This window comes from Polyodon spathula, unplaced genomic scaffold (genome assembly GCF_017654505.1).
Source record: "Polyodon spathula isolate WHYD16114869_AA unplaced genomic scaffold, ASM1765450v1 scaffolds_731, whole genome shotgun sequence".
NCBI lineage: Eukaryota > Metazoa > Chordata > Actinopteri > Acipenseriformes > Polyodontidae > Polyodon > Polyodon spathula.
The window spans coordinates 81,238-220,712 of NW_024472220.1; the positions used below are offsets into that span (position 1 = coordinate 81,238).

At 44.3% G+C, this 139,475-nt stretch overlaps 11 protein-coding genes across 24 annotated transcripts in view; 8 read left to right on the forward strand and 3 right to left on the reverse strand.

Annotated features, from left to right (window-relative positions):
• Positions 1–3,151: 3,151 nt before the first annotated feature.
• trim37 (tripartite motif containing 37) lies at positions 3,152–25,344 on the forward strand. Of its 5 annotated transcripts, none has more exons than XM_041240929.1 (26): positions 3,152–3,455; positions 4,753–4,846; positions 5,740–5,841; positions 6,877–6,917; positions 8,651–8,767; positions 9,290–9,377; positions 9,862–9,984; positions 10,479–10,602; positions 11,069–11,136; positions 12,007–12,131; positions 13,986–14,036; positions 14,314–14,395; positions 14,723–14,799; positions 15,209–15,388; positions 15,645–15,759; positions 16,265–16,459; positions 16,886–17,022; positions 18,938–19,020; positions 19,113–19,304; positions 19,706–19,990; positions 20,158–20,328; positions 20,732–20,918; positions 21,181–21,290; positions 21,673–21,840; positions 21,963–22,017; positions 22,584–25,344. In XM_041240929.1, exons 2-26 carry the CDS (start codon positions 4,826–4,828, stop codon positions 22,585–22,587), a joined length of 2,901 nt encoding a protein of 966 aa, XP_041096863.1. In that variant the 5' UTR covers positions 3,152–3,455; positions 4,753–4,825; the 3' UTR covers positions 22,588–25,344. The 5 variants fall into 5 exon arrangements, with proteins under 5 accessions (XP_041096863.1, XP_041096867.1, XP_041096865.1 ...); XM_041240933.1 differs by having other exon boundaries at positions 21,697–21,840; XM_041240931.1 differs by having other exon boundaries at positions 20,164–20,328.
• A 2,175-nt stretch (positions 25,345–27,519) lies between these two features.
• ppm1e (protein phosphatase, Mg2+/Mn2+ dependent, 1E) lies at positions 27,520–64,162 on the reverse strand. The gene is made up of 7 exons (XM_041240934.1): positions 63,529–64,162; positions 35,874–35,992; positions 34,151–34,350; positions 33,502–33,690; positions 32,569–32,712; positions 31,788–31,881; positions 27,520–31,541 (listed from the first exon to the last, which is right to left on the reverse strand). Exons 1-7 carry the CDS (start codon positions 63,708–63,710, stop codon positions 30,625–30,627), a joined length of 1,845 nt encoding a protein of 614 aa, XP_041096868.1. The 5' UTR covers positions 63,711–64,162; the 3' UTR covers positions 27,520–30,624.
• Positions 64,163–66,322: 2,160 nt separating this feature from the next.
• rad51c (RAD51 paralog C) lies at positions 66,323–75,874 on the reverse strand. 2 transcript variants are annotated; one of them, XR_005948516.1, is made up of 10 exons: positions 75,458–75,874; positions 74,847–75,084; positions 74,306–74,463; positions 73,971–74,104; positions 73,150–73,281; positions 72,654–72,720; positions 72,192–72,252; positions 71,625–71,783; positions 69,988–70,048; positions 68,920–68,950 (listed from the first exon to the last, which is right to left on the reverse strand). XR_005948516.1 is itself a non-coding variant. In XM_041240928.1 (9 exons), the coding sequence occupies exons 1-9, from the start codon at positions 75,573–75,575 to the stop codon at positions 68,825–68,827; spliced, it is 1,095 nt and encodes a 364-aa protein (XP_041096862.1). In that variant the 5' UTR covers positions 75,576–75,874; the 3' UTR covers positions 66,323–68,824. The 2 variants fall into 2 exon arrangements, 1 of the variants encoding a protein (XP_041096862.1); XM_041240928.1 differs by lacking the exon at positions 71,625–71,783 and having other exon boundaries at positions 66,323–68,950.
• Positions 75,875–76,727: 853 nt separating this feature from the next.
• LOC121308508 (inactive serine/threonine-protein kinase TEX14-like) lies at positions 76,728–78,474 on the forward strand. The gene is made up of 4 exons (XM_041240943.1): positions 76,728–76,863; positions 77,328–77,442; positions 77,727–77,892; positions 78,176–78,474. Exons 1-4 carry the CDS (start codon positions 76,728–76,730, stop codon positions 78,317–78,319), a joined length of 561 nt encoding a protein of 186 aa, XP_041096877.1. The 3' UTR covers positions 78,320–78,474.
• Positions 78,475–78,638: 164 nt separating this feature from the next.
• On the forward strand, positions 78,639–85,127 carry LOC121308510 (inactive serine/threonine-protein kinase TEX14-like). The gene is made up of 10 exons (XM_041240944.1): positions 78,639–78,695; positions 79,069–79,199; positions 79,576–79,686; positions 79,863–79,986; positions 80,439–80,617; positions 80,929–81,080; positions 81,415–81,605; positions 82,427–82,532; positions 83,340–84,358; positions 85,005–85,127. The coding sequence occupies exons 1-10, from the start codon at positions 78,639–78,641 to the stop codon at positions 85,125–85,127; spliced, it is 2,193 nt and encodes a 730-aa protein (XP_041096878.1).
• LOC121308523 (inactive serine/threonine-protein kinase TEX14-like) lies at positions 84,019–93,592 on the forward strand. Of its 5 annotated transcripts, none has more exons than XM_041240970.1 (18): positions 84,019–84,358; positions 85,501–85,586; positions 86,012–86,218; positions 86,856–86,953; positions 87,543–87,674; positions 87,817–87,925; positions 88,293–88,371; positions 88,716–88,793; positions 88,994–89,121; positions 89,643–89,818; positions 90,213–90,441; positions 90,625–90,666; positions 90,877–91,005; positions 91,297–91,420; positions 91,548–91,652; positions 91,910–91,974; positions 92,347–92,407; positions 92,956–93,592. In XM_041240970.1, the coding sequence occupies exons 3-18, from the start codon at positions 86,038–86,040 to the stop codon at positions 93,005–93,007; spliced, it is 1,788 nt and encodes a 595-aa protein (XP_041096904.1). In that variant the 5' UTR covers positions 84,019–84,358; positions 85,501–85,586; positions 86,012–86,037; the 3' UTR covers positions 93,008–93,592. The 5 variants fall into 5 exon arrangements, with proteins under 5 accessions (XP_041096904.1, XP_041096903.1, XP_041096906.1 ...); XM_041240969.1 differs by having other exon boundaries at positions 91,910–91,970; positions 92,343–92,407; XM_041240972.1 differs by having other exon boundaries at positions 92,343–92,407; positions 92,956–93,040.
• Positions 93,593–95,246: 1,654 nt separating this feature from the next.
• On the reverse strand, positions 95,247–103,534 carry ska2 (spindle and kinetochore associated complex subunit 2). Its single transcript, XM_041240974.1, has 7 exons — positions 103,428–103,534; positions 99,408–99,497; positions 98,182–98,358; positions 97,651–97,728; positions 97,069–97,114; positions 96,506–96,647; positions 95,247–95,754 (listed from the first exon to the last, which is right to left on the reverse strand). Exons 1-7 carry the CDS (start codon positions 103,458–103,460, stop codon positions 95,622–95,624), a joined length of 699 nt encoding a protein of 232 aa, XP_041096908.1. The 5' UTR covers positions 103,461–103,534; the 3' UTR covers positions 95,247–95,621.
• A 421-nt stretch (positions 103,535–103,955) lies between these two features.
• prr11 (proline rich 11) lies at positions 103,956–109,650 on the forward strand. 4 transcript variants are annotated; one of them, XM_041240950.1, is made up of 10 exons: positions 103,956–104,086; positions 104,991–105,112; positions 105,563–105,704; positions 106,063–106,185; positions 106,542–106,709; positions 106,995–107,183; positions 107,530–107,648; positions 107,759–107,818; positions 107,947–108,043; positions 108,568–109,650. In XM_041240950.1, exons 1-10 carry the CDS (start codon positions 104,078–104,080, stop codon positions 108,637–108,639), a joined length of 1,101 nt encoding a protein of 366 aa, XP_041096884.1. In that variant the 5' UTR covers positions 103,956–104,077; the 3' UTR covers positions 108,640–109,650. The 4 variants fall into 4 exon arrangements, with proteins under 4 accessions (XP_041096884.1, XP_041096883.1, XP_041096880.1 ...); XM_041240949.1 differs by having other exon boundaries at positions 103,958–104,086; positions 106,503–106,709; XM_041240946.1 differs by having other exon boundaries at positions 103,959–104,086; positions 106,467–106,709.
• smg8 (SMG8 nonsense mediated mRNA decay factor) lies at positions 108,713–116,212 on the forward strand. The gene is made up of 5 exons (XM_041240945.1): positions 108,713–108,896; positions 108,940–112,795; positions 113,215–113,360; positions 113,793–114,671; positions 115,350–116,212. Exons 2-5 carry the CDS (start codon positions 111,247–111,249, stop codon positions 115,575–115,577), a joined length of 2,802 nt encoding a protein of 933 aa, XP_041096879.1. The 5' UTR covers positions 108,713–108,896; positions 108,940–111,246; the 3' UTR covers positions 115,578–116,212.
• A 1,743-nt stretch (positions 116,213–117,955) lies between these two features.
• Positions 117,956–130,822, forward strand: gdpd1 (glycerophosphodiester phosphodiesterase domain containing 1). The gene is made up of 10 exons (XM_041240938.1): positions 117,956–118,477; positions 120,537–120,579; positions 124,186–124,321; positions 124,671–124,716; positions 125,308–125,429; positions 125,608–125,697; positions 126,826–126,959; positions 127,286–127,345; positions 127,582–127,633; positions 128,135–130,822. The coding sequence occupies exons 1-10, from the start codon at positions 118,342–118,344 to the stop codon at positions 128,258–128,260; spliced, it is 945 nt and encodes a 314-aa protein (XP_041096872.1). The 5' UTR covers positions 117,956–118,341; the 3' UTR covers positions 128,261–130,822.
• Positions 130,823–133,658: 2,836 nt separating this feature from the next.
• Positions 133,659–139,475, forward strand: part of LOC121308522 (protein yippee-like 2) — a 12,054-nt gene continuing 6,237 nt past the window's right edge. The window contains exons 1-2 of one of the 2 annotated variants that reach the window (XM_041240968.1): positions 133,659–133,832; positions 137,288–137,520. In XM_041240968.1, coding sequence (XP_041096902.1) covers positions 137,413–137,520 — 108 coding nt within the window. In that variant the 5' untranslated portion in view covers positions 133,659–133,832; positions 137,288–137,412. Of the gene's footprint in view, positions 133,833–134,281; positions 134,405–137,287; positions 137,521–139,475 lie in introns of those variants that run through there. The other variant, XM_041240967.1, reaches the window with a different exon arrangement.

Here is a 139,475-nt window from a genome sequence, read left to right on the forward strand (position 1 = left end):
GCCCACCCCCTCCCAGACTCCCCCAGTATCTCTCCCCCCTCTCTCCCTGATACCTCTATTGACACTGCCCACCCCCTCCCAGACTCCCCCAGTATCTCTCCCCCCTCTCTCCCTGATACCTCTATCCACACTGCCCACCCCCTCCCAGACTCCCCCAGTATCTCTCCCCCCTCTCTCCCTGATACCTCTATTGACACTGCCCACCCCCTCCCAGACTCCCCCAGTCTCTCTCCCCCCTCTCTCCCTGATACCTCTATTGACACTGCCCACCCCCTCCCAGACTCCCCCAGTCTCTCTCCCCCCTCTCTCCCTGATACCTCTATCCACACTGCCCACTCTATCACAGTCACTGCAGACCCAATCACTTCTAATCACTCGCACCTTTCTCTCCTTCACGCTGTCAACCCCTCACACCAGCCCCTCTCAGACACTCCACACTAGACCGCTCCTTTTCAAACTGAACCGGACACAGACTGGAGTAGCCAGACGACCCTGGACTCCACTGCATAAACAGGCTTTACTAATGAGCAAGGAGAGGCTTGGGGCATCTTCATTATTTCTCATATATCTGTTTTTATACATTGGTATCATGACATCATTCTCTCAAGATATATTGGCATTTTTATGTATGCTTATTTTTATTGCAATTAAGGTATCCCAGGGTGGTCTCTCTGTAATGTTGCTTAAGTCTGAAAGAGTTCAAGCCTTGGGCCATTTAAACTTTTTTACAGTAAACTAAACAATGGCCATTGTTTTCTTTTTGAATGTCCTTGTTGTTATATTCTGTATCCAGCAGATGGCAGTCTAGTGTACTTAATTAAGAGAAGGAGCATGAATCCAGACATCTCGTTTTTTTTGTTTGTTTGTTTTTGTTCTTCAAAAATATATTGTAATCCTTGTATAATGTTTATTAATAAAGTTTTTAATTCTTTACCACCTGAACCAAGAATAAACTCATTTAGTGGATTTCAAGATTATTACATTTAGCAATGACCATTATATTGTAACCCTAAAATCCATTTTAATAAAGGCATGTATATGTAAAGGATTTCTCATGTGCAGTTTAAGGAAATCAACGTTTCAAAATAGCATCATGTTCTTCGATATCAGTGCTCTCTGGAAAATCAACTGCAGAAATGCCTCCTGTGGAGTTTAGTGGCCCCTGCTGGTCAGGCCTACCAAAGACGTGACTGGAGACAGTTGGCTTGGCAACAGGAACGCACGCTGATGTTCAATCCTTCTGAATGTGTCATTCAAATCAGGGAGAGAAATGGGTAAAACAGACACTCGAAATTTAAAAGAAAAGAAAATCAGTGATCATCTGTGTTACAATCAAGAAAATAAAAATAATACAAATGTAAACAACAGAAGAAGCTACCTGGATCATCCTTGTATAGCAGCAAGGCACATGTCTGAAGAACAGCATTGTGGGTGCAGTTTGTAGATTGACCTCACTCTGACCCCAGCCTCATTTCAGATTCAGCACTGCTGGTCTGATTAAACTAGCCTGCCCTATACTCTCTGGTTCATTGATTTCTGCATTTTTACCCGTCAGTTTGCCCTGGTGTTTTACCCTCTGCTATGTCCCAGTATGTATAGATACAGAACAGACAGGGATATGGACCAAGCATTAAAACAAACAGCCACACCAGTGCAGGGCCACCAGGGGGTGCTAGGTTCAATGTGATTGCACTGCAAGGCCTACTGTAAGGAAATTGAATTCTGTATGTGTTTCTGTGTGAAGCAGCACACACAACAAAGCATAATATAACAAGTTTCCTTAATTGATTCCAATAATTTAACCCTTCATTAGCCTTACACTACCAAGGCCTGCCAACTGTTGTCTGTTTCTCATAGTGATTGAAACTGACTTACAACAGGGAGATGCAACTTTTATAGATAGTCTTATAAGCCCTGTACTCTTTACAAAGGAATATATATATATATATATATATATATATATATATATATATATATATATATATATATATATAGTACACAATCCCCTGAAATGGGGACAGGATAGTCCTGAAAGACTTTCCTCTCAGTGGAATTGTCCTGTATAGAGATCTTCAATTATCTCACATTCATCAGAGGGTTTATTCACAGCTTCATTCATTAAGGGTTTCCAGATCTCATTAAAGCAATTCACTGTCTTCTCTCTTCAGTCTCTCTCTCCCAAGGTGTTCTGAATTTAGAATATGGGGCACTTTCCATGGAGGAGATTTCCACTTTTTCAGTTAGCTTGTTCAACAAGTGATAGAGATGGGAAGGTTTGGGCAGTCCCAGAATTGAGTTTTTTAAATTTGATATTCCAGTGTCCAGGCTAGAGGTCGTGGTTTTCAGTCCACCAGCACTCTCATACAGGCAATATACAATAAAACATGATTATCCAAACCTCAGAATGGATAATACCCCTGTTATCAGGAGTCTAGTGACCAGCCTCGCTGTGCAACTCTCCACTGCCACTGAGACAATGCGCTCAGCAGCTCTCTATCACTGACCAATACAGCACAGTACAGCACACTTCATAGCTTAATGTGTTACGGAGGTTAGATTTCCAGACTGGTGAGGTCATGCTAACAGTATTGCACTGCTAATGTGAATATCCTAACTGTGTTGTATTCTGAATACCCCAGATCCAATTACTTTAGGTGTATTACAGAATAAGATTTTACTGTATATTTTGCCTAGGACTATTCCATTGTAGAAAAAAGGGCGAGTGGGAAAAGTAAGTGTTGATATGGAGCCATGGTTTTAATAAGAGTGAATCATAACTAGTTCTTGTTCAACTCTCTGAGCATGTGGGACTCTGATACGTTTGGTTACACACTGCAATAAGAATGACATTGTAACAGTGATGGCATCTAATTCGTAAATATTTCCATGCCTACTTATAAAAGTTATGGTTTTCAAAGGAGAATAAGCACTGGTACAGCTCACAAGCAGCCTACTTAACAACATTACAGCGGTCAATGTGAAGCACTGCCATGCTGTGACGCGACTGCAAGCGCACAGCATGGAGACACTCGTCTCTCCTGGTAACGCAGAACTGGTAATCGGATTGGTCCATTTCGAAGTGATGTCCCGCCTCCGCCCAATTGCCTTTGTTCACCATTGGTTAATAATAAATAAGCGCCTTCTCGTAAACCTCGCGAGAGGCTTGCTTAGGGACGGTCTCCCTTGGTGACAAGCGGCTGAAACTTGTAGATTAATCAGAGAGAAGGGAGGTATGGAGGGGTTGATGAAGGCGTAAATACAGTAGACTTTTGTATCAAACTCCCTATTTATAAGCGCCTCTGTTTACGTGAGGGACGGGGCCTTACATCAGTCTGCGAGCGGCGGGTTGCTGTAGTCGCCTGCTCCGCCCTTACCTCTGCAGAACTACGTCTACCCACCCGGGTGCCTGCAGCAGACCTCCATAGACACACACTGAAGAGCCACTGCGATTTGACGTGAGTATGACTTCATTGATGTAGATGGTTTAGCTCGGCAGTTTCTTGCAGCAGCCGACGTGCCGTCAGCGTTTTAAGTAAAGTGCATTTACTGTGGTGTGTGTGTGTGTGTGTGTGTGTGTGTGTGTGTGTGTGTGTGTGTGTGTGTGTGTGTGTGTGTGTGTGTGTTTTTCGTATGACAAGTCCCGCGGTGCATCAGCGTTGTTTTATTATGGCAGCCTGTGTCTGTGTTAATCCTTCACTGATCGTACAGTAACACCGCCACCTGCTCCCGCATGATTAACATTTAAACAAACGACGGTAATACTGCATGTGCGACCCCAATATGAGAAGCCATGGGGATGCCACTGTGTTTAGAATAGAGACCAGTAAACTACTACTCCACAGCCTGGAATACAGAAATCCAGCGAAATGAGACGCGCTGCTGTGGCAGTGCACATGTGCTGTGCATGTAAACTGTGCTAGTCTGTCTTCTCAGCCCCTCTTCTCGTTTTATGTCAGTTTAATGCAGGTGCATTTCATTTTTTTTATAGGAAGAGTATTTTTCACCATGGCAGTTCTTTTCTATTCGTTTTTGAGTGGAATTAGTTTCCAGCAATTACTAAATTACATTCTTTTCCAAACGCTTTGATTTGGGGAAGGTGAGGCAGGCCAGTGTCCTGATGTGTTGAGTGGGACTTGGTACAGAGGTTCAGAGACACACTCTGTACACACCCAGATTATAATGCACTCCATAGCATGTGCAAAATGATGGCCTAATACATTCTATCAGATTTGAATTATAGATTCATGAAAGTCAGACAACAGTCTAGATTTACCCCCACACTCTGATAATCTTAATGCTCTGTGCTAAAGGATGCCCTTGGCAAGGTTCATCACATCTAGATGTAAAAATATTACAGCCTGCATATACCCAGAGACTATGATACACACAATAACCTGAATGTCCTTGGCACGTTTCATCACGGTAGGAGAAGCCGTTCTGAACTGTGTGACCTGCGTCCAGACATCTGGGCATAGGAGCATCCCCTCCACTGTGTCCCCTGGCTGGAGAATTATTACTAGCAGTTCTTATTAAAAGCACTCTGGGATGCCCCTTGCAATTATTTCTTTATAGTTGAATCTCATACAGTCAACCCAAAACACAACACTATCGCGAAGCAACACTTTTTTTGTATGGCGTTTTAGTTAGTTCTTTTTGTGTTGTCTTTGTGAACTTGAAGGTACCAGTTTCAGTGATTTCTTTTAGAAGCCCGTTCTTTAGAAGTGCATTGATGCTCTTTCTGTTTCCTTGCAGGACTGGCCCCACTGCTGGCCTGATCGCACTGTCTGGATTACAAGGGATTTCCCAGGATCTTTAACTGTCTGAAATGGATGAACAAAGCGTTGAGGTAGGGCAGACCCTGCACTTCTCTACCTTTTTTTTTTTTTTTCCCTACAGCTGCAGGTCTCTTTGCATCAGGTGTTTCATCTTCGTGGTTATGTCCAATTCTCTAGGGATGTTTCTCCCAGGACTCTTGACCACTGACTGCTATAAGCACGTGTGCATGCCTTCAGAGATTAGCAGATGAGATGTCTCCTCTTGTATCACAGCCCTGATGTTAATACAAAATTCTCTAGGGATGTTTCTCCCAGGACTCTTGACCACTGACTGCTATAAGCACGTGTGCATGCCTTCAGAGATTAGCAGATGAGATGTCTCCTCTTGTATCACAGCCCTGAGTGTTAATACAAAATAGAAGTGAAAAAGAGCAGAACGTTTATGCATTTTTGGTAAATTATATAAAATGCAATTCCCATTGAGTTATAGGGTTTTTCTAGACAGGTGGTACTCTACCATTTACAATTATTACACTTTTTTTCGAATATGTTTTTAAAAATATATAGCTTCACAATGTTGCATGCTTTTATTTAGCCAAGGCTTGCATCATTCTTGATCCACAGCAGCTTTCTTCTAAATAATTAGGGGATTACATTTTTTTCTCTTCTCTATTTTCTGCCCTGTTTGAAATTTGATTTTCTTGGGATTTGTATGTTCATTGTAAAGTTTCTTTTGTATAGATATCCTTTTTCATCATCATGGGAACAGAGTGAAAAGTATCTTGGCAGAATGTTTATAGCCGATGTTGGTGGATTTGTGCTGTCAAAAGATTTTAGGTTGACTTTTGATCAATGCACAATAGAAATGGTATTCAAGGATCAGTTCATGCTCTTCTAGTTATGTGCCCAAACTGTGATCTCCATTTCACCTCGGAGTGTGACAGCTCTATTTCTCCTGCTCCAGAGTATAGCGGAAGTCTTCCGGTGTTTCATCTGCATGGAAAAGCTGAGAGATGCACGGCTATGCCCTCACTGCTCCAAACTCTGCTGCTTTAGTTGCATTCGGGTAAGTACCAAGATTTGCAATGAATCCTGCACTCGTGCCTATGTGGAATGTGGCTGGAAAGCGAACCTATGCTTCGCTCCAGTTAGTGAGCACGCCTCAGAATACTGCCAGCAGCCGCCCCAGGTCTGAGGCTGTTGGAAAGCTGCAATCGGAGCAGTCTGCTCTCCTGTATTGAGTATAGGAATTGAGGCTGTCGCCTTGACTCGAAGGCAGCGGCTTTTTATTAAATAGCCTAGCTTTTGTTTTTTTTGTGTGGATTGGGTGTATTGCAATATTTGCATGACCTGCCTCCCTGCCAAGTGAATATTCCGAGACGTTCCTGTGGAGTGTAAATTGCTTTGCTGTATAGTGTCAGCATATAAGAAATAGGTAGGCTAAGTTTAATTAAGAGATGCTGTTTCAAGTGACGATATATAACCAACCTCTGATCACTAATAGCATTGCAATTTATTGTCAAAATAAGATTCTTTTTGTTTTTGGTGTGCTAAGTTAGTAGATTTGTGGAATGTTTGATAAAAGTGAAAGCGGCTGTCAGGGTGTGCTTAAGATCATGCTTTGTGTTAATGCTCTTCTTCAGTGTGTGCAAGTTAATTATGTATCTGATTTGTTTTCCTACAGTAAGAAGTGTCACGTACTGCTCAGTACTAAAGCAAATGTAGAATATTTAATGTCCAATATAAAGGTATTGATTTATATTAATAGTTTACAAAACCGATTGAAACATGGCAGCCTTAACAGGACAGTTGCTGACCTTCTGATTTTTCAAACACAATTTCAATAGTAGCAACTCAAAAATAATTATAAAGTAAATAAAATGGTTTTTATAGCAACTTAATGTAAACCTGGCTGTTTCTAAATATTACCCCTAAATATTAGTCTGTTTAGTTAGTCAATTAATGAGCATAGCTGAGAGGCCTCTGTTATACGAAAGTCATATGGGTTAGTCAAAAATGTGCTGTTCTTTCAGTGTGCATTCCATTTATCGCTCAGCTTTACTAATGATAACCATTGTGTTTTTTCCCCCCCACTCAACAGCGCTGGCTGACAGAGCAGAGAGCACAATGCCCACATTGTCGGTAAGAGGTTTGCAGTATGCAGTGAATTTTTACATTGCTGGCTTCTAACCGCGTATTAGAGCCTGGGGTTACGGGATAAGCTTCACTGTTGAAGGATACTGCAGGAGACAAGAGTCTTAAGGTCTTTTCACCCCAAGCACGTCGCGTCAAATCGTCAGCATCCGGCGAATTTTGACGCCATCAATTGTTTTCATACCAAAGATGTCGATCAATCTGAAACCCTGTCGCTAAACTCAACATTTTCCTTAAAGTATAGAATTATATTTGTGTCTTAGCACAAAGTATTGTAACATAAATAGTATCTCATGAAAACTACTTAATGAAGATCTGTGTCTTACAGAAAAATGAAAATAAAAACGTGAGTCTTTGCCGCACAAAGAATGTAGAGCAGTCCTTCTTTACTGTAGCTCTTCACTGTTGAAAGTGACGTGCCTCCCCATTTGACACAGACACACACGCACAACAATGACGACTGTCTTTTATAATGGATTATAAACCGGTTTGAGCACTTGCTTTCTACCTGCTAATCAGCTGTTGAAATTATAAACACAGATCGTATGTTACTGGAACTCCCGGTTGTGATCTTCATATACACACAGCGCTTGCTTATTTATTTTTTAAACAAAAAAGTGGGTTTGGATCTTCAAACAATATTAGTTAATACTTACATTTTATTTCTTGAAACCATCTTATCGCTTTCTCCAAAATTAAACAGTGCTAAACACAATGCTTCAGACTGCCGTTCAACATCTTATTTCCTGTAAACGAGAGGTTTATCTGTTTTCTAGCCTTTTTTTCTGATCTTTCTGATCCCTGTTTCTTGGACACTGTAGGGGTGCCTACCTGTGTGCTGTGACCTTTCAACTGTCTGCTTTTTATTTTTTTTAAAGGGGCAGTGCTAGGTTACTTAAACAACCATTCACAATTTAAACATCTCGTTGCTGTTATTATTGAAGAAAAAATATATACTGTTTCATTTTGAACACAGTAGTAAAAACAGTTTTGCCATGCTGGTGTTTTATATATTGTTATTGACATTTTATATATTCACGTGTGTGTAAAATATATATATATATATAATTGGGATATAGATAGGCTAATATATATTGGCTAAATAAATACATTTAGCAAGACGTGCACAAAGAAATAGGAACATTTCTGTTTCAGATGCCTTCTGTTTTATGCGACACACTTGGTGTGAAATGACCTTTTAGAATGGATATTTGGTTATTCCAGAATAAGTATAATTGATAATCAAATAGACCAGAGTTCAATACAGTTATAAAAGTGAAGCCAGTGAATTAAGAACTCCCTGTGCCTAGAGTCCAGCCAAACTGAAACCTAGTCTGAGAGTGAACCTACAGTAAGCTGCAATAGCAAAGATGTAGGTCACAGTTATCTACTTTTTACACAGTGCCCAAAGGCTAAACTAACCACATCTGGTTTGAATAAAACTTATTTGTCATACTTTTCTACATGCATGTAGGTCATCTGGTAGCCAAAATATATTTTTGTAATGTTTACTGTATTTTTTTCAAAATAAATTCAGTAAACTGTTTCGAATTTGGACTTTAGTCAAATATTTAAGAAAGACTGTAAATAAGTAAGAGTAAGTCTTAGAGACGTGTATAACTCTGATACTCGTAAGACACGGTATTGCATAGTGCTGCAGTTGTGGGGCTGGTCTGCTGATCCTGGGTGTGCAGAATTGACAATGTGACGCCTCTCTCTAGGGCACCCCTCCAGCTGCGGGAGCTGGTGAACTGCCGCTGGGCTGAGGAAGTGACCCAGCAACTTGACACGCTGCAGCTGTGCAACCTCTCCAAACACGAAGAGAACGACAAGGACAAGTAAGTGCACCTGCGCCTCTGTGCATCCTCCTCTCACTCACAGCTTCACTGATCAGGATCGCTTCATGATCGCACCCAGCCTTTCTCTTTTTTCCCCCTGCTAACCACTCTTAAACCTTGCATTCTCCCCCTGCTCTCCACTTCTCTCTCCACTCAGGGGCTTTTTTTTACCATCTTTAGGTTATCCCTGAACAGCATGGCAACCCCCTATGCGACGGTGGTGAAAGATATTGGAGTGTTGTGGCTTATTATTTTATATGTTTGACTTTAAACATGAATCTATAACCGAATGGCTATTTTCTTTGTCAGAAATGTAGTCAAGCTGATAAATGTGTCGTCTTCATTGTTTTAACCCAGATGAAGGCTTTTATTTGTTGATTTTTGTCTCTGATATAACAAACCATTTCATAGAAAATAAGCAACAAAGTGCCAAAGCAATAGAAGGGTTATCTCTGGATTGCTTCCTCCTTGCTGTAGATGGGCGGGCCCGAGTTCGGTTCTGATGGAATGTTTTTGCTGCAGGTGTGAGAATCATCATGAGAAGCTCAGTGTGTTCTGTTGGACCTGCAAGAAGTGTATCTGCCACCAGTGTGCTCTGTGGGGAGGGATGGTAAGTGTCCTGTGGGCTTCAGACACAGGAACTCTTTGAGCACCATTCCAGTTCCAGACTGTGCCCACACTGCGCAGAAGTAACGATTTCTAAATTGTGATTGGATGGACTAATCTGCTATGTGTTTTAAGGAACCAGTCGCCTGTATATCATATAAGTTATTCCTCATACTGTGAATGCAAGTCATATTATGCCCTTCCTCCTTGTGTTATTATTGCAGGCTATATCTTGGGGACTGCTTGTTGAATAATGATGTACTACTAACACAGTCTATATATATATATATATATATATATATATATATATATATATATATATATATATATATATATATATATATATATATATATATATATATATATATATATATATATATATATAGTTTACCAAATTCAGGAGGTTCTCGGCACTAGTTCGTAGAGACCTGCTGTTACTTTGTCACCCTGCTTTGCTCTCATTAATCCTCTAGACCTCTTTGTTTCAGCATGGCGGGCACACCTTCAAACCCCTTGCGGAGATCTATGAGCAGCACGTCACCAAGGTCAACGAGGAGGTGGCCAAGCTGCGGCGCCGGCTCATGGAGCTCATCAGCTTGGTGCAGGAAGTGGTGAGAACAGCACGTTATTTTAGTTGCATCTTCACGATTGTGGTTCACCTCCCCAGTTAATGGATTCAGAAAGACTTCTGAAGCGTTAATGTGTACAACAAAGAGAGCAGCAAGGTACCAAAACTACCAAGAAGCAGGGTAGAAGGATTTGAAGTGGGTTAAATGTTAAAACTGCTGCTGTTGGCCAGCAGAGGGCACTAATACCTTAAAATTTCAGTAAAGCAAGATGGTGGAAAATAGATTTAACACTTTCAGCTCAAAGTGCTATATCTTAACATCGCAAAAAAACATGTAGGGCAGCATTCATCTACTTTCGTCACTGCACTTTGTCCTGCACTTACGAAACGAACCAGATTAAGAGACTTCATAAACATAATTCCGTATATAATTAAAGGTTATGATAACTGGGGGCTTTTTTAAAGCAGCATTAGCTGGGGGTAACGTTAGCCCTGCTGTGCCCTCCCTTACACTCTGCTCTGCCTGTGTGTCTTCAGGAGCGCAACGTGGAGGCTGTGCGCGGGGCAAAGGATGAGCGCGTGAGGGAGATCCGGAATGCTGTGGAAATGATGATCGCTCGGCTCGACAACCAGCTGAAGAACAAGCTCATCACTCTCATGGGTATGTAGAGGCGGGGAGGGGGCACTTGTGTAGCAAGTCGTCCCCAAGCTGCATGCCTGCTGTTGCATTAAGTACTACATTAAACCTGTAAGTGGTGTTGATAATGGGCTGTGCACTGCTGGGCTCAGGAGGAAGCAGCAGATGCTGGATTACAGTGGCTCTAAGTTTGGGACGTTGTTGCTTTTTCGTTGTTAAGTCTATTGCAGGATTACAGGAGTTAGAAGGGGTTGTGTGGCTCTTTGCTGTCCACTCCAGGTATAATGTTTCCTCAAGGGATGATCTTTGAGACGTTTAAAGAACGTGCAGGAAATTGCAAGACACAAAATAAGATTATGGTTCGCAACTTAATTATTAGTAATGAGAAAGCTGGACTTGTTGTCCCAGATTTTTGTACCCACATGTTTGATCAGTTTTTCTGAAGAGCTCTGATTCTTTACTGTAACACTGTGTCTTTGTTCCAACACAGGGCAGAAGACATCCCTGACACAGGAAACTGAGCTGCTGGAGTCACTGCTACAGGAAGTGGAGCATCAGGTACTACTGGGGGTTGTCACAAAAGTCATTGCTGATCCTTCAAACCCTCCTTAGTAAAATGTGTGTCAAACAGTTGTGGCAATTTATCCAAAGCGCAACATGATGTGGAACTTTCTTTTAATTTGTTGCGTTTTGATGCATTACAGGTATAAACTCGTAGGACAGTTTGTCCTGGCGCAAATGGAGAATTAGACTATTGTGTCTTCTGAGAAATTAGGGCAACTGACTTGGGAAATCGTGGCGGAGCAGCAAATGAAATAGAAAGGGTATTAACGAAAGTAGAGGTTGCCAAAAATACTGAGTCCGGAATAATTCTTGGGCCAAAGCCCCAAGTGGCCTATTCATCACAAGTGAAATATTTTGGTATTCTGTTTCCATCCCACACACGCACACACAAGTTAATTTTTTTTTCAGGATTATCTGCTTTGTCCTTTTGGTTTGTGATGGGAACTGTTTAAAGAATTTATGTGGAAGTTTCAGTGTGAGTGACAAGTGACATTATAAAAGCAGATGAATATTCACTTCACTTGGAGTCTTGTGTGGAGTAATCTGATGTGTTATGGAGAGGCTGAGAATTTTCCATGGGGTATCCTCTGTGTTTCAGAAGAGTGCTGTAAAGTTTAGCTTTACAGTGTTCGGTGACTTCATTTGTGCAGTTTTAATTTCATCTTCATGGGCAAAAGGACGTGAGATTGTGTGCACTGGACACTCATTTACCCAAACCAATTAAATATTGCACTAAACTGGAAAAGGCAAAACCATGTGCTGTACGATCTTATATCCAAAGCACCAGATTTTGAGTACAAAGTGCGTGTAGCCTGAGTTCAGCAAAGAGTGACAGCGTTGTGTGTCCTTGCCTCTCCCCCACAGCTGCGGTCCTGCAGTAAGAGCGAGCTGATCTCCAAGAGTCCTGAGATCCTCCTGATGTTCCAGCAGGTGCACCGCAAGCCCATGGCCTCCTTCGTCACGACTCCTGTGCCCCCAGACTTCACCAGGTATGAAATCGCAAGCTTCGTCACGCGCTGAGTGTACAGCATCCTGCAGAAGTGGCATTGGAGTGGCGCAGCCCTCATTGAGAGGGTGCCCCAGAGAGCTTGCACTTTAACAAACCCTGTCCAGAATGACGGTCCTCTACCCTCTACTGAAAAGCACATGTATTGTCAAAGAGTAATTCTGCAATGAAACTACCTCAAAGTATTGTTGCATTGCATAGTTTAGGCATTGCTAGTCTCAAACCATTCTTGTAAAGATAACATTAACCAGAATGCAGTTTTTTGACAAACACTGAACGCTTTTGTCACCTGGCATTCTTTAACCTGGTCAGCAATGCTGCAGTGGGACATGTGTTTGTGCATCCATGTAGATGTAGTGCTGGCTAAAGGTAAGCAGGTTGAGGTGATTTTGTTGTGTGGGAAGCCAGACTGTAGATAGTATTATGGATATTGTATTTGTACTTGTGTTCGTAGTATGCTTGCATCCCACACAGTTATCCACCATGAAGGTTACTTGGATGTCCTTGTCAATCCACTGCTGCTGCTGTTTCAACTACTAATATGTCTTGCCGACTTCTCAGTTGCATTATACCCCCAGAGAAGCTTTGCTATTGTGCTCAAACATCCATTTCTAGCTGAATTTTTATTTTTTTGGTCTTTTTGAGAAATTTTAGCAATGTGTGTTTACAGCACTGGAGCTTCTTGTCCTGTTGAATTTGAGTCAAAAGCATGAAAGGGAGCACAGTGTTACACAAATGAATGTGTTATATGAAAGATATTCCTGTCCTTCTGCAGCCCGCAGCGGCTCACGACCATAGACCTTGTTGTGAATGAAAGCTCTGGGAATTCAGTATGAAAGCCCTGCCACACAGCTGTGTCTCGTGTCACGTAGATCTCCAGACACTGCCTAGAGCTCTGTGTGTTGCTGGACTATAAACCGCGCCTGTGCCACCAGGGCTATTCACTTTAACGCCAGTCTGCTACGGAAATCGAAAAAGAAGGTAATTACAGGCTTTCACGCAAAGGCATGCAGTCTTCTGTCATGTATTAAGTAGCAAATGATCCTCCATTTGAACAGATCAGCAGCCCGTATGGTGGTATGTCATCTTTTTGTCCTTTTTTTTTTCTGTTTTCTCTTTTAGTGGCTTATTCAGACAGCGCACTTCCACATATCTGACAAGTAGTTTTAGGTTTTGTATGAAGTGACAGATGTGCCACCCGGAACATTGTTTCTGTGAAAGCTGCACCCAGAGGTTTTGTTTGGGAAGTAAAGAAACACAACAAACACAGACAGAAGCACCGAGACAAGTCAGACATAATGAGCCAGACAGGGAATAATTACAGCAGTAAAAACCTGTAACTGTCTAGGCACAGTCAACAGGAGTAAGAGAGAGAAGACTTGAGATGCGGCTCGAAGCCAAGCAACGCGCCCAGCTGTACAAATTCCATCCCTACAGAGAGCGAGCTGAACAGTGCAATAGGATGTCTTCATTTTAATGAGCTTGACCTCCTGCTTTGGCTTCCAAGCCTAACATTTTAGGGTTATTTATTGCATAATTGCTGCGGTTTGTGTATGGCAGTGGTATGGAGAGTTAAAGGTAATATCTAAAGAAGGAATTGATTGATTTTAAAGAGCTTTTCTTTTTCCTGAAAATGTCAACCATAAAATGCTTCACAGTGCAGTCTGTTGCATTATTTGTGCTGGTGGTACAGTGTCTTTGATCAGGGTATGAATGCAGTTCTTTTCCTTGTCCTCTCAAAGCAGATCCGGATTAGTACTAATCTTGGACCGGCAAATCTGTGAATCCACGTTTTTAAAGACTGAGTTTATTTTTCATTTCTCCGCTTCCTTTTCAGTGAATTGGTTCCGGGCTATGACTCGAGCACTTTTGTTTTGGCAAATTTCAGGTGAGATTTGTATTCATTTATTTTATTTATTTGTCTTTCTTGTGGGAGACAAATAAAGAAACCAATTATGTATTGCATGTATTTCTGCACCCCTAGGGGGCGGGTTCTTAAGATCATCTACATGTTTTCTGTCATGGACATTTATTTCAACATATTTTTCCACATACAGTGAATTGAATTAAATGTAGCTGCTCCCTTATTAAAGTAACTGAATGTACAGAAAGGCTGCTAACCTTCAGATCTCTTGTAGTGATCTTGTTTTATCTTTCTGAGCTAGTACACTGAGGCAGAGGGCTGACCCAGTCTACAGCCCACCGCTGCAGATATCCGGGCTCTGCTGGAGACTAAAGGTTTATCCGGTAAGTTTTCAATCTCTAAATCTGACTTTGTTTAATGTTGGTACATTGATGCTTCCCTCTACTCCATGAAGTGAAGGTACCACTTAAATTGCACAGTCACACCACTAATCCTTGTTTGTGAAATGGTTGCTTGCTACTCTCCAAATTGCAGACTTTTTGAATGATTTCAGAACTTTCCTAAAAGATTCTTGCAAGGGTATGAAACTTAATAACCATATTACTGCATAATTGGTATAATAGGACTGTCCTTGCCAGAAACTCAACTGTATTCTTAAATGTCAAAGTGATCCTCTGTATGGCTGACCTTTTCATTTCCTCCTCTAATAGGACGGGAATGGAGTGGTGCGGGGGAACTACCTCTCTGTCTTCCTGGAACTGTCGGCTGGGCTTCCTGAGACTTCAAAGTATGCATGAGGGGTGTAGTGTGACTCCTGTCTGTGACTATGTAGGCTGTATTGAATCTGAAGTACTAAAGGCTGTATTATAAAATGACATTAAAGACTGCTAGTCAAATCTAGAAGTCAAAGGAGTTTCTTTTATTATTCCTGCGTATAGTACCACCGTTGAACAGTTAGGGATGAAATTGCAGTACACTTTGTCACAGAGGCTGTGTTTGTACTTTCTAGGGAGTGGAAGAAGAAAATGGCCTGCTTTGGCTACACAAGTTTCTCTGCCTTCACAAATAGCCATTTCTCACGTGAAGACTTGCATAGACAGAAACACACACGCTGTGGTCCGTGTACCTGTGGAATGGTGTTGTTTGTGTGGACCAGTGTCTGCTGTGAGTCGCAGCTTTCTGTTGTTCTTTTGAAGGTACGAGTATCGAGTGGAGATGGTGCACCAGGCCTCCAGCGACCCGACTAAAAACATCATCCGGGAGTTTGCCTCGGACTTTGAGGTGGGAGAGTGCTGGGGCTACAACCGCTTCTTCAGACTGGACCTGCTGGCCAGCGAAGGATACCTGAACATGCAGACGGACACCCTCGTCCTCAGGTAGGCAGCGAGAACTCTGCCTGGTTTCCATAGAAGCCGTATTAAAAGTCCCATTTGAATGGAATGTTTTGCACTGCGTTGGTTTGTGCTTGTGTATGGGATTCTGGTACCCAAGCTACAACCAGGGTCGTCTCCATCAACACTAAGTGTTCTCCCTGAACCCTTTAACCATGTACTGGAGCAAGTCCCAGGTCATTTCTCTGACCTTGGGTATCTGACTGTAACCCATGTAAATTGAACTGTGTGCCCCTGTCAGGTACCAGGTGCGGTCGCCCACCTTCTTCCAGAAATGCCGAGATCAGTACTGGTACATCAGCCAGCTGGAGGCAGCACAGACCAGCTACATCCAGCAGATCAACAACCTCAAGGAGGTGGGTACAGAGTGAGAAACTCCATTGCATTTGGAAGATGTTTACTACTAGTTTTATAGGTTGATGCTACATTGTATTGTTCGTTAGCTCTATAAGTAATCTACTGTACAACAAGTGGCCTCCCCTGTCTAATTGTTTCATTTGAAGCAGCCCAGGGTCACAAATAATTTGCCATTTATTCATAACTTGTCATTTTGCTTCAGTGGTCTCAGAAGTTCTGTTCTTGCCTCGTCCTCTTCCCTGACCATATAATTATCCCTTATTGTATTAGGTGGAATATCGCTGCCATTTACTTATACTGCGATGTCAAAAGCAGAAGTGGAACTTTCCTGTATCTGACACTTTTTTGATAAACAGAGCCTTCACGCAGGGAAAAACCAAAGCACTAGTTGGATGCAACCTATATCCTTGAAGATAAGGCTTCCTAACTAGTATAACAACTTCTCCTCACACACTCTAGGCACTAATGAATAGTAAGTTGCTAAGGTTGGTGGTTTTGTTGCAGAGGCTGGCGATCGAACTGTTTCGCAGACAAAAGTCCCGCAGCGCTTCACCGTCTAACCGCAGATCGGGCCACTCTGCCTCTGAGAGAGACCCCCAGCATTGGAAGGGAGGGGTGACTGAGGGGGCTGCCCAGGCTGGAGTGGGAGAAGGGAAGGAGGAAGAGGAAGAGGAGAAGACACGGCAAGATGACTCCAATGTGAGTAACTCTGATCGCTGTGACTGGGGAGATATACTGCAGATCCATATCCTGTTCTGTATTCTGGTACTGTTCTAAATCCTAACTGCAGGGCAGTGAGCTCAGGCAGTTCTTTAACCAGGATGTATTTTGGTATTGACAGGTTGGGGAGAAATAAGGATGTTAATATTAAATATCTAGTTAATGTGAAAGAAAACCTTTGACCAGAGTTTACAAACCTTACTACAGTACCAAATTGTGATAGATCCTGGATAAAGCTGTCTGCTGCACCACGTCTCCAGCATGAAGAATTGTCTGTTAATGTTAGGGTTCCTGTAGATGGATCTGTTCCAGGTTATACCAGACTGTGTGACCTACAGTCCTCCCTATGTGTGTGTCACAGCATTGCTGGCTGTTTAGACCTGTGTAACACTGTGTCCCCCACAGGAGCTGTCGGATGGGGACCTTGAGGTTGACTGTCTTACGGGGGATGAGGAGGTGAATCCTCTGGACGGGAGCAGCACTTCAGGGAGCTCCACTGCCACCAGTAACACTGAGGAGAACGACATTGACGAGGAGACCATGTGAGTCACACCCTCCTAATTAGAGCCTTGCTACTCGACAAGAAGTGTCGGGCTTGAGTCGGGTCAGGTGTAGTTTGTATATTATGGTTTGGGCTTGGCTGGGGTTAGTGTTATCAGTGAGTGGATTATGATGTTTTTAATTTTAAGTAAGTATAAGTACTTCTTAAAACTCCTTTCCTGCTTCATGATTTTTGAAAAACCACTCGCCATGCACCATAAGTTCTTTGAGAAATTACCTCTCTTAATTAATGTCATCCCACAAACCTTCTTATTCGTTTTGTGCAGCCTGTTAAGTGCTGCATCGCTGGGCTTTACGAAGTAACCACAGGATATAATTAATTTCCAGCGCAACTAACAACCAATAATCATCTTGGCCGAAAAACTGATGTTTTGTGCAGCCTGTCAACAAATGCTGCGGGGGCAGTCTTAACAGTATACAGTTCAGCTGCAAAGCACCAACGTCACCAAATTCTAATATAGTCAGTCTTGTACAAATGCACACAAACAACACCAAGTGCAACGCCTAATTGATGGCTCTCATCAGTCAACAATTCATGCCTTTTTTAGATAATGCCACAAACTGTTTTGTTCCAGTTAATGATACAAAACCTATTTGTCCTGTAGTAAACTATATGCATTTGTTTAAATGTAAAGAATGACTAAATATACAGTATTGAAACACTGCTCTTTAATTCACTGTTAGTTTTCTTTCTTTCTCGCACTGGTAATGTGCTGTCATAGGCAAACGTGAAACTCTGTTTATATCATGGAGCGCTCTGGTGTTGGAAAGGGTACGTCTGAATCCACTGTTTGGAAAAATGACGACATTGTTGTATTCGGCGATAATAAAAATCCATGTGGCTTTGTACAATGCAAATCCTGCAAAATATTACTGGAATATAACAGCAAAAAGACAGGAAATTCATCTCTGCAGTGGCACACTGAAAAGTGATGTACTGACCTGTAGCTGTTTTAGAAGCCATAGTTGTTGAATGGTAATTTAGCGGTTTGATGTGATATAGGCTTGTCCAAAACGAGTGTTCGAATTTGCAAGATCATCATCTATGTGGCTATTTATGGTAACAGAGTTTTGAAGAAGCCTGTTGGCTTATAGGAAAGGAAGTAAATGAGGTATGATTGAGAGTGGTTTTTGTTTCTTTATTTATTTAAGTTTTATCTGTAAACCAGGAATATACACTGAAGGTACTTGGTTGCAATAGCGTATGTTAGGAATATATTTGTGGAGATGGTCGGGTATGCAAATATTTCAAAGGTGTCTCGGGTTGGGTTCGGATTTTGTTTGGTCGGGTTCGGATTGGGATTTAAATTTAGGCCCATGCAGACATCTTCTATCACAGCACTGCCCTGCATCTTGCAGGATTGCAGGGTTTTTACAGACTCGTTGCTTTGTAGGGATGGCGTGTGTTTCGACTTCATAAACCTTTTATTTGTGTCACTGTTGTGTAACTATGGCTCATCCTGGAAGAGGTAGGAGGAGAGAGTTGTGTGACCTAAGATAGTTTGACCTTGAGGTCCCATTTAAAAGGTCCTTTTTAAACCATATAGGTTACGGTGCAAGAAAATATAAGATTTTTTAACTTGTAGATTGTGAAGCGAACTAATTATAAGCAATCCCGAAGTTAGTTTTTTGTAAGCTTTTATTCATCACTGGACTAGCAATGTAAGCACAGAGCCAGTCCCTGTGATCTCTGATCTCTTTCAGCTGTGAGTAAGATGTTTTGAGTCAATGTCATCATGCCTTGGAGTGTTCTGGAGGTTCATCCTTTCATTTTTTATTTTTTTTTTCTTGACCATTGGTATAGAAAAATTAAGATCAATCTCCCACTTTTCCATTAAGCAATTGGGGTGTGGTGTTACTTAGTAATGAAGTAATGTTTTTATTGGTGTGTTGCAGGTCTGGAGAGAATGATGTGGAGTACAGTGGTAACTTGGAACTGGAAGAGGGGGAATTGCTGGAAGATGTGGCCGGAGCAGCAGGTGAAGCATAGAAATGGGCTGGGCTGGCTGAGGGAGCAGTCTGTGCAGAGTGGGATGTGTTGGTGACGCTCCCTTCTCTGCTTTTCCCCCAGGTGGCTCCACGAACCCCAGTCTGCGCTCTCTGAGGCGAGGAGGGGCAGGCCTGGTCTCGGCCACCAGTAGCAGCCTGCTGGAGATCGACCCGGTCATCCTTATCCAACTGCTGGACCTCAAGGACCGGAGCAGCGTGGAGTCTCTGTGGGGCCTGCAGCCCAGGCCACCCTCCTCCCTGCTGCACACCACAGGTATCTCCCACACACCTCTGTCCCATTCTGACAAACAATACTCTCCCTTATGCACAGCCACACGCATTTGGTATTGCATTCTTTTTTTTTTTTTTTTTGAACCTGCCCATTTATAATAAATGTAGTCTTGTTTGTGTGTCAAAATGGGGACCCTTATGTTCACTAAACTTATTTGGGTTATGTTTTGGATTGTATGTGGCGAATATCTGATAAACAGTCTGTTTTTATACAAATATTTTTAGTCTTTCAAGTACTGTGTGCTAGTTCCATGATTGATTGACCCTCTGTGTGTCTGTGCAGGTTTTTAAAAAGCCCCAAGGTGCTTTACAAACTAGCCTTGCCATATCCCTACACAGTACTTCTGTTGTGTCCTCTCTGACTGCATCCCTGTCTCCCTGCAGCAGCAGCGCACTCTCGCAAAGAGCGTGAGCGGCGGCCTCAGGCAGTGCGGCGGTCAGCCCCAGACTCCGGGGTCCTGATCCGGTTGAAGGCCCAGATGGCGGAGGTTCGCAGTAAGATGTCGGATGTGAAGAGCCAGCTGGAGGCGCGAGGGGAGCCGAGAGCTGGGGCCTCCGGGAGTCTGGTAGAGCAAGGGCCTCCCACAGACACTGAAGCGCCCTGCAGGAAACTGAGCGACCTGGAGCTGCTGGGCAAGGGGGCTGCAGCCAACAGACATAGCAGGAGTGGTGAGCTCAGACTTGCTATTTAGGGAGAGATATCCTTTAATAGTTATTGAAAAACCCAATATTTCCTATAAAACCCCAGTGTTTCCCTTATGACGAGGATGGGCAAGCCCAGTGTCTGAGCGAGGAGTCCCTTTAAGAATACAGTTGTAACCCTGCTGTTTGTCCAGCTACAGGTAGGAAGGCAGCGTCCCCGAAGCTGGAGTGTGCTGGAGCGGCAGGCAGCCTGTTTCTGCGCAGGGCTGTGGACAGCGTGGACAAGGAGACCCGGGGGAAGGGGGACTGTGTCCCTGCCAATGAGGGAAGAGCCCGCCCAGGGGACTGCCTGGCTGTCTCCGAAGGCAAGTTACCCTCTCCTGTCTTCTGAGAAACAAACTGGCACTGCTGAAGATTAATCACCAACTCTTTATCTTTTATAATGTTGATGGGACATTGTCTGGGCTGTATTATTTTCACGCACATCGTGGTCTAAAAATAGATATTTCACAGTTAAACATATTTATTAAAGGAAACAATTTCGTCATCACATTCAAAATGGATCATTTTTCTCAACATTTATCATACAACAAACTCACAGAAATCAGTGGTAACTGAAAGAAATGCAGCCTTAGACATTGTTATTAGAAGGTAAAGAAAGGTGCAAGTTGAAGGAGGGCTGGAGGCTATGTTACAGTGTGGGCTCCTGATAGGAGAGCTGGGGACACTGTTTCTTGGAGACTGACCCTGTGTTCACTGCTCCTGTAGGTCCCTTGAAGCCCCGTAGCGCACACAGCTCCCCGCCGTCGCTTGGAAATGGGAGCTCTTCTGATCAACCCTGCTGCTCCAAACATGAGGACCAGGCCTACGCAGCCGCCAACACTGACCTGTTCAGGATCTCGAGCCTCAACGGGGTCGTCTCGCTGGACAAGAACCGCCGGGCCGCTACGACCGGGTAAGGAGAGGATCATAACAAGCTGTCTCATTCGCAAGCCTCTCTTGCCTTCATATCCCAGAGACCTGGGCTTAGTATTAGTTTGATCTCAACCCTCCCATTACAGGTCTCACAATTCAGCATATTTTAAAAGTTTCTGTTTGGGAGGGGGGAGTGCAAACAGCAATGCACACCCTAGAGTACTTGGGGTGATATAAATGCAGTCTGCGCCCCAGCTGTGATTTGAATTCGGGCATTGTTCATCTGCTTGTGTTCCCTCCAGGTCCGGGCTCCTGACAGATGGGACTCTGGACTGTGACGTCGAGGGAAGCAGTGAGATCCGGGAGTCGCTGCTAGCTCAGTCTGAAGGGACGTCATCAAGACAGGAGGAAGGTAAAGATTGACAGTTTCTCCTAGTTGCTTTATTTGCAAGGCTGTCTTGTAAATCCTGATTGCAGTTTGTCAACCTATGAACAAGTCTGCAAATGTTTTAATGAAAAATGTAATAACCATTGAGTGGGTTTTTTTGTTTTTGTTATGCTAATGTGATTGTATTAGCTAATTTTAGATAAAATGTGGGCTTATTCCAAAATACTTGAACATCCTGGGAAAGGTTGAAATAAGCTGAATTACGGGGGGACCCAAAGGGTAGGAAGAGCCTGGACTCCAGTTCATGCACAGTCTCCAGGAAGACTACCGCTAGGTTTTTCTCCTCCTCCTCCTCCGAGACTTCAGCAGCTGCAATAAGCGAATTCTTGTTGGTGGTGATTTACAGCACACTGCCATTGTGCTTGGACAGGGCTGCTGTGCCAGAAGCAAGTGATCCACCTCCTGCCGGGGATGAGCAGTGACAGTGAGATTGAGTGCGACAGTGAGAATGAGGAGGAGAGCTGCGACCTGGAGGCTGGGGAGTGCAGACATGACAATCGCTTGTCTGTCACAGGTGAGCAACACGCTGGTGTGTCCAGCTCTCCTGTTTGGTCAGTGACACCGCTACACACTGCACCTCACGAATGCTAGCTAGCTGGTAGTAATCTTCTCTTTCTGTTTCCTTGTTTTTCCAAGGGGACCAGTTGAGCTCTGAAGATCTGAGTTTTACTGCGGGGGACACGACAGAGAGGTGATTTTTTACTCATTTTAGTTTTCTTTCACTGAAACACTTTCAGAAAGGTTGTCACTTTGATAGGCTATATGTTTGCAGCTGAGCCCAATAGGTTGTTTTGTAAAGCGCAAATGGCTGATCCGCACCATAGACTTTATATGTGGGACGTGCACTATGGGAACTAAATGTAGCATACTTTATTTACTGGTCTCTTTCGACATTGCAGACCTGTATACAGGTCCAGGAAAGATGACTCCACTCAAAACACAAAACTGCTTGAGTGATGGAGGAAAGATAAATTCACTTTAAACTAAAATCTAGAAACTAATAACAAGGTCTGTGTCTAGAGCTGTGTCCGTGTTTAAGCATATCTCACTGAATTCAGTAGTTTTCTTAGGCTGGTCTTTCTCTAAAGTGCTGAAAGAGTTAGCATGAAAACAGGACAGTGCACTAGCATGAGGCTGTTTCTTTCCTCCAGTGTGCTATTGTAATTATCCACAGCTGCTCTGTCAACATCTTGTCTTCAGATTCAAAGCAATAGATGTGTGTCTTTAGCTAATCCTTGGGAGTCTTGCTGTTTACAGATAAGCGACCTTGAGAGAGCGGCCTAAGAGCTTGACCAGGAACGGGGGACAGGAGCTGCGTTAAGTAACCCCCCTCGCCCCTCCAAAATCGCTGACTCCCCCATCACAGCACTGACTGGCCAGCCTGGGATATGGTTCTTATTTTGTACTTTCATTCCCTAGACAATTTGAAGATATGTTTTCTTTTTCAAAGAACCTGGACTAATAGGAGTATGAGCTGCTGTCTGGTTTGTGTCGAGTATTCAGTCTAATTGGATGTTTTGAGCTCCGCTGACTGAAAAAGCTGCTCTTGTGTTTTACTTGGTTATTTTTTTATGTATGTAAGTCTGTCTCTCCTTTTGTATTTTTGTTTCGAATATAGAGATTTAATTTATTAATTTATTGAACAGCTGCTTACAACACTTAACTTTTTGAACCGCAAGAAGCTTTGTTTGCAGAAAGTAAGAAGTGGATATATCCAGGGACCTTTGGCTTCTTTTTATAGTTTTGTGTGCTTAACCCTCCTCCTGATTCCAACAGTCAGGCTCCAAATCCTCAAACTTGCAAATCAACCCACAATGACTTCCAATAGCTAGGCTGGCAATTCAGTAGACTGACTTTTTCCACTGGCCTACAGTATCTGTCTTAATCTCTACCAAACCATGATGAGTCAGGCCAGCTGGAGAGTTATGGAGTGACAGTTGTCACATCTGTTATGTGGGATGCAAAGCATTGTACAGGGTCACTCCAGGAGCTCCAGCAGAGAAGCGCGATGCCACTTCTGTGTTTTGAGGACTGCTTTGATCCACACAGGGTTTGCATCTATTACTTTGGGGCACCTGAGTTTTCAGGCTTGCCACTCTTACATCTTCTTTTGAGAGCAAGAACTCCTCCCCCATTCTCTGCACATCTAACATTGTGTACATGTGTGCATTCCTGTCAATGCGAGTTACAGCCCCCACTATCATATTGAGTTGTTACATCTTCACTGTTTTTCTTCAAGTGCCTGTTTTTGTGTAGTTCTGCCGGTGGATTGACATCACATAGGGGAGTGAGCAAGATATGTACTGGAATATTTGAACTGCATTTTAATTGTCTGAGAGGGGCTTTTAATTTTAGAGTATATAACAGAGAATTAACCACAAAAAAACACACATTCCAAATAATGAACAGACCAATCGCCTATACTGTAAACATACATTCATTCTGTTTTGTTCTTGCTGAAGAACAGTGAAGGAGTGGCAGTTTTGTACAGTGCTATTGTGTAAAATGAATGTTGTGTGTGTGTGTATAGTACTATGGTCCTATGAATCAGGGATGCACTTGGCCTCCACTTCTTGCTATTGGATGTTCAGCGAGGCCACGCTTCTCTTTTTTGCTGTTCTAGATTGTGCCTGAACTGAAGGTAAATGCATGGCTGCTTGTTCAACTCTAAAGCTGTGGGAGCTGCAATCTCTTGTGATGCTGAGCTGTACATGTGCCCTAAATATGTATTTGGACTCCTGTGCCCGGTCTGGTATTCCCATTCTGTACCTGTGTAATTGTATTGGACACGGTGAAGCAATTGTCAGTGTTTTAGATTTTGATTTAAATGTCCAGAAGGCTGTTAAAGCTGCACTTCTAGTAATAACTAACAGAGTAATAAATGAACAAAATAAATTAAAATGTTTATCTCACGATGGTCTTCTGCAAATGTATCTGTAATGTTGTACTTTCTGAAACCTTCCTTAATAGCTATAAATCTGTAGTGATTTATTCCTATCTTAGTTTTCGTTAGGGTGATTTTGATGTCCATCATTGCATCCTTTATCAACTGACCATGTCTTAATTATATTTTGCACTGTTTTTGTGATGGCATGGTAAGAAATGGCATGGAAAGGAGCGAGTTCTATGAACTGTCAGTTGTTGCTTTTAAAAGTTTGATCATTCCAGAGTGCTGGGGGGGGGGGTGCATTTTCTGAAAAAAACTTCTTGTCCAAGGGACAAAATGCTAGAGAAATCTACTTTCCCCCTCCCCGTCGCACAAAACACACACAAAAAAGAACAATAACTTGTAGGATTTTGGTTTTATTTAACAGAGAACACAATCAATCAATTGGTGATTAACAGGGTGGATCCAGCCTTGCAGCTTGACTGCTTCAGGAAATTCTTCAAGATACACAAAAGGTTCCCTCTCACCTCAACACATGTATAACATACTTTATGGAAATGTTCCAAACTGCACTGAAAAGGAACACATTTACTAACAAATTAAGTAACATACGAAGAGTACAACTATAATAAGCAATACTTGGAATTATTGAAATATCTTTTTCTATAAGCTGAATCCAGCTCCTGGTGTACAGGTGTTTTAGTTTGTTGCATCCTTGCCAGCTATTCCTGCTGCTTTGTGGAATTCGGATTTTTCTTGACGTTCTTTCAGTTTTTGTAACTGCTGAACCCCAGGTTTATAAAGGACTTGTGTAGAACCTGCCAAGTTTCTCTGCATTTTTTACTATTTTTTTCTTCCCAAATGCACGCGGTATTTACAGTAGGCTCCATCAAATTCTGCAAAGACAAAATATGTTTTTTTTTTTTTTTTCTGTTCTACACTTATTCTTTTTAAACGGTGTAGAACATTTCACAGCTCCTCTAACGTCTTGTCCCATAATGCTACCTGCTGGAACACTGCTGCACCAGGTGGTCCTGGTTTTGGGAGGGCAACGTTCTTTCACTGAAAAATAAATACATAATAATACATAACAAATACAAACAATCGCATCAAAGCATATCATTTATATTATTACAAACCCATTTGTCAATCTTCATGTTTTAATAGTTTCACAAATCGATGGATAGTTCATGCCCAATAAATAACTAATACTGCTTCTGTTTAAAGATTTTTTTTTTTTTTTTTTTTTTTAATATAGCGTTTAAATTTAAATTTGTTTCCCTTGACACATGATCTAATTACATAGGTGAAAGCTGGTAGGTCAGCACATTCCTATCAGAGCAAATGCTTGGAGCGCAATGTACATTTTCTTGGGAGAATTAATTAAGAGGTTTTGCTTTAAAATTCAAACTTGTAATGGCTGCCTCACCAGGGGTGTTTATGAAGATTAAGAAGCCTGTGGGAAACTCAAATTCCTTGCATGTTGTCTGCGGTTCAGCCCATTGGGGCTCATTACTTTGACAGCACTGCTTTCTCTGTTATTGCCCGTTCCTCATAATCTGTCTTTGTGTCTCTCTGTGCCATTGAAACCTGAATCACTGCTCGGTGAGTCATCTACAAGATGATAATATGCTTGTCTGCATTCCGATAGAAGTGCTTTGTTTTGGTGGATCAGTGACTCACATACTGTTTATAATTGCCAGCTGCAGTGTTATCTATTTGAGAGCTGATTTGAACACAGTGTGCCTTTAGTATGGAGAGTTAGGATTTATTATGAATGCATTTTGGAATTTTTTATTTTTTTTGTATTTTATTTTTAAGGAAGGAAATGTATTTTTTTAATAAATACAAATGTATCAAACAGAATGTTATCTGAACAGCCTGCTTGTAACCTGTCTATACTGTGTTCGAATGCCCTGTTTTAGAGAGAAGAAAGAAACCAGCTGTCACTGGTATGTGCATTTACAGGGGTAGCAGCAGGATTGTTCTGTAGGCTTCTTATTTGTGTGTATTAATTTAAGTCATTTTAGTATCAATTTTTTTTTTCTTCCCTACAAAAAAGCCCTGATCCAAATTAGTCTGATCAAAGTCAGAAGGCATAGCAGTATTTATTGTACCTATTCAGACTCCTATTAACAATCGCAAGCAACTTGCATTCCAATAACTGTGCCTCTGTGGGATCATGAGACCATACCTCCGTACAAAACAGTGGGTGTAGAAGGTGGAACTGAGTGATTTGCAATATTCTGGCATATTCAGAGAGCTTGCCATTAATTATCCTGCCTCTGAATTTTGCTGATGGTTTCAGTGTGGTTTTGCTGATCTGAGAGTTGCGGTCTTTAAGTGTGCTCCTGGGACCTCTTATGCTGTACAAGAAAATATCCACGTAATCCACATGAGCCCAGAGCCCAGGCATTCTTCAATGCCCATCATGCAGAGGAATTTCTCCAAGCAAGATGAATAAAGAGCGCCTTTGCTTTAACTCTATAGCGTAGGTGTGTTCAACAATACAGTACAAATAAGTGTTTTGGACTTAATTACACCCCCCCCCCTCCCTACATGGTGGAGTTGCTCAGTAAGAGCGCTCCTAATCCTAGCTCCAGGGAGCTCCAGGGTGTCCCCAAGCCATACCTTTCATTAAACAGGGGTGGGGTAGCCAACTTCTTGTCCATTCCATTGCACTGCTTGGGTGTAAATATTGAATCGGTTGCCAGTAAGATCAGCTATGTTATACAGGATCTTGTTTGAAAACCCTAAGCTGATGGGGTGACTCCTGTGTCTGCAGATCCCCTTGCTCTCCTTCCTGTCCAGCTGTCTGCTGCATGGGGGAGGGAGTCCTGCTACCTGGTGGAATTTAGACCTGTGTGTGTGTACCTTGACCAGTCATCCTAAGTGATCCAGAAAATGCTTTATAAAATTCTTTCAAATCCTAATATTGGGTTTCTGTAGTTAGTCTTCACATTTCTGTATTTACCATCAGTGACCATGCCATATAGTTATTAATTTTATACTAACAAATCCCTGTTTTTTAAGGCAATATGCTTTTTGGATGTTTTTTTTCTTTTCTGTAAATGCCAAGCAATGGTTCCTTTATACTTCACAACCTCACCTTACCAGAATGTTTCTTTGGCAAGATAGGGCTAGGATGACAGCAGTGCTGTTTGGTTGTTAGTCTGCTGAAGTTTAAAACCCTCAGCTCGTAGGCTTTGATCGCCAGACACTAAGAAGAAACAACAAATACACTGAAAGCACCCTGCCCAAAAGAGGGACTCAAAGAACAGAAGATCAAACCCAGACACTTAACAATGAAGAAATAACATCAGAGACTTTTAATCCATGTTTTTATACATGATAATAGTCACCAGATATATACCAGCAGAACACCGAAGATACACAACGTTTACTTGTAATCTAACCTGCAGGCAAAAGAGAATTCACTCAGTGGGTTTGATTTGAGAACAGCAGAGAAACAGGATGGACTGGGAGGCAGTGTAGGTCTTGTAGTTAGAGCTATAGGGTCTAGTGCTTTTAGCAGAGACAGGGAAGGTAGCTGTGACCTAGTGGTTACAGCAGAGACACTGGGGGGTAGAGTAGCTCAGTGGTTAGGATGACGAGAATGGGAAGGAGCATTGTGGTCTAGTGGTTAGAATCGCAGGACAGGTGGGATCTTGTATGAAATCCCATCTCAGTTACAGAGTCTCTGTTTAAGCTATAATGCAGTTATGGCAGCTCCTTCTAGAGCACAGTTAGTTCCCGCTTGTTGAATTTCCCCCTTGGATATTATTTATCATTGAGCCAGCTTTTATAGGACTGGAACCTAAAAGGGTTATTGTGTTATTTATTTTGTATTGATTAATGCTAAAGCTCCAGATAACACAGACTTGATAGGAGCTTTATATACTGTAGGCAGGATAACCAGAACTGAGAACAGTAATTAGAGGAAGAGCAGGCTTGAGCAATCACAGTGCTGCCTTGCTTGATTACCGAGCTGCAGGGACAAAGCTATCGTGGGTACCTCGCGAAAATTCAACCATGTAACACCTGAGCCATCCAAGAATGCTGTGGTGATTGGAAACCACAAGAGATGAGGAAAAAGCGCAGGATTTCACTCTAAATTAATCTCATTGCTGTTGTGTAAAGAAAATTTAATTTTGACCCTCATTTAAAACTAAAAAATCATGTCACTTTCCCTTATGGTATTTTGATTATGCCCACGCAAGGCGATGAGATTTCAGGACAGGGAACCCTTGAACAGGATGATAAGTTAAGAACATGTTTTTCAGCTCAAAAGAGCATTCCTATTAATTTTCTTACCATAAAAAGAAAGAAACCCACTGAGTAAGCGCTCCCAGCACGCGGCTCAAAGGTTATTTATTGCTTACAGGAGCAAGCAGCCGTATACATGGGCACATAGACTTGAAAATGAAAAAGGAACAGCATTAAAGATTAAACACTGTGCTTGACAAAGCACTGTTATGTTCTAGTGCATGGAACCAAGGGGTGGCAAGTGGACCATATGTACTAGAGGCTATGGAACTCGGGGACAGGGGTCAATCTGCCAGCAGGAGAAGAAGGGGAGGAGCACCAGAGGTGGTCCACACTTCAACAAGCTCCCATTGGAGCTCACTGTAGAATTACGAGGGAGGAGGCGGGGTCTACTGGTGCAGGCTTCTCTAGGATTGGGTAGGGTTTACCTAAACAGTGGCAGATCTAAGTATCACTGTTGTTGTTTGACTCTTTCTTGGGATTCCTTTTTTGATGGAAGTACACTTCTGTGCACGTGTATGTGTTTGATTTTCATGACCTTAAACACAGAGAGATCTTTTATTGATCCAAACGCTGGTGGGTGGTGGTCGAATGACGAAATCGACCAACTACTCTCGGGTGCCTGAGAACATCAGCTACTTGGAGGTAGTTTAGATTTTTTCAGTCAGTTGTAGCAAGTGTGGGGGAGGTCCAGGAGAGATAAGCTCTGATTGGCTAAACAATCTCAAGAGGGGGGTTGAGAAAATTCAGCGATCTGTGCTTCTCTTATCTGAGACCCCAATAATATGTACCCTGGTAGCTGTTTACCATACTGAAACATGTTTGTGTCATGTTTTACCACATGTACGTGCTACCTTACAATGCTTTACTACACTTAGCTTTTATAACGGCCACGGTTCATAAGCACAGGTTTTTATCATTTCAACTGCTAGCCTACAAAAAACTTACTCACACTACATAAATACATACAGATGAGTCTGATACAAAATGTTGGCCAACATTAAGAAAGATTGGGTGAAGGTTCCCTGCAGGCTATAACAAGCACTTAGTACTGACACCGGCCCTTATGCCTTGGGGCTCGGTTGCACCAGCTATCCATAAGTTCAACTTAGTTATAAGTCTTTATTCGCTTTGCTTTTACTTATCACTGTAGTAGAGGATTTACATTTTTACTTTTTGAAGCTGGAAATCTCCCCGTTCAGGACTCCTGCCTTGTAAATACAGCCCCATTCCAGGAGGCAGATCCCTCGTACACCCCCACATGGGGAACCTAATGCTACAGCTGCTAGAGATCTACTTGCGTGAACCCTATTCAAGAATGTTTCCGTGAGATCAATGTGCCGTTTTCTTGCTAATATACAGTATCGGTTTAAATATTAGATACATATACATATACACACACACCCACGCACACACACACACGCACACACATAGAAATATAGATTTATATACCAGTTATATAATGTCCTTTTGTAATGAGGCGGTGTGGGTCACTGCTCGCTTCAGGAGAGGATCAGAATGATTTGGGTTTGTAACTTCTTCTCTATAGCGGCAGAAGAAAGTCGCGTGACTGCAGTGAGTTCAGAAGTCCATAGGGGGCTGGGGGCGGGAGTAGAGGAGCTGGATCTGTTGTCCTTGATTGCATTGCTGCCACCAAACCCACCTTTGTGTGTGAGCTCAGATATTCAGTTCCAGTGATATCCTACAGTGAGGGAGGATGGGGGAGGGATTTATAACCCAGATGTCTAAAGCACAAACTCAAAATGAGAAACGCAGTTAGATTTGGGGAGCAAAAGGATGAAAACTTCAAATCAAGTTTTCAGCTAAGCCAAGTCTACTGCATGGCTTTTTTCAAAGAAGAAAAACAATAAAAATAAAGGTTTCACTGTATGATTTTTGAAAGAGAGAAACAAGGAATTGTTTTTACTGCCCCCTCCCCGCTTCCCTGCTCTCTCTCTTGATAGTCGTTGTGGGCAGCGGGGTTGGAGGGGGTGTGTCTGGCGGCAGCAGCAGCAGCAGCACAGTGGTTTATTTTCGGAGGTGTCGGAATTGGCCACAGCGTCCCCAGAGGGTCCCGCTGAGGGTGTAATGCATCGTTATGATAGCTGAGTGAAACACTACAGGACACAGCTCTCTCGCTGTCCTCTATATATTACAGCACCGGTGCGGGTCGAGGATGGCTATGCTAGGGCGTGTCGGACAGCTCCAGGGTTTGGGCCTGTGCCGGGGCGCTCTACGCCAGGGCAGGGAGGGGGACACCTCTTTCCCTCGGCGACTGCAGCGACGTAGACGCCCCTGGAAGAAAAGGGGCGGCTGAGTCATTGACCTCCTTTCCTGGGAAAGAAGGGTGGCAGTTTGGAACCAGTGTCCAGAGGGGGTGGGTCGCTGATTGGAGGAGGGCAGGAGGGGTTTGGAGGCCCACAGTGAATCCCGGAGTCCGTAGGCTGAGAGACCCTCTTCTCTCGGGGGGCGCCTGGCCGCGCCGGGTCCTGAGGCTGGCAGCAGGGCTGGGGCAGAGGGGGCGGATCTCGAGGGGTTCCCAGCTCCGGAGGCTGGGAGATGCAGCCGGTTCTTGTCCTGGATCAGGGCCAGCTCAGGGCCCAGGCCAAGGCTAGTTCTGTCAGTTAAGGAGTCCGTTCTGTCCTCATAACCCAGGTCGGCTGGGGCAGAGCACTGGTGCAGAGGCCAGGCTTTGCCCCCGCTTTCTGCCCCGTGGTTCTGACTGTCCTGCTCCCCCCCTCCCTCAAAAGAGTCCTTCCCCTGCGCTGGCTCCTCTTCCTCCCCGGGTAGGGGCGCGTCCGGGTCTCTCAGAAACACCACGATGACGCTGATGTTGTCGCTGGAGCCTGCGTCGCGCGCCGAGGCCACCAGCTTGTGAGCCACCATGCTGCTGTCACCGCTGTTCTCCAGCAGGTGGTCGGAGACGATGTGCATCGCCTCCTCGGGGCTCACTGTGTCGAAGAAGCCGTCGCACGCCAGAAGTAGGTAGTCCTCAGTGCCATCCAGCGGCAGAGATGTGCAGTCAGCGTCTCCAGAGATGTAGGGCTTGTGCACTGGGTCACCTGGAGCACAGAGAGAGACACGGAGAGACACTGTCACACAGAGCAGAGAGAGGCTGGGATTTCATTTCTATATAACATAATCATCATAAACTTTAAAGCAAAATATTCAGTAAAATGGCATCTCTTGTGTTAAAGTAACTTAACACAGACTTGTTAAATGTTTTTTTTTTAAATTCGATATTTGAGAAAAGGTCCTCCAAAAGATTTAAATCATCTGATAAAGTGTTATTTCAAATGTCATCTTACCAATCGCTCTGGATACAGACAAGCTTCCGTTAACCCTCCAGGCACCGAACCAGATCACACACCCTCCCAGCGCCTCGATCCGCTTCTTCTCATCCTAGAGGAGGGGCACAGCGTGGAGTAACCCTTGAGACCCATCTTAAAATCTTACACAGAGTGGGGTAACCCTTGAGACCCATCTTAACATCTTACACAGAGTGGGGTAACCCTTGAGACCCATCTTAACATCTTACACAGAGTGGGGTAACCCTTGAGACCCATCTTAACATCTTACACAGAGTGGAGTAACCCTTGAGACCCATCTTAACATCTTACACAGAGTGGAGTAACCCTTGAGACCCATCTTAACATCTTACACAGAGTGGAGTAACCCTTGAGACCCATCTTAACATCTTGCACAGAGTGGAGTAACCCTTGAGACCCATCTTAACATCTTACACAGAGTGGGGTAACCCTTGCAACCCATCTTAACTCATCTTCTGAGCAGAGCTGACCCTCTTTTTGATCACATATAAAAATTTTGTGTCTTGTTGAACTTAGTCATTGCTATCCATCTTTATTGTTGTAACATATAGTCCTATAAATTTACAAGCCAAGCAGACACTGGCACTGCCTTTGTCAGTGTAGATTTATAATTTTTACAGTATAGCTAAAACAAGCTTAGACAAACGAAAGGCTTATCTTTGTACAATTGCCTCATTTTATTATGCAGTGTATTGTGCAGTAGTATCTATCTGTGTGTAGTACTTTGTGTATCTGTGTGGGGGGGCAGGTCCGGGCTCACCTCTCTGTCTGGTTTGTGTGGCTTCATCAGCTCCACAACCTGTCCACGTTTCACCAGCATGACTTGGGAGTCCCCGAGCCAGGCCACATGCAGCATGTTCCCCCGCAGGAACGTCACCACCCCTGTCGTGCCACAGCGCAGGTTCTGAACAGTCAACACAGAGTCAATGAAAACATACAGAGAGTCAATACACAGCCCACTGCCAATCAACACAGAGTCAATCAATACATACAGAGAATCAATACACAGCCCACTGCCAATCAACACAGTCAATCAATACATACAGAGAATCAATACACAGCCCACTGCCAATCAACACAGAGTCAATCAATACATACAGAGAATCAATACACAGCCCACTGCCAATCAACACAGTCAATCAATACATACAGAGAATCAATACACAGCCCACTGCCAATCAACACAGAGTCAATCAATACATACAGAGAATCAATACACAGCCCAGCCCACTGCCAATCAACACAGCCCTGCCAATCAACACAGAGTCAATCAATACATACAGAGAATCAATACACAGCCCACTGCCAATCAACACAGAGTCAATCAATACATACAGATCAATACATACAGAGAGTCAATACACAGCCCACTGCCAATCAACACAGTCAATCAATACATACAGAGAATCAATACACAGCCCACTGCCAATCAACACAGTCAATCAATACATACAGAGAATCAATACACAGCCCACTGCCAATCAACACAGTCAATCAATACATACAGAGTCAAAAAATACCCCAAAACAGTCAAACCATCGAAGTGATCAGGTAAAGCTCAGAAGGCTAACTATGAGAACAATTAGTCGTTAACATGCACCATATGAGGCCCTGCACCTTTAGGAAATAAAAAAAGAGATCAATGAAAAGTGAGACATACAAGAGAGTGTGTGCAGGGGGAGGGCTGTCTCACCTCGCGGGCCGCTTTCTGGACGAACTTCTCATCGGTGAGCTTGAAGGCGCGGCACAGGGCCTCGGCGGGGTCCTGGTGGAACATCTCCTGCCGCACCAGGTTGATGTGGAGGTGGTTGGAGGCATAGATCGCGGCATCCACCCCTCCATGGCCATCAAACACTGCAAAGTACGCCTGCTCCTCCTGGTCCTGCCAGCAGGGAGAGACAACACAGCCTGCATTGACACGGCTCAAACGCACAGAGCATGTCACATTCAGAACCAGCAGGGACACAGGACAGCATCGCTGGAGGCGTGACCAAGGTGGAATGCTTCGTTTTGGCAATGCAGTATTTCTATAAATGATCAATAGTGACTGCAGAGTATATCTGAAGCATTTAACTGAGGTAAGTTAAGGAACTTGCACCCGATGGACAAATCACAAAACCAATTCAGCGCAGTTGGCAGACGGGTGTTCAGTTCAGGATCAGAGCCCAGAGGGGACGCTCTCATTATGCCTGACTGTAGCCAGTGTGACAGTCCCTACGATTACTGAGCAATAGCCTAGCAGCTAGAATGTGATCCTCTGGGTCCCGCCTGCACCCCAAGCTTGCAGTCATTTCCACAGTGAATGGCAGCGGGAGAGCTGCTCACCCAGCCCCAGCTTGTACCTGGAGGTTGAAGAGCGTGTTGAAGTCGGGGATGACGATATGCTTGTCCTCCATCTTCCTGCGCATGTTCTTGATGGCATGGATGGAGGTCTCGTAGTAGGGGAAGGGCCTCCTGCGCCGGGGGAAATCCTTCAGCCACATGCAGCAAGTCTCATACAGCTTGTTAAACACCAGCCGGGCAAGCTTCACTGAGTCCAGCTCTGTGCAGGGGGCAACACACAACACAGTGAGACCCTCAACACAGCGAGACCCTCAACACACAACACAGTGAGACCCTCAACACACAACACAGTGAGACCCTCAACACACAACACAGTGAGACCCTCAACACAGCGAGACCCTCAACACACAACACAGTGAGACCCTCAACACACAACACAGAGAGACCCTCAACACACAACACAGTGAGACCCTCAACACACAACACAGAGAGACCCTCAACACACAACACAGAGAGACCCTCAACACAGCGAGACCCTCAACACACAACACAGTGAGACCCTCAACACACAACACAGAGAGACCCTCAACACAGTGAGACCCTCAACACAATCAACAGAAACAATGTAATAATTTAATATCATTCAGCAATACAATTATTCCAACTGCCTTAACACTATACACTAAAGCCTGATCTCCAGTCAAAACAAATCATAGAAATAACCCTTGGTTTTTTTCAGTGGATTTTCCTTTGGTAAGCATGACAAAGATCATGTTGGTGGCAATATGGGAGAGATCACAATGTCACTGTGTGGGCTGTCCCTGCTCAGTGGATAAAGAGGTTGCACTGTTTGCTGTGTGGTTTCTCCATTGTTGCCAAGCCGGCACCTCCCAGAAGCATAAAGACACGTGCCACAATGAGCAGCATTGGCAGGGCTGCATGGGTGTCGCTGTCCATGGTGCTGAATCTCACACCCAGCACTGCCTCACTGGCAGAAAAGAGAAACTTCTGCTGGTGTGACATGAGGAGCACAGCTTGTGATGAGTCACCCCAGCACTTGAATCCATGCACACAAGTGAAGTAATTAAGGATGGGCTTGACACACCCCACTCTGACCAAATATATTACTAGTTTTACTTGACTTTGCTAGGCAACTCTTGTTGCTCTAGCTCACTATGTATAAGCTATTGGCAGGCTAACGTATGTGTTTTTATAACCCACAAGCTTATTTTCAGATGACCTATCCCCATTTCAGATGACCTATCCCCACAGGAGGCTTGGTGGTCCAGTAGTTAAAGAAAGAGGCTTGTTACCAGGAGGTTCCAGGTGCAATCCCAGCTACTGACTCACTGTTTGTGTCTTTGAGCAAGTCACTTAACCTCCTTGTGCTCTGTCCTTCAGATGAGACATAAAACCAAGGTCCTATTGTAAGTGACTGCAGTAGCAGCAGCTGTGATGCATAGTTCACACCCAAGTCTCTGTAAGTCTCGCTTGGAATAAAAGCATCTGCTAAATGAGTAAATAATAATAATAATTTCCCACTGGATGGGGAGCAGCTGACTTAAATGAAATTACCAAGAGCAGAGGGAACTCCCTCGCTCTCTCTCTGTCTCTTTCTGCCTACCAGATGTTTGTGATTGTGATGTTCTTTAAGTTTGTTATATATACCTGTTTAAATATATATGTTATTATTGGTTTCCATCTGGTGATACCCTAGCATGTAATTGCAATGTGTTTATTGATTTGCTCCTGTACTTGTTTGAGAGGGCGAGGCTGGCTTACGTGCAATGGCCTCGCTGCCGTCCGCTTGCTTGCTGGCATGCTGCACGGCCAGGTCATTCTGCAGGATTTCGTCCGCGGTCGCTCGTGCCAGGGCCGCCGCCAGGGAGAACGGGCAGTTACTGTGGACACAGAGAGAGAGGTTTATTACACAGCCCTGTGCTTCACATACACACAATTCTTTATTATTCTAAATACAGTGCAATCACTATTCCAGAATGATACTATACAAAGTCTTTACCTGTGTGTGTTCAAAACGTTAGCCTCTAGCATTGTGAATGATTCAGTCTTCTTGTCTGCACTGAAGAATAATGGAATTTTAAATCCCATTATTAATGTTTGATTTTGCTATGTACTGTGAAGGCAGTGATGTTTGAATTTATTTCACTTATTTAAAACTTTAGGAAACGATAGGTCGTTGAAAAACTTTGCAGTAATTGATTGTTTAAGTGGTGCATTCATTGGCTGCTGTGTTTTTTTTAAGAATGCTTGTTTATAGATTGTTCTGGCACATAGGTTTAGCGTTGGTCTCTGTCTAGCTAGTCACGGAGGTGCTGTATCCACAGCACAGAGAAAGTGGAGCAGTGCCTGGCAGGCGCACCAAGACTCTCTGCGCTTGCCGGTTTTGTGGAGCACAGCTCAAGTACATGCGCTGGAGAAGTAGAGCAGCCTAGTGCAAGGACAGCACAATGACAGCATGATCTAAATGCACCGCACAGCGCACTGCGAGCTGGGATCCTGCAAGAACAACATTACAAATGCCAGAAAACAGACAGACAGGCAAGCAGGGTAGGCGGGTGGGCAGACAGACAGACAGACAGACAGACAGACAGAAAGACACATGGTCAATGAAGATATGACACACATGGTCATACTCATTCCGTTTGCAGTGCCTGACTTAACCCTTTCCATGTATTAACCAGATATTTTAGAAACACAAGGTTACAATTATAAATCTTAAACTAAGGCTTGGATTCAGTATGAATTAAGTTGCCATGCCGTTGCCATAAACTTCAAGTACAGTAGACAATGTGCTGATGAAGGCGTCAGGAAAAATATTTGACTCATTGAGGAACATACATGTCCCCTAAAAAGTATAAAAAAAATCACAGTATAAATTTTGGTGCCATTAGTCAAGTCCAGCGCATGTAGAATATCTAAACTACCCATGCATATTTACATTCAGTATATTGTAGCTCCTTGTTACAAATGTCAATGCAAGTTTTGAGTGATAGATTATTATTTGTTTAGCCATTATTAGCCCATCAGTAGACAAAACACACGGGCAAGAATTATCCAGCAGTGTTCCTGAAGACTGTGCTAAAGACAATATCTGATTATCCTCTTGTGACATGCAGTTATACCAGCGCACTCTGACTGCACTTCCTGTTCTAAACAGAGCTGATTCGAATTCAATAGCTGCTGGTTTTGGAGCTGAGATGAATCATGGTTCATGTAATCCGAAGAAACAGTTCCTCCTTAGAAGTGTCGTTTGGAGTGGGTGTTTGTGACAAGGCAGTTATTCACGATACTTGAAGAGAGCCGGTAAACTAGTGCAACACTAAAATTAACCAGCCCAAAATGGATCACTCCCTAGTCATTATAACATGTTGTAATTTTACAGCCATTAATCATGTTAAACACAATTAACTGAAGGCTAAAAATAACTAAGAAACGTTTATGAAAAGTAGAATGCAGACGGTCGAAACATTTAATTTGTCTACTTGATCCTACAGTTTAATTACATCGATGGAGACCCTGGTTTTCTTCCCAATTTGGAATCGCCAACTGTGTTATTAATCCTGGTTCCCCTCTGCAACCCTCTCCAGCGACTTGGGGAACGGAGGCTGAAACACACGTCCTCCGAACCCTGTTCCTGCCAACTCATCACTTTTCACACTGCAGATCCACCAGACCTATCGTGCCAAAGGAAAACACAGATCTGAATGGCTCCACTGCAGACCCAAAGGCATCCAATCAGCTACAGGGGGCGCTGGTGCACGGTGGATTGCCCTTCCAACCTAAGCCCTCTCTACCTGGGTGGGCGCTCGGCCAATTGTGCACCACCCCCTAGGGTCACATGGCAATGACATAGCCTGGATTTGAACTTGTGATCTCCAGGCTATAGGACGCATCCTGCACTCCACGCAGAGCGCCTTTAATGGAGGCACTACTTGGGAGCTCCTGTGTTTGATTTTTTAATGTTCTATAATGATCTATATTTATGTAAATAGCATTAAATGTTTAATTAGGAAAGGTATGTTCTTTCAGGGTGTCCTTTGCATAACTTCAGTGGCTTGTTCTGTAATATCAGTAAAAAGATTTACCAGAAGTGTAAAGTGTACCTGAAACTACCTATATAAGCTGTATACAGCGAGGTGATGTCATGTAGATTACTTCAAGTCTTTTTAATATACTTTACCGTACTTCTCTAGGCTTTCCAATGCTTATTGCAGTTTACTATGCTATGGTAAACTTGCAAAAGGGATTTTTTCAATACAAACTGAAAGCCTGTGGCTCCAATACTGAATTTGAATTATTTTATTTAATTGATCAGAATGATCCTGGCATTATCTGTGCCTGTAGAATCCATTTTAAACTCCCGGAAGGGCCTCATCTATCCCCGGGCAAAGGTTGTGAGCTATTTAAACAGTTAAATGTACCTTCTACACCACCACCCCCAAAATAAGACCCTATGACTGGCTTCTGTTTTAATTGTAAAAGATGAAAAAACGATTGTATGTAAACTTAATTCCTTTGCATTACGTATTGATCTCCCTCAGCCTCGGTCTCTTTCACTCATCACGAGGGAGGCTTCTCATTGGCCGAGCCAGGGTTCTATTGAGCTCCAGGCTACTGAGGCTCTTGTGAGTAAATGAGAGAGAGAGAGAGAGAAAGAGAGAGAGAGTTCTATGAGTCACATTTCTATGAATGGAAATGCGTAGGTAGTCTGCAGACAGCATCAGCCATTTCTGTGTCAGCTGGGGATTTGAGAGGCTGTTATCGGCTCCCTCTGAGTCAGTTGTTTTGTGCCAGAAACAATTTCACAGCTCGGGACTGGCAGAGCTTTCCTGACAGCGATCAACAAGATCCCCCTCTCCCTTCATCAAACTGCATGGCTGCGCTAGCTTACCTTATCGATACCCTGCGTGTCAAACACTCAGTTCAGTGTATCTAGCTAACACACCTCTAATTACCATCTTCCCTTACATCTGCTTTGAACTGAAATAGTTTTTTTTATTTTTTAAACTCAATACAAAGCACCCACTCCTGCAGTGGTTACTTGCTGATCTGGTGCAGTCGCACATTCCACTGTTTTGACAAGGAAAAAGGAAAGTGACGGACCAGATTACTTCCAAGATGCCATGGTCTTAATATAAAATTGCAACCATGCCAGATCGGTTCCTATCCTCTAGCCCTGGGCTTCTTAAACTCGGTCCTGGGGACCCCCCTGTGTCTGCTGTGAAGTGATCTTCGGCTCAATTAGATCTTTCTACTTATTTTCAGCTCTAAATAGGTTTCAAGCTATAACATTTTATAAGTAACTTGAACTCTGTAACTGCTTAGGAGCTGAAAACAATTAAAAATGTCTAATTAAGGAAATTATCAGTTTAATTAAGGGTTAAGTAATTGAGAGCTCAGTTGGAATGAAAACCAGCAGCCACAGGGTTTGAGAAGCCCTGCTCTAGCCCCTACACACCTCAAAAAACCAAGAAATGAGAGGTAAGTTTCCATGACAGATATTACTGACTTAGATTCTGGTATAGTAAGCAAACGTGTTAAATGTGCAGGTGACACAAAAATATGAGGCGTGGCAAACACTGTTGCAGCAGCAAAGGTCATTCAAAATGATCTAGACAAGATTCAGAACCGGGCAGACACATGGCAAATGACATTTAATAGAGAAAAGTGTAAGGCACCGCACGCAGGCAATAAAAATGTGCATTATAAATATCATATGGAAGATACTGAAATTCAAGAAGGAATCTATGAAAACGACCTAGGAGTTTATGTTGACTCAGAAATGTCTTCATCTAGACAATGTGGGGAAGCTATAAAAAAAAAAAGGCCAACAAGATGCTCGGATATATTGTGAAAAGTTTTAAATCAAGGGAAGTAATGTTAAAACTGTACAATGCATTAGTAAGACCTCATCTTGAATATTGTGTTCAGTTCTGGTCACCTCGCTATAAAAACGATATTGCTGCTCTAGAAAGAGTGCAAAGAAGAGCGACCAGAATTATTCCCGGTTTAAAGGCATGTCATATGCAGACAGGCTAAAATAATTGAATCTATTCAGTCTTGAACAAAGAAGACTACGCGGCGATCTGATTCAAAATTCAAAAAGGTATTGACAATGTCGACCCAAGGGACTTTTTCGACTTGAAAAAATAAACAAGGTCACAAATGGAGATTAGACAAAGGGGCATTCAGAACAGAAAATAGGAGGCACTTTTTTACACACAGAATTGTGAGGGTCTGGAACCAACTCCCCAGTAATGTTGTTGAAGCCGACACCCTGGGATCCTTCAAGAAGCTGCTTGATGAGATTCTGGGATCAATAAGCTACTAACAACCAAACGAGCAATAAGGGCCTCTCGTTTGTAAACTTTCTTATGTTCTTATTACAGTAGAACAGTTGCTTTTTTAAACTGTTTGCCTCAATGAACACATTATATATATAAAAAAAAAAAAAAATTCTGAAAGGCTTTGTATAAATATTTCAAGTATTTAAATATTCCATTAAATGCCAGCAATGACTAACTCCACCATTTCATGACTTCTGTGTAGCACAGCAGAAAAACTCTGAGGAAAGACAGAGTTATAAATAGTAACAACGTCAGCACTCAGCACGTCAGAACTAGGAGTTATACCTCAGTGAAGACACTGCTGATAAGGGAGAACATGCTGCAGTGGGTGGCTCGGGGGTGCCGTTTAGTTTAGGAGTAACCCTGACATACCTGCCCCAAGCAGATGCTTCTATCTCTTATCATCTAACCCCCTGGAGGCACACGTGCAATGATCACTCAAAGGACTGTCTCTCGGTGGTCCTTATTTGACATGTGGACACTCAAGGCAGCCAGATCATCCGTCAGATATTACCAGACAGCTTCCTTGAGACCAGCAGTTTTATAAAAGGGGTTCTATATACAGTAGCGTCGACAACGTTAAACTATAACTCTTTTCAATACAACTTGCAAATAATTACTTATCAGAATGCATTGATAAGGGTGGCTTCATATGAATCCAACAGGAATAGTTATCATTGCATTGGCAGGATTGTTTTAAAAAGCATGCTGTTGGCATTATCTCTTGGGGTCGGACAGGGAAGGTTTTGTAAGGTGACGGTGGCACTGAACTGCAGGGACATGGTGCAGATTGACAGATCCTCTCAATAAAGCACTGCCTGAGAGCGCGTGTGTGCGTGTGAGTCACTGTATACTGGGGCACACACACAGTTTGAGTATTAAATACTGCATTCTTTTCTTATTTTCAAGTCCCATTCGTTTTCATTTGCAGCAGAGCGAATACAAAGTGGTTTGAACTGAAATTCTGTCAGCTACCCGACTCGCCAGGATTTTAAGTGACTTAGTGAGCTTCCAGTGCAAAGTAACATACACCCTGGTTTTCCTAAATGAAAAGAGTCAGTCTGAAAGATGAAGTGCTGGCCGTGGAGACCACTCTGTCCTCAAGACCCTTATAGATCTGTAATATAAAAACATCAAGGCTGAACCACGCTGTGTGGCTGCTTTGGATTTATGGTACCTGCACTCTCTATTAATCTAATACAGAAAAATAATAATCCCCGTGTTAGACACAGTGAAACAGTAACTTTGTTAACTGGGGTCGTTCCAGCAATAGCACATGTACAAGTGAACTGTGCACACAATATGCTGTCCATATAACCCACACACACATGATTACCGCCTGTTAATAACTTTATATAACTGTTTTTATTCATGTTGAGTCCATCCTTCCCTGCTGTGATTGTAACAGCTTTACACTGATACATTGTGAATACCTCAAAAGCCTTCAGGTCTGCGATGAGTTTGGTAACTCAAGCTGACATGAAGCACTGTCTAGCAGTGACGGCTTCAATAATGCTTTGCAATGGACCAGCTATATTCTAGCGCTGGTCAGTACCGCTCATACTGTGAGTAAGATGCTGCGCATTTTAAATTGCCCCCCGTGTAGAGAGAGGCATCCTCATTGGAAACCCTCTTATCTGGAGATTCCCGGTCATTTACAATCATCCACTTAGCCTGCCAGCTTTCCCCAGCCAAACCGGCTTCTCAGAGCTATCCTCACTTCCCCTCCGCACAGCCTAACCCAGCACAGTAATGGGGCTTGCTTTATCCGCCTCCCTGCATCTCGAGCAGCTAATATAGAAATAATGGAAAGCATCTTGGGTCCTGACATTTAAAGAGTATATTTAATTAGATTCTCCCTGTGGGAAGATCTGCATAAACTTTGAGAGAGGAAATCCAAATGTTTCCGTAGCTGGTGGTGGTCCATCTGAGTCCTTAAGCAGCAAACCTCAGGTAGGAGCGACAGGTGCAGCATTGTCAATGAGGGACTGGGGGCTGCAGCGCAGGGACCCAGGTGGAGAAAGCCTTGCACTTACTTAATGTTCGTGACCCTGGACCCCGCAGCAGCGTCATTCCAGCGGCTCTGATCACAGCGCAGCTCATTTGTAATTAGCTGTCACAGGACAGCCTTAATTACTATTCAGAGCAGAAGCTATTTTTATCATCTTGGGCCCCCTGAGACCACACTTTTTTTTTTTCCTTTTACATTTGCATTTTTATTTGAATGGATTACACTGTCTTGATAGACTGTATTTTGCCATTGCCCCTGCCTGTTTCACAGTCTTTTCCTTGGGATTAAGGCACAGCTTTTTTTTTTTAAAAGAAACCATCTATGACACTCAATCCTCAATTATATAGAAGTAAAGGAAAATGTAAATCTCTCAAGCTGATGAGGCTCTGAGACGGTACAGCATGGTAAATGCACACAGGGATGGCATGATCATCTGCAAAATTCAGCGTTAAAGATCTAACAGAAATCTAGCAACTTCTAGCACTGAGAATCTTGCCGGGTCCAGATCGTGCTGCTTTACATGCTCAGGCCAGGAAAGCCAACAATTCCATTTGCTAAACAAACGACTTATTAAAATGAGGTTTAAAACTGAACACAACGTCAGTGCTGGAAACTCAGCCCAGCACAAAGGTTCTTGGTCTTATATTCCAGGCTGCACAAGAGGGGAAAATGCTGTCGATTCACATAAATTGGTTACTATCAGATCTTACAGTTATCAAAGTCTTGCTGGTATCAAAGTTTGTGACCTTTAAACTCCTGTATAATCACAGAAAGCCATCACAATCAACCACATTATTATTTACAGTACACTGATAATTAATAATTAATATATTATAATATTAATATAAAAGCGTTCCTATATGGTGTATAGATAGCCATGCTGTATTCATGTTCAGGATGGTACATGTTATGCAGTTTATTTCGGTACTGATATTATGTATTCTACTTCCCCACTCTTCACTATGCTTGCCAAACCTTCACTGTAATTTGCTAGACTTTTTTCCTGTGCATTTAACACTTTATACCATGAAGCCATTGTAAAAGTGAATTACTTTCTTAAATAAATATTTCAGATATATAAAGGTGGAGGAGAGAAAGAGTGAGAGGCCAAGGGAGACAGAAAGAGAAAGAGTGAAAGTGAGAGGTAGAGAAAGAGAGATGGAGAAAGAGATTGCGAAAGAGGTGGAGAAAGAGAGGTGGAGAGAGATGGAGAAAGAGGTGGAGAAAGATGGAGAAAGAGATGGAGAAGGAGAGGTGGAGAAAGAGGTGGAGAAAGAGAGATGGAGAAAGAGTGAGAGATATATGGAGAGTGAGGTGGAGAAAGAGGTGGAGAGAGATGGAGAAAGAGGTGGAGAAAGAGAAAGGTGGAGGTAATGAATAAGTGAGCTGCAACCCAATATGCCGGCAGCGTGGTGTCAGACTAGTGATAAATTGCAATGATGTGACAAGGCATCTGTTCAGAGGAGTGACCTACTTGAGCCGCCAACAGTTATCTGTGACTTTGAGACTGCGCCAGCCGAAGGTGTCCTGTAAAGAGGTTTGCTATAATACAGGGTACAGTGCTGGAGCACTAACTGGAACACGGGCATCCTCAGTGCCAACACTGAATAATGCCACCTGCACCACAACTCAATCTCATCTCATTCAAATATGAAACGGTCTGCCTGCCACTGGTTTCGCTTGCAATCTGCAATCCAGTCTGTAACCCAATATAAAGCAAAGGTCCACATTAAACCATGATCACTTGCCCAGATGTGTTGATGTTTTGCAGGACACTTGGCACACCAATTCCTTATGCTGTGGAGGCAGATAATCGCTACCTGCAGGGCTGGTGCCTACTGAAGGCTATAGCTTAGGAGTGTTTATTTATGAGATGCTATTTCACGTCTTGCAAGCTCATGGTGACCTCATGATATTGAAATGTTTTTAATCTGTTCTTTATTTCCTTGGTGGGAGATTTGTGTGCTACTGTTAAATGAGTATGTAGGACACCATTTCATTTAGTTTTCTTGGAGTGGCCTTGTGCATCCGGTTTTTTGATAGAGCAGTAGGAGGCACTCCAAGGACATTGCCAAGGCAACCATGATGCTATGCTCTATTTGCATTTCATACCTCAGCAATACCCCCCCCCCCCCCCCCCCCAGCCTTCAAAATAACAACTTCTGCTCCTGCTGCGACTGGATATTCAAAAATTGATTCATTGTACATGTTTAGAAAAGGCAGCTACCTTCTAAGTCCAAGTTGAAATATAACCTCCATAGGACACTCTTGTAAAATGTTATCAGTATAAAAAACACTATTTGGGGAAAAAAGAACCTGACGTGATTCATATGCAAGTAGCAGCTGTTATGCGTTCCTGTTTGCATAACAGAGCACTGGGTCAGGCAGTTTTATGAGGACTTGTGTCCCTATTCCTAAAACTGCCTTTGGGGAATACAAACCAACTAACAGATCAACAAGTTCTGCTGTTTTTGTGAAAGTACAGTGCACAGAATGATCCTGGCATACTAATTCAGACTCCAAGGAATTATATTTGAGTGGAAATCTGATAAAGCAGCGAAGGACACTGCTGCGTTAAGGAGATAATGTTCAAATAGTTTTCTGCAGTTATTCTAGTTTTAGAATTGAAGAGTTTAATGCAAGCGGCAGGCAGTTCAATCTCCCCGCAGGCATGAACTGCAGCAGCAGAGAACGCTGCTTGAAGTTATTATTCATTTAAGAAAATGAAAAACAATTTAGAATTATGTAGTCTTTAAAATCGCGCTAAAGAAAACCAATAAAACTTGTTCTGTGTCTTTGTACAAGTGCCTCCTGTATCCCTGTGGGCGATAGTAAGGGCAGCAGTGTGTTTTGCCTGTCTGCTCTGTCTTCTGCTCGTTAGCGACATGGACATCAATTATAAGAGCTAAATCTCTGCAGAGAAAACGCTTTGAAGGAATGATATGGCTGCTGGTGTTTTACATCTGACTGGTTCTTTGGGCATTAATTGATTTTTAATAATTGTTGAAAAATATAGCGTTACACCTGCCCATGTGTTGCTACAACTGTTTAAATAACATACATGTACTTTTTCTTTTCATTGTTAATATCCTGACAGCTTTTTACACTTTACAATCTGTTTCAAATGACAAGTATGTTATTTAAACAGTTGTAGCGACACCTGGGGACGCGGAACGCTATATTTATCAGAACCCTGCTACTTACTCTTTGGTGCAGTCTAAAAATACAAAAAGCAAACTGTGAACACACGGATGTGGCTGCCATTACAATGTTAGGCTCAAAGAATGAAACCTCTCTCGAAATGAATGGGACCACAGGGTGTTCACAATCTGTATTTGTGCCACACCAGTAATTCAATTATTACTTTAAAAGTTATTAAGATGACATTACTACCCAGGGAACAATTACAGTACAACCCCTGAGCCTTATAAATACAGCAGGGTAACATGGGGGAAAACTCCCCCCTTAAGAGAAATTGTATTTTATGCACACACATGATGGAAATCTGAAATGGAAAAGTTGAAAGATAAAGTCCATAGATGAATGTACAAATGCCACATAAAAAAATCCAAGTAAACACATTAACTTTTTTGTAATTGAACAAAATAAGTTTGGTTACCAAGGGCGTCTTGCCCCGCCCTTGGTAGAAGATGCCCCTGGGGATGGGGCAAAATCCCCCCCCCCCCCCCCCCCCAAAAAAAAAAAAAACAATACACATCATTTAGAAAATAAGGTGAACTTTGTAAAAATGTCAAAGAACAATATACACAAAATAGAGAACTTTATTTAAACTACAAATGTTCTTAAAAACATTTTAAACAACTAGGAGCGTCTTCCCCAATATGGGGGGGTGGAGGGGGGGGCAGCTTGCCTCATAAATGCCGATCAAATGTTTGGGCCGACTAAAAACTCCCTGTTATCAACCTGTGCTTTAACTCCTGGATTTATACTCATAAGGCTTCACTATGGCCATAGCATTTCAGAATAAACCGAAACTATTCATGTACACCTACAGCCGAAAAGTTATATAAGCTTTCATATATTTGGAATGAAAGCTCAGTTTGGGATTCTTGCACGTTGGATTAACATTTGGTGCACTTTGAAACGATTCACGTCAGATTGATTTAGAATAAAAGTTGTGCTTCAGTTCGGGATTCTTGCTTTTTGCACTGCGTTTTAATTCTTTAACAAACAGGATAAAGCAAAGGCAGAACACTGCATACACGAGACGAACAGGTGCACACAATTCTACTTGTATTCACAATCTCATCTCATTCACTTACTCCCAACAGTGTATCGTTCATTTTGATCGTCCTTTCGCTATAACAAACCCCCAATATAACGAACAAAAAGCTTGGACCCCAACAGGTTTGTTATAGAGAGGGTGTGCTGTATATAACTTGAAACACCAGTGGTAGAGGTTGGTTATTATTGCAGAAATGCATTTCACACAACATGTGTTGCACAGATAATCAAGGTTTTATTACAGCGCCTCTGACACTGCCAAGGCAGGGATTTTGGGTTGGGGCGTGTCTTTATACCACCGCAGTGGCAGTGGTCGTATTCTGAGAAACGACTCAGTATATATATTTCGTTCATCCCTGGATTATAGAGATTATCTGGGCGAATTATCAGTGCACAGTACTTTCCCCAGCACTGTGACAGGGGGCCCCAGTCTTCAGTCTCTCGCTATTGCGGATGCTCCTGTGTGCTGCATTATTCTGTGTTTGGACTAGAAAGTCCACACATTACCTCCCTCTCTGCCAATCACGTCGCTTGATTCACAAACATTCTCGAAATCTTTTCTTGCCATAAACAGTTGTCTCGTGTGTGGAAAAGGGTTCAATGACTGTGGAATTCAGCAACATGCAATATCTCTTCCTTTTTCCACTTTTAAATACAGCATGCTCAAAGAGTGCCAATAGGGCTGCAGATTAACCTACTTTTGGGGAATATAAACAAACTGATCAGACAACAAGGCCTGTCATTTGTAGTAAAGTTTTAAAAAATGTTGAACAAGAGAAGAATGCGGTAAACACCCTGTTCACATCGTGCTATAGCCCTGAACAAGACTGTGGGACCCTGCAGCTTTAAATAATGGAGGTACATCCCTAAGGGATGTGCGCTGCTGCAGTACGGACTTGAGAGGGTTCTTTTACAAACAAGCGGTCAGTGTGCTGCTGCTGCTGCTGACAATACACCCGAGCATACATCCTATCAGAGCATCTCTCAGCTCTCACACACAAACCCGCGGTCAAGGAGGCAGCAGCAGCTCGGATTATTCAGCATTGCCATATGGCCCCAACACTCAGCTCTGAGTTCTCCGAGCCCAGAGGTTTAGGTGTCGGGGGGGGGGGTCAGATGGGGACCCTTCCTGCCCCCATTCGGCACTCTAGCAGGTTCAACCAATTCCAACCCAAATGTAAGTGCACCGCTCCCAAGATATAGCCTTCTGTATCCCAGCCAATCACATGCCATCACTCCTTCATAAGTAGGTCATCCTGACCTAGATGTAGACACTCTGAAGAACATGTACTAAACAGTGGCCACTTCAAATTACATCACTGCTGCAAGTTTGTTGAAGGTTCCTTTTTTTTTTTTTTTTTACCAAACGAGTTTTTCACGGTTTTATGCACACCATAGAGGTCTAACCTCCTGCACATTCACCCAGGCGTTTTCTAAGATATAGCCTTAATTAGCTCAACCAGTTATGTGTCATTTCCATCAACAAGTGCATCTGCAAAGTGCATCTACATACTATTCAAATTAATATAACCACCGCCTTTAATTATGACACTATAGAACTCTTTGGATCCAGGTGCTCTATACTACGTAATGCAACATGCTGTGTGTAGGAGCAGTAATAGCGTCAGGTTCAAAAACGTCTCTGCTGTATAAACTTGCACTGTTGGAAACTGCCTTGCTTATCTCACTCCAACTACTTGTGCAAATGCAGTGCTACAGATTCCTCATCATAGCCACTTATATGAACATCTGACACGGAATTGGAACCTGGGAGTTGCATTCAGCTGTCTGATTGGATGCTGAGTGTGTGCACATCCAATCACAACACTAGGAGCTTCCAGGTATCTTAGATTCAATCTGTGACACAACGTTCTTGTAGTGTGTCTTCAGAAGTGGACGCCACATGTGTCATCATGTCCTATTCCTCGGTTGGCCAGAATGTTATCAGAAGAGTCACTTCATGAAATTCGAAAAATTCAAATCAAGGTCATTGTTGGTTACAGCAGATATACGTCATGCGGTATTTCACATGCTATACTTGATGAGCTTTTACTGTACAGTACAGCTATGGCCAAAAGTTTTGCATCACCTAGAATGTTAGGACTGAGACATAATAATTAAAAAAAAAAAACTATGATCATAATTTAGATATTTTTTTTTAACCTAATGTAATCAAAGAAACTACAAAATGAGATCGCAATAGTCTACCGGAAGCCATAATAGTAGTAGAGTATTTCATGGAAGATTTTGAAATGTCACATTTTTCAATTTTTATGAGTTTGTAGTTTGGAAAACTCCAAAGCGGTGTGTAATTCAATATGTTATCGTATCATTATTCATCAGGTTTTCATTCAGCTTTATGAAGCAGAATGAGTTAACTCTATAAGGTGATGCAAAACTTTTGTTTTTTTCATAAAAGAGTTTGCTAAACTCTACGATTCTTAGAGGCTGACAAAAACCTGCTTCAGGCATTAAAGGGTGGCACTAGTCTCTCTGCCACAGCCTGACCTCACCCCGCTCCCAAAGACTCAACATTATCTTTCCTTTTATTTCCTAATGACAGAATCCCAGCAAAATGAAAAACTAAAGATGAGCAAATCGTGACTGCAGTCACGTTGTGTGGGCTGAACGACAAAAGGCACAACTCCCACTCAGCAAGCCAGGGTTCAATAGAGACATTAACCCTTCACTGCCTGCCAGCCACTTCGAGAGGAGGCAGCGTAATCGTATAGGAGAATAGCGGAGCCGTCAAATACATTACCCTGCCTTCCCGCACTGCAGTCTGCTGTGTTTGTGTTGTATTTAGTTATGTTAATAAGGGGAGCAATGCGTCACCCCTGGTTGAAAACACCAGCAGGATAAATAAACAGTTTAAAGGGAGCTATTTAGATCTGTCACTATGATCAATAAAACAGACTCCATAAATCTGCACTGATTTGAAATACTGCATTCAAGGAACTGGCTGTAAAAACAATATCTGGGGTGTGTGTTAAAATGGAGGTCAGTAGGGGTACCCTACAGTTACCCTGTTGATAAAAACGAAGCTCACCCTGGTTGCTCTCTCTGGGGTAAAGGCAGGATCAAAGGATTTCGCAATGCTTCTCTGTATGTTAATTCTGTGTAAATGTGTGCCTACTTAACACTAATTTGTGCACTTAGACAGTGCACTTACTTTTGGCAATTAAGCTTGTGTCTGCATGCATGCTTTAATAGGAGGGAATACAGTAACTGTTATCCTATTTGGCCCTGGCACTGCAAATAAGTGGATCTTGTTAAATAAATAATAAACAGAGCCAGGCAAACAATTAGAAACACTGGTCAGAAAGCATCTGCTAAGTCTGTAAGGTGTTTAAATTGCCCTCAAGGTAAACATGACTGTAACTGCCTGCGAGTCTTTCAAGCTGGGGATGGAGACCTCGAGCAGTCTGTTCTCTAGAGTGGCCCACTGAGTGACTGTCCCTCGTATAACATCCGCAATTTGCACTTGGGTGCGGAGGCACTTTCAATAGAGAGCCTCCCTTCAGCCCTGCATCAGTCTGTCCCAGCTGCTGTTTTACACAAAGTGACTGCAAGTGGCTTTCAACAGGGAAATGCAGCTTGTATATATCACAGAGTTAATCAGCAATGTGCGGGGCAGTTCATTTACAACAAGGTTTATTTTGCTTATCGAAGGTGTCCTGTCGTGTGCATTCTCTCTCAATCTCTTTCTGCTTAGGACATTATTTACCATGCTTGCAATCTACACCAGAAAATGCGTCTTTTTTTACCCACCTTGAAAAGCTGAATGAATGAAGTGGAGCAGTTTGAAAAATGGCCACTAGGGGTGTGTAACTGCAAGGTGTGTAGCTGCAAGGTGTGTGCGCTCTGTAAATGGAGCATCTCTATACAAAACGCAGTTTCAAAGGGGACGGAACCACCTCACTTCAGAAATTTTAAATGTTTATTTTTTTAGTTGTTGAAGCCAAAATGACTGAGAACACAAGTAATAGGATAGTAAACAAGCAAAAACTTCATAAAGACCATTTTCAGATAACATAAAGTATCCATTTAAGAATGTAAGGTATTACAAAACACAATAAGAATTGGTAAAGGCTTTATAGTCCTGTAGCTATGAAACAGCAGTATTAAATATGCATTGCTTCCCAAATGGGTTTGCATAGCTGCTCCGTGGCAATGGCAGTGTAATGCTATGTATTGAAATGGCACACTCAGGCAGGCCTGTTTGAAAAGCTGCTGAAAGCCCTCTCTTTAGCCTCCAGAAAGCAGCTTAGATCACAGGGCTGGATAAAGCTGGCATGCTGCTTGAGAGGCAAGACAGGCACATGGGCTCTCTGCCACTCTGCTGCATGCCCACGGCTCAGTTAGGGACACATCTTATTGAAGGAGTCAAACAGGAGGAGCAGGAGAGGATACAGCTATCCTGCCATGGCCTGGGGTCCGCATATACACATTTCTATAAAGAAAGCACACTCAAAATGTACAGCGTGTGGCACTGTGCTCTGAGGGTGTCACGCTTTATTACTACTGCTGTAGCCGCCCACAAAGCGTTTAAACGTAACTCGAGAGATATCAGCCACTAAATTCATTCAGCATGTCATTCATTTGCTTTGCTGTTGAATGGTTTATTTTAGCCCGCTCTGTGTCACTCACTCTTTATCTGCCTGTTCCCCACAGTTAGGATAGAGCCCTGCCTGTACATGTTTGTGCACAGAGAGCAGGGTTGAGCCAGTGCAAGGCCTGCGGATCTCATGCACACAGGGGGGGTGGTGGGGACACAGACCGGATGGAAGGGAGAGGCCTGCAGCTCCTATGAGGCGTCAATAACCAAACAGCAAAGCTACTAGTGCAGAGCTTTTGGGATAACTAAGTGCACTGCAAGATAAAACAAATGAGAAGATGGGGAGGTAAAAATGATTTGACATTGGTGACAGCTGATCACTGAAAAGGTCAGATTTCAATAGTTTTCTCAGGCAGTTGTTTTAAAACCTGTCGCTACAATCCAGGCCCGCCAGCAATGACGGATTTGTTACTGTCCGGTTGCCTTATTTTATCCTACAGCAAATGTTGAGTGAACCTGATCCACTGACTTCTGGTGAGGGCTACACTGCTGCACTCTGTCCCGCGCCATTTCCTTGTTTAATGGATAAACGCATAAATGACGTAACAAAAAAAAATATATTTTTTTTTTATGAAAGCAGCAGGGCTGTGAGCCTGATGTCCCAGTACATATTTGTATTTTCTAAATGTCATTTAGGAGAGCACACAGCTAACTGGCCCTGCTTTCACAGTTTGAGATGGGATGGATCACCTTTAGGTAACACAATTAGTGAGTCAGTAGCAGAACTGTGAGATTCAGGTAAATGTTTATGGGGTTCAAACCCACAATCTACTGTCTTCCAGTCTCTCCAGCTCTTATTATTAGAGCACACTTTCTCTCTTCTTTCATGACTATGTATGTTGATAATTCAGGCAACTCTCGACCCTTGCCCTTGCCGATGTCGATATACATAAATTCAGTCCCTCTCAAGAGCCTCATTTAACCCCTTTTACAGGGTCCTAAAAAGAGCATAATTGAAAGAGGAGTTAATTGATTCCCACACATCTTTCTCAAGTGCTTTTGTAATCGCTGTGTTTTCAGCATTTGAAACCGGCGGACTGTGTTTTTCAAAAGCTGCCGTGCCAGCAGAGCCTTAAAGTTTGGAGAGTGCTGACTGTGTTTGAAGACGCATGCGGAGCTCAGTCCTGATTCGGTACACCACACCTGTCAAGCAATCTCCAGCGAGCCATGCTTCAGCGCACAATCCTGATCATTCCTTCTCTATATTTCTAGCACTGGGATAGAAGGGACTCTGATGACAAGCAGCTCCACTGCAACTGCCGCAAGGAAACAGCAGTGCTTCAGTAAAGTATTGTATTATTGGATTGTTATTATATTGTTGGGGCCCCACAGGCACAAAACGAATAAACGAAACTAATAAAGGAAAGGATAGAGCCACTTCATAAGGTATAATTAAATTAAATGTGCTGACACTTGTAAACATATAATTAAATCAAACTATTTAATGAAACATATTTCATTAAATACTATGAAAAGTTTATAGACACAGCATGTCATGTGGTAGCACATAAGGCCTTGGGCAGTTAGCTTTTAGTTAGTTGGCTGCATATAGGACAGAAGCAAAGATGAATTCGGGTTTGAAAGGGGTAGGACAGAGGGAGCATCTAAATTCTGCCACTTTTCACATCGTTCCAATAAGACCGATGATATTAAAAATCTTACATAATATACATATAATATTTATAAGACGGCAGGGTCCTGTTTTAATTATTTAAACAGCAGCAGTGTTTAGATCAACTCAATAAACCTCACACAGTTGTTCACGAACCAGTGGCTGAAAACTCATTCATGCACATACAGCTGCAGCCTTGCTATTAGTGACAGTTTTGGTTTTACTGAGTAAGATAACCTTGCAATATGGAATAGGATAGGCTGGTGTGAAAGTGTGAGCTCTCTTGTCCTAGGCTGTGAGTTGTTCACTCTGTCTGGTTATTTGCATTGCAGTTTTGTGGATGCCAATGGGTCTGTTGTCTGACTGGCAGGGTCTCCATGAAATTTAGAAACTCCGAACTGCCTCTCCATTGTCATGAGAATGTGACGTAGCAGCGCGTATCACTCACATTCCTCACACAGGCGGCCAAAACATGGTACATCTTAAAAGGGTGGGTAAACCACCTTCTCACGCTAACAAGCCATGTAAATTGTATTAAATTAGCATAGTTGGGAATTCATACTGCTGGTACTATTGCTGTGGGCTGCCGGCAGCACCAGGCTTGAGCGATCGCCTAGAGCGGAAGAAAAATTTCTTAAAGCTATTCATTGAGCAAGATGTTTTTTAGAAGAATGGGGGTATAACCACAAAGCATGTAATACTACAGACACCAGTGGCTTACATTTCAGTGTCAAATGTAACTTGCTGGCATGGCACTGCAGTTTAAATGCATACTGTAAATAAAGGTAGGACTGAAAAGAAATCAGAATGTATTGAAAAACAATCCTAGATCCTGGAGTCAAGCGTAATGTAAAACAGGCACAGTTAACTGCTCTTCAAAAAGACCCTGCGAGAGACTCAAACTGCAAGAAAAGGCACATCTTGCACTGAAAATGGGATTTTCCTCCTCAGCAGTGGAATGCATGCTGGTGAATGCATGACTCAACATGCCCATTTTCTGTTGCTTTGAAGCAAAGGAGTTACACAGATTATAGGGTGGGCAGCTGCTGGTTTGACAATCTGTGCTCTCCTATGAAATGCACATGCAGAGCATGCCTTCAGCACAGCCTGGAAAGTCAGCCGGGTCGACTGGAAGGCCTGGTGTTCAGAACTGAGGAGGTGAATCACCACGTCAGTGAGAGTTCTCACGCTGTTTATAAGCCCTAAGTAAGTTTAGATGTAAATGTAACAACCTTGCAAGAGTGAATCTGTGACAGGGCTCATTTTAGTTTAATGAGAGGCATTGGGCTGTGCCACTAAAGGAACCTTGATTATCTTTTTATTTGGCAGACGTTAGTACACTGCATGTACTATGTGGGGTTCAGAGGGGGTCCTACTGGAAGTGAATGCAGGGAGAAAACCTGGACACCCCTTATTCAGGTAAGGATTGCTGGCTGCAGCGTTTATGGGCATTAAAATGCACCAGAGTAAATAAAAATGAATGCACAGTTAAAGAAATAAACTGCTTACAAAGACGCCTTTGATGGACATCACTATTTGCAAGACAAAAGACAGTCGGCAGTGAGATTTTTTTCTTGTCACTTTCATGACATGTGGCCATTAGGGTGAGAGAGCTGTCAGTAGTGCTGACAGGTCCTTTGAACCCTGTGTCAGTCACTGGCTTCGTTCACAAGGCCAACATGTTTAAGGACCTCAGCTTAGTCATGTAGAAATTCAGTAATATAATTCAGGACAGCCTCAGAATGAGAGGCCAAGGATTTGGATGGGTATGGGGGACTGATCTGCTCCCTCACCCCCTTCCAGACTGGTCCCTCCAGAGCTGTCTTGTTCCAGCATTTTTGTAAGTCTATAAAAACCCACTGTTTCCAATGAATGCTGTCTATACCTGTGCTATAAATCACTGCTCACAATCTAGTGGTGCTGGCAAACAGTAGGCTATATATACCTGCCCTTTCTGAGCTGCAGGAAGAGATTCTATTAGTAACCAAATTCAAGACATTTCCTTCTCTTTATAACTGCTCTTGTAAGGAAGGTCGAGGCTTGCTTGCAGGGCAGTGCGTACTGTAACTAGTCAGGAGGTATTATTGGAATGATTACATTTCTTATTTCCAAACACAAACATACGAGAAGGGCATACATCCAGCTGCAGTGTATACCTGTTTAGATTCTGCATCGTTTAAAGGTGTTAGATCTTGTACTAAATCCAACACAACATTACTCATTATAATACCAGAATGAAGATCAAACTCTTGAATTGCTAAAAGTGTGTGTGTGTGTGTGTGTGCACGCATGTGTATTGTGTATGCGTGCGTGTGTGTGCGTGTATGTATACGTGTGCGAGTGTTGTTTTGAAGACCGCTGCAATGGTAGCTGGCGATTCTGTGTCTTGCTAATCACTCTGTTATGCTTGTTAAGTGCACCACAGTTGTGTTTCTAATCATTCCACAACGCCACACGTCCAGGGTAATCCAGGATTCATGAGGTTAATAAAATAATGTGTTGTTACAATAATAACAGGGTTCCATTTTAAACTACAATCTTCAATGCAATTAATGTGAGTCCCTGTGAAAATGTAGGACATCAAGACCTAGTGAAAGTCAGAGTACTTTCATAGTCCGTACAATAACATCTTGTACCTTGTCCATCTAGGCAAATGAATTAGGGCTATCGTTTCTATAACCTTCATTTGCCCAGTGTTTCCGAGCTACTGAACCCAGGAGACCGGGCTGGAACTAGCTCCACCTGTCTTTCCTCTCCACCCCTGTGGGAAACACTCCCCGAGGCCCGAGGTGGAACGAAACACATACAAGACTACAGCACAGTTAAATAAAGCAAAGATAAAGCTTTGTGAATGCATAGCCAAAGAAATACAAAACAATACGGTAAAGCATGTTAGCTATATGAACTAACCCATCTACACACACTGAACCTAGACTTGAGGCTACTTAGACAGTATCAATCAGCAATGTGACCAGTGACAGTCTCAGACAAACCCCTAATGACATGATCCTGTGTCCTGGCTGTCTCCCTGCTAGCATTACGAGGCCACTCCAGGCACTGCAAGGATGGAACCATTTGCACTCAATGCAATTACTAAAGCGACTGCTGGTAGCATCCAATCAGTCATTTCTATTCAATTACCTGGAGAGCGCTAACCTTTCGCAATACAAGGTAGAGCTCTCTGAAGCAAAGGAGAAAGCACTGCAAGCCCTTTAGGGTTACATTTTCACTGCTACTTGATGCAGTGAAGTCCCGCTGCCCTTGCAGCTACTGCACCAGAAATATCAGGGCATTGGACCAGACGGGTATGGAAATGTGGAGGCAGTTCCTGCAGGTATGACGATTCTGAGCTGGTCCTTTAGGAAGCTAGGCTGTACAGACCCTCTGTGATGAGTGAATCGTGAAGAAGTCCCTTTAGGGAACCAAGCTGTGCAATAAGCTCCTGTATTCAAGTCTGCAAGCAGTGTTGTTGGCTTTGAAGATAGTCCCTGATGGATCCAGACCATGCATGGAATGCAAATTAATTTGACGATAGTCTCGGAGGAGCCTTCGTTGAGTGCCTGAGGCCTGTCTTTCCCCTACTCCGTCTGTGCCAGGCAGAAAGGACAGGTCGAGAGAGAATAATACATCACAGACTTGAACAGCATCCTTTGGGTGGGGGTGGGGGTGTACAGTAATGTTCTCAATGCTCAGTTCACTACACTGGAATCACAGTCTACTGGACCTCCAGCATGGTCTTTCTTTTGTTCTGTATTTTACAGAAATGAAAATGCTTTTCACATGTATTGTGCTCATTTGTAAGCTGGTTTGTAATGGTACAAGGGGCTGTGAGGAATGAGCCGGCACTCAGACTGCGTACCACGTGCTACAGTGCAGGCTCACTGGGAGGGGCTGAGTGCTACAGCTGGGTGTTCAGCCGGGTGACACTAATTGGCAGTGCCAGATAGGACTGTGTAACAGAGCCATGCTCTGCTGCCTCGCTCCCACTCTGCCAGGGGATGCCTTGCACTCACAGCGGGCAGGAAGAGGACCCGCCTCCCTGGGATTGACTGCCAACGTCTAGAACAGGCTCACAAGTCGCATTTGCAGTCCAGATCCACAATGAGGGTCAAGGGGGCTGGACCACAGACATTTATTAAAAAAGTTTACAAAAATTATATATATATATATATAAAATCTATTTCAGTGCCTAAAGTACATTTGACTTTCTCTGAATTTCCTGTTTCTCTGTCTGTCAGGAAAAAGCAGCTAATGCTGAATTTCAAACTCCAGGGTTGACTTGACTTTGAGAAGCCTGTGCTTGGATTTGCACTCAGCTCTTATGAAACTGACCGTGGGAAATGTGCACACTAATCTTCCCATGCTCTTTCCATGCTTATATTATTTATTTTAGTTGACCATATTTTATCATCTTTTTTTTTTCTAGGCAACCATGCTTTACAAGAACTCTTTGTACTTTTCCATGCTTGCCAATGCTTTATTATGCTTTACTTCACTTTGATAGCTTTTTTTTATGTTAATTTTGTAATGAAATCAAAAAACAAAATTACTTTTAAAAATGCTGCCTATTTGTTTTCACTGAAAGAATGATGATGCAATAGTATCCTGCCAGATATTACAGGCTGTGTTGCTCCTGCACTGTGTGTGGAATAGAGTCAATAATTCATTGAAGAATTCTAGAGTTTCCGATGCATGTAACAGTGATGTATCTAATTGCATTCACGCTACAAAAAACTCATACAGCACCCTGTTGGCCATTAAGGTTTCACTGTTTAACTACCTTTCCAAAGGGAAACTATGTGTATACGCAAAACTGATAGGTTTAGCAGCTGAATGCAAGTGTTTAACTGTCACTGTTGATAGGCTTGTAAGAGTCCTAGTAAGAGTCCTGCAGGGTGATGTGCAGGGCGAGCAGTGAAGCAGAGGGTCCCCGGTGCCTCTCCTAGTAAGAGTCCTGCAGGGTGATGTGCAGGGCGAGCAGTGAAGCAGAGGGTCCCTGGTGCCTCTCCTAGCAAGAGTCCTGCAGGGTGATGTGCAGGGCGAGCAGTGAAGCAGAGGGTCCCTGGTGCCTCTCCTAGTAAGAGTCCTGCAGGGTGATGTGCAGGGCGAGCAGTGAAGCAGAGGGTCCCCGGTGCCTCTCCTAGTAAGAGTCCTGCAGGGTGATGTGCAGGGCGAGCAGTGAAGCAGAGGGTCCCCGGTGCCTCTCCTAGTAAGAGTCCTGCAGGGTGATGTGCAGGGCGAGCAGTGAAGCAGAGGGTCCCCGGTGCCTCTCCTAGTAAGAGTCCTGCAGGGTGATGTGCAGGGCGAGCAGTGAAGCAGAGGGTCCCCGGTGCCTCTCCTAGCAAGAGTCCTGCAGGGTGATGTGCAGGGCGAGCAGTGAAGCAGAGGGTCCCCGGTGCCTCTCCTAGTAAGAGTCCTGCAGTGTGATGTGCAGGACGAGCAGTGAAGCAGAGGGTCCCTGGTGCCTCTTCTAGTAAGAGTCCTGCAGTGTTATGTGCAGGGCGAGCAGTGAAGCAGAGGCGTGATGAATACTGATCGCTTTAGTGTGAGCCCACAGATATTGGATATTCACCTCCTAGCACTCAAGAAACTGCCATTGGGTCAGACACCCCATGATTTTAGGTGCAAACTTGCCAGGTTTGGCTCCACCCCGAGGGTTCAGTAGCTTGGTAACATGTGCTGCTTACATTCAGCAATTGGCTTGATAGCAGAACAGATGACACCCATTGACCTTCAGTTCAGCGGTGATGCAACATACCTTAATTTATGGCAGTGTTGTGGCAGGTGTGTCTAATCTTTGGACACAGTATTGACCATTGCTGGGTATAAATCTGGTTGTCGCATCCTGGGTTGTGCAAATCTAGATTGTATTTATCTAATTAACCAGCAACATGTTCCGATGACTGACTGATTGTTCTGATGATTGACTGACTGCTACCACATGGTGTCAGTAATAGTAACGGGCTCCACTGCGTTTTGAATAGTGATATCTCCCATGTCTAAAATGAGCTGCATTAACAGCGTGGTCTATGATCCGGTTTCCATACCTTGTTAAATCAGACCCAGCTCTCTTCTGAGAATAGCCTTGGGCTGCTCTCTCTGAATGGCTGGGACATGCCACCGAATACAAAATAAGATGTTACAAATCCCAGGCAGCTTGCAGCAAGACTTGCCAGCACATTCCCCCTGTCCTTGACACCTCTGTGCTACAGCGCCTCCCACTCATCCTGTGCAGCTCCCTCTGATCTGTGTCAAGTGACCTTCCTTCCTCCTTCGTTTCATCCTTTTTCTATGGCTTTGCAAATCAATTTCCTCACCTCTTATTACAGGCGCTCAATCACTGCTGGTCTCCAGGCTCTTAAATCTGTTGGCTCTTTGCATGGTTTATATTTTTTTTATAGTTTTATTTGGTATGTGCAGATTTCAAACACAACGCTACATATGAAAAGTTAGAGCTGGTACCTGTGTTGCAGTATCGAACAAGGAACCAGCAGTTTATTTTTTGTATCTACCGTAAAGGGGCTGGATTTGAAATATCTTGAGTTGCTAGTTTCTTTTAGTGTTTCTATATATCTTACAATGTACTCTTGTATAGTTATGATTGAGAAAATAACAAAACAAGAACTAAAGGACCAGTGACACAGTTGATAACGACAATAAGAAAAGGGAAGAACAAATATTTTAAAGCTTTGGTTGCTTCTCGGCTGGCGTTCGGGCATTTCTTGTCACAATGGCAATGCCAGCTGATATTCAGTGGCAATGCAGTGGTTCTGTACCAAGGGGTGATGGTAGCACAACAGCTGCTGCAAGGGTAGGGCAAGCCTGGTAGAGTGGTGCCACAGCGGTGCCACACTCATATTTTGACATGCCAATGGTATACACGCTGTCTAGTCACCCACTGCGGTAACATTTTAATGTTGTGGATTGCTAATGCTTCTGACTATGGTTTCTTAAGATTATTACATATTATAATAGTATTCTTCCAGAAAAAAAATGTTGATTCCACTACTGTGGAAAAGGTGTTGAAATTAGCCACAGGGGGTTGTGCGACAGCAAAGGCATGTTAGCGCCTGCACTGTGACTACAACCCCTCCCACACACACACACGCACACACACACACACACACACACACACACATGAACATTAAGAACAAAGAGGGATCTCCACATCTGTCTCTATGTTATTATTAGACTGCATCTCAAAGGCAGAATAATCAGATGAAGACACTATAATTTCAGTCCACAGAATATTGCATTGTGTTTTTTTTTTTTTTCTGAAAGGAGACAAAAATCATTAACCCCTGAAGGACCAGGTCTTGAGTCATAGAGAGGACACCCAGTAAAACCTAAACCATGACAGTCCATTTAAAAGCATGCATTTAAACAGCGTGTGATCCCAGCGGAGCTAATGTACCAAAGGAAGACTCTGGTTTATTATTTATAGGAGGGCTTTGACACAATGTGTGTTGCTAGCTTTAAAAACATAATGGTTCTATTTTAATCACATATAATAAAAGAAATGGGACCATTTTAAAACTAAGATCACAGAGTACTGTTCCTATAATGATGACAAATGATATAGAAACAGAATCCTGTAATGTGTTGGTGTACGTGCAGTCTCGTTAGTTATTGCACAAGCATTTTACAGAAGAATTCGTATTACCTTTCTTTCACTATGCTTTAACACACTGCACTGTGCTTTTACTATGGGAACCTTTTAAAAGGTGACCCTTGAATAACGAACACCTCATGATGATCCACAAGGTGGATTTATCAGGATCCTCAGATACGTTTTGTTTGTAATATTAAAAGAATCCTGATATAAATATGGAATGGTAAAAAGCATCCCTTTTGCTTCCAATCATTTTCTGTAATCAGTGAAATGAGTCACAATAGTAATACCATCTGTCCTTACCATCTTCAGTGCAATGCAATGGTTCTGTACTAGACAATATAGACAATACCACAAGAAGCTCTTTTGAAATTCTGAACTGTTTGCATCCGAACCTTTGTGGGCTGCATGCATAGTCTTGTCTATATATATATATATATATATATATATATGTGTGTGTGTGTGTGTGTGTGTGTGTGTGTGTGTGTGTGTGTGTGTGTGTGTGTGTATATATATATATATATATATATATATATATATATATATATATATATATAGAGAGAGAGAGAGAGAGAGAGAGAGAGAGAGAGAGAGAGAGAGAGAGAGAGAGATGGAAGAAGGATACTATAGTCAGTGTTACCTGACAGTCCATTAATCCAGTAAGTCAATAGGAATTTGCATAACGTCCAAGCTGCAGGCTTGTGCTACACCCGTCCCTTTGTGCCAGGGAGGAGATCCCAGCCCTGATATCAGCCTCAGGCACAGCCCATATGTGCACTACTATAGAAGTGGACTATTCTGTCCATCTACTACGGGTGTCTCTCTCTCTCAAGTGCAGTTGTTTGTTTCCAAACAGTTTTGTTATGTAACAAAAACATTTCTATTCAATTGTTTTGAGCTACACGCACCTATTGTGGTGCCACTATAAATGCTAATTACAAGTGAATTTCTAAATTATAGGAACTGCGTCCTTCAGATGAGACATAAAAAACGAGGTCCTATTATAAGTGACTCTGCAGGAGCAGTTGTTGATGCATAGTTCACCTGCTAGTCTCTCGCTTTGGATAAAAGTGTCTTCTAAATGACTAATTAATAATAATAATAATGAGTTGGTATTGAAATGTCCAATAGTATGTGCATTATCAGTTTGTCTGGCTACAGGGTGGAGAACTGGGGAAGTGTGAAGTTTGCTAAACTTTCATTTTCCAGGTAAAAACTAATTTGCATTGCAGTCTCTTTATCACGGCCCTAAATGCAGACCCACATTCACACAAGCACAGCCGCACTCAGAGACGACCTTGCTTGCTTCGGGAATGTCAAGCGGTAGCTAATGTTTTGAGAGTTACACCGCTTCTAAAAATTCAAGAGCTCAAGAGCCTGTGCAGTCCCGCCCCGCAGCTGTCAAAGCGAGCTGGTAATAATAAGAGAAACATGTATATTCAATTATATTCAACAGTGCTGACATATTAGCACCGAATATTCTGGTTTGTCCTGCACGCATTTTAAAATGCCCTACAATAAACGGCGTCGCCTCCATCACAGCCCTGGTACTATTGATGTGAGATGCACTATATTATACAGCTGTGTGCCGCTGCTGCCGGATCCATATCTTAATGGAGCGCTCTCTCACTCTCTCGTATCTATTTATTGCCTACCGACCTCCCCCTATCGGCCGGTCGATTTATGCTAAGCAGCGAGGAAACACAAGAATGACGTGGTTTCTTAAACGCTCAACCTCTCCACGCTCACTCAGCGAGGCTATTTATTGTATTAAATACCTTTAGATTGACGTGAATTCGATATACAATTTGCAAGCACATCCTGGAGGCTCATGCCGGCAGGTTGCAACACTAAACACACGCACTATACAGGCTATTATTATACAGGTTTAAACATAGCTTTGTCTTAGGTGATAGTGCTTAATGCGTATCAAAATCAACTAAATACCCAATCATCACATCGAAAAATTAATGAAGCAACTATACACACTGGCGCTCGCCTTACCGTGGACTGGGGCGTAATAACGCATAATACTGTTAAAAAAGTACCAAAATATCAAATACAGCCACCTTCCCTGGGTGTTCAAATCGGGTGTTTTAAATCGTCCGACTGTGCTTGGGTTCACCAGTCTCCATTACCGTACCTGCTGGCTGCTGAGAATAAAGGACCGTACCATCGCCGGCAGCAAAGCTGGATCCAGTAGAGATCTGATTACAAAATGCAATTCCCACAATGCACGTATCACTTATTCATTCATTCGTTCACTGAAATACGCATTTAAGCGGGTGTTACTACGATGCCATTTTCACTGAAAACACAAGTAGCCTAAGAAAAGATCAAGGTACTGAAAAAGGGTAAAGCGGGATAATCTAAACTGAAATCTCGAAGCATATGTGCACCCTTTCGCCTTTATAATAACACGTCTTTAAATAGCGAGAGAGCGGCGCGCAAGGGTGTAAATACACAGGTCTGCTGTAGCATTAAATACAACACTACTCAGACCGAACACATTCATAAGCGCGTACAAGGGGCTGGTGCTGCAACCCATTCAAAATATTTAACGGAAAGTATAAAGATAACATTGGTATAAATATACACGCACATTGTACATGGTTTGGGAGTGCATCTCCACGGTGAGAAGATGCTACTTTCAAATTGTTAATTCCTGACTCCTTCAACTGCACTCACATTGCTAGCTATTTATAGCCACCAAATCTCTCATTACACCAGAGAAGAGGCATTTCTAACACATACTACAAGCAATGATGTCAATGAAATCAGGAGCAACAATTATGTATTTTATTAAAGCCGATATATTAATATTGTCCGCCGGTGCTAGGCTGTAATAATCCATCACTTTTGCCTGGCTCCGGTCACTGAAAGCGGAGCTCCGATACACCCCGCGCTGCCCCTCCCTCCCCAGAACCAGGATTAAGAGAATATAATGTTAAATATGTCGCTGGTACTTAACTATTTGCATAGGTGCTGAAGACAGAGATCCAGGCACTCCCCTTCAACCTCGTCTTCGGAGACCAGGTCCGACAGCGGGCGCAGCGGCAGCGGCTCGTCCTCCCCTAGCGCTCCTCTCATTTCGCGGAGAAAGATCTCCAGGAACCTGCGAAAGGCTTTCTCCTCGCTGGCGGTGCCGGCCATCGCTTCTCATTCCTGGAGAGACAGACAGCTGGAGCAGAGCAGGGACACGGGGCGCTGCTGGATAGCTCCCAGTGCGCAGGGGGGGCGCGCACGCGTGGTCCGGGCTCACACAATCACAGGAGGAGAGCCCTATAAGGCGGGCGCGTACACGCTGTACTTCACCAAAGACGAGCCTTCTTTCTCTCCTTCAACTGTCGGTTCAGAATAAGCTATATAAGAAAACGTCTCATCTCATGCGCCCCATGACTCACGTGGTCGTAAATAAACGCTGGAAAACCTAATAATTATATTGTTTCACGATGGTACTTCGTTATCTGAAATCACGACAAGCAAGAAACGAAGTAAAATGACAGGGGTCTTAATATTGGGTTGCTGCTGCCTGTACCTCGCAATGACTGAGGGAGGTGGCTGTCCTGTCACCTGAATGTCACCTTAACAAAAATCATGCTCTTATCTAGGTTACGTGAAACAACACGAACGACACAGTGTAATATGATATCTAATGAAGCTAGCAGTTCCGAGGTGCCGTACGACGTTAAGCTTTTAAACATGTCCCATCTGTCCTTGAACAGGCTTCCCTCCCGCAGATATGCAGATTCTGTTGACCGGGTGCTTTAAATATTTGAATGTAATACGTTGGTCATTGTTCGCTTTGCCTTCTGTGTTGATAAGGTTAACGTCATTCAAAAGAACAAAACCATAAACATTATTACATTCTATCTGGACTAGCAAATCCCACGGCCACTGCTAACACAAATACCTTGTTTACCCAAAATGTCTCCAAGAGCATCTGTAATAGACATACAGAATGCCAGGACTCCAAATACAAGGAAGCCACGACTATCAACCTGTTCACAATTACAAATGCAATTAAATAATGTATATGTACAGCGACACACATGTACTTCCTACATCCCCATATAATCACAGATTACAATTTGTGGGTCACATTCGATAAACACACACAGTAAGAGACCACATGATAAAATGCACCTGATGTGGAATACTACAGTATCTGCAATCTGTTGAGAAGAACGCTTTGGCAGCACAGCAGGGGACGGTCAAGGCAAAGGAGTTGGATTCTCGCTTGACAAAAGCACTCTGCTGTTCTGTAGCAAACTGCAACAAAGGGAATGGCTACAGAACAGGATCAAAGAAATATGGAATAGCCAAACCCACAATCAGAGCAATAACACAGAAACACCACAGAACAAATTAAATTGAAACGCTTGAATGAAGTGGACATCCCAAGAAAAACACAGGTACAGCTAGTAGGAGAATCGTCTGAGCAGATAACAAAAATCCAAGACTTACAACCAAGGACTTATGGAAAGATTTAGAAACATCGGGGATAATAGTGTACAAAAGCACCTGAATAAAGAAGAGCTGTGTGCACACAGACCACGCTGCAAACCATGTTTAAAGAACACTCATCAAACAAACCCTCTACAATTTGGCAAGAAATGTGATCAGGAATCGGAAGCACTTTTCAACATCTGACTAAAATACAACTAAAAATGGACCTCAGTATGTTTGTAGAAAACAAAAGAAAACCTTCAATGAAGAAAACCTTGTTCCTATGTGGAGGTGGTTTGATTGCGACATTCGGGTGTTTCAGCTGTTCAGGGAATGCAGACGTGACTGGAGGACAGTTTTTGTCAGTTTATCGACCCAAAGCATACGGCTAAGTCAACTCTGGAATTCTCAAAGAAAACAAAGATAAAAGTTCTGGAACTGCAATCACCAGATCTCAGTCCAATAGAAAGGATTTGGACTGATCTGAAAAAAAAGCCACAGCCAAGCATCGTGCATCCAATCTGTCTGAGCTGAAAGAAATATGAAGACAGAATGAGCCCAGATTTCACCATCAAGATGTAACACACGTCTGAAAGCCGTAATAAAAGCAGGAGGAGGTCACCCAAAATACAGGGGTGACAAAACTTTTGTCATAAATGTTTACTTTAAACTAAATGGGTTTTTTTATTGTTAAATTAATAGAAATTGTGTACTTTGCTTTCAGTTTTATTAGAAAAATTGTCAGTTTACTGAATGCTTGTCCTTCATTTGTTACCTTGAATTATAGCTTTTTTATGATACCAATACTTTTCGTCTGCAACTGTATTACATTTTACAGGAGACTATAGAGCTGCTACATTCATCATGAACTTGTACAGTAACGACGGACTTTGAAAATCGCTTTAAATACTGACAATGGATCACGTGTTTTAACAAGCTTTATAATATTAATTACTTTCTAAAAAAAAATGCTGCAAAAGCCTTGCAATTTCAATTCCTGTTGAAACACAAACACAATATGGACCTGTTGTGCACTGAATGCCTTTGGGGGTTCAGTCACCTTGAGTATGGGGTTTAAAAGCAGCGCAGTTTTCCACCATCAATATACAGGACAGCCGCTTCTACCTTTCTAATAATATCAGCGCAGTAGTACACTGGAGTGCTGTACAATGAACTAGTTTGGTATTCACAAGGAGTTATGTACAGAATAGAAATGAAAGAATTAAGCCTCGTTTCTATTCTCGTTTATGATGCAGTTTATTTTCAGTATCCCAAAATTAATGTTCAGATCACATGGCGTAATTAAAAAAAAAAAAAAAAAAAAAAAGCAGGATTGTGGTAGCTAGTTTAAAGAGCAAGCAGCTTCAAATTTCACTTGTATATATTTTATGTACTGTCCCCACTTCATTCTGAGCATTCCCTGAAGCACAACACTGGATTTGCTTTTGTCTGCATTAAGGTGTTCTAAGGAGCTGTTCTTTAGTTCCAGTGGTAATACGAACAGGAGCCAGAGTTTTCCTGCAGAATCAATGCCTATTATATTAATGTTTAAATGCAACATAGTGACTGTGGATAATAAGACTCAGTTTGATTAACGATCCTGAAGGGCGTGACTTTCAAATGACTGCTGGAGGGTAGATGGTAGATGCAGGATTCACGATCAAGGCCTTTGAGACACAACAGGTGCTTTAGATGAGTGGCTGATCTAGAATTGATCCCAGTGTGGGGAAACAATCACAACTTTACAAGCATCTCAGTGCAGCACATAAAACCGCAGATCGCTTACTTGCCTGCCCTACTAGCTCTCTAAGTAACAGTGGAGATTAATATTCACATTCTCCAGCCAGCAATCCATACCAGAGAGGAAATCAGACCAGACTGTACTGGGCGACTCAGTAAATTATAAACAGGGCAATATTTCTGCAATGGTTTATAGCTTTTTTAATTTTCTTAAAAGGCAGACTAATTATACAATGGCTACAACTGCATGATGCCTGCCAAGAGGAGACTCCTTCAGAGGAGAAAGTGATCTCGGGGGGAGCAGCACGCCCTGCCGAAGCTCTCAATCAAGGGAGACAGCGAGCTGCAGGCTGCTCACAGCAGGGAAGGGCATTGCTGGTATGGAGGTCTGTGTCTTCTTGTCCACACTGAGTAACAGGACTGCGTACCTGACAGATCAGCTCTGCATTGACAAGGCTGGAGACCGAGTATAAGCCACTTCGCTTATCCACAGAGCGGGGATAGCACAGCCTGGTTTTCCTTTCAACCAGAAACAATATATTTGTTTTTAAAACATGCATTGTTCTCCAGTGCACATAGGACAGCACTTACAGACAAGACAGCCTGTGACTTTAAACACTGCCGTGACTGCAGCGATTGATCTACAGTGTTAATCACCACTGCAATACACAGTTCTTGGGGACCAGGGCTCGAAGCCACTGCTCTAGGGGTTAAACCCATTCATCCCGTCCTGATGAATCTGGAAACTAAATTACTTCATATGCATTGCAATAGAGAGAGCGTGTATTGTGGTAAACAATGACAAAGAGCACAATATATATTCCCCCAAATCGGTCTTGAATAATGAATAAATAAGTGTGATTCATAGGTGTTACGAAAACAGTTTTTCCCTTTTAATAAAACCAGCAAGCATGTTTATCTTATTGAACATCATACAAAAAACTAGAAGGTCACGCCCATCAGCGGAAGATGACTTCAGTTTCTCTTAAGCTGAGGGAACACGGAGCCACATTGTGGCTTGGAACTTGGTTTCAGGAGATGAGGTATCAGGCCACTGCAAGGCACACCAGGGGAGACTCGGGGTTTGATGCTGCAAAGTCTCCTGGAACCAGGTTTCAAACCACTGCTCCTGAAAAAGTGGCTTTGTGTTCCCTCAGCTTTGCACGTCTTTAAGCAGTCGCACTGGGAGCTTCCCACATTGCCACTCTGGCGTGCCCGGGTGATCTTGCTTTGTCAGGCAGGGCTGAGAGGGTAGCAGTTTCCTTGAGTACCCATTCCTTGGCCTGTGAGCGACAGGGAAGCTGAAACCCAACTCCCTTCACAGCTGCATTCGAACCCTTCTCCTCAGAGATCAAAGGCTAATGCGTAACCCACTAAGCCACCCTTCTGAAGGGCTGCCCAACAGGTTCAAATACAGTACTGTAGCCCAGGTGCAGAAAGGGTCAACCATTCACCCATTATCCATTACATGCCACTGTTGTAGACAGCCCTTGAGTGTATCACTGAATTAAAACTTACACATTACAAGCCCTCTCAAACAATGAAAGAGGCATTCAGCAACCTGATCGGCCAGCAGTCAAGGGTAAATGAATTGCTGTGCCCACATACTACAGAAATGACTCATCTGACCACATGTGATTGGAAACAATATTAAATCAGCCATCAGGTAAAACATTTTATGTGGACTACACTATTTTAACACACCTTTGCAGAGCGTGTCACCACACAGATATACTATTCAAAATCTGCAATAGATGTTTGTGTGAAGACAATAACCCAGAACTTTCAAACCCAATCAATCAAACTGAAGCACGTCTTCCTTTATTGAAAGTACGAGGTCAGGAATGTGCAATGGGGTGACAATCCTCACAGTCAGTATCCCAGCCTGACATCTCCTCCTCGTTCTGAGAGACGCTGAACCTGGACTTTCAGTCCCTTTATCAAGCCACCACACTATAAACTCACTTCCTGTGCAGCAGGTTTTAGGACCCCCTGAGAGCCAGTGTAGGGCCCCACCAGTGCCAGGTGCACACTCCCCAAGTCCAACAGCCATCGACCCCCACATGTTTCTTTGGGGGTCACGCGTCCGAGGGATCCCCCTCCTCCATCCGGGCACGCTTGCGAGAGTTCAAACCTGGGGTCAGGGAAGGGTCAGCACAGGTCACAGAGGGGTCAGGAAGCTGGACATCACGGAATCCATTTGGCTGGAAACAAGACAAACGGCTTTAACTGTCTGAAGAATGATGCAGTGTGCCTGTGTACAAGGTGGCACGTAGACCGAGAGCCGATTATACAATGAATTAACATAGCGGGCTATCATTTAAATAGGACCCTTTCCATACCGAGGTTATGAAAACGAAACCTCAAACAAAGCATGCAAGTCTCCTCACTGTATATCTACATGTAAAAACATGTAAAACACCAGGAAGGAAGGACATAATGGTATTAACCACAGCGGTATTTGGATACAGAATCAGAATGATGGCTTACATTACTCATGATATACACATGTACAGACAGATGGGTGCCTTCATATATACAAATATACTCATTAAGGAATGTCCTAACCAAGTCTGAGCACAAATATCTTTCAGAGGGGACAGCATTCCTGGTGTGGAAACACAGCTGAAGTCTGCAGTGTAGTCACAGCTGTGTGTCCTGTACAGGGATCAGGCACAGAGCTGGATTTGATTAATGTGTAAATGCTTGACCAGCTACCTTGCAAAACCTCATCCAACTGAACCAAAACTAGCAGAGCCAATGGACTCACAAAACACGCATATTGACCTAGAATAAAGAAATCATTTTGCAGGAAGTCTTTTGCATAATCATCCCCGACATGACTTTAACAGTCTTCCTGGTATATTCAAAGCAGCTTTTAATTATGCAGCTCAATGCACCAGGTCACTGACTTGAACACTGCTGCAGAGATGCTGACTGGATTATACAAGGATCGCATCTTTCGAATGCCAGTATATCACCCTGTAGAAGCCTACAGGAAAACGTTCTAGAATACCATGACATCACCAGCAACACAATGGAACTGGAACACATACTGACACACTACCACAATGTATAGGACTGATGTGGTACTGCTCTTCAAAACAGGACTCTGTTGCCACCGTGGTCCCATTCAATTACTGTCTTGTGGCTTTATAGCTGCAGCTGTGTTAACATTGCTCCTTAACACAGAACCCCTGCATTGCCAGAGAGCTGCTGCACCGCACTGCCCTGTACTCACAGTTATCTGGTAGGGGACGGTGGCCTCCCTCTGACTTGGAGACTTGTACAGGGAAGCAAACCTGTGAGAATAGGAAACACAGAGGAGATCAGCCCGATACTCAGGGAGAGTTACACACCCTGTCCTGTCACACTGACACTGTGAAGAAACTCATTAATCTAGGTCCCTGATTGTATTACTACTGTTTGTGAAGCTGAGACTGGGGATTTGATAACCTGCACATTTAAACAGTGTGAGATTCTGTACTGAGGATCTGAGAGCCAGCTAATTCAATACAGTCTAGTATAGAGAACTCTGTACTGGGGATCTGAGAGCCAGCTAATTCAATACAGTCTAGTATAGAGAACTCTGCACTGGGGATCTGAGAGCCAGCTAATTCAATACAGTCTAGTATAGAGAACTCAGTGCTGTACTGGGGATCTGAGAGCCAGCTAATTCAATACAGTCTAGAGAACTCAGTGCTGTACTGGGGATCTGAGAGCCAGCTAATTCAATACAGTCTAGTATAGAGAACTCTGTACTGGGGATCTGAGAGCCAGCTAATTCAATACAGTCTAGTATAGAGAACACTGTATCTGAGAGCCAGCTAATTCAATACAGTCTAGTATAGAGAACTCTGTACTGGGGATCTGAGAGCCAGCTAATTCAATACAGTCTAGTATAGAGAACTCTGTACTGGGGGTCTGAGAGCCAGCTAATTCAATACAGTCTAGTATCTGTACTGGGGGTCTGAGAGCCAGCTAATTCAATACAGTCTAGTATAGAGAACTCAGTACTGTACTGGGGATCTGAGAGCCAGCTAATTCAATACAGTCTAGTATAGAGAACTCTGTACTGGGGATCTGAGAGCCAGCTAATTCAATACAGTCTAGTATAGAGAACTCTGTACTGGGGATCTGAGAGCCAGCTAATTCAATACAGTCTAGTATAGAGAATTCTGTACTGGGGATCTGAGAGCCAGCTAATTCAATACAGTCTAGTATAGAGAATTCTGTACTGGGGATCTGAGAGCCAGCTAATTCAATACAGTCTAGTATAGAGAACACTGTACTGGGGATCTAAGAGCCAGCTATTTCAATAGTCTAGTATAGAGAGCTCTGTACTGGGGGTCTGAGAGCCAGCTATTTCAATACGGTCTAGTATAGAGAATTCTGTACTGGGGGTCTGAGAGCCAGCTATTTCAATACGGTCTGGAGCTCTCAGTGTGCTTTGAACTCCCATCATTCCTCCACTTAACTACTGTATGTATTGAAGATACACATGTGTAGGTAATAAATCAAACTAAAACATCCTAAATTGTGCAGACGTGCACAGAAAACAAATTAAAAACACATAAAAACAGCACACACTAAGCTACCATTTGGAATGTTTGTCAACTAGAAAAACTGCCTGGTCAGAGTGTTTTTCAGCTGACATTCGGAGAACGGTTATCAACAGCAATGGCTTTTGCAGAACCCTCTCATCTCTAATGCAGAGTGTTTTTATAGTGCTTAAAGGGCAGTGGGGCGGGGGTTCTGTTTAGTTTTTTAATGGTTTAAATAAACAAAAGTTAAGCATGCTTCATGTGCTTCTTTCTGCTATTCTCTAACAGTTTGCTTTTTTCCCCCCCAAAATTCAGAATCTCCCATCAGATTTACAGAGGTGTGCTTCGTGTGTCTGAATCCTCCCTGCGGTTCAGCTGCTCTGACGATATTCATGATTCCAATTCTTTAGCTTTGTGGTTTTTTACACCCATTTCGGAGAGGTTGTAAACAGGAGGTTTCTTGTCATCTTGGGGGGCCATGGAGTTTTCTACACTGCAGGGACGGCAACAAGACAACACTAATACAAATCACATGCTCTGGAGAAGCCGTCAGCCTCTTTAGTAAAGTCTTGAATGTCTCAAACCGCTATGCAGCGGGAGCCTTAGTTGATAACAAGTCATTTAGCAGAGGCTTGTATCCAGAGTGTCTTACAGAGACTATGGGGTGAACTATGCATCACCAACTGCTGCTGCAGAGTCATCTAGAACAGGATCTCGGTTTTATTTGAAGTTACCTCCCTGCAGTTCCTACAGTTTAGGAATTAATTTTTAATCAGCATTTACAGTGGTGTTAGAATCATTCAGATAGTCACCAATTGCATTGAGAGTGAGAGCTGGTGTCCTACAGCACCCCTGGGGTGTCTCAGGCAGTGATTGGGAAGGGTTTGCTGGAGGCACTTACCTGTGCTTGCCCTCCCAGTGCAGGATAAGCCTCTGTGTAGCAGCATGACCCCAGCTCTCCCCTGGAGTGGAGAAAACAGCACTACATTGTCAAACAAGTATGGACTGCATTCCAGGCAATGAGTTGACACTGAAAACCAGGATACTGCAATGTGTTACTGTCCCACTTAGTAACTGCAGTGCGCAGAGTCAGCGACCAAACCTGCAGCCGAACAAGCCCACCCACGAGGAGCATGCTGCCCTCTGGTGGTAAGAAACAACATAGCATTCACTGAAATTGACATCTGACAGCAACACATTCTGGACCTCGTGGTAAGAGGCTGTAACATGTCCCTTCACGCTATATTATTGCAGATGCACCTGCTGCATTCGGCAATGATATGTAATGTCAATCATGTGAAAATCAAACCCCACCCCCTCCCCCCACACGCACACGCACATTTTCCTTTTTGCAGACTCTTACCTAAAGCTGGGACAAGCATGGACTGGTTCTGCCCAATTCGTGTTGTCATCTGATTGGTTAAGACGACCTGAGGAGAGAAAGCGCCCCCCGTTAGTGTTGATGACAGCGAGCGAGAGTGAATTATTTTGTGCTGATGAGTTTTCCCTTGTTATTCCAATGGCTCAGGACACTTGACATGATTTAGGGTGAAAATTAGAGGCACATTAATCACAAAACAATAACATGCTATATAATGTATTAAAAAGTCAGTCTGGCTCATAGATAGGAAAGCTTCTTTCAACGTGCTGATCGGAATCTGAAATAATGTGATACGTGCCGCTAGCAGGGCCCTGGCAATACAGTACACTGTTCTGTACTCCACTTCAACCTCTTTGGGATGCCCTGGAGCCCACACTACAGCTTCTGCAGCTGAGGAACCGGATAAAACTGGACATCCAGGCTCCGTGCTCCTGCCCTGGTGCAAACAGAGTCCAAGCTAGGTGTTAAAAGAGCTCACTGCCACATTGTGCTGGCTGGCTATCTGGATGAGCTGCTGGGCCAGGCCGTTGAGAAGCCGAGTTCGAAGGGACAGGTCCTCAAAACTGTGGCGGAAAGGGAAGGCGATGCTGTCAATCACCACCAAGCGCACCTGTCAGGGGACACAGCACAGCCATGCTCAACCAATCACTGCGGAGGAGAGAGTGACTGAGATTCCTCACACCCAATCCCAATCTCACGCAAAAACAAACCCACCCCCAGTTACTGGTTTGCTACCATTCCCAGTGTTAGAAGAAAAAAGGTATATTTTTTGCAACATTTTGCTGTGCCTTGTCTGTGTGTTTCCCTGAATTCAATGTAAAGGCTTGTGGATGGTTACTGATAAGAACACATTTCTTATTTGGATTTGATATATGGAGGTTGGGAATGTGTCCTCTTCCTGTTTCTTGCAGTGATATATCTTACCAGCAGGGTGTGTGTGTTGAATGCATGAACTGTGTGTACGTTTATTAGAAGGACCGAAAGCAAATCAAGCTCTACTGGAAAAGAATTACAAAAGAAAGACCTGTTAAAGAATGATGTCACCACAGGTTAGGTGTGAAAAGGCTTGTTGAGAGATCTTTTGTTGGACTAGAGGAATGAAGACTGCACATACTAAACTCACTCATTGCTGTATTGATTCTGAGTTAATCCTCAAAATACACTGTGTAACTTTGAAAGATGTAATAACCAAAGCTTAAATAAAATGATACTGCAGTTGTAATTCCCAGCAGGAAACTTTTTATGCAATCACAGGCTTCTCTTTCTGCTGAGCGTCGTTCCCGGGCAACGCAGGCCTACCTTGGGGTGCTGAGACAGGAAGTCTGGCAGGAGATGTGTCTGAGCCAGCAGCTCCACGTAGTCATGGCAGCGAAACAGGAAGAGCTGGGAGAGGACAGTCTCAACGGCGAAACTCTGCAGGGCTTCCCGCTGCTCTGAGAAGCAAACACAGACAGACATCAGGTGGGGAGCGGGACCCTGGGTGCGCCAAGCCCTTGGACAAGTTTACAACGCTAAATCTGCATTGTCATTTTGCTGTTTTCCCAGGATACTGTGCATTTGCTATAAATCTCTAGGCTTTAGAATGCTTCCTCCATGACTCCCCCCTACCCTGGTCACCCCCCCGATCTCTGTACCCGTGTCCTTTGTGATCAGAGTGCAGTGCTGCACAGCAGCCATGGCCACGTCCACGGCTCTCTCCACCAGAAAGCTGCCCTCCGTGTCGATGTAGACCGCCTGCCCGCCCAGCCCTCCGAAACACCCGGGGATCTGAGCATCCACGGCCAGCTGAATACTGTGGACAGGCAGAGAGAGCCAACGCATTATACACAGAGACCTACGCTTACAGGCACATGTGCTAAGCACTCACCTGCTCTTCCTAGCCTTTTTTCAATGCAAGTGAATCACAGACACATCTTAAATAAAGAGCCAGTCCCTTTGGTGAGGGGTTAGTTCAGGGTTCACTGGATTTTCGTGTTGGCGCCACCTGCTCTACACCAGACTATACAACTGATGAGACCAGTGCCTCACATGACTGTGGAACTATGAAATAAAACTAATGGAAATTTGTTCCATATTCAATTATACTTCTGTCTCTGCAGCGTAGCATAAAAGCAATTATAATAATAATAATAATTCTGGTCATCCCGCCCGCAACCTCCCCGCCATCTATGGTACCAGAGCTGTGTCTTGCCCACTCCTGGTGCCCCACAGATCTCGGTGGTCTTGCCCACGGGAACGCCGCCCCCTAGTGCCTGGTCGAGTGCTGCGCAGAAGGTGATGACAGTGCCAAGCGCCTGTTCCCTCTCCAGCAGCTCCAGAGCCGTCAGCCTGCTCTCTGCTGCCCCCTCCTGGTCCAGGCCCCGTCGCACCTCCTGCAGCACCTCTAGCGCCTCCTGCTGGGAGATCCCTGCCTCTGCAACACACAGGACCAGCGAGAAATGTAAGAGTGCCCTGCAGTGTTGTGTGTGTGTGTGTGTGCACTGCTGTTAGACACTGTGGCCCCTGATAGTGAAATGAGGTTTAAAAACTCCTGGCTTATACAGAAAGTTACAGTAATCTACTGTTCAATACACTGCTTTGCTGTACCACTGCAGAGTTAATACTGCAAGTGATTTCGGAAGGGTTAGCTCGTGTGCCTTTGCTGATGCGGCAATGTAAGCAAACTGAACCATCAACAAAGCCTACTTTGTAATAAAGCAGACTGGGAGTCTGCAGAATGTAAGTATATAAACACAACACACGACGCTGTCGAGGCAGCAGTGCAGACTAACACAGTGCTTACCCACCTTTGCTTAGCTCGGTCGGTCTGAGGTCTCGGATGTCTTTAGCAGTCAGGAACCCGGCGCTGATCAGCCTCACTTTCACTGCCGGGGCGAAGGCAAAGCTCGCCACCTCTCTCTGCATCTTCAAACGCGCAGACAAGGGCAAATTCAAACTTCAAATGATGAATAGCGGGTTATTACACCGGGAATGTAACCATGTATTACAACTGTGAAAACAGAGCTGCTCAAGTAACTTAGTCTGAAACATCAATACAGTTACAATTCAGTTCCACTGTCTTCACTGGGCACACAATTAAATTATAACGTTCCTGACCCTCTGTAGAAGCCAGCAAAGTAAAGTTCCTGTACAATTTTAAACAGAGAATTTGCTTTGCAGCCGCGCTAGTTAAACCCAGTCGACTGAATTACGACATTGAACACGGCAACAGGAAACACAAAGCCAGCCAGATTGGACGTGACTTATAGTCCGCTAGCTCCCTCTGCTGGCTCACAACTATACTGCAAGGCTACGGGCTCCACCGTACTAGAAATCGTGCCCTCTTGAGTTCTTATATATCCTTGTAGAAAAATGCTATTTATACACAAAGTTAAAAAATACTCGATAACGTACTGTACAATACTGTTTTATATATATGTATAAGTATTTTTACAATGTTGATTTTCCTTTATCCCCTTCGACTTCACACTGTTTTGTCCGTGCGCGCCGCCGTCTTTCACTGAAGTCGGCAGTTTGCTCTGGATCATTCTGACCGTTACCCAGGTAGGGAATAATTAGCTCATGATAAATTATATACATTAAATTAAAGGTTTTGCCTCAGGGTAAACTTATCGAGAGTGGCTCAGACGTCTCCGCCTCCTCTCTCAGTTTCAGGAAACTGCCGCGAAGTTTTGAATAACAAATTCATTTAACTTTGGGAAACCGTTTCCTTCCAGACGAGTCTCTGGAAATAAACGCCATCTTAACCGACCTCGATAGTTGTTTTGGCGCTTTCAGGGATCCCTGTGATAGTAATTAAATCGGTACTAAATGTGTACTGGTCTCAGTGCAGGACAACCACGTGTTAGTGAAACCAGCCGACAGTGTCCTCAGAGTAACTTCTTTATTGTCACACAGCTTCAGTAAAAAATAAATAAAAGTATTTGAACATGAAATGGACTTTTCAAGAAATGTATTACGAATGTAAAGCTCCTCTCCACAATGCTCCCCCCTCCCCAGGGGTGGGGGGGAAAGGGGGAGGTCTGTCCCCCCGTCCCCCCGTCCCCAGGCCGCATCATGACTCGGGCTGCCTTCCCTCATCTGCCCTGTCCAGTGAAGCTGGGCTCAGTGAACACAGATGGCCCCGGCGCTGGGCTGCACCAGCATGTCAGAGACAGGAGCCTCCACAAGCTGGAGAAGCTGCTCAAGAAAGGTAGCAGCTTCACAAGACCGTGCTGTACGCACTGCAATCCAGCCGCCTCAGCCTCCACACTCAAATGTGTTTGTTACTGTCATTTGAGGTGTTGATAGTTTAGACTTTAAACGTTTCCAATTTTGCTCTGGTGTGTGAAGTGTAGTATTTATGTAGCATGCACTCAGTGTAATGCTAATATTATTTCAATGTCAATGTTGTCTTTTCCACATACACGTAAATACACGTGGCCTTGGACGTAAAGGTTATAGTAGTTCCTAAGAAAGTAAGAGCATTCAATTGGAGGGCATGATGGGTTTTCTGATAGTCTCCAAAGATTAGCAAGTTTTGAAGTTTAACCGTTTCAGTTAAAACGTCATTAAACAGCACCCCTATTTGTTACCTTGTTATTACTTGGATAGGTAATATACCAAAAAGCCGCGCTGTGTGCAGTGATGCGCTCTCATGTTGTCTCTTGGTGTTAGGTGTGGACGTGGACACGGTCAATAACCTGGGACAGACCCCTCTGTTCTGTGCCTCCCTCCTGAGCCTCGCAAAAGTGGTGGATGTGCTGCTACAGTACGGAGCAAACCCCAACCAGTAAGGTCCCACACTGCAGCCAGGCAGAGCTGTGGCAAAGATGAATAATAACACTTCTATAAATGACAATCATTCTTCCAAGTAAAAACAAATACCTTGTAGCATAAGAGCAATACAGCTGAACAGAGTGGTGATCCTTCTGTTAATATAAGCAATACAGTTAAAATAATGTCCAGTCAGAAACCTAGAATAGTCTGCAAAAAAAGAAGGTACATGATTTTTTCTGCTGGTGTATATTACAGTATTTGAGCACTCATATTTTGAACCCTGTTTGTGTGTCTCAGCCGCTGTGATGACCGGAGCACCCCGGTCCATGCTGCAGCGTTCTCCTGCAACCCCTGGATCCTGAGCGCACTGCTGGATGTGGGGGGAGACCTGCGGCTGCACGACCGAGAGGGGCGCACTGCCAGGGACTGGGCAGAGGTGGCTGGACCGGAGCTCAGCCCCCGGGTACACACCTCTCACACCACGGGGCCGGGGGGCAGGGGGTCCAGCTCATTCACTGTACAGAAATTCAACAAAGAAACACTGGCCCAACAAACATTACATACACTAAATATTAAGGTAGTGTAGAGCTGTGGCCAAAAGTGGCCTCTATTAGTATTTTTCAGGGTCTCAATTCTTAATATTACTATGTGTTTACCGAAGTTATTAATACATGTGGTTATAGCAGACGGGTGCGTGTGCCTATTCCTCAGCCCTGTGCTAGCACTGTGTGTTGTTCTCTGTGCAGATGCTGAAGTTCATGCAGCGCTGCGTGACGCACATGCAGAGTCTCACCCAGCAGAGCCCAGGAGAGGAGCTGAAGAAGACCAGTGGCTCGTCCAATGCCCTCATCCGCTCGCCCTCCCTGCTGTCACTGCTCAAACGAGGGTAAAGGGGCACTACTCCGTGCGCAGGAGATTATTTACATATCTAAGACACGTGTTACCTCACAAGCCTGTGTTTGAAATATACACTTCATAGGTGTCTCTTGTAAAATATTATCAGTCTGTAAGTGTTTTAAACTGTTCCCCCAAACCAGCGTTATTGAAAGTGAAGGCATTGCAAAAGAATATTTTTTGAAAAAAAACGTTATTTATGAGAAGTTTGTCTTTAAGGTTTTTTATTTAAATACGAACTCTGCGTGTTGCAATAGCCACTTTGTTAGGGTTTTTCAATGTGTTTTTAGAGGCACGGATCTCCATTTGAACAGAATGCTGAGGTCTAAACCATCCGCTTCAGACACAGTTCATTGCTTTGGGTTTGGAAAGGTAGGACACAGAAAAAGCTGAGCTTTACCATTGGGATACCATTATTACCCCTGAGAAACCCTAGTAGAACCAGCAGCAGACCACAGCATTTTCAGCAATGGAATTGTAGCACCCATCTTGCACAGACAGTGTCACACTTGTACTGATATTGTAGATAAAATGACAATGGATTACCAATTTGAATTAGTTCGTATTATTGGGATACCTTTAGTTTGTCAGAATCTGAAAAATGTACCATACTGCAAATTACTTATCTCACAGTAGCTATTGCTACTATTTTTGGAGCTGATGTACTGTAAAACCATTGTAGTGCCATTTGGTAAGGGATGTATCTCAGCTGTGTGTTTGATTCGTGTTTCGTGTTGCGTGGCAGCTGTGTGTCGGAGGGCGGAAGCAGTTTGGTTTCCTGGCCTGTGTTCCAGTGATCGGGGAGAAGGAGCTGGTGCAGGCTGATGACGAGCCCTCGCTGTCCTTCCACAACGGGGCCTTCATGAGCATGACCAAGTGAGAGCGAGGGAGAGAGAATAGGGGGAGCAACACACAGGGGGAGATAAAGGAGGATTGTAACACAGAAAGAATAGATGCTCTTTAATAACCAGTTGCAGTGTCCTGTCAATAGCCTGTCTTGTTTTTGTCAGTCATCATGCTATCCTCTGTTCAGTAGACAAACAGGCGTGTTTAAACGTGTCTCTCACTGATGGACTTAAGATAGTTTCACCAGCCCCACGGAGGAGGCGACACGCTTACATTATATATTCATGTAATGAATGCAATTATATGACATCACATCCAAGGAATTGCTTCTCCACTGAAGACGGAACTTGGTAAGGTCTGTCCTTATCTGAGAATCTGGGGATGTAACTCTCTGCCTCAGTTTCAGCTGGAACGGCTGCCGGGTGACAGTGAAGGCGCTGCAGTCTCACGATGCGCTGCTGCCTTACAGCAAGAGCCGCTTCATGGACCTGCTGACAGCAGAGCAGGAGTACTGTAGGTGAGCCTCCTTGATGCTGTGCAGCCAGAACATACACAGGGCAGTACATCTGTCATGTGAACTAGTAAGAATGTTTCTCAAAACCCTTTGATTCGTTCTAGTTTTGTAGCACCAGATATTTGGATTCAGCACAAGGCTGTGTCCATGCTTAACGCAGCGATGTCTTGCTGTTGCAGTAATCTGTTCCACCCTCACCTGCTGCAGCTGCTGGCTGTGAGTGTGTCTGCAGACCTGGAGCAGACCCAGCTGGTGTTTGAGAGAGTGCACATCGGCTCCCTCTACAGCATCCTGCACCAAAGGGTAGGCACTGAATCCGCACTCTTCATTATAGTCACACAGAGCTTTCACACACATTGAATACTGTCTTGGATTTACTGAAGGAAGAAAAACTGTTAATATTATACGACTGTGGAAATGTGGCACGTTTAACTGAAGCAGTTTGTTTGGTCATGTTTAATTCCAATTTTATAAAATGTTTGTTTTAGACTCTTAATTGTTCTACAAACTAGCTTTTGATCTTAGTTTTTCCAATTTAAACCACATTTTATCTCTTTTTTTATTTCAGTTTTTTTTTTTTTTTTAAATCAGATTCTGTATTAGATTGCTTTTAATTTAATGGTTTAATTTTGTGTGAAATGCTAGAAACATGAATTGTTGCTTTTGTTAAATTTGAGGATTGTAAAGCTCTTTGGCTGGAGTCTTTCGTGCTTTCTCTCAGAGGCACTGTGTAACTGCATTGTGTCGCTCTGCAGCGGGACCAGTTCCCTGTGCTACGCTTTGAGGCCCTGCTGCACCTCCTCCTGCAAGTCTCGGATGCGCTGCTGTACCTGCACTGCCGCGGCTTCATCCACCGCAGCCTCTCCTCGCACGCCGTGCAGCTGGTGCACCCGGGGGTCGCCAAGCTCACCAACCTGCACTTCATGGTGCACAGGTAAGGGGCGCCCTGTCTGCCACTGCCCTGGAGACTGATGTGGGCAACTAGACTGTCTTGCTGCCTTAGAGATTAATATAGACAGGTAAACTGTCTCATTGCTAGATTGTGGACAGCTAGAGCACTGCCACTGTTTTATCTTGTTATGTCTGTTTTCCGCACAGCCAATGGGTTCCAGCTCTTTGATTTCAAATTGCAGCTTGTTGCTAGAAAGCCACTGGTTGTGCAGTGTAGAGCAGGTTCTTCTCCAGAGCCGTTGCTGAAGCAGCTTTGGTGTAGCCGTAACTCTGTATTCCCTGTGTCCTCTGCAGCAGTGACGGAGGGGCCAGCAGCGACCCCACTCGCCTGCCCATCCCAGCGGAGCTGTATAACTGGGCTGCCCCGGAGGTGATCAGAGGCAGGCCCTGCACTGTCAAGGCTGACCTCTACAGCCTGTGTGCACTCATTCAGGAGCTCTGCACAGGTACGACCAGAGGCAATCCGCCATGTAACATTCACTGAGCCTGCTTGTACAGTGTCATGGTATAGCTATTTAGAAAAATACGGCATTTTCATTATGGCTGTCCACTTAAGAGATGTACATTTTTAAACCTTTTGTGTAAGCAGACATTTTCAGAAGAAAAAAATACACTTAATCTGATCTTGTCCTTTTGCAAACTGCAAAGGGGGGGTTATAATATTGATTTCCAAACCATTATTTTTGGAGACTAGTTTTATGTCAAGCTGCAGTGTGCCCGCATCCATTCATATGCTGCCAGAAGTTCAATTGCCAAACATTTGTGGGCGTTTGTTTGTAGATACGCTGCCCTGGGGCGGTCTGGAAGCCCCGATGATTAAGGAGTTGCTGGAGGGTGGCCACGGCTTGGCTGCAGACACCCAGGTCCCCCATCCCTACTACGAGGTGGTGAGGAGCGGGCTGCAGCTCCGGGTCCGGGAGCGCACAGGGAGCCTGCAGGACATCCGCTACCTGCTGCGCAAAGACATGCAGGTACCGCAGGAGTCACGCGACAGCAGTGACATCCTTCATGGGATTTCACTTCTGGCCAAAAAAAAAAGGAAAAATCCCTTTGACCTATATATGCTGTGTGGGAGTTGTAGGCAACTGTTCAGCAACAATTGTAGGAAAGCAGAAGGATCTCAATGACTTTTCAAGGTGCATGGTAGTGGATGCATTGTCCAGTGTGTCCATGAAGACAGTCTACCAGTGGAATGGCAGCTTTTACAGAAATCCACCACTGGTAAGAACAGAAACTCCAGTTTCTGGTTGGTCGTGCTCAAGCCCACAGACGTGTGTAATGTGCTACAGTGGCACGGATTACAGGAGCCCCAGACTGTTTGCATTCTCCCAATGTGCTGGGAGGTGGGAGGACCTACCCAATATAAGGCCATTTTGTAATTATGTGGCCAGTCAGTGTATATAATAGTACTAAAAAGAAATTTATCAATACAATCAGATGGTCAGTTCACAGAGTGAATGAGAAGAACACCATGGACAAGGCTTAAGGGCAGTATTTCTACAAATTAGATAAAAGGCCCGTTATTGTTATTATTGGTAAAGAAAGCACTGTTTGCTTTACCAATAGTTTTATAAATAACTGTATTTGATTAGTCAAAACAGATTTTATCCGATATACCACATGAGTTAAAGCTTTGTGTAACATACAAAAATAAAAGAAAACAGATGGACACAATGAGTGAGAAAGATTAAAGAGGAAAGAATGAAGGATACCAGCACTCTGGACCCCAGTGGTCTTCGTTGAGCCCGCTTCCTCGTGTGGCTGTGTGAAGGCTTGCTGTGCTGTCTTGCAGGAGCTGAGTTGTCGGAAGGGCGGTCTGTACCCGGAGACGGACGTGCTTCTGGGGCCCAGGGGGACGGGGCTGGAGACACAGCAGAACAGAGTGCAGGAAGAGATCGGTACGCCAGCCTGACTGCGCTCACTTTAGTCTTTCAGGGGGCATCAAGACCTGGGGAAAATTGTAAACGAATCCAGAAATATATGTTAATTTTCTGGTCAAACTGCAAAACTAACATTTACAAACACAGCACATTAGTCACATTGGTAGCATCCAGTAAGGGTCTTATTGGTCCAGCTAGCTCAAATGGGGCCATTCCATGAATGTGTATGAGGATCAGTGTAACATATGTAACAAATGGCCAAAAAATCACTCAAAAACAAAGTGCATTCTCAAATTAATCAGTGACAAAGGTGCGTAGAGCCTAAAAGTTTTCAGAGTCAGGGGGATTCTTGTTATTTGCCTATGTGGATCTTTCCTAACTATTTCTGTTCAAACGGTCAATTAACCTGTAAATGAAACGGGTACATGCTTTCACTTTACCAACAGCCACACACTGAGAGACACTAGCCAGTGTTTTACATTTAGTATTGAACTCCTCACATAGATCCTGAATGTTAATGTAGTTTTTTGTTTCCATTTTGTCATTAGATGGTACTCTAATGTTTCTCTGTGCTTGTTGATTATGCTTCGGATACCACACCTTGAAAATCAAGTGGTGCGGGCGATTTCACTCAATGTTTTTCCTTCTTTATGCAAGTCAAGGTTGTTATAATAGTAGAAAACACTAGTGGAGGCTTTGAGTAAATTGTTGATGCTCATAATGCATCAGAGAAGAAAAATGCAACATGTCTAAGACTTTTGCACAGCATTGCACGTGTATATTGAAGTTCCATTGGGTTCTGGCTGTCCTTCTTGTGTTTCTCAGGCTGTTATGCCACTGGCCAGAACTCCAACCTCAGCTCCGATGGAGGAGACATAGGGGACCCGATGCAGCACAGCAACAGTGAAATTCTCCGTTACTTGTACCAACTGGACCAGCTGCTGGAGTGGGAAACTGACCCGGAGGGAGCAGCCAAGGCAGGGGGGACTGGGGACACGGACTGGGCAGCACAGAACACGACCGTGACTCCCTCTGCCCCAGCGAGTGACCTGTCTATCCACGAGATCCTGCCCCTGGACCCCACCAGACTCTCCCTGCAGCGTGGCTCAGACACAGACACGGGGGCCAGCAGGGAGGTGACCGACTCAGACTTCACCGTGACGGAGGACGAGAGTGAAGGGGAGGACGGGAGAGGCAGCCCAGATCGGCAGCAGGGAGAGGGGCATGCCATCAGCACCTGTGTCCTCAACCTCAAGGTCTCCCAGGTCCTGAAGCAGCAGGCAGAGCACAGCTTGCTGAAGGAGAAGAGAGCCATAGGGACACATGAGATATCAGGAACTGAGTTCAGATCAACACCGGGGAGAAAGAGGGAGAGTTACTCAGGCTTGGGAGGGAGGCAAGGACAGCTTGAGCGTTATTCAGCCCAGGGTGAGAGGCAGGGAGGGGCAGGTTGGGGTAGGGTGGGCCTGGATGAAGTTGACTACCGGTGTAACGTGACAGACAGGGAGGGGGAGGGGTTAGGTTGGCTGGCTGATGAAGTGCAGAGCTGCCGGGTTGAACCGGCAAGCTCCCTCTACCCCAGCAGTAAGCGAAGCTGTGCCCAGGCTGTGGCCCCTCCTCGGCAGTACCAGCCCCCCATTCGTCTGAGTGGCATACACAGCGAGGGGGAAATCCACCCCCTCACATGGAAAAGCCAGCTCCTCCGGGAGACACACAGCGATCTGCCGGTAACCGCGAAGAGTCTCAGCGATGGGCTGGGGGGCTCTGAGGGGCTCAGCGAGGGGGAGGACTGCAGTGATTACAGCTCAGCGCTAGAAGACAGCTTTGTGACCGTCCGCCGCAAGGTAAGAGCAGACGTTCACTTACAGCCAAAGACGTTAGCAGATTTCATAATGGCTTCTGTATAAACTTGAACCACATTCTGCAACCCATAAGCATAACAATAATCTGGCATAGCTCTGTATTTATTGCAATTCCATTGCAGTGCCCTATTTGACAGCCCTGATGTGTAGTGTACATATGAGTTACAGTTACCTTACAATACACTTACTATATGTGTTTACTTCAAAGATAAATTATATCACCTAGAGTTTAATACAGTGAACTACAGCGCTGTAAAACAATGTAGCTGTAACAAATAGGGGTGTGCACTTGAACGGTCGGTTTGTCATTGATTGGTACTCTGTAGTTGTGTAGATGAGGCCAGGTGTTTTATGTCGTGAAATTAACACATTTTTAACATGTTTCATTACATTTGAATTAATACCTAACAACTAAAATATGTCAAATCAAATATCTGCACAGCCCTAGTAACAAAACAATAAAAAATGAACCAAGAGGCTGACTGTTAAAAGCTTAAACATCTCTTTGGAAACAATGCTAAACCCGAGACGCAGTGGCTTTGTCAGTGCAGCTCTCGGGACTGGAGGCTTGTGTAGAGACTTTGAAGGAGGTAGCTGCTGACTGTGGGAGTCGTTGTTTCCCTTGTAGGCTGACAGAGGGAGTGTAGTGACAAGAGAGGCAGGAGGCAGGCAGCAGTTAAAAGAGCAGGTCTATACCAAGAGAGGGGGCTCCACTAACAGGACTGAGGGCAGGTACAGCAGCCAGCACTGACACACCACCCGCTAAACCAGCCAGTACAGTACAGGACCCCAGCACTGACACACCACCCACTAAACCAGCCAGTACAGTACAGGACCCCAGCACTGACACACCACCCACTAAACCAGCCAGTACAGTACAGGACCCCAGCACTGACACACCACCCACTAAACCAGCCAGTACAGTACAGGACCCCAGCACTGACACACAAACTATTAAACCCGCCAGTACAGCAGACAACATTAAGATAATTAACCAGTGGTCTCATTTCTGACACTCAGTTTAGTGAGCTGTTTCAGCTAGAGTGATGGAACACCAGCTACTGCTGGTTGCTTGATAATGAATTCGGCAGCCTTTTACAGGAACTGCCTGCTTTCTTCTTCAGGCTCACCACAGCAGCAGTGCAGGAGAGCAGTAAAGGAGGCTATCCTGTGTCTGACTATCAGAAAACAAACACACCCAACTGGACAAGTAAGTACTGAGTGTGAGCCGTCTGTCCTGCTTAAAATGCTTGCCTCGCAGTCCCCAATCTACATACTGGCTCTTGTGAGCTGAGTTAGTTCAAACAGGATGTATTTACTGAACTACAGACTAGCAGGCTGCTTTGCAGGGCATTGTGTGTATGTGTGTGTGCTTGGAGCCATTATAATTTGCAGTTTACCATGCTTTTCCCATGCTGAAACAATTGAATGAATCTGTTTATAAAGGTTACCTATTTCTTGTACAATGCTTTAGCTTTACCATTCGTTTCTGTAAGTGACCGTGATGGCTTGCACATTACCATGGGTTCTCCAGGTTTCACTGAGCTTCCCTATACTTTGCAATGCTTTTAGCCTTGTACACTCTTGCTGTAGCCAGGTGTGTGTGTGACCCCTGCCTGCCTGTGCTTGGTGCAGGCGAGGTGACACAGCTGGTTGAGAAGATGGCCAGGGGGCAGTTGGGAGCTCCAGCCTGGAGTTCGAGGGAGGAGCGGGGCCAGAGCAGCGAGAGTGAGGACATGGAGGAGCTGTTCTACTGCTTCACAGGCCACTCTGCTGCCACAGCGTCCACGGCACAGAGCCACGGCAGCCCCGCCCTGGAGAGCCTGTTCAAGAGCTTCACAGGTGAGAGACACAGCCACGCCACAGTGAGCATGTACAAAACCATTACCAATCACTAGTCATGCACTTTTTTTAGATTATTATTCTGATTTTTCAGCATTACCAGGGTTTAGGGATTTAGGCATTTGTATGCCTGTTTGGTTCCCTTAGGGCCATATGTTTACTTTTAATATCTGTTAATTAAAGAGAACATTAAAGAGAGTTAAGCTCTTTGGAAATAGCCTGCCGCTAACAGTACCTTAGGGGAATGGAAACACTTGACTTTTTTCTGATTGAATGCACAAAAGGTTGAACAGACAACAAAGAATTACACGGTAGGGCAAAAGTTGCATGCTGCAGACACGTCTTTGAGTGCTTAGATATGTAGAACGTTCTTGACACTATACGTCCTCGAGATCCTGTCAAATAGCCAGTGGATGTTACACCTTTCATTTTTATTGTCTGGGGACTTACAAGGACGCCGTATATCTGCCATCAGCAGAACAGCGCTCGGGCAATTCCAGCATCTCCTGCAGTCCATTAACTCAGTTTAATTGGTGTGTGACTGTGAACTTGATTATTGGGCGCAGCAGTTTTAAATAGCAGACTTCAGTGGACCCATGACCCCCTATCTCTTTCTAACCCCCTGCCTCTCTCCCAGGTCACCAGAGTCTCAGTGACACAGACAGTGAGCCCCAGTCTATAAATAAGACTTTTAATATCAGCCCCAGAGTACAGAGGAACACTGACCCTGGGAAGGTAGGAAAAACCTTCAGCAGCCTTGAGGAATTCATTTGGAGTCATTAAACAGAGGTTATCCATTTTGATACAGAGCCATAAGAAAATACATAAAGCTACTTGAAGCCTGCCAGATAGTTCTTGAATGAAAACTTCCTGTGATTTATTGTTGATATGAGTGCTTCGCTTCTCATTTAGTTTTGGTGTTTTACAGAAAGTCTGTCATTATTAATCATTTTATCATATTATATATCACACTAAGTAGTCATGCTACATATCCCTGAGGAGCATATCATTGTATTTATTGTTTTCAGACTTTAATGTATGATTTTATGCAAAATTGGCCAGTTTATTTGTTGTACTAATCTGCAATAATGGGCCAATTTACTAAATTTAAGGGACTTTTATGCATAACAAACTTTTTTGCTTTAAGAAAAGAGATGTTACTTATAACCCCTCCCTAAAACGGTTAAAAAGGTTTCATAGACTGCAGTCTTGACTCATTTAATCAAAATGAGATATAAAAAACATTCCTTAAAGTTTTGTAAACGGTTGCCAGTGTCTGAGGAATGTGCCAGTGATAGTGAATCCAGTCTGTGTTTCTGACCAGGTGGAACAGAGTTCGGGCTCTGATTTCATGCCGGACTCTTCTCTTGAAGTATCGGATGAGTTCTTCACCCCCAATCCCCTCGCGATGTCCCAGGAAGCAGCTCTGCACTCAGGGAGACAGGCTGTCGTGCAGGTAGGAAGCAACACACAGGGGCAGGGTGGATCTCTACACACATCACAAGCTGTTCAGTTGATCTAACTGACAGATTGAACTCTGGACTCTTAACATCAAGCCAGCTTGTCCTCATTACTGTTTCCTGTTCTTTGTGTTGCAGACTCCAAGCTCAGAAGAGGACCTGGAGGTCACAGTGGAGGTGTTGTGGCCCAGGCTGGACTCTGAGGCTGGGGGTAGCTTTGGCCTGAGCTCTGGGAGTGAGGCGGGCGGTAAGGAAGACCCTGCTGCAGTAACAGGGCTGAGCTAAGTCCACCATGTGACGCAAGGTTTTTTCTGCATAAAGGTTTCTCACCTAAACCTGCGTGATTTCGTTTTCTAGTTTTAGGTATTATTTTTAAAGCACTAGGTCAGTAGACAGTAAATTAATTTTTTATGGGCCTTGTATTCGATTTAATAGCAGACTAGAACTTGAATATGAAACTGTATTTATTCTATAAACATGCATTGCAGGTGTGCGTGTTTATCTCTGTATGCTATTTCACTGGGATCGAATATGTAATATACATCTTGATCTGCCTACAGTGTGTGAATATGCAGTACATCACATTTTAACCTGTCCCTTATTCTACCATTCAGCAACCAGAACAACAGTGGAAAGGCCCTTAGACACTGAGCCAAACAGTGCTGAGGTGTGTGCCTCTTCATCTGTGACCAGGTAACTAGAGAACATGTCATTCTGTATTAAGAGGACCAGTGAACTAACACCTCTTGGTTGTACCCATTCCCCCATGAAAGTGATTGTGTATTGCAGGCAGGATCATCTTCAGCTACACTGTATTCATGGTCTGTCTAGTCATTATCACTCAGTATCAATCGAGGACCTAAACCTGACTGACGTTCCCAGGCTTGGCAGCCCCAGCCTGTAACACAGCCCACTAAAAGTACTTTATACAGTGCTTGTACCTAGCAGATACAGCATTCCACTTCCCGTAACTTGCCTTAACACACTCAGCGCTGCTGCATGTCTTATGTCTTTTTAAACCCTTTTTCTTTTTCTAGCTTTAAAGCCATTGGAGTGAGTGCAGAAGTTCCAGCAGCCGCTGCTGCTGAAGTGGAGGTCGGAGAACACAAAGAAGTGTAAGTGAATGTGAGAGAACACAGTGCCATTGAGCCTCAGTGTAATCTATTCCAGGGGTTACTATGAGCTGAATTAGTCACATATAGAAACTGACTGTGTGCAGGTCTGCACCCTGTGAAGTGGTGTCTGACTGTTTTAGGTGAAATATATGAACACGTGGTTCCATGAAAAGGGCTGTGTGTCTTTAACTGTGATGCAGCTCCCTGACTGATATCCAGGATCTGTCCAGTATTGCCTATGATGGAGACTCATTGAGCAGAGAGCTTCAGCAGCAAGGCCCTGAGATCAGAAACACTGGGACCCTCGTGAGCACCCCGCGCAGCCCAGGTACGGTTCTCACGAGCCAACACTGCACACCACAGGCTGCCATTGGAATTCCATATGTGTTTCACAGGCCAGTGTTAAAGTTGCATTTCTGTGTATGTGTTTCTCTGGGTAATTGCCAGTAAACAAATATGTAGTACAGTTAGCATGCTTTCTAATTTGACCCCAGTGAGGAACGCTAGTCGTATTTCAAGTAAACTCTTTTGTGTTGGATCAGTTAGTTTGTACTGGAGGAGACCATTGCCAGCACTTGAATGAGGAAGTAAAAGGCTGCAAGAAAACTAGAATTCCACAGTAATTTAGATTTGACTGCAGCTAATATTGGAGCAGCAGAACTCAATACTTACTGGGCTGCTCCAGTTCCATTTAATTTCTCCTGAGTGGTGTTCTCATTTGTACGATGCATGTACTGTGTATGCATTGCTTTATGTGTAATTGATCGTACTCTGTAAATCCTGAAACCCAGATGTTTGAAATGCATTTCTTTCTAACATGTACAAGTGTTTTCTGATTGTTTTGTGCAGGAGCGCCCCGCCCCGCTGGTCCTGGCTCACAGGTGGCAGGTTTGGAACTGCTCCTGCCCTACAGCAGGCTACTGGACTCCAGCACCTGGAGCAGCTCCCAGTCCCAGGTTCACGCCCCCTCTCAGCCTCAGTCCCCGGGCTCCTTTGCTACAGCCTGCAACGGGACGGCCAGCACTGTAAGCACTGCTCATTTGCTTCCACTCTCTAACACTTCAAGAGAATTATACTCCAGTGCAAAGCTGCACTCATTTTTTTTCAACATGTATGTTTACTGCTCCGACCCACGCCTTAGTTTTTTTTAAAGTTAAATGACATTATCAAACATTGACAGTGTTATTCTCTAGAAAACTTAGTTGAATTGGTCATGCTTTTCCAATGTTGATTTAATTTAGTGGCTAATCTGATAAGCATGCTTTCTTAATTGTTTGGAACTGCAGCTCATTCCACATATTCCACATATTTCCCAGTTTATATGAGTTAAATGCTAATTGTTCATTAAAGTACTTATCAAACCAATTTTCAATGTTCAGTTTCTCTGTAACAGCATCATTGTGTTTTGTTTCCCCACAGAACGGTCATTCAGACTGCAGTGTAGTGTACTCCCCTGCCTCGGCCAACACAGAGAGGCACCTCGCTCCTGCAGGAATCGAAACCGACGCTCCTTCAGAGTACAAAGAGGCTCTGTTTCCTGCAGGAAGAAGTGCCTCCCCTGGATACTGTGATACAGGACGCGGTGTGACTCCCATCCTAACGCCTGTTCAGCCCTGCCCCGCCCCAGAGGAGCGCTCTCCACTGGAAGGTGGGCAATTGTAGGGTTACAGGACAGAGAACGCTGTGTGCGAGGCAAAGCTGGCTGCGAGTGCTGATCTAACCCATTTACAGACACTGGCACGCCTTTAACTGTCTCTGTAAACCAAAATCATTTCACTCGAGACACGAGACGTGCTTATTGAAGATGTATTCTTTATCTTTTTGTTGCTAGACTGCCTGCTTCCTCCTGCTTCTGAAAATTATCTGTCAACAGGTATGGTTTCTTTTTATGAAACAATAAAAGACTAAACACTTTGAAAACTTGTCCCTATCTCTCCTTGAGAGAATTGGTTCCCAGTTAGCTAGAGTGTATGACACACGTTAACTTTTTTGGTTTCGCTCCCTTTGGAGCTCCAGAGTCAAGTTGTGTTTTCGGCTCCCTAAGACCTTGTGTGGGGCCATGAAACTGGAGTTTGTTTTTCAGCCGCGGCGCTGGTGGGAGGAGACAAGCTGAGGTCTAACCAGATGAGTCCGGAGCAGCCTGCAGATACCCAGGACCCAGCCCTCCTGAGCGGGGAGGAGGGAGGCAATGCGGCCTCAGAGGACAGGGGAGGTGAGCAGACAGACACTTGACCCTCTACTCCTCCAACCCGTACAACTCATATAAAATATCGTATAGACTGCTGAATGATATAAGATACATGTCCACTCCACTGATATCTCTTTGTACATTGCATGCATCCCGTCCCATTAGACACAACTCACAAACATTACAGGGCATTTCAATACAATATTCATCAACACAATACAGTGAATTTCAGCAGACACAGCCTGCACTGTAAGAGATCCATGATTGAACTGTAAGAGGTGTGTCGCTGTATCAACCCTTTCCCTGCTCTGACAGCTGGGGGTCCAGGAGAGGAGCAGCATGGAGCAGCCCTGGTGAAGAAGGGAGTTCTGGGGGCAGAGAGCCAGGGAGGGGGCAGCAGCAGCAGAGAGACACAGGACCTGCTGGAGGAGACCGACAGGTAAACACAACCCACCTGCAATGGAGACATACGGGGTAGCAACAGATGTTGGGTATTTAAAAAAGAATGCTAGTTCTGCATAGCTCACATTTTACTCGACTGCAGTTCAGACATATGCTGTCTTTAGGGCTCACTCCACTCTGGATGACGTCCTCCAGGGGATGCTGGCAGACAGAGCAGCCAATGAGAACACACAGTGTGCCCAGGGAGCTGACAGGCACGCCACGCTGACGTAAGCATCAAAAACTAAACTTCACTAAAACACTACAACTGCATTGGAACGGGACGTGAACATCTCTACAGCAGTGCACTGTCACTACTTAGTGCCATTCTGAATGAAAGTGAATGCGGTGCAAAGAATGGAACTTTTATTGTATTTATTTAATACTTTTGCAGTACTATTGCAGTATGCTTTTTTAATTTACACGCCAGTTTAAGTGCTAGACTCACAATACTGCGATTCACTGAGTGTTTGTGTGTTCCCCACAGTGAGAGCTCAGAGTTAGCAGAGAGGGGAGGAGAGGCCAGCGACAGTGCATCTCCCGTGACAGTAGGTACTGTACACATTACTGCGTAGGAAACTCAAACTCCATCACTGCATACTGTACACACTGCAGCTGTTTCGCACCAATAGAATAATGCACAGCTTAAAGAAGGTCAGGTACACAAATGTTCTGGCTAATGGCTTGATGAGTGTTAGGCTCCAGGCGTAATGTCTACTGATTTAGTTTCTTTTACAGTATTACCAGTTGAATAATATGCTAGTGTTTAGATTTCTGGGACAGAATTGCGTTGGGTGATTTTGCGTCCTGTTTTTCCAATGTCATTACCCCTCACTGGGGATGCCTATCCCTGCCAGGGGGTACAGTGGAGACAGGTCTGCATCCTCCAGCTGACCATGGCTCTTTCTCTGTGCTCCCAGACAGTCAGGGAGCAGGATAAGAAAGCAGACTCCCCTCAGAGAGCACACTGGATCCAGCCACACAGGTACAACAAAAACACTCGCTGTGCACATGGTAACTGCCAGCCCACAGTCCCCGATGCCAGAAAGCATGGCCTTACCGCTTTTAAAGTCAGCGCAACACTTTCACCATGAGTTCAAAGCAGGAACTTAGTAAGACACTGACCAAAAAGCATGACGCCTGTAAATGCAGAATCTGTGTGTACAGCTATAGCCAAAGGTTTAGCTTTATAGAATTAACTAATTTCCGTCATAAAGTCGAATGAAACCTGCTGAATAATGTTACGTTATTAACATATCAAATTAAATACCACTTTGTAGTTTTCTATATGGATAATAAAAAACTGACACAAATTGAAAAATGTGACAGTTCGAAATCTAACATGAAATACTGTACTTCTGTTTTGGCTTCCGGTAGACTTTTGCAATATTATTTTGAAGTTTCCTTGATTACATTAGGTTAAATAAAATATCTAAATTATTATCAGTCCTCAAATTCTAAGTGATGTAAAACCTTTGGCCATAGCTGTATATACACTCTCTATATGCATGTTGTTTTTCTTTACACTGACAGAGTGATTGTTCTGGAGCAGACTCCAATGAAAAAAACAAGAGGCAAGCATTGAGAAAATATCCAGCAGGCCCAACAGCTCTTAAACTTACTGCCATGTATTAAAGTTCCTGACTCGATTCCCTGCTCCCAGCCCAAACAGACACCTGTTACTCTTTGTGTGACGTTGTTTTTGAAAGTGCTGTTCTCTGGTTTGTGTTGAATGTTTCCAGCTCCTAGTTCAGTCCCCAAGGCAGTCTGCTTTGCTGAAAGGTTGCCCTGATTGTATCAGCTCATGCCATGACCCCATCATTTATCCAGTAATGAGAGCATCACTACTGCAGGGCACTCGAAAGAATGAGCTGTTAACCTGGTTAAAAACCATTTGCAATTAGAAATCATAACCTGCAAGCCATTTCTGTCTTGTGTTTTGGCTTGCATTACCTTGGTATTTTTATATTGTATAGTTTTAAGTATCAAGCAGGTAGCATTGCTGTACTGAGAGAGTCTCTGAATCTGAGCTGTCCCAGATTCTGCAATGGGAATACCTGTTGCCTATTAACTTCATTCAATTTTAACTGTGTTTTTCTGGTTTTTTGCCTGTGAAAATAGAAATAAGGCGTCAAATGCACTGAGAAGCAATGCGAACATCAAATAACAATTAATCCTTAGTCTTAACTTTTCACATGAATTTAATGATGTATGTTGCAAATGTTTAAAATGTTTAATAAAATATGTTAAAAAATATGTTGTGAAGGATATTTCTTAACGAAACGTTATGGGGGTGTTTGCTGGAGGCACTGATACAGTACCTGAGGATCTTAATGAAACGTTATGGGGGTGTTTGCTGGAGGCACTGATACAGTACCTGAGGATCTTAATGAAACGTTATGGGGGTGTTTGCTGGAGGCACTGATACATGAAACGTTATGGGGGTGTTTGCTGGAGGCACTGATACAGTACCTGATCTTAATGAAACATTATGGGGTGTTAACAATGAAAAGAAAAATTACAGGTAGATACATATTTTTTTCAACCTTTTTCAACAAATGTTAACAATTACCTATGTAGTGGTTTTCAGACAATTAATGTATATTTTTAATTAGTTCTATTACAATTTTACAAACTTTTAAAGTAAAGGTGCCAATACTTTTGTCATGAACAAATATTTAAAAATTACATAAGTGCTTTATCTTTTTTTATAAAGATTGTTAAACCAGGTGAGTCATACAACCAGAGATCGCAGGTTCGAATCCTGCTTCTGAGATGCAGCTGGTCTTCGCTGGGGATTCCATGGGGGTACCGCATTGGCTTTGGCGCTCGCTCTGCGGCGACCCCTACAGGCCAGGCACTGAGTGAACTTGGGGGCGGAGTTTTTCTGGGCTGGTCTTTGTCCTTCAGAGGCCAGTAGACTGCAGACATCCACTCTCGAGTTCCTGGGTGTAAAAAGACACCGACTGGCCCATGGGATGCCCACTGAGCTGTGTGCAGAATCAATAATAATAATAATAATAATTGGGCATTCCAAATTGGGAGAAAATCAGGTAAAATAATTGGAGATATTAAAAAATAAATAAATAAATAAATTGTTAAACTAGCAGAAATGGTGTATTTTGGTCTTTGCCATATTAATTAGTGGCTATTGTAAACCACATGCTTGTATAATTATACTGTATTAAATGTAGGGTGGCAATACTTTTGTCTGCGACTGTAAGCAAACCCACCCCACCCAGCTGATGAACAGTAACAAGTCAGTCAGGCACAGCCTGACTCACCACTTTAATGCATTGTTGTATCTCATCCTATGACTTTTTTTATTACTCAAAACTAGATGTCTTTTTTTTTAATACAAACAAAAGCACCAGCTGCTCCAAGTACAGTCAGGAATCTTTAAATCTTACATTTTTAGTTATTTGTTTTTAAGGTACTCGCAGTATATGGATTGCAGCATTGCAAATATTTCAATACATTTTCATTTTATTTTGCATTTTAAATGTTGTATTTTCAGTCTATATATATATATATAGAGAGAGAGAGAGAGAGAGAGAGAGAGAGAGAGAGAGAGAGATTTGTTTAATTGGTAATAATACATGTTTACAAACCTTTAATGGAAATGTGCCAATGCTTTTGTCATGGGCTTTTATACAAGGTTTCAAATGGGGGTGGCAAGTTATTCTCAATTGTCATGAATAAAAAGGTGTTTTTGACAGTGCAATTACTAAACTGAATGAATTGCTGTACTAGGTGAGCTGCTGTACTTGCAGAAGCATGCAGCACTCAACACATCCCCAAGAGATCAGAACTACACTCAGAACTGCAAAAATGTTATTTATTAATCTTTACATACACTTAAAATCATGATCCATTCCAAACACAATAATTTATATAACCATTAACAAACACAAAAACAATACAAAACAGAACACAGTGCAAATGGGTTTCACCCCAAGTCCGCTCCGATATTCAGGGACTATGGGATACACAGCCAACCAGCTGCATTGCTTTCCAGGAATGTTCACCCTTCCAGATTCATTTCTACATATTAGACCTCTGAGAAATAAAAACTACCTCACCCTTAAAAAGACAGAAACAGTTTCAGATCTTATCAAGGTGGAAGCTGCCGCTTGGCCGCTATCAGGTTTTCTAAAGATATTTGATGTGTGCTGTCGGTTCAGACTGCAGGCTGCCCCTCAGAGTCTGGCTGCTAGGCGGACATGCCCCTTTCTGTCCAGCTCGATGAGGGACAGATGCTTCAGTGTCTTCAGCTTGGCATCACTTGGCTTCATGTTCATTTTGTTCATCTGCAGCACACTCAGGGCAGCACTGTGGAGACAGGAGCGCTGGTGAGTAAGGCTAATGCTTCTTTTTCTACTCAAATTGCAGTATTGAGATTTCACAGTATCATGGGAATATTACACAAGTTTGAGTAAATGGAATCTCTGAGTAAGGCTGTATTTTGTTCAGTTATCACAGATTTTATGATTTCTGTAAAATGTACCCACTGCCGTGTAATGCGTAGTTTCCTGTGAAAATTCTTATTTCTGAATGAATCGTGTAAATATATACATTTTTTATCACTTAAAAAAAATACAGCAAACTCTTGCCTTATTGACACAGTTACAGTTCCACTGAATTCATGAACCTGGTAGCTGGTTTAGTTTGCTTCTGGTAAATGATTGAACACACTGCATACAGCTGCATGGCTTCTTTAAAATGTCTTTAATGAAAAAGACACCAGCTGCATCAAAGATCGGAAATATTTCTGCTAAAGATCGCTGTGTCCAGTACAAGAAGTTTTTATTTGATAATTCACTGATGGTGAAAACAGAATGTCTTTAATAGTTGGACATAAAAAAATAAATATTCTACAATTTTACATTTACTGTTTTTCAGGTCAGCATTTAAATATTTACAATGATGAATTTTTAATGTGACGGTGCTATTTTTTCTGCTTTAGTAAATATTATGTTTGCTGTGCATAAAGGGCTAGGGTTGGGGTTAGGATAGTGTTAAGCCCCTAAGTGTGGAGTTATTTAGTAGAAGCTGTGAATGAAGTGCTGTGTTTCAGGCAGACCTGTCCCTCCTTTCACTGAAGTGCTGGTAGAGCTGCCTGTACAGGGCATTGAGTTCTGCCAGCTTGACGTTGGAGCGCACGCTGCGAGGCACCGAGTCCAGAGCCTCCTCGCTGACTGGCTCAAACTGCGGCTCTGCAGGTACTGAGGGACACCAGAGAGGAGTATGAACACACACACACACACACACACTGTATAGAACACTGTGTAAGATACAAGCTGATAGCCACTCTTCAAGTAGCTGCTCTGACCCTGAGTGGGTGAAAACCAGCTTGTATCTCACACAGCACCCTTAACCACATTTTTAAACAGTTTAGCTAATTTGATGGCAGAGTGATTTCCGCTAGATACAAACCATCTGATACAAAGACATTTCTGATCCAGTTTTCAGTGTAAAGCTATTAGAGTTGTGGAAGTTATTAGGCATGATGAATAATTCTGTTTCAGTGTGAATTCTAGAAGGGGAGCAGCGTGTTAAAGCCTGCTGCACACCCCTTTGTTTTCTCCCTGTGTGCTTGTGTTGGAGCTGATTACTACTTGCTCAGCAGTTCTCCTGCAGACTCACATTGGGGTTTCTGTGTGACTGCCGCCGGTTCAGAGCAGGACGCTGTCTGGAATAAGAGACAGACTGGGGTGAGTAAAGAACTGTTAATATACACTCCACACACTCTGCATTGCTAGAACGATACTCTCCATAACAGGACAGTGCTTGGTCATTTCTGTTACATAAATCTCCAATAATAAAGATCTGGAAGTAAAAAAAATGTTTTTCACTATTTACATAACTCCACTGAGCAACACAGAACATTACATTTAAGAACTACAAACGCACATCAGGTTTCCAGTTATACCAAGTTTGATAATCAAGCCTTTAGCAAGCAATAAACAGTACTGAAATACAAAGCAAATTTAATGGCTGATGTCTGTTTAAACAACACAGGGAACAACTGGAGTGTGTGCATGGTTCAGAGCAGGGGGTTCAGACTGGGGGGTTGCAGAAAGTTTGCAGGGGGTTCAGCTGCAGTGAATATTTGTATATTTGAGTAGTGTTATAAGAGTCTATCAATAGGGAATGTTTTTGAGGAGGGTTGCTGCAGAGCCAGGTCACTGTAATAAAGTTTCCAGGTAGTAGGAGGCTAGAATTTACCTCCTGTGTATTGCTGCCTAGTAAAGCTGAGAAGTGCTCCTGCATGGCAGCTTGCTCCTCCTCTGTCACGGGGGGTACCTGGGAACACAGGTGCTCATCAGACACTCTCTTTGGAGCCACTATAGATACCAAAACTATTTATAGTGCAGCTTGCACATTTCACTGTCCCGACAAAATATTCTTACAAAGTATTGATAAGAAAACATTTTTCAGAAAAAAAAAATCTGTTTAATAAAAAGATAACAATCATAACTCATCATACGATTAGGTTTTAAGAGGCTTTTACAAAAACACATGTTAAAGATAACTGTGCCATCATTTGGGATGCCTAAATTGTCAGACCACCAGATGGTTTCACAGACCCTGATTAGCACTTCTCCTGAACTTCATAATGTTAAATTAGGTAAGGTAGTCCTAGATTAGTGCTTACTGGGGTCAGTGAAACCAGATGATTAACAATCTACATTTTTTGCTTAATAAAACAGTAAAAGATGTAAGTTGCACTGCAGTGCATGCCGTGAGAGTGTGTACCTCGATATCAGTGCTCTGCTGCAGCTGCTGCACGATGTGCACGGTGGAGCTCAGCTGCTCTCGGATTGCCTCCATCGACTGTTTCTGCTCCAGAGCGATCTGCTCCACCTGCGTGACCAGAGCTTTGTGCCGGGCCTTGATCGCAGACAGGTTCTCCAGCAGCTTCACCGGGTTCTCCTGGAGAGGAACAAACACTCTCGTCAGAGGGGGCATCAAGCCTAATTCTACTGAGCGCTTTTATGTGCGCAGCCCAGCTGTGACATCCAGTAACATGCAGGCTAGTAGCCGAGTCACACTCAAAAGGAGAAACAAATACCTAAATGAATTACTTTAACACAGTAAAAAGGATGTCTGCAAGTAATTCTTAGCAATTCTAATAATACAGTAGTTATTGCATTATATAGCTCAAATGATTAACTAGCTCTAGTAAATTCAAGTTATTTCAAGCAATTTCATAAACAGTAATTATTAGTGATTTTTGTTTGCTAATGAAGCAGGCATCAGCCTGGTATGTTTGTCACTGTGTGTGTGTGAGGCTGTGCTACTTGTCTATCACTGTGTGTGTGATGCTGTGCTGCTTGTTTGTCACTGTGTGTGTGAGGCTGTGCTGCTTGTTTGTCACTGTGTGTGAGAGGCTGTGCTGCTTGTTTGTCACTGTGTGTGTGAGGATGTGCTGCTTCTGTGCTGCTTGTTTGTCACTGTGTGTGACAGGCTGTGCTGCTTGTTTGTCACTGTGTGTGTGAGGCTGTGCTGCTTGTTTGTCACTGTGTGTGTGAGGCTGTGCTGCTTGTTTGTCACACAGGCTGTGCTGCTTGTTTGTCACTGTGTGTGAGGCTGTGCTGCTTGTTTGTCACTGTGTGTGTGTGAGGCTGTGCTGCTTGTTTGTCACTGTGTGTGTGAGGCTGTGCTGCTTGTTTGTCACTGTGTGTGTGAGGCTGAGGCTTGTGTCACTGTGTGCTTGTTTGTCACTGTGTGTGTGTGAGGCTGTGCTGCTTGTTTGTCACTGTGTGTGTGAGGCTGTGCTGCTTGTTTGTCACTGTGTGTGTGAGGCTGTGCTGCTTGTTTGTCACTGTGTGTGTGAGGCTGTGCTGCTTGTTTGTCACTGTGTGTGTGAGGCTGTGCTGCTTGTTTGTCACTGTGTGTGAGAGGCTGTGCTGCTTGTGTGACAGGCTGTGCTGCTTGTTTGTCACTGTGTGTGAGGCTGTGCTGCTCCGGCTCTCTCTCACCTCTGCAGCATTGTTCTCCGGCAGGCTGCTCATGAACTCGAACTCCAGCTTGTGCTCCATGTACTGCAGGTCTGACTCGGCCTGCTGGAACTGAAAGGAAGACAGTTAGTCTGCTGATTCGCAGGGCAGCGCATTCACACACAGGTTAGTGATCCAGACGCTCCTCCATATTCATGCTGCTTGTAGACCACCTTATTAATGGAATTAAAATGCAATACAATATCGTGGTAGGAGGTCTGTATTTGCAGGTGTTATGCCGCTGGTATTTAGGTCTGTTATCACTAGGGTTCCAAGTCACTAAAATAGACCCTACAATCATTCCCTCAGCCCCTCTGATTTACTGCTTTGAACAAACAAATTTTCATTATTTTCTATGAAGCAGGAAGAGGTTGCAGTAAAGTTCACCTTCACAAACCCAGACACACACATTATCTCACACAGCCTGCAACCATGTTCAGGAACAGCGCTCTGCTCAAACACTGAAACCCTATAAGCAGTACTGCACTACTCTGAGCAGTGAGGACAGCAAAGACAACATCGATAGGGTTACAGTACTCAGGATTTTTTTTTAGCAATATACCAAAATTCACCTTACAGGTTTTTGCACACATAACTCTAGAAATGATTTAGATTGAATTTAACCACAATTCAAATTAGTGTTCCGCGGTACATCGATACTTACAGTACATCACGATACCTAACATCAGGGTAAAATCCAGATATCAAAGTATTGCAGTTTTTTTATACTGTGGCTTTTACAACAAAACTCTGCAAATGTGTGCTTTAAAAACAATTTGAACTAAGCTTACTCATTTCTGCTTAGCGGAAGTGACCAACTACCCTGTGCTCTCCGGGAAAATTAAATTACTGCATCAGTCATGGCAAATGCCGGAGAGAAGCTTGGTGTGGAACTATTTGGGTTTCAGCCACATGACAACAGCAATCTGGTTGAAGGCTGACAGTCAAATTGTCAAAAGTGTTTTAAAGAAGTGAAAAAACAAAAGAAGGAAATGCCACCAATGTAATGAAAGCTTTCAGATCACCACCCTGATCTCTTTACCGAAGTTTACCGTTACTGTAGTTTCTTCTGTTCATTTTGTGAATCCCAGTGCATATTACTTATAAAAAAGTCACAGCAAAGATAACACATAAAACAGGAAAGTGCTGGAAGCTGATCAAAAGGGAGTTCATTGATGCTTGTTTATTTTGTCATTACAGTGCATTCGCTAGAAGCTGCAGAAATAGAATTTGCCGACATGTGTCATTAAAACTGTACCGCATGTCTGAACTCATTTTATGAAATTATTTGGAAGTGGTGATTTTCAAAATATCTAACACTAAAATTGTAAAACAAACACATAGTGTTTTAAATGAAGGAATACAACGTTTGTGAGTATTCCCTAATGTAACACATTGCTGTTTGTTTAAAAATAAATGTTTTAGAGAGTACATGAATCAATCAGGCTAGTCTAGTTTAGCATTATACTCTGTCTTTACTTGTTTTACTTTCTAAAAGATTTGAACAGTGCAGATTCACGGAGGTGTTATGTTGTACATGACTTTTTAAGAACTCCAGGAATGTTACAAACAAGAGGAGCTCCATTTGGCCCATCTTGCTCATTTGGTTGCTTACTGATCCAAGCAAGAACCTCATGAAGCCATTTCTTGCAGTAACCGTGTGAATCAGCTTCCACAGCACTGCTTCATTTTTTCATTCCTTGCACACATTTATAAGGCACTTCTAAGATAACGCTGAGATTCCTTGTAATTGGAGTATTTGAAGCTATCTGAAGTTCTCTTTTTATATGCAAAAAATAAAGAAAATGGTGTCTATTACACTCAATGTTGCGTTCTCTACCAGTGTGTTTTTTGATCTGACATTCTTAAGGAACATGTGCAGTTTTAATCCAGCAGTAACCTGGACCTGCCTGCAGCTGTGCTGTCACTGAAACCAGCAGAACAGAAAGGGCATCCTCAATCCACAGGGGAGGAAACCCTCACTCACTGAGAAAACAACGGGAAGCAAACACTGCACTCTTCAGAGATGGATTTCGAAGCACACTCTACTGACAAGGAACTTAGCTTCCTTTTTAGTTGTATTTTATTTTTCTAAGATTGTCTTTTATTTCTAATTCCTGCAAATAGGATTTTAAAAGGATTTAAAAAAAACAATTGGATACATTCTTATGATTCTTATGCATCAGTTAGTGGTGGTGGGGTGGGGGTTCTGCAACTGGTAACAAGAGGCAGCTTTCAGGCAACTGGTTTGAACATTCTTAGCAAGGTTTTGCTAGTTGATTCAAGTAATGAAATCCTGTCTTGATTTGCGCTGCCTGGGGAAAACAGCTTGCAGAGTCGCTGCTAGCACAACTCTCTCAAAGCATTTGGACAACCTGAACTCTTTAAGCAACTAGTTGAAGGAGACATCATTTTTAAGCAATATTAAGCTTTGACGCTGGTAAACAGACCTGCAAACAGCAGCATAGAAAGTTGAGTCCTGGCTTCAGGGGCTAAGCACAGTACTCTGGTGCACCAGGCTGCAGTGGCTCTTCCTCTCAGTGGAGTGGTGCTCCGCCGCTCTCAGACGCTTTGACAATACTATTGCACTGCTAGCTGTCTACCACAGTAGTGCAATAAAGTCAGAGCAGCTGCGAGCGGCTGGCGGTGCCGCTGTCGAGGGGTCGCTGCAGCTGCCTGGCTTCACACACAGGGAGCCAGGGCTTGGGCACAATCCCTGGCCAATGCCCTTTTAACATTGCACTGCTTTCATTACAGGGTCACCAGTAGTACAACATAAAAGGGGCACTGGACAGACAGACAGAGTGTGGACGGACAGCATCCTGGCTCTCCAGCTGCTTGCTGTTGTAGCCAAGCCAGCTATTTATATCCTCATCATCATCATCCTCCTCCTCCTCCTCATCACACTTAGAAGCAATGGTTTGGAAGGAAACATACATGTTTAATCAAAATCTGACTTACAAGGAAATAGCTGTCTTATTAAGCAAAGTCCTTAGTTACACAAAGACAGGTACAAACACAGGACTAATCCTGTCAGTTTTTTTTTTGTAGCTGGTTGGGTTTTTGGCCAGTATCGATGCAAAGTGCTTTGCATAAAAACATTTTTAAAAAATTTAAAAAGGCTTTATTCTCTATTTATGTTTTTTTAAGGGTAAACCCTGACCTTGTTAATTTAAACTGGTTTCGGCAAACAACTCAAATGAGTTTTTTTACTTCTCATAACTGTGATACACGATTACTGGTACGTGTTTAATTGTTAAGATGAGTGACGGACAGGCCACCAAGTAGATTGTTCATATATGTCACTTTCTTTATAATCATGGAAACACATTGGACGTTACACGCAGGTGATAATTTTCAATGCAGAGTGCTGAACACAACGTGGTTTGGGCTCAATACTGTTTTATATTTAGCCAGGGTCCGGCTGTGCAGAGTACGCTCCCACAGCAGTCCTGTGCGGTACTACTGTCTCCTTCAGTGAAATATGGAGAGGGGGCGGTAGGGGGGGGAGTTTAAAATAAAAATCAACTCCGCTCACCGGCAAAATATCACAAATACAGCGAGCGAGGTATTCGCTTTACTAATTATATTGATTTGAATCGTCGGGCGCGGACAGTACCCGTATGAACACCCACAAAGCGCGAGACCCGCTTATTTATTTATTTATTTATTTTTTCAAACGCCAACGGTCACGCGCGCGCGCAGCGCTTTCCGCGCTTTTACCCTCACTGTGAGAGACTGCCAATAAAAAAAAAAACAGTTTGCTAACATTTCAAATACATTTTCATTCTTATATTCTGCTATTGGTGCAATCCAGCGATTGCAAAAGAGAAACGAGACTGCTTTTTTTTTTTTTTTTTTTTTTTGCCCATCTTGATCAGCCATTTGTTAACACGGTGTGTTGTCAACTGCAGGGGTTTCTCCACAGTGTGAGGAACAGAAATATGACCGGTCGACTGTCCCGTTTTTCCTTTACGTTTTAAGATTAAAACAGCCTCTTACCATCGCCTCCAGCTTATTGACTGCTGTCTCCATGTTGAATAGTTTACATTCCTCAGGCAGACGCGTAAATACAAAGCCCCCATCTTCGCGTAACGACAATTCTGATTGGGCAGCTGTCAGAAAGTGTGGCGCCGGATTGGTGAGGGGTGGGGGAAAGTAGCTTTTGAATGGACGCTGAAAACAGTGGACTCGTATAAACGGGATTCTGACCCGGGATTGGCGGACAATTCCTTTGTTCTACGATTGGCTGGTTCCTATAAAGCATTGCATTTGGATTGGGTAGCTGTGTTCTTTCAGGTGGAGAAGACGCTTTCCTATTGGTTGTGAACATCACAGTCTGTCGTAAATTAACATTCCTCCGATTGGCGAAAACTTTTCTTAAACTGATTGGACAGATGGAAAACTATGCATCTCGTGATTGGTGTTTTTATTTTGTTTCGCGATCAGCCTATTTTAACCTGCTCGCCGCTTATTCATTGGCCGCACAAAATACCTGCGTCTCATGAGTCTGTTACGATTGTTGATTGGTACACTTTTTCGTATCCAATCAGATGTTGATATGACTCTACCGCTAGGGCGTGCGTTATCTGATTGGTTGGACCGACTTGACTTTTAACTTTGAAAAATACCCGCTTGCATTTCCTGCTGACATGTTTGGGGTAAGGGCGTTTTTGTTTATATTTTTTAGAGATTAATAAACAATGTTTTTTCTTTATTTCAATGACAAGTTTTTGCTTCATATGCGAAATTCATACTGGGAAAAAATAAGATTTCTGTCGGTGTTTGGGTTCGGGACGTACAGTCCAGTTTGCAGCTGTAATACACACAGTAAGCATGCCCGGGAGTCAAACATTTTAAAAGCTTTGGGATAACTTCAGATTAGTGTCGGACTGGTTTCAGCTCTGAGTCTAATCGTTTGGACCCCGGACAAATTACCAACGCCTAAAAACACATTATAAGGCCTAAATATAGTTTACGAGTGTTTTTGTTTGTTCTTGTTGCACAATGGGCCCCACCAGGAAGTTCAGTTTGATACTAATGCAGATCCTTCGTGTTTATGTGTCTACTATAAATAGTTTGTCTGCACTCTACCTATCAGAAAGCAACCCTTCTTGACAGTCCACTTAGTTTACATTGCTTTAGCTGCAGCATGGACGCTGTTTGAAACCTTGCCACCGTGTCATTCTGGTTTATATTTTATTAAACTGCAGCTTTAAGAATTTTGATATGATTCTGTTAGGTTCTGAAGATACTACATATAGTATAAAAATACCATGCAGAAGTCAGTCACGTTTTCATCTGTTCTGGAAGCTAGTATGCACAGAAGGAACTGGACCTAACTAGTGAGTGTTTTTCAAAGACATGACCTGTCACTCCAACAATTAAGTTGCCTACTGGGGTTATATATTTTAAGGATGACTGAAAGATTAGATCTGCAATATTCCAGAGCTTCATGTACTTAAACCTGTTTTGAAGAACTCCTCTAAGTTAGTTGGCTGTCTACTGTCTCTATTCAGTAACATGTAATAAAACTGTGCTGTTCCCCACACCCCTTCCCAAAAGGGCATGACCAACCTGAAGCAGCGGCGCAGGAAATGGAAGACCAGCAGGAGGCGCCGTGCGAGGCAGTGGAGCATAGCCGCGGCGAGCCCTGGAGCAGCCGCCACCGCCCCTGCACACGAGCGGTGAGCACAGGGTTTAACACTCACCTGGGTGTGCTCTCTCACACTTGCCATTGCAGCTGCAGTCAGGGAAGCACGTGCTGTAGATGCAGTGCACAGCAGGCTTCACTTCAGTACTTCCCTTTGCACCAGTTCGGCGTTACATTTCTGATTATTATTTGCAGTCTTAATCTATGGCTTTTTTTGTGTGTTTTCATTCTAACTCAAACTAGTTTGACGCATAAATGAAAAGCAACATTTACAGTTCACAACGCTAGTAAGTTACTCGCCGTCTGGCATCTTGCAACGGGAAAAGGGTTAAATATGTGTTTGTTTGGGCATGGGCATGTTTTGTTTTGTGATTGAGTGTGTTTGTGGTGTGAAGGATTATGTCAGGTTATCATCAGTCTCCTAGGAAAGAGGTTCCAGTGGCATCCAATGTTGATGTGTGTCTGCCTTGTTCTCATTGCAAAGCCCTGCAGACCCAGTGGCTGAGTGCAGTGCAGTTGAGAAGGTTGTAACGCAGTTGGCTCCAGTCACCAGGGTCAGCATTTTCTCCAACCTGCTGCTGGCTGTATCCTCGCTGTACTGGGGCTGGAGGTCCCAGCTGATTAAGGTAAAACAATATTTATTTAAGCATCTTTAGGTGTGACTAGATTATGTCTCCAGTTTGCTGTCTTTTATTTCTAATTCCTGCAAATAAGATTTAAAAAGGATTTAAAAAAAAACAATTGGATACGTTCTTATGATTCTTATGCATCAGTGAGTGGTCTCCAGTTTGCTGTTATTATAATGCCAAGGCACTGTGCAGTTGCAATAAACAAACGTCACAAAGTTTCTGATTACAGCTCTGCACAGCAGCCGGTCTCTGAATGGATTCAGTGGAAGTCAGACTCGGAGATGAAAGCACACATAGCTGAATTATCTTTATTAACATGCTGTCTCTGGCTCTGCCCCTCCCTGTGCTGCTGCAGGTGTGTTCCAGGCTGTGGGGTGCTCTGTTCCCCTCCCGGGTGTGCCTGCAGGAGATCAACGCTTTGCAGCAGAGGGTGGAGGAGCTGCAGGTGGAGATGGCCAGACTGCGCAGCGCACTGCAGGTCAGTCCTATACCTCCTTTACATTTACAGTGTAAATCATGAGGGTTTTCATTATTAACATCACGCCAAGACTGTTTTAAGGTGTGGTTAATGCAGCATCATTCAGTCTTTGGTTTTATAACAATAGACTTGATGCTGGATATGAGTGTCCTCTATCACTGGCAGGGGATGCAGCACACAAATTTGAAACTTGAGTTTAGCAGGCTGTGCAGTTGTGGTGGAAACAGACTTGCACTTGTTCCATTACTCTAACAGAAACACGGTTTTACTGTCTCTCTCAGCTGAGTGGAGCGGTGAATATAGTGTGCTCTTGCCAGGCTCCTGACGCCAGGGGCTGGGCTATTTCCCCTCTGCAGCTGCCACCACCACACACCCCGTCTGTTAAGGGACACGGCATGCAGCTCCCGGCTCTGGCAGCCCTCCCCCCGGCTCCTCCTCCTCCTCCACCCCCTCCCCCACCTGTGCTGCCCGCGCCAAAGCCACTGCAAATCCTGAAGAAGTCTGGGAGCACCACATCACGTCAGGTAAGAGTTGGCAACACTGAAGAACAGTGTACCCTGCAAAGCAATGAAAGCAGCAGTAAACTCTGGGACACGAAACACGGGGCAACTATCTCCTATGGTATCACTCGTGGGTCTCACCTCATATCCCACGAAAATAAACGGCACAGTGACATGCTGATTTCATAGTTTTACCAATGGTCAAGAGTTCCCAGGAGGCGGGGGGGGGGGGGGGGGGGGTCTAATTATTATTATTACTATTATTATTTATGGTAATTGACATTGATTTTGCTATGTTGTCTTGTACAGAGTCTTGCAGTGAAACAGGTTGGCCCAGCTGCAGTGACCCTCAGGGACCTGCTCAACGTGAAGCTGAGGAAAGCTAATGCAGCTCTCCACAAGCCCCAGGTAGAGGAGGACTGCCCTGGCTCAGATCCCAGAGCTGAGACTTCACTGCAAAAACCATTGTGGCATTCAAAAGGGAAAGAATTGACTTGTGTAAGGAGCAACCACTTCTGATTGTGTCTTGATCTACTGGTTTCACAGACCCTGATTAGCACTAATCTTGAACTGCCTTATCTTACCTGAGAGAAGTAAACATGTCTGTGGGTTAACATCCAACAGCTTACCTAACCACTCCGTTAGAAAGCTGGAGATTGCAAAAATGATTCCTGACATGTTCCCTACCCCCTGAACACTCCAGAGCTGCTAAAACACTTGTTTTTGCTGAAATTTTCTACATGAACAGTTTAATTGAAATTATATTTGCATTATAAGTGTTCAAGCCCATAACAAAATCACAGCTCAGCACAATGCCATTGTTTATATCTGACTGTTTTCCAAGCAGGCGATCTCTCCTGAGAAGACGCGTGCCCCTCTGATAACAATGTCGGACCTCCGGAGAGTCAGCCTGAGAACCTCGCACACCGACCTGCCTCCCAAGCTCAAAATCGGGCTGCACAGGTAAGAGACTGGAGCATTGGAACTGGGTGCCCAGTGATAACATGGTTTGTGAATCTGTGTATGTGCTTTATGATTTGTTTGCTTGATGTTTTTTTTTTTTTTTCCTCCAGGACCCCCAGTAAGAGCCCTCTGAATCTGCGCAAGCACCTGAAGAAAGTGAACATAGACAGGTGAGACGCTCCCCAGCACCGATTCATCTGGCGTTTAGTGACTGTTTCGGGATAGGCAGTTATTCTGGCGGGGGCTAAGGTGTGCGGTGCAGTGCTGACGGAGTGATTCTCTCTCCCTGCACTCTCAGGAGCCCTGGGGGGACCCCACTGTACGAGAAGGAGAACAGGGAGACTGGCACCGGCCTCACACCCATCATGACGCAGGCGCTGCGCCGCAAGTTTCAGGCACGGCTTCAGTTACTATAATACACACACTGTCTGTGTTTCTTTTGCTGTGTAGTCACTATATAATACCTACACTTTTTGTGTTTTGGTACAGCTACACTTAAATGCATAATATACAAACTGGCTAAACAGTTTAAGTAGAAATTAGAAAATCTTCAATCTTCAAATCTTCAATGATCATTTATCTGTTCATATGATATGATGTGTATTGTGACAATCAACAGATTTGATACAGTGGCCTAAATCACAAACCTGAAAAGCTGGACAGGACACCTGTGTCCACTCAAACAATGCGGCAGGTAGCCTGTCACTCTAATTCATTTTGCAGGATACATTTTTGGTCACGGCACCAGAAAAACTGTTTTTTGATGTTATGAAAAAAAAAAATTAATACCCCAAACTATTTATTAGATACAGGGACTGAGGAGGATAAAATATAGTCCTATATATAGTCCCTAATGGTAACGGTTCTCATTGGTGTCTGGTTATTCCCAGTTGCTAACTGTTCTTCCTCTTTCTGACAGATGGCTCATCCTAAAAGCCCTTCTCCTTCGAACCGGGCTGTGAACAGGAGTTTTGATGACGCAAACAACTAAACTACTGCACTTTATTTTATTTGTTTTATTTATGGTTAAGTGTGATGGTGGTGGTGCAGCTGGCAGCCATTCCAGTGCTTTATGAAAGCAGCGGACAGCAAAGGGAATCTCCACTGCTGCGCGACCAGGTTTTATACGCAGCTCAGGGAATCTCCACTGCTGCGCGACCAGGTTTTATACGCAGCTCAGGGAATCTCCACTGCTGCGCGACCAGGTTTTATACGCAGCTCAGGGAATCTCCACTGCTGCGCGACCAGGTTTTATACGCAGCTCAGGGAATCTCCACTGCTGCGCGACCAGGTTTTATACGCAGCTCAGGGGTGTGGGAAGCCACTTCTCCCTGTCCTGCATCCAGTTCTGTTTTAAAACATTTTATACGCTCCATTTTTAAAAAAAAAATATTGTGTAAATGAATGATCAGGGCTCTGTTATGAACTGGTATATGACAGCGTCTGTAAATCTTTCTGAAAGGACAGGCATGCAGTTCTCTGGAAATATTCAAAACTGCTGGTTTCAAACCTCAGTTAGTTCTAATCTTGGACTGCTTTACCTAAGGTAACATTAGCTAGTCTAACATTGCTAATCGGGGTCTGTGAATTTAGAGTGATTTCCTGATATGGCATGCTCTCTTTTTATTAAATGTGAGTGATGCAGCTGTTTGGGGATAGACACCTGAATTCTACTTTTTGCATCAGTTTTAGGCCCCCCTTGCACGGGAAGAAACCTGTTAAAAAACTTTAAAAAAAAAAAAAAATAAAAGAATTCTAAACTGTAATAATAATTACCTGGGTGGTTGTTCACTTTGGAAAGGTTTTCATTACACATCTCGTATCCTTTTAAATTGCATGTGTTATTAGGTATACATTGAATGTAACGTTTCACACTTAAAATAATTATTTGAATTCTCATTCAGTTCAACAGTACTGTATTTGCAGCGTGTTTGTGAAATTTGTTTTTAAATACCCTAGAGATTGTTTTGTCAATGCTATGCAATAAACAATGTATTGAATATATACTGTATGCCTCCATACTGTAATGCAGCATAGCCTTATATAGTATGTCATAGGCACTGCTCTGCCTCACGTCCACACCTGTGTAAAGCAAAAAAATTATAGGGTGTTCCGTGCAATGAGTTAAGATTGTGTGAGTTAAGATTTGTTGCACCTTAGTGTAAAATATGTAAATACTGTCTATCTTGCACATATCCAGAGAGCAACAACTTCAGTGAAAAGCATTTAGTCTTCATGACCTAAACACTTGATCATGTATTGGAACCAGAGGTTCTCAAACGTATTACAACAGGTGGGGGGGTGGGGCTACCTGTGTGGCTCAGGGCCCCCTCTTGTTTAATGTATGTAAATAGCAATGTAATGCTGATTTTATGTTTCTTATAACAAGGACCTTTAATCATGATCACTGCATTAGTAAGATTTGTTTTTGTAGTGGTTGCATACATGATTGTCCTAGGTATGTTAATACTTTGAAGGGGCTCTTAAATGGAGCACAGGAGTGCCTTTTTTTACATGCCTGTTTGCTTTTGCACCTTTATCAGTAATATTAAATATAACAACCTGCCATGGTTCCTGTTGTTCTCACTGAAGCAGCATTTTTGTTTCCTTGAGGTGTGAACTCTTTACTATCGCTGCCAGCGCTTTGCTTGTAAATATTTTCATGTTCAAAACCCTTTCTCTGTATCTGAAGGTGCCTGTGGACAGCGGTTGCATGTTACAGTTTATGGGGCCCTTGTAGCCGGAGATTTCAGAATAACCACTTTCATCATAAAATAAATGTGGGCAAGAACTTGGTGTCCCTTTAATTTCTTTTGTTTGGGATGGGGTATAACATGCCTTTTCGGAGTCCTGCAATAGAATTGCATGACTTACTCGAACAATAAATGCTGTGTGCATTTGTAATGCCAATAAACTGGCATGATGTTCCATCTTAATATTCAAAGAGACTGTCTTTATAAAACATTTTTTAAAAATCCATATATATATTAGTGAAAGAGCAGAATGGCCATTGTGATGTATGATGTCTGCACATGCTGTACTAATCTTGTCACTCCTGTGGTTTTCAGTGTAAGGTACCCGAAGTGTGTTTATTAATCCACCTTACCTAGATACATGGTTTCCATTTTAAGCTATCAAGGCAATCACACTGCAGCGGCATCGCCTACAGTTACAATTCGTTTTCTTTTCAAAATCAGTCCGGTTCTTTTATCAGCCAAAAGTCTGTTAAAAGCTAACCTAAAGCAAACTGGTCTAACACACTTGCAGAGAGAAACGAATGATGAAGCGCAACATAATTTCCCACAAAAAAACAAAACGTTTTGGGTATAAAACCTTAAGCATACACCAATGTGAGTTACGGCACAAGAGTGCACTTTTAACCAAGGGCATACGACTTGTACATTGTAGAAACTGGATTATAATTGCATTCTGTGAGATGTAATGATAGCATGATTAAGATGTCGAGTGTTTTGTTTTTTTGTTTTGTTTTTTAACAGAACTCGCTCTAGTGATTGGTTGTTTCCACCCGGATTATTTTCCCCCGGTTCCAGGAAGTTCACGGTCTGCAGCCTGTGCGTTGTTTGTTTTCCCAGTGAAGATGGCGGCGCCCATGCCTGTGGCAGCGCTGCTTCTTTCGGAGGTGCAGGAGGACTCTCTGTACCGGGATGAGGGGCTGTGTGTGCTGGGCATTTTCGGGAAGAGCTCCCTGCAGCCCGGCTCAGCAAAGGAGTCACTCGTCAACACGCTGGCGGACAAGCACGTCTTCCCGTTGTTCGGGGAAGAGCAGTACGAAGAGACGCCGGACGGAGGCAGTTTGATCCGGGCTTACTACAACCAGGAGAGCCGCGTCCTCTACCTCCTCCTCACCTCCGTCTGCGATAACAGGGAGCTCCTGCGTGCTTGTGAGGCACTGGGGGCTGGCATCAGCCACGCCGAAGCACACGAGCTGTGGAAGGGCGCGGAGAGGCAGCAGTGCCTGCATCTGCTCTACCTGTTCTCGCTGTGCCACGTCCTGCTGCTCGTACACCCCACCTGCTCCTTCGATGTCACCTACGACCGGCTTTTCCGCGCTCTGGACGCGCTCAGACAGAAGGCTCTGCCCCTGCTGCGGGCGGCAATCAAGGACTGCCCCGTCTCCAAGGAGTGGAAGTTGAACTGCCGACCCTGCCCTCCGCGGCTGCTCTTTGTCTTCCAGCTGAACGGCGCCCTCAAAGTGAGCAGCGGCGGAGCTGGCATGAGCGCAGCGAGTGCAGATGCCCCCGGTGGCAACCCGGAGAAGCCTAAAAAGCACTCCCCCCGGCGCCGGCTGCAGCACGCACTCGAGGACCAGATTTACCGCATCTTCCGCAAGAGCCGCGTCCTCACCAACCAGAGCATCAACTGCCTGTTCACGGTGCCCGCAAATCAAGCTTTTGTGTACGTGGTGCCCGGCCCCGAAGAAGACCCGGTTGGTGCCCTCCTGGGGCAACTGAGAGCCAACTGCGCCCTGCGGGAGAACGAGTCCCTCGGTCTCATGACTGGGCCGCGGCGCTACCAGCAGCTGCGTCACTCCCCCCGCCAGACTTCCTTCAATGTGGAAAGCAGCAGCCTGACATCCGCGGGGGGCGGCCAGCTGGTGGACTGCACCCTGAAAGAGTTCCTGTGGCAGCACGTGGAGCTGGTCCTGACCAAGAAGGGCTTTGATGACAGCGTGGGTCGCAACCCTCAGCCTTCCCACTTTGAGCTGCCCACCTACACCAAGTGGGCGCAGGTAGCCTCCCGGCTGCACCAGGTGATGCTGGCCGGGAAGGAGGAGGACTCTGCAGAGCTGGCTCTCAAGGTGCAGGGGCAGCTCAAGGTGTTGGAAGGCTTCCTGGATGCAGACGCCAAGTTCTCCGAGAGCCGCTGTCAGAAGGCGCTGCCGCTCGCCCACAGCGCGTACCAGTCCAGCCTGCCTCACAACTACACCACCACGGTGCACAAGAACCAGCTGGCTCAGGCGCTGCGCGTGTACAGCCAGCACGCCCGCGGAGTCGCCTTCCAGAGGTGCGCGCTGCAGCTGCATGACGACTGCTACAAGTTCTGGAGCAATGGGCACCAGCTGTGCGAGGAGCGCAGCCTGACAGACCAGCACTGCATGCACAAGTTCCACCTGCTCCCCAAAACAGGCACGTTGTGGGCTGTGGTGCAGTCCACCCTCATTAAAACAAACAAAAAAAGAAATTGATACCTTTAGTATTTCACCTGTGATGTATGCATTAAATGGGTGTTAAAGCCGTCTATGCATAGTGGATGGATTCAGTTACATACATTTTGATATTTTAAATCCTGTGTTTGCATGCACAGGGTGGGATGTGATAGCACTATGAATAGAATGCCTATTGTTTGCATTGGTTTCCACCTGGACTGTTATTTTCCAGCTTCATTAAATGGTGTAAAGCAGTCGAAAGCTGGATGGGTCCAGTGTTATATGGTTTGATCAATCCAGTCTGTGTTTTATCCAGTTTAGTGACAGAGAGGCTGACTCTGCTGTCCTGTGCTCTAGTGCTGTGTTGTCTGACACGTGACCTTCTATCTTTCCCTACAGGGGAGAAGCCAGAGATGGATCGCAACCCGCCTGTACTCAACCACAACAGCAGGGGGCGCTCTACCAGCTCCTGTAACTGCGGCCGCAAGCAGGCGCCCCGCGACGACCCCTTCGACATCAAGGCAGCGAACTACGACTTCTACCAGGTCAGTGTGCAGGGCACAGGGGCAGCTGGCATTGGGCAGCACCAGCTTTTCAGATCCATTCTTCAGCTCTTAATTGGCTTCAGAACTGTTTCACTGCCACGCTCATCATTGTTTAGTTCAATTTTACACCATCAAGTATTTCTGGAGAAGAACACTATGTAGCAGGTCATTCCCCCAGACTGATCCACAGGCTTTTTTTTTTTTTAACTGTTATATTTTTTTATTCAAATAAGCAATGCACTGTATTCACTGGTTAGTGTTATTAAAAGATTTCCACACATTCTCACAAGGGAGATCACTTTTTGTTATTATAGAAATGACAGGATTATTAAGTAGTTGTAGATTTAATGAATACATATATTTTAAATATAAACCATTTAAAAACATTGATATAGTGAGCTATAATGATTGTGCTCTGCCTGTGTCCCTCAGCTGCTGGAAGAGAAGTGCTGTTCCAAACTGGAGCACACCTACTTCCCAGTGTTCCAGCCCAGCACCCCAGACCCGGCCCCTGCCTGCAATGACCCCCCTGGCCCCCAGGTCACAGGGGGAGAAGCGGAGGGAGAGCGGCTCAAGGACAAGGAGGAGGCTGCTGTGCACACCCCTGGGGAGAGCACCAGTCTGAGCCTGGCACTCAGCCTGGGCCAGTCCACTGACAGCCTAGGCCCCTATGGGGGAGGCGATGGGGCTGACGGCCAGGAGAAGAGGCCCAGCCTGGTGGATAGACAGCCCTCCACAGTGGAGTACCTCCCGGGCATGCTGCACTCCGGCTGCCCTAAGGGGCTCCTGCCTACCTTCTCAAGCTGGTCTCTGGTCAAGCTGGGCCCCGCCAAAGCCTACAACTGCCACAGCGGCCTTGACCAGCCCGGCTTCCTCCCCGGCTCCGCCTTCCTGCTGCCCTGGGACATTGTGATTCGCTGCCGGGCTGAAGAGGAGGTGGGGCAGGCCGAGCCCCTTGATGCAGGCCCCTCCTCCTGGCCCGCCCCCAACAAAGCATTGCCTGGGAAGAGGGGCGGGGCTGGGGGACAGGCCAGAGGGCGTCGCCGAGACGACGTTGCCCGAGCTTTTGTGGGGTTCGAGTATGAAGATGGGCGCGGCCGCCGGTTCATAAGCTCGGGGCCCGACAAGGTGGTGAAGGTGCTGGGCCCTGGGGGGCCCAAGGAGCCGGCTGGGCGAGTGCTGAGCTCCGACATGCCCCTGTACATCCCCTCACCAGCGCAGGGCCGGGGCCTCAAGCCACACTACGCACAGCTGGCTCGGCTCTTCATCGTAGTGCCTGACGCACCCCTGGAGATCATCCTCACTCCACAGGTAGGGGGCGCTCTCACACCTCGCAGCAATACCTTAGTAAATGTGTTCTAGTTTTACCTTGCTAGTAACTGCAAGTGGATTTTTTATTGCAGGTTTTTTCCCCTAAGCTCCTAAATGTTGTGTTTTTACACGAACTGATAGTGTGTGCGCCTTTCACAGAAAATAATCCTTAATTACTGGTCCTTCGTAACTTCCTGCAGCATTGTGCGGGAGACTTGATGTCTGATTATATAAGCAAGGCTATTTAGTAATATAGAGACATGTATGAAATTGGTGGCAATGCATATTCTTTAAGATTTACTATAAAAAAAATGCATAGCAAATATTAAAAAGGACCATTTACTTAAATGAAATACTTGGCAGACTATGAACCAATTATAACCCAGTATATTCTCTGTGCCCAATTCACGATGACGTACCCTAATCACAATTCCTGGATCTTTACCATCTTAGTATAATTTTTGTGGAAAGTAAAGGTCCAATATTGATGCCCCACTTCCCTCCACTGAAAATGAAGTCCAGTTAGATAATTCAGGCTGATGGAGGGTTGGGATGGGATCGAGATCGGGGATCTATCGATTCGTAGCATCCCCGTTGGAGGCCGGTCGAACAGTATTCTTGAAAGCACCCCTGACTGGTCTCCTGTTCTTCACTGTCCTCAATCTCTCTCCTCCTCAGGTGCAGCCAGGGTCTCCGCCCTGCCCCATCTTTCACCCCGAGCGGGCGGAGATCGTGCTGCCCCCCGACGGGCTGTGGGTGCTGCGCTTCCCCTACGCTTACGTGACGGAGCGCGGGCCCTGCTACCCGCCCAAGGAGAACCAGCCACTGGCCTGCTACCGCGCCCTGAGAGGCATCCTGCGTGCCAGCACTGCCAACCCATCCCCACCACCACTGCAGCAACAATGACACCTCCGGACACCACATTGACATCTCAACAACACCAGGGGGAGCTGCTGGGAGAGAACATACTTCAGGAAGCAAACCCAGCTGGTTCCTGAACCCTCCTCCTCCCTCTGGCTGTAGTGTATCTTGTAGACTCAAGCTAGTTCACTGTTTTGATTGGCTGATCTGTGATCTTGTCACCGTTCCCCTTCCCCACCCCCCGGAAGGGTTCCTTGCCATAAACTCAGTGCTTTGCATGCGTGTAGTTGGTCACCTGGGTGTACCAATGAGGTGGAAGATTATACCGTGCTGCACGCTCGTGCAAAGCAGTGGCATTGCAGCATGGGTCTTTGGAAATTGGCAGAATGGGGAACCAGTCAAAACCCTGAACTGGCTAAGAGCTGCACACTTCTCTGTGTAGCTTGTGGAAGCAGTCAGAAAGTAAATAGACCCCCCCTCCCAGGGAAGACCACTCTGAGAGCTCTGTCAGAAACACTGCCTTACCGGGGGGTCTGTTCAGTACAAGAATTCTCAGGGGAGTCACTGGGTGCAAGTGAGGCCTGACTGTGAGGTAAGCAGTGTGACCTAGTGGTTAGAGCTGAGGGACTGGGTGGTAAGCAGAGTGACCTGGTGGTTAGAGCTGAGGGACTGGGAGTTAAGCAGGCTGGCGTAGTGGTTAGAGCTGAGGGAGCTGGTAAGCAGTGTGGTCTAGTGGTTAGAGGAGGGACTGGGTGGGTAAGCAGGTGGTAAGCCTGACCTGGTGGTTAGAGCTGAGGGCTCTGAGGGTGGTTAGAGCTGAGGGACTGGGTGGTAAGCAGAGTGACCTGGTGGTTAGAGCTGAAAGACTCATGCTCATTGAGTAGGGAAACATGAGAACATAAATGTATGGATTTTTTTAGTTGTGTTATTTGGTTAAATAAGAAATGTCTTCTAAAGTTTATGGAAGTTTGTGTTGTAACATTACTTTTGTTAAGTATTTAAAATAAATATTAAAGACCTAGCCCTTGCCACATTGATTAATTTTATGTGTATATGTATTTATTTACTGATGTATTTATTGCAGGTAAAATATTTCTGGACTGTTTTACCCCCTTCCCCATGCTGGGGCTCCTTCAACCCTCAGCTCTACTGAGAAATGAAAGCATTAAGCATGTCCTGTTTTTAACATCTTCAAGCTGTTATGAAGACGTCACTTTTACAACAAACCCTTCTTAAGACTGTAAATCTTCTTTTAATAAATGAGATGCCGTGTGCGTGTAAACTAGCACACACACTGTCAATGGAGTCCGACTTGATTTAGTGTCTCTGGTCCTCTTTACGTAGTACCCCCAGGGTGATTTCAGATTCTTTACAGTGGTTTTTACACACAGTATTCCATTGCAGTAGATTGCAATGCTTCCAGATCACTGCAAGTGATTTGCCATTTTGAGTTTGAAGAGTCTCATTATCAGGACGTGGCAGGCAGGCTGGGTGGAAGACCAGAAGTGTTTGATTAATCCTGTTCTCAGTACCTTCTGATTCCTGGTTGCCAGAGCTATTGAAAGCTAAATTGTTAATGAATCTACAGCAGTGTGCAAATGTATTACACACCCCACTGCTTGTGTAGTTTAGATATGCTGTGCATATGAAATCAAACCACTGTGACTGAAAACTTTCAAAATAGGCAAATTAGTGCTGGTCTAATTTAATTGAAGACTGCAATAGGCCACATATGCAATTAATTTAAAACAGCAAGAGAAAATGAACCACAAATGGTAAAATGCATGAGACTTTTTAGAGGTTGTTTAAGGTGCCTAATTAAAGCACACAGTGGTCTAACATTTTCACACGCGAGTGCCTATTGTTTCTATAGCACGAATTGCTGACTGAAAATTGAAATTGTCACACCCAGAGGTTTTCATGCAGGATATAAATGGCACTCTATAGAATGGAAATCAGATTGGATCGGTACAATACCGGCTGTCTTGCTGTGGGACCGGATCCTCATAATGTTATAGTGTGGACCCCATTCTGAAATCCACTCCAGAGAAGGCTGACAGTGACTGGGCGTTGCTGTGATAGAAATAACACGTCAAAAACATGCATTTTAAACAGTTACCGCTGACTGAACCGGTTTCTTTGTGTACGCTGTGTTTTAACAGCCTGGCTGCAGTGGTGAGAAGTCCTGCATGATATCCAGACTGGTTCTGTAAGTGGTAACCAGTTGTTTTAGAGAGGATTCCATCTGACTACAGTTTGCCAGTTCATACATCACTCGCTACCTTCTACGGAAACACATTAGCGCCATTCAGTGTATTGCGTTTTTGCTCAATAAACAGATCGCTTTGGTCATTCTCCCATCCCTGTTTTTCATACCTCCCCCAGCTCTGCACTGGGACTCGGCGGCGTGTCGTAATCTATTTACACTTCGTGACAGTTTTCCTTGTTGCTGTTGCAGTCTGCCCGGCACAGATAACCCTGAGTCTGCCTGTCAGGGAGCCGATTCGCGCATGCGCTCTGTCGCTTGATCCGCTTGTTTCCAGCGGCGCTGCTTGCTGCTGAGAGCACAGCCGGGTAGAGAGAGAGGAAGCCGGCAACAACAGCGGAGAACAGTCCGGGCAGTGAACCGGGGACTGTACATACCAGCACAGGGCCAGCGTTTCCACACAGCTGGAATACAAAACAAATAACCCCACACACGCTCGGGATCAGCACCGGCGCAGCGTGGCGCAGTGTCTGTTACTTTACAAAGACCGGGCCGGTCTCTCTCCGCCGAAACTGTAGCCTGGGACGCGGGCAGCGAAGGAGGATGTGCTCGGCGATGTATGCTTTGACCACTCTCGGCGGGTACGTGCTGACCTCGGTCGTGCTGTTCAAGTGCCCGTCGCTGTTGCACCGGAGGAAGAAGGAGACGTTTCGGAGTCGCCACATCTCCCATCGCGGCGGTGAGTGGACATCACCACAAGCACTATTAATAATCCGGAACTGAGATTCAGGTTGATAGGTGTAATATATATTGCTTAGGGCAATAAGGATTTCTGGGCGACTGCGTCCTTACCGTACATTCAAATTTCAGGTGCCTCAAGTGACAGACAATAATTGTTTGGGGTGCCTGTGACAGGTGCAGTGCATACTGGCTTGTGTTGCCACTGTCCGAGCTAAGGAATACTGCTTCTACCCCTGGCTTCTCAAAGCGGTGTTAAACTCAATTCGGGGATCCTATTTCAGAAGTTATCCATCAGCTTTGAGTGCCAATTCAATTAATGCGCTCTCAGTGTTTTTGTATTGGGAATCTTAACCCTGCTTTATTTTGTGCTCTGATGAGAAGGCATACCTTTGATCAAAATGTTGAAAGACATGTTTAAGAGTATATAGGCTATCAATAAGGCACCTCTTGTAATGCAAGTATGTTTAAAAATGTAATTGGTTTTATTCCAGAATTAAATTGTAAATATATACCTAATAGATAATGTTATTGAAAGATATATAAAACACTTGTTCTTCTGTTCCAGATTAATCTGAATAGTGTTGGGGAGGGAACAGGGACAGGCAGCTTTCATACACAGTACATTAGCACAGGAAATGTAACGTTTCATTCGGAAGTGTTTTACAGTGTATTGGAAACTGAACCCCAGAGAATACTTCTGAGGTGGCAGTACCTGCTTCATACCAGGACAAAGATTCCCAGATAAGAGCGTCACTGTGTGTGCTGTATAGGGTGTGACAGTTAGCAGCAGCAGGAGGAGGTGAATGACAGAGCAATGACTTGTGTGTGAGCTGTGAACTCTAGTTCAGGGTCTGTATTGAGTATACTGTAAACAGATAGGAGTGCTCTGAACACTGTGGCGTTTGTGCGTGTGAGTGCTGGTTAAAGGTTGCACTGCACCTTCTCACCATAGCAAATATCAGCCTGTGTGATGAATTACAAGTCAAAAGCATACAGATGTACCAGATGGTATTGTATCACCAGGGTAGGATGAGTCACAGCTTCTGAGTAGCTCTGAAGGTGCTCAGGGTCTGTCTTCATGCAGTTTTTTTTGGCATCTCTTCAGTGGCTACAAATCCCGTCAACCCCCCCACGGCCGTGTCGTGAGGGCTGAAGTTTTCTGTGGTATAGCGTGGTAAACATGACTTCTGTACTGCAGTATAGTAAACAACAGGCTACCATGGAAAATAAAAAAGCCACTATGCCAGCCTGCGTATCTCCCAGCCCCTACCCATTGATAGACTCAGTGTTATTGCTAGTGTGACCTGCGCCTCACTTTTTAACATCCCGCCCCCTAGCAGTTACAGCTCTTTCTCCAGAGTTTATTGTGTCCAGCGGGTGTCACTTGCACGCTCATATAATTGAAAGCTGGAGGGGTCGACCTTCACTGAGCTGAGCCTCATCCTGAAAGGGAGGGCAGGAGCTGCTACTGTACCAGGCTGCCAGAGTTTGCATTGCTTTTGCAAAACTACCAAGTCAAGGGTACAGACTTCTCTTTTCCCTTATCTTGCTCGCTAACTGGGGCTTGTCTTATTATATCTCCACCTCCACCTACTGCTGTTGCTGGTACACATTATCAGGAATGCAGCAGCACGTTTGATGTGAGGATCACATTTTGTAATTAAACAATAACACTTGTTTTGCAAGTACCAGTATTTTAACTGTGTAATTAAACTGCAGTCACAGCAGTGACAACATTTAAAGATTCTCATCCCCATACCTGGTATTCCCACTGAAGCTGCCCTTACCAAATTACCTTCAGTGGCAATGCACTGCTTCTTTACCAGTCAATAGGGCAATAGAAGCTACAATGACTTGAACCCTGGCTAACTTAGCATCAAGGTAGTACAATTTTCATAATTTGCTGTACCAGTGACATGAAGACACAATACACGCAACTGGACCCCAACTGGGCAATATCTATTAAGGTAATGGTTCATCTAGGATTGCTGTGCTACGTTTTTACCACTAGTCAGTGGTACAGAGTGTCTGACGGTTGTTTTATCATCTGTCTGCAGGTGCCGGAGAGAACTTGGAGAACACAATGGCTGCCTTCAAACAGTGAGTAGAAACAGTGAGTGCGGGCGATCGGGAGAGCGATCGGGAGAGCGGGCGGGCGAGCGGGAGAGAGTGTGGGCGAGCGGGCGAGCGCATGTTTGAGCTCATTACAGGACTCCCTGCACGTGCACACCTGCAAACAGGTGACGTCACTTTGAGGACGTCTCTTTTCAAAGGTTCTAAGAAACTTTGTCTTCGGCAGACAAACATTTCAGCTTGTTCATTTTCAATCCAACCTGAAACTTTGCACAGATATTCCTTCGCGTGTTCTTGTAAGCATCAGAATCTATATATTCTGTTCTGGCTTGTGATTCAAGGCTGTATCTTGGGAATCATTCTGCTGATTTTAAGGCAACTTTGCATGGGCTTTATAGAACATGCAGTCCATTAAAAAGTGTCGGGGTGGCTTTTTATTCTGTTGAATAGTTTTTATCTTTGTGAGGATATCTGTATGTTATATTTGCATTATTTATTTAACACACTGCAGTGGGGAGGGGCTGACTGTTACCTGTGACTGCAGTTGCATTTTTAATACCAATCAATTTGGACTGGCAAACACAATAGCAATAAATTCATTATTATTATTATTATTATTATTATTATTATTATTATTATTATTTCTTAGCAGGCGCCCTTATCCAGGGCAACTTACAATTGTTACAAAATATCACAAAGTATTGCATTCTAAAATATCACATTACAGAATATCATAATACAGATAAGAGCGGTTATGAAAGTACAATAGGATCAATTCAAGTAAGAGCAAAATAAAGAATACAGTAAGAGCGGGTTTGACTGAGAGCAGTTAAAACTTATATTAAATATTTGCTTATGTGAATAAAGTCCAGTAAGAACACATAGTAAGTATGATAAATGGATGAGAATGATTTCAAATAAGAGCAAATACAAAAAACATGAGTACGGTTACCTATAAGAGTAAAATCAAATACAAGATACAGTTACAATTAAGAGCAGTAGGAGACTACGACAAGGTATGGAGCAGTTCAGTGCCAGTACAAGCTGATGTACAGTTGGGTGCCATATAGTCCATTATAGCTGCGAGTTGGGAGGTTTATAGAGGCTGTCTGAAGAGGTGTGTCTTGAGGAGGCAGCAGAAGGCGGATCAGACTGGGCAGTCCTGGTATCCATGGGTAGGTCGTTCCACCACTGAGGGGCGAGGGTGCGGGCTCTGGAGGAGGGGGGTACTGCTAATCATGTCCTAGTGTAATCACTGATGATGATGGCTGTATTTAGATCCACTGCGGTTTAGAGCAGTTGAGTGGACCCTGTCATATTTAGTCGTTGATCATTGTAAACTAATATTTCAATCTTGCACAACCTAGACCACTCAGTCTAACTGTACTGTATAACATAAGTTTGTCTGAATTGCTACTGCTTTCATAGAAGTGCTCCACTGTATGTGGTATGGGTGAGTGTTGAAAGGGACCTGAGCCTGGGTCTCTTGGTCTGCTGAACTCTAGTAACACCCTGTTTTAGAAGAGTTGCTTATCCCAGCAGACAGCTGTGTGGTGAGCACAGTTATTCAAATGTAGGGCACAGAAGGGGGCTGTGATGCCCAGGGTGGCAGCGGGCCAAGGGCTTTGCAGTGCAGATCACTTACATAGGACAAGCGAAAGCAGCCTGCTTTGATGTATGGATCGTTGGTAACTGAGAAGGCTGCCGTCTCCAGCGACAAGATGCAGGCTCGTTGCTTGAGCCAGTGCTGACTCTCTAGACATTAGCTGGCATGGTAGAAATGGATTTTAAATTGAGCTTGATTCAAAGTGACGCTGGTGGTACTTATGAAGAAGGCTTGCCAATGAAACAGGGCTGTTTAATTACATAATGGCTTACAAATGATCTAAACAGAAGTGGATCTGGGAGAATGTTGAGTAGCTGGTTTATCTTATTGAAAAGTGTACGCTTGGTCCAATGCCTGTGGTGATGCAACTTCTGTCTGACGTTCTTACACAGGTTTTTTTCATTATAATGTGTTATTGAGCGTTTTGCTGGTATTTAGTTGGAAAATGAAGTGCTTACTATAGCTGGCAAAAGCGTTTCTGCAGTACTCTCCTGCTCTGGGCAGGGCTTGCACTGTCGGTGACTCTGTATTAACTTGTCTGCCCACATGCTTGGTCCCTGCAGTGCCCCTCAGAGTCCCAAGAGCCTGATCTCATCACCCCTCAGACCAAGGTTGGGCCTGGTCAGTACCTATATGGGGGTCCTCTAAGAAAAATCAGGTTCTGCAGAAAGGGTTGTCGGTGGCACAATAGGGGTACCCCTCCACTGTCTGAGCCTGAGCTACTAAATGGTGTTAGTAAAGGGGGCTCTTCCTATCCTTCAGGTGAGACATTACACCAAGGAGGAGCGTGGATGCTTAACCCTGATGTTATCAATACATTCCAATATGTGTCAGGTCAGGCTTTGGTACATTAAATGACCCACATCACCCCTGATAAGTTCTCATTTCCCTAGTGGCAGGGCAGTCTAGAGGCGAGGTCACATTGCACCACAGTGGACCTCTACTGCTTAAATATCTTTAAAGTAACAAAAGGGTTCCTGCTGTTTTATTGTGAGCCAAGGCTGTCCGAGGCACCAGCCCAGCTCGTCAGCAAGGCCGGTTTAATTCCTCCTAAATTCTCTCCTAAATGTGTGTCTCAGGTTCGTGCTTCATTTCTTCGTAGTGTTTCTATCTATCTTGTGGTTGACTGTTGAAAGTTATGGATGATACACTTGCTGGCAGGGTTGTGGTGGAGGTGTATTATTTTTTACAGTAGATGAACGTCACGAGTTTGTCTGTCAGTATCAGAATAAAGGCTTTTTGATACGTGTTGCCTGCATTTCAGTTTTGGATGTGTTAGAAATGCTTCTGGCTGTGTAAGTTATTTAACATACTGTCCATGTAAATAAAACCAGCAGAGGAGACCCTTAGGGAGACAGGCGTGAGAATGTGTTGTCGATACCCACATGCTTTCAATCCCCAGACAGTGCTATTGTACGAGGGCCGCTGTGCAGTTCTGAAATCCATTGTGGACAGTGCTGTGGGTTTCTTCAGGGTAATAAACTGTGATTCTAATACTACCCCAGCTTTCCGGTCAGGGTGCACAAAGCCTTGAGGCAGAGGCATTGTGCAGCAGGCTGTCTTGTGGGTTTGTGTTTAAACAGAGCGAACCTGCTCGGGTGTCGGCTCCCCTTCACAAGCCGCTCCTGTGCGTGGCGTCTCCTAGCAACACGCTGGGAACCCCACACAATGCCGGCCCCTGTTCTGCTTCTTCACAAGCCTCTGTGTTCCCCTTTCAGAGGGGGAAGGGGATCAGTACATTAAGAGACTGGTTCTTGAGAGCAGAGGCGTGCAATACTGCAACAGCGTGTGCAACATTGCTTGGCTGGTGTGATTGAAAAGGGTGATGGGTGAGAAAGATGAAAGAGACCTCCAGAGCCAAGTCAGACTTATTTGTTACTATGTTCCTCTTATTATTTAACCCTAAAGATAGCCATAGGAAAGATTTTTAAGTGTAAAAAGTGACGGGAAAGTCTCTGCAGTGCAATTGCAGCACGGACAGCCCCGTGAGGACGCTGCCTTGCTAACCCCTTGTGTCCCATTGTCAGCGCGGTGGAGCTGGGCACAGACATGCTGGAGCTGGACTGTCACATGACCAAGGACGAGGAGGTGGTCGTGTCACATGACAAGAACCTGAAGCGGTCGACGGGGGTCAGCGCTAACATCTCGGAGCTGACCTACGCTGTGAGTCAACACTATTTAGATTTCTCCACTGGCTGTGCCATTATTAGTGTTATTCAAGTGAGTGACTGGACAGTGTATAACTCTTAGAGCAGTAAGCTGGTAGAAAATCAGTTTGAAAGAGGCGTGATGGGCTCTTGCATAACATTTACCTGGGTGTGTTTCTACTTTTATTAATTAATGACATTGCATGCATGTACAATATCTCCCAGCTGAGGAAAGACTGGTAGATTGAGGAGATCAGACTCCATTTGCCATTTGCTCATACAGTACATCCCTAAGCACGTTATTGATATGGACATTTGTAGTTTTTATTTGCCTTTACCATGCTTCCTTTTGCCCCCGTTTCCAGGAGCTGCCACCATATCTGTGCAAGCTGGACGTCTCTTTCCAGAGAGGTACGCATTGCCAAAGCCAGCATTTATTGATTTTCGGCTGGACATTACAGCAAGACAGGCAGTGTCCCTTCTCGTCTGTCCAGTCCTTCCCTGCTCCCAATAAAGACTTAAACCAGTTGAATTAGGATATCCGTGGTTGGGAGGAGTGTTAGAACACAAAGCAAACTCTAAAACCAGGACTGTGACACAGCTAGGACACAAATCTCCATCATGGTTAACTTGATTAAACTTGCTATGGGCGTTACTTATGTTCGGATGAATTGAACTGTGTGGATCGCTGTCGGTACAGTGCATCTATGGTAGGGTTCTCAAAGCTCTTTACTCCAAATCGTCATTAGCACAATTATTTATAGAGAAATTTAAGAGAAACACACCCAATTAATTTACCAAGCCAAAAACAAACAGTCCACACATTTAGCTTGTGGGCTTGAAAGCAGTCAGAAGTTGTCTCTTGCTGGCGTTAGAATTTTTTAATCGGTGGTTTTTCTTTCATAAATAAACTGTGCTGATGGTGATTTGGAGCGGCTACTTTTGAGATTCTAGCCCCTTGTGTTGTGTGCAGCTCTAACAGCGCTGTCCTTGTTTGCTCAGAGTGCAGCTGTGAGGGAGGGGATGACAAGCGCATCCCTCTGCTGAGCGAGGTGTTCGACGCCTTCCCAAACACCCCGGTCAACGTCGACATCAAGGTGAACAACGACACACTCATCAGGAAGGTACGTGCTGCATTACGCTCATGAAAATCATGCTTTGAAAACACACTCGTGCTTAATATGGTGATGGGCAGCTCTCCGAGCTGTGCTGTCAGCGCTCAGTGCAGTCAAGGCTGGTGACGGTCTGTGATCTTGGTGGCGAGTTGTAGAGCTGTAAACCTCCTGTCTGTTTTCAATGCAGGTGTCAGAACTGGTGACCAAGTACAACCGGGAACACCTGACCGTGTGGGGTAACTCCAGCAGCCAGATAGTGGAAAAGTGCTACAAGGAGGTGAGACACACACACACACATAGACACACATAGAGACACACACACATAAGAGCATAAGAAAGTTTATAAACGAGAGGAGGACATTCAGTCTATCTTGCTCGTTTGGGTGTTAGTAGCTTATTGATCCCAGAATCTCATCAAGCAGCTTCTTGAAGGATCCCAGGGTGTCAGCTTCTACAACATTACTGGGGAGTTGGTTCCAGACCCTAACAATACTGTATGTAAAAAAATGCCTCCTATTTTCTGTTCTGAATGCCCCTTTGTCTAATCTCCATTAGTGACCCCTGGTCCTTGTTTCTTTTTTCAGGTCGAAAAAGTCCCTTGGGTCGACACTGTCAATACCTTTTAGAATTTTGAATGCTTGAATTAGGTCGCCGCGTAGTCTTCTTTGTTCAAAACTGAATAGATTCAATTCTTTTAGCCTGTCTGCATATGAAATATTAAACCCGGAATAATTCTGGCCTCTTTCTAGAGCAGCAATATTGTTTTTGTAGCAAGGTGACAAGAACTGAATACAATATTCAAGATGAGGTCTTACTAATGCATTGTACACAGATACACATAGACAGACACACACACACACACACACCTAGACACTCAGGCAGACACGTAGACAAATAGATACATATACAGACACAGAGACACACACGCTTCCTTATCCGATCACTTAGTTCAGATTTACTTTAGTGATCAAACTACAGTCAGACCAAGTGCACAAGAAGAAGACCAGGAATCTGTAGCTCTGTATTTGAAAAAATGAAGCAAAGAAAGAAGCAAGCAGAGAACCAAAGCATATTTAGCCCAAAAGAAATAGGGTTTGAAAGCCATGGTTAGTACCAGCGGACTGCATCTACTGAATTCAAAAATAGATATTGCACCAGCTAGTGTTAATGCTGATATTAAAGGGGACCCTGTACTTTTCAGAATATTGCATTTGTTGCCTGTATAATACCCTATTACATGTGTACTGAATAAACTCACTGTTTACCGTGCATACTAAAAATTCCAGAACAAAAACAACCTTTTTCAGCCAGTTCTAAAAGCTCTGTTTAAGCATCAGTGAAATCAATTTTGCCTGTGACCTCCTTTGCCTGCCTCTCTCCTTGCCCTGCCTCTTGTCCGTACCAGAACCCCCGAATTCCACTGCTGTTCAGCCTGCAGAGGGTGCTGTTTCTGGTGGGGCTCTTCTACACCGGTCTGCTGCCTTTCGTGCCCCTGCGAGAGCAGTTCCTGGAAATCCCCATGCCTTCCATCATCACCAAGTGAGTACCGGGCACTGCACTGCCCCACACACTGGCCCCGCACACACCAGTGTGGGCTTGTGGGGGTCCTGAGAACACTCAGTCAAATGTATAACCCCTGTGATCCCCTGAGCAACTCTCAAAAACAATATCTAGAGACACATTTGTAAATGTTGTTAATGCACTTTCTAACTCTTCTTGTTTGTTGGGTATGATCATAGATAGAGCACCAACCAGTGACCGTGCTGTGCTTAATTAAAGGGATTAGCCTGATATCAGTGTAACTTCGGCACTGTTTTCGTACCGTAGACTTATTTAAAGTGATGCTTTGGCTCAATCTGTTTAAGGTTTAAAGACCCTCAGACGATGACAAGGCGTCAGCGATTGATGACGTGGCTGGCAGACACGTGAGTACCTGTTCCCTCAGCCTGCTCCCAGCCCGCGCTCAACACACTGCACAGAGACACCTCGCCACTGTGACAATAAAAGATAAGAACACTAAACACAGTCCAAAACTCCACCCAGAAAATAAACACATCCCATCCAGTGTTCAGTTGCCATGTAGGAATGTAAATGCTGAAACTTTTTAGTGACCTGTTGTGTCGCCTGTGCTCATGCTCGGAGAGGTTGTCTTTCTCTGCAGGCTGCTCATGAGGAAAGCCTTATTCAGTCACCTGCAAGCACGAGGGATCCAGGTAAGGAAAGTTCATAAACGAGAGGAGGACATTCAGTCTGTCTTGCTCTTTTGGGTGTTAGTAGCTTATTGATATCTCTGTTTTCTAATTCTGTTTTGTTTAAACAACAAATGAATGAATGAAGAATGAAAAGAAAAGCAATCTTATATTTCATCACAGACGGTGTTGGATAGCTGCCCTGTATTCAATTCAAACCTAGAGAGAGTTTTTATGCTCTTTTAATTTTTCGTACTCCAAAATCAAGCATTTGAAAAATACTGATCAGCTCTGAATGGGCCAGTTCTTCAGACTGATCTCTCCACAGGTGAGGGTCATTGCTGTTGGTCGGGCTGATTCACCAAGTGGACTGGTGATGTTTCTTCTCTTGTTTCACCGGGAATGGTCACAAAGCCTGATCAATATTAATAACCCTCACCTGTGGAGAGTCTGAATAATCGGTCAATCCTGGACTGCTTCAGGTAGATACGTGACTGCTGGACGTGTGTCTGTCTGTCTCTCCAGGTTTATGTCTGGGTGCTGAACGATGAAGAAGACTTCAAGCGTGCTTTCGATCTGGGGGCGACAGGAGTGATGACAGACTACCCCACCAAGCTGAAGGAGTTCATGGACAGAAACTGCTGCAGCTAGAGCAGCCCCCCACCCTCCTCCCCTCACACAGTCACCTTTCTGTCCCTGGTGACTCTGAAGCAGCAGCAATGCCCCCGCCCCCCAGGCACGTTAGAGGATATTGTGATATGTCTTTTTTTTTACCTCATTTTAGTCTGTTAAAGTGTAAGTATTTGAAATAAGGTTTTAATTTTATTTTGATCTTGAGTTTAAACAGCCTGTTAAAACAATGTTAGATGTGTACATGTTAAAGACTAGAAAAAGGCTGTAGCTGGATTTGATCACTAGCTGGCACTTAGGTTGTAAATTTCTATCAACCCAATTTTGTTCACCTAACAGCGTTCTAGTGTAGCTGTGCAGCTGGTTTTAAGCCTTATTCAGTGCTGAGGTGAAACAGAAACAGCAATCGATTCCCTCGTTCCAAGTCACTTCAGCACAGTATTTTCTGCAAAGAGGAAATCAAAGACCAGGCGGTCAGTCAGGAGTCTGCAGACAGCAGTGGATTTAGCTTGGTAGAGCCACTCTGCTAAATGATTACAAACAGAGAGAAGGTTGTCTCCACTGTAAGGTGCCTTTTCATTTAGTTTCATTCAGGTCTCAGGAGAGCTGCATGTTAATTCTATGTCTGGCCCCTTGGCATTGCAGCATTGTGAATGGTTTGATAAGCAAGGATCAGGTGAAACCCAGTTATCCTGCACAACATAACAGGTGTGATGGTAGCGCTCCACCCCCCATTCCCAGGTAATCTGAGCTTACCAGACCCTCTCTACAAATGCTGTTCAGATTGAACAACAGAAGGTTATTACATTATGGAATTCTCCTGGAACCAAGAATAAAATATCCTAGCAACAACAGTGGAATGAAACATCCATGCCATCTTAATGCCTGCCTGTACTGCTGCTATTCCAACAGCAGGTGGCAGCACCAGCTATTGCAAGCCACAGTCAAACACAGTCTTCATTTACATCTGACAGACAATGCACCCTTAGTGCAACCTGTAATAAGGTATAGGTAAGCATTGGAAAACCCAGAGAGGTACGGTAAAGTATGTTACAAAATATTACAATGGTAAACCATTGGAAATACATAGACTAACCATGGGAAAAGCAAAGGTTTACAATGGTGAAGTTTTCTATGGCTGTACACGCAGTCGTTGATCAGAGTGGACTCTACAGACAGGTTGTATTCAGTGCAATTTACATTGTTAAACTGCTTTCCCTGAAGTAGGTCCCCAGTGTAACTGAAGCAGGGTGTGTTCAGCGCTGTAATAGCTGTGTCATTCCCTTGAGTAGGTTCTCCAGCTGATCCTGTGTTAGAATAGAAAGTGCTACAGGGAGGGCTTGCCGTTGTTCAGATATGTGTGAGCCGTGGCACCCCAGGGAAACGCTGCACTGGCAGTGCTGGCTGTACCTGTGGATGCTGCAGGACTGGGCTGAGAAGTGAGAAGCAGCAGCTAGTGTGCAAGCCGGGTGCTGCTTTTAAGGTAGAACTATGAAGATAAACAGGCTTTGTTTTGGTACTATAGATCGACACATGCTTTCTTTTTTTAAAGGTGGAATTGTGTAGTGACTGTTTTAAAGATGTTGTTGGGGTTCTTGGTAATGCAGAGTTTATAATGTAGGGTTGTTTTATTTCGGTCTCGTGTGTGTTTTGTTTGTTTTTGTGGTTGGGAATTGGTTTTTTAAAAGAGTTAAGATCTAATCTCCACCGAGAGGTAGCTCTGGGGTTTAGGGTTACCCCTGTGTCCCGCTCAAGACCGACCCCTTTTTAAACATGTGTTCCCATTAAAAGAATAGTTAAATAATCAGTTATGTAATGAGTAATTAAGCAAAACAGATGGGGGAGGGGAATCTAATGCACTTTGAAGTTCATGAAACTGATTTAAACTATTGTTTGCTTCTTCAGCTACAGCCTACAGGAAAGTGTTCACTCTTTAAATAACTTGGATACATGCCTGTGTTCTAGGAGATCTCTGTCATGTTTGATTTCTAGGTACCATGCAATAAGGATTGACCGTTCAACATCCTTACATGCTTTCTGTTGCATTAATAAAGTATTCTGAGGTTGTGCCATTTCACACAAGGAATAAACGTGTTCACACGAGAAGCAGCAGCCTGCTGTGTGTCTGGGATGTAGGGCTTGTTAAACTCTTTCCACCACTGCAGCTGCACAAGCTTTCTCTCCAGCCACGATGCACACCAAGAGTAAGCTGCCCTTACAACCATCTCCCTGGGCAGCTCATCTTAGTAGAAACTGAGAGCAGTCAGATCCACACCATAGCCTGAGTGCTCAACCCCCTTCCCTGCTCAACCCCCTTCTCTGCTCCCACTCTCGTCAGGCGAGTGTACTCATGCACTTTGATTTCATGAGGAAGCCCTGCAGACTCCCTGGTATTAAGAGGTACTGTGTGCGAGACTCGAATGCTACAATGCCATCCAAGCTACAAGAATGTATAATGTATAATACCACAGTAACATAAATAACTGAATTTCCTAGAAATGTATCCATACAATAGTTTTCTAAATATTTTGTATGTGTGTAATGTATATGTAGAATTGATATTAAATAATGCCTAGAGTGTCATCTTGTATTAGTTATCAGTAATTGATTCTAGGGTTCTGTAATCTCACATGCAAGGAGACAGTGTTGCTAGCAGTCCGTTTGTGTAGGTATGAACTCCACTGTGTTTTTGCAAGCCATTGCATGACTAGCAGAGCAAAGCAGAGCCACGTTCTTTCAGGCATTCGGCTCGAGGGAAGCAGAATGTGTCCAGTCTCTGATTCTCTGCTTTACAGGTTGTCTGTTTCAATCTGACAAGCATGTGCAGTCAGAAAGCAGCTGTGGGACAGTGGGGTTGCTAGACTTCATTGCGCAACGCTGTTGTGTAACAGAGTAAGTGTAGACACAACTGGTCTTTCTCACTGTTAAACAGAGTCTAAGCAACTTTATTGGACAACTAGTTGTTTTTAACCAGACTGGCTACACGTGACACCTTATTTCACAAGAACTAGAGACACCCTAGAAGACAGACAGCCGAACCTGGGACACAGAGACAGACAGGCGAGCCTGGGACACAGAGACAGACAGTTGAGTCTGGGACACAGAGACAGACAGTTGAGTCTGGGACACAAACAAGTTGTTTGAGCTGACAGCTCAAAAGTAGAACTCTGCCCAGCCAGTTGCGCAACTGGTAGACAATAAAAACATTGTTTACGCCTGCATGAGTCACCTGCTGGAAACAAGTTGCCTTTGAAGATCGTGTAGTCGTGCGTGTGCTTTTAGACTGTTAATGTTACAGCCCTGTCCTGTGCTGTTTGTGATGGTCAGAGTGCGCTGTTTATAACACTTTCTCAAGTTCGCTTTGTTTTGCACCAGGCCAGTTGTATAAAGTCCAGCCACCGTGTTGGGTTAAGTGAACGCTCAGTTTGACATCAACAGGTTTTTAGTCAGTTCAAAACACCAGGCACCCCCTAGTGGGGATTCACAGCAGCTGCAGACTGTCCTAGACCAGCCTGAGCAGGAAGCCCTATCCAGACCGAGCCAGTGACTGCTGGACTGCCGTTCAGCAAGGCTCCGAGTGGGGTTCTGCCCAGGCTCTGTGTGTGTGTCTGTGCAGCCTCCCCAGCACTACAGAGCTGCAGTGTAGACTGACCTGTATGCTATAAAACTCTGTCATCTGCTGCAAAATAGTACTTGCAATTTCTGCGATCCTGTTGTGATTACTGATGGCACCACAAGGATGCATACCATTGCTGAAACAAATAGAGCATCTATAACCACTGAATGGCAGTGCTGTCTAGGTACACTAGCTGTCATCCGTACCATTGCCTTCCCCATGCTCTACTGCTGCTCCCTGGCACCTGGCATGGCTCTAAAGCACATTAGTGTTGCCATGGTGTATCAGTAAACTGGTCAAGTGACTTTTGGACCGCCATATATCATCTTGAAGTTTCAAAATGATGCAGATTTCTGTGTCTGTAATCTGGTAGAAAGCTAGACATTGCCTCACTCCTACATGGGATTTGCCTGGAAAATGTCATCACTACAAACACTGTTTTGTGTAGAAAGACAAAGAAACAATTAGTAAACAGGAGCCCACTGCCTGCTGTAGTTTACACTCTAGCACAAATATTTTATTGAGTCGTGAAGCAAATAAAAATCATAAATTCTTGCTATAACAAAACGAAATAAAGAGCTGAAAATAAATACATTGAAAGATTTCTGGTGCTGTGTTTCAACTGATTGCAAATGTGCATGACCTTACAAATCACATTTGAATGCGATTAAAGCAGCGCATTGCCCTGAGGAAACCCCAGCAGAAGACTGTTACAGTATTAACAGCACTGGCAATGGGTTTGGACAGCACGGCGGAGTTCTGGTAGGTGCAGCCCTGTCAGCACAGCACTGCAATACACAGCACTGTGCACGTTTATAAGAACACCTGAGTGTGTGCCATTTATATCCTTTATAGCAACAGGTACGCGTGTGTGAAGATGTTAGACCGCTCTGTGCTTTAATTAGGCATCTTAGTTATCATGGGCATACAACTGATCTTTAGGACTTCAGGGTAAAAAAAAAAATTATAATAAACATCCGTTTGATCTTAAAACAAGCTGCTGCAGATATCCACCGCGATCACAGTATATGCTAAATGCATTTGCTTACCATAATCGCTTCTGAAAACATTGCTTGTATGATTAATGGTTTATTTGATTTAATATCAGATCTGTCTCCAGCTTTTTTTTTTTTTTTTTCCTGTAACAAACGCTGGAATTATTGTTATCAATTTTTATCAAGTGGATTTTGTTAACGGACACGCGGTGGCGTCTCAGTTTTCAACAATTCCATAACGCCCAACAGCCGCTAGAGGTCGTTCTTTTGTCGATTAAATCAGCCGCTTGATTTCCAGATGTTATAAATTCTATCCGAGATGCATTTATCTCTTCACACTAGTATGACGCATGCAAAGCGTGTATATTGTATCCCTGTAGTGTAATTGCACATACCCCGCAAAACGTCATACAATTACTCTGTTCATTCATCAAGTTATATAATGCTACTAAACTATGCAATATACTGTGCGTTTAATGGTAACTGCGTTTGTGTGGTTTGCTATTTATGTTTATATAATCAGCCCCAGAGCCCGAATTACTCTACAGTTTAAATGTCTCTGCTTGACAAGGGTCGACACTTAAATGTTGTAAAATTTGTCGGGCGCTGCTCCTCAGCAGTTTTCGATTCTCCGGTCTCCGTTATCCGCAGCGCAGTTTTCAGGTAGATTAAAAATAAAGTTTCTGATTTGCCAGCTGCACCCGCAGGTTGCCAATCAGCGGAGTGTTGCTATGCCGAATTTGTGCCGCTGTTGGTGGATGTGGCTGCCCGTCAGGTCCGACGGCGAGGGAGTGAAATGCAGCTCTGAATTCACACTCACAACACAGCCGGGCTTCTGCGCTGCGCCTGGAAAAGGGGAGACCCAAGGAATACACGGCAAAAAAACGGATACGATACCAAGGAATTGCTTTCAAGAGACTGGTCACCCAGACAAGACAGGGCAGGGGCGACTGAAACCTGTACATTTTTTTTTTATTCAAAGGTAAATACATGCATGGTGTTTTACCGTTTTTGTTTCGCAGTGCGTTGATTGAAGGTAAACCCAGATGTGAAAAGACTGGGTTGAAAGTTTGGGAAAGGTTTGTAACAGTGTGCACGGCTGGGGTAAGTCAGGCCGGATGGTTTTGCTGCAGCTCTCTGTATACTTGGCTGGTCTGCCTGCGCTGTTAGATTCTGTTTCAGTAGTTTGCAATATTACCGGAGGCGTGAATCTACTGCAGCAACAGCAACGTGGTAAACAATTGCATGGTCGTTTACTTCAGCAGCTGCGATTGAACATGCAATTCGCTATGCAACAAAAACGCGTAAGACCGTGCAAAACAACACAATGAAATTAAACTGGGTAAAGGGGTTAGTATTGAGAGAGAGAGAAAAAAACTATATTAATTTGAGGGATGCACTTTGAAGTTCGTGGCAGGGGCTGGCTTACCAGCACTGGTCAGTGTGATCCGCAGGCAGGAATAGCGCTAGGAGCCGAGCAGAGAACTGACTCCCATTACCAGTGCTGATGCCTCAAGCCATCCCAGAACTGAGAGCCTACCCTCCCGGCAGCAGGTCAGTCTCTCCATGCCCACTCGGTGCTTGTGGGGGACCCCTGTGGTGAAGACCAAGCGCATATCCTGCTGTTAATTACCCTCCTTGTCCAAGCGCGTTATTGCTGTAATGTAAAAACAGGGCTCTTCGTTTAATGCGACATTCGCATAGTGTGGACACGCGTGATCTTTATGCGAACGGTTCGTTTATTCTTGACAGGGGCAGGTACACGTTTTCATGTGCATGTGTGTGAGCGTGAATAATGCTAATGATACATACTGTGTGTTGTACTTTAATGAAAAAAAAAAAAAACAGCGTGTAAACAAGTTTCTGTACTGTGTTGTGTGTGTGTGTGTGTGTGTGTTTACCAAATGTCCAGTCCGTTCAGTACTGTAGTTTGATTACACCATTGAGATTTATGATTGCAGAGCGTGTTTGTGTCTGTCTTTCACATAAAGAAAAGATGCTTTGTGTGGGGGCAGGATTTCAAAGGGACGCATCAGTTATATTTTCATTTGGTTGATTTGTTGACAGACGCTTAACGTGGACAGTAGTCTGTGTTCTCATATTTGCTGTTTCCTGTATTTGGTTAATTCCACTGTTTCAATTTTAGTTATGTTTTTATATATAATTTTACTTTGCCTTTAATAACTACCTATTTGAGTACAGTGTGTATTGCTTGTTATAGACAGAGCTCTGTTTTAGCAGTGTCTAGCAGCTCTGCAAAGTGTGAATGTTAGTTTTGCTGTTTCCGTTGTGTGACTTGGTCCCTGCATTGTGCTGCTTCTTTGTGCATTTCTACAGTATCAGTGACTGTAGGTGTCGTTTCATTTGAAAAGGAATGCCTGGCTAAGGTTAGTAAACTGGGCTGGGCTAGGTGGGGTGGGGGGAGGTGGGACTCCAGCATTGCTGTCGAGTCTTTTGAGGTGTAGTGGGCTAGTCGACAAAACACCAGGTAGGGGAGGTGCCCACCTGATGACCCCAGTGAAGAGCCCCAGCCAGCCCATTCCAGACCGTTACCATGCTGAGGCGCTAGGGAGTCTGCACACTGGCTGATCCCTGGAGCCAGCTTTACACTTCAGCCATCAGCCAACAAGAAACACACATTACCTGCTGGAGGGACAGCACTGAAGCCTGTATATTACTACTGCCTCATTTTATCTGGTGGAAAGTGGAGTCCAGTGTTAGCATGAAGTAGCGTGTCATGAAAATGGAATCCCTATTTTAAAGGTATTGCTTGGAGAGGCTCCTGACCAAGCTCAACCTTGTTCCAATGGCATCTAAAATCGCACCAAAAAACCAGCCTGCATGACATGACAGGCTGCAGAGCTCTCTTCGGGAGCCCCCTTGCTTTGCTGGCTGGGACCTTGGTGCTGCACTCCCATGCTGACCCCCCCCCCCCCCCCACACTCTCACACCTTTCACCCCTTACCACTCCTGAGCTGGGGGCCCATCTCTCCAGAATCTCCCTGCCCTCAGTATGCTGCCCTGCTTCACTGTGACTATACCGTGTTCCAAAAGCACCACTCCCTGCAATGAACACGAATGCACACAAATAATATAAAGGGTTGGATGTAGAATTATAAAATAAAAAAAAACTATGTAAATCCCTCCCAATTCCATTCCTCAGCACTGCACATTTACACACATCTTTGAATGTATGTATTTTTACAGTGACCATGTCCCCAGCCACCTCAGTAAACCCCACAGTGTCTGACCCTAAGTGTGGGGTTGGAAGGGATACACACAAACTCCCTTTAAGTATGCATTGCTATTTTTAAGAGAAGCTCTTACACACTCGTTGTGGTTCCCTGTTGCAAGAGAGAAAAATCTGATAGACTTTTCTATAGGGTTGAGTTTCCACATGTGGTTTCTGCAGATGTCCTCCCTTCACCCATCTAACACTAGTAGAATATACAGCAGTATTGCTAAAAGCGAATTCTAATATTTAGTGGTGACCCGATTATAGGTTTCTCTTGAAATGGGAGTTCACAGTGGCAGTGCACGAAGGGTCTTCCTTCTCTTCGTGCCACTCTCTAAATAACATATTTCCCATTCCAACGTTGTTGCTACCAGGCCCCTTGATTAGCCTTTAAAGCGGAGATGGAAAATATGACTCGAGATTTGACTGAAGCAAGCCCTGAAATACGAGAGTCAGTGTATTTCTGAAAGCGAGTGAAATGTGTGTGGACGTGGAGAAAGTGCTGAATAACATGAGAGCCCTGGGTCTGGCGAGGGATCGGGTGTCTGCTCTGGAGAGAGCAGGAGCTGGTAGCTGGGAGCTTCCACTCTCCCCTTGCTAATCCAGCCGCTGCTGGGCTGTGAGAGGGCTCTTTATGCACGGCCCTGTCCTCGCTGGCAGGGTCCCAGGGAGAAAAGCACAGGGCTTTGTGCGAGACTGTTAACAGACTGTGCTGTGGAAACATTACCTCCCAGTCCTTCCACTCAAACCACTAGACTACATTGCTTCTCTCCCAGTTCCTCAGCTCTAACCACTAGGCCACACTCTCCCTCCATGTCCCTGAGCTCAAACCATTAGGCCACACTGCTTACCGCTTAGTCATCATCTGTAATGATCAGGCCACACTGTCTGCCTCCCAGTCCCTCAAGGATATCCACTCTTTTTCCAATTCATAAACAAGAAACAGAAAACATTAAGTGCATGCCAGCAGCCCATCCCTACCTTACATTAGATAGGGCAGCAGCAACCCAACCTATTTCTAAGGTTCTCTATTGGAGAAGGATATGGAAAAGTAAAAGTGAACTTCTAAACTGTTGCAAGTAATGTATGTGTTATTGCATATGTTATTGCTACAGAGTTGATATAAATAATATTTGTCATGTGTAAGGGTGCAGGGTTGTCACAGCTCCCCCGAGGTGAATGAAGTGCTGTGTGTGTTTCAGGTGTGCGCCCCCCCTCGCCCAGCCCCACCACGGCGCTCACCTGTGTGCTGCGGTGCTTCCCGTGCGAGCCGACCTGGGCCGGCAGCCCGTTCCTGCACCGCCACCCTGCGCCGCCTGTCCTGAGAATGACCCGCTCCAAGACCTTCCAGGCCTACCTGCCCAGCTGCCACCGGACCTACAGCTGCATCCACTGCCGGGCACACCTCGCCAACCACGACGAGCTCATCTCAAAGGTACCACGGCATCCGTGTCGTTAGAGCAAGCAGGGGAGCGATGGGGCTGGAGAGCTGAGAGCGGGGTGACCCATGCTGGGCTGTGTGCCTGGCAACGAGGAGGCAGCCGCACACTTGTCATGTGTGCATATGTCACTTCTGCATTTGTCTTGAGAGAATTGCCATGAAACTATAAGGACTTGTGCACAGATTGTTGAGTGTATCATAAGGTGGGTCTGTCTGTGTGCAGGATGGCGGTCTGTCTGTGGGGAGGCTGACTTGTAGTCAGGTGCAGTGATGGGGTAAAGACAGTGCCGGAGAGCTGAGGATGCGATTTGTTTAGGCAAGCACTCAGGGTTTGTGTGCAGGGTGACCGTGGTGGAGAGCCGAGAGATCGCTGTGGAGGGTGACAGTCAGGGCGGGCCTGTGGGGCCCAGGGCCCCAGAAGACTAGGGGCCCCTTAATTATGTGCTTACATATTATATATATATCTTCCCCACTATAAGCGCAGGGAATACGGGTCACAATTTTATTTCATAGTAAGCTTTTAAAATGGTTTGAGTGTGTTTGACATGTGACCTGACGAGTGCCAATGCCTCTTGACTGCTCTGTGCCTCATGCCAGCAGAATCAGAGCTGGTCCAGGAAATGAACCTTGACAACCTAATCGCTGACTTTAGCATGCTTAAAGCTGGGAAAAACAGTTGGACAAAAAGGTATTATTGAGGGGGAGGCTCAGGATATTCTGTGCCCTGGGCCCCGAGGGTTCTTCAGCCAGCCCTGGTCACTCATGTCATCCAGCCCTTTACATGCAGAGAAGCTGTGGGCCTGCAGGAGAGTAAACGCTTCCTTTAACTGCTCCTGTCCTGGGCAGTAAACCAGACTGCAGGCTGCTCTCCGCACGTCGCTGGCTGGCAGCCCGGCTGCCTGTCTAGGGTTGTGTTTCTGTGTGTTGTAAACAGGGTTTCCAGAGCCGCTGTGTGGAGAGAGCGTTCCAGATGAAAGCAGGAAGCAGAATGCTCTCAGGGGACAGGCAGGCAGGGGAATCTGCTTGTAAACAACAGCAAACAGTGTAGAGTTTGGCCCTTTCAGGAGCCATTGCAAACAACACTGCCGTCATTCGAATTAGCCATGGATTGAGTTACTGAAAATACAGTGTAGAAAAAGGCAATTGGTTAATTGGTCATGCTAAAGTGTAAATAAACAGGACCTACAGTAATATGCTGTAGTGCAGCTGTGCTTAATTGTGGAGCAGCGTGTTGAACACGGACCAGTTCCTAATTGTCTCTGTAGAACCATGCGATGCTGCCCGAGCCCGTGCTCAGGGAGGCGGGTGCGTTGCAGAGGGGCTGCTCCCTGTCTCTGAAGGGGCAGCTCGCTGCGGTGCTGCCCGAGCCCATGCACAGGCAGGTGGGTACGTTGCAGAGGGGCTGCTCCCTGTCTCTTGAGGGGCAGCTCGCTGAGGTTCTGCCCAAACCCGTGCTCAAGCAGGTGGGTGCGTTTCAGAGGGGCTGCTCCATGTGTCTGAAGGGGCAGCTCGATGCGGTGCTGCACACAGCCCGCACTGTTCAGACTGTTGCTGTTCTCAGTACAGTAGCTCCTTTGAGACGGCAGGCTGTTTTAACTCTGGAAATGTCAAAGACTCGTCTGTTTTCCAAAGAGCTGATTTATTTTTTTTCCCCACAGGGTGTTATTTATCTGTTAGAAACACATTGGTCTGGTGCAGCCCCTCTGAGCTGGCAAATGGTCTGTTTGTGTCTACCACTCTAACTCTGGAGCCACTGGCTCTCCTGAAACTGCATGTCCCTGATGAATTGAATACACTAATACTGCATGTCCCTGATGATGAAATGTATACTCCTCATCTGAGGCTGTCAGACGCCCGCAGTACAGCTTGTGATTCTGCAGTACAGCTTGTGTTTGATTAACCTAAGTGGATGTTTAAAGCTGTATTTATAAGGCTAATGTCTGCCTGAG

Excerpts from the sequence above, each read along its gene's own strand:
- ppm1e (XM_041240934.1), bottom strand. The coding sequence starts at position 63,710 with ATGGCCGGCACCGCCAGCGAGGAGAAAGCCTTTCGCAGGTTCCTGGAG. Across the intron at positions 32,713-33,501 it reads TCCAGAAAGCGGCCCGCGAG|AACCTGCGCTGTGGCACGAC; the intron begins GTGAGACAGCCC and ends TTGACTGTTCAG. Across the intron at positions 31,882-32,568 it reads CACACAAACCAGACAGAGAG|GATGAGAAGAAGCGGATCGA; the intron begins GTGAGCCCGGAC and ends CCCCTCCTCTAG.
- LOC121308523 (XM_041240970.1), top strand. The coding sequence starts at position 86,038 with ATGGCCAGGGGGCAGTTGGGAGCTCCAGCCTGGAGTTCGAGGGAGGAG. Across the intron at positions 86,219-86,855 it reads CCTGTTCAAGAGCTTCACAG|GTCACCAGAGTCTCAGTGAC; the intron begins GTGAGAGACACA and ends CCTCTCTCCCAG. Across the intron at positions 92,408-92,955 it reads CACTGGATCCAGCCACACAG|AGTGATTGTTCTGGAGCAGA; the intron begins GTACAACAAAAA and ends TTACACTGACAG.
- ska2 (XM_041240974.1), bottom strand. The coding sequence starts at position 103,460 with ATGGAGACAGCAGTCAATAAGCTGGAGGCGATG. Across the intron at positions 99,498-103,427 it reads TCAATAAGCTGGAGGCGATG|TTCCAGCAGGCCGAGTCAGA; the intron begins GTAAGAGGCTGT and ends TCTTCCTTTCAG. Across the intron at positions 98,359-99,407 it reads CGGAGAACAATGCTGCAGAG|GAGAACCCGGTGAAGCTGCT; the intron begins GTGAGAGAGAGC and ends GTTCCTCTCCAG.
- smg8 (XM_041240945.1), top strand. The coding sequence starts at position 111,247 with ATGGCGGCGCCCATGCCTGTGGCAGCGCTGCTTCTTTCGGAGGTGCAG. Across the intron at positions 112,796-113,214 it reads CCACCTGCTCCCCAAAACAG|GGGAGAAGCCAGAGATGGAT; the intron begins GCACGTTGTGGG and ends CTTTCCCTACAG. Across the intron at positions 113,361-113,792 it reads CGAACTACGACTTCTACCAG|CTGCTGGAAGAGAAGTGCTG; the intron begins GTCAGTGTGCAG and ends TGTGTCCCTCAG.
- gdpd1 (XM_041240938.1), top strand. The coding sequence starts at position 118,342 with ATGTGCTCGGCGATGTATGCTTTGACCACTCTCGGCGGGTACGTGCTG. Across the intron at positions 124,717-125,307 it reads GGACGTCTCTTTCCAGAGAG|AGTGCAGCTGTGAGGGAGGG; the intron begins GTACGCATTGCC and ends TTGTTTGCTCAG. Across the intron at positions 125,430-125,607 it reads ACGACACACTCATCAGGAAG|GTGTCAGAACTGGTGACCAA; the intron begins GTACGTGCTGCA and ends TTTTCAATGCAG.
- LOC121308510 (XM_041240944.1), top strand. The coding sequence starts at position 78,639 with ATGCTGAGGTCTAAACCATCCGCTTCAGACACAGTTCATTGCTTTGGG. Across the intron at positions 79,200-79,575 it reads GCCTTCATGAGCATGACCAA|CTGGAACGGCTGCCGGGTGA; the intron begins GTGAGAGCGAGG and ends CCTCAGTTTCAG. Across the intron at positions 81,606-82,426 it reads TGCTGCGCAAAGACATGCAG|GAGCTGAGTTGTCGGAAGGG; the intron begins GTACCGCAGGAG and ends GCTGTCTTGCAG.
- trim37 (XM_041240929.1), top strand. The coding sequence starts at position 4,826 with ATGGATGAACAAAGCGTTGAG. Across the intron at positions 9,985-10,478 it reads TCAGCTTGGTGCAGGAAGTG|GAGCGCAACGTGGAGGCTGT; the intron begins GTGAGAACAGCA and ends GTGTGTCTTCAG. Across the intron at positions 16,460-16,885 it reads CACGGCAAGATGACTCCAAT|GAGCTGTCGGATGGGGACCT; the intron begins GTGAGTAACTCT and ends TGTCCCCCACAG.
- LOC121308508 (XM_041240943.1), top strand. The coding sequence starts at position 76,728 with ATGACTCGGGCTGCCTTCCCTCATCTGCCCTGTCCAGTGAAGCTGGGC. Across the intron at positions 77,443-77,726 it reads TACGGAGCAAACCCCAACCA|CCGCTGTGATGACCGGAGCA; the intron begins GTAAGGTCCCAC and ends TGTGTGTCTCAG. Across the intron at positions 77,893-78,175 it reads GACCGGAGCTCAGCCCCCGG|ATGCTGAAGTTCATGCAGCG; the intron begins GTACACACCTCT and ends TTCTCTGTGCAG.
- rad51c (XM_041240928.1), bottom strand. The coding sequence starts at position 75,575 with ATGCAGAGAGAGGTGGCGAGCTTTGCCTTCGCCCCGGCAGTGAAAGTG. Across the intron at positions 73,282-73,970 it reads TCCTGTCTCAGCACCCCAAG|GTGCGCTTGGTGGTGATTGA; the intron begins GTAGGCCTGCGT and ends GTCCCCTGACAG. Across the intron at positions 72,253-72,653 it reads CATGCTTGTCCCAGCTTTAG|GGGAGAGCTGGGGTCATGCT; the intron begins GTAAGAGTCTGC and ends TCTCCACTCCAG.
- prr11 (XM_041240946.1), top strand. Across the intron at positions 106,710-106,994 it reads GGAGCACCACATCACGTCAG|AGTCTTGCAGTGAAACAGGT; the intron begins GTAAGAGTTGGC and ends TGTCTTGTACAG. Across the intron at positions 107,649-107,758 it reads CTCAAAATCGGGCTGCACAG|GACCCCCAGTAAGAGCCCTC; the intron begins GTAAGAGACTGG and ends TTTTTCCTCCAG.